This window comes from Carcharodon carcharias, chromosome 34 (assembly GCF_017639515.1).
Source record: "Carcharodon carcharias isolate sCarCar2 chromosome 34, sCarCar2.pri, whole genome shotgun sequence".
Classification (NCBI taxonomy): Eukaryota; Metazoa; Chordata; class Chondrichthyes; order Lamniformes; family Lamnidae; genus Carcharodon; species Carcharodon carcharias.
This window is the reverse complement of record NC_054500.1, coordinates 2,099,016-2,243,194: the sequence shown is the minus strand read 5'-3', so window position 1 is coordinate 2,243,194 and position 144,179 is coordinate 2,099,016. Positions and strand designations below refer to the sequence as shown.

At 46.7% G+C, this 144,179-nt stretch overlaps 1 protein-coding gene across 1 annotated transcript; it reads right to left on the bottom strand.

Moving 5' to 3' along the window:
• Nucleotides 1-37,768: 37,768 nt before the first annotated feature.
• LOC121272506 (complement C1s subcomponent-like) lies at nt 37,769-125,882 on the bottom strand. Its single transcript, XM_041179124.1, has 11 exons — nt 125,866-125,882; nt 121,679-121,895; nt 120,440-120,617; nt 94,313-94,432; nt 91,276-91,472; nt 83,010-83,157; nt 80,920-81,032; nt 56,980-57,067; nt 43,523-43,642; nt 39,651-39,728; nt 37,769-38,729 (listed from the first exon to the last, which is right to left on the bottom strand). Exons 1-11 carry the CDS (start codon nt 125,880-125,882, stop codon nt 37,939-37,941), a joined length of 2,067 nt encoding a protein of 688 aa, XP_041035058.1. The 3' UTR covers nt 37,769-37,938.
• Between the last annotated feature and the right edge of the window lie 18,297 nt (nt 125,883-144,179).

The following is a 144,179-nucleotide window of genomic DNA, read 5'->3' as shown; positions in this document are numbered from 1 at the left end:
GCTGAGTCGCTCTCAAGCGAGGCGGTGGATCCCCTGGTGCCCTCCACTGACTCCCCCCTCATCCCCCCAAGGGAACTCCGGGACTTTTTGGCGAGTCATCGCGGTCGCCGAGACAGGGTTCAGTTGGCCTTGGACCGGTGGCATTCTTTTCCGCTGGTGTTCTGGTCCACTCGCGAGGCTCTCAAGTCTCCTGAGTTGGATAGGAACGCGCGGCGGAGGGTCCAAACGTTTCTCGCTGGGCTCCTGAAGGAGAGGAAGGACTAAAAAGTCCTCTTCTTCTTTTTAATGACTTAAGGTGAAGGTTTGATGTACCTTTGACAATGAAGACGACTATAGCCAGCCTCAACATCCGTGGCAGCAGGGCCGCACAGCGCAGGTTCCAGAACTTCTCGGTCCTCAGGGACGGGAAGTACGCGTTGTGCTTCCTGCAAGAAACCCATACCGTTCCGGGAGACGAAGCCACGTGGCTCCTGGAGTGGCGAGGGGGGGTCTACATGAGTCACCTAGCCTCCAATTCTGGCGGGGTGGCTATCTTGTTGGCCCCGCATTTTCAGCCGGAGATCTTGGGGGTCAAGGAGCCAGTGCCAGGCCGGTTGCTGCACCTGACTGTGCGTCTGGGGGGGGCGGTGCTTCACTTTGTGAATGTGTACGCTCCCCTGGGCACGCAGCAGCAAGCGAGCTTCTTTGAAGAAGTGTCCACTCATCTCGGCTCCATCGACGCTGGCGAGTGCATCGTCCTCGGGGGGGATTTCAATTGCACCCTCGGGGTCCGGGACCGTCACGGTACCCCGCACTGCACGCGAGGTGTGAGTAAGTTGCGGGACCTGGTCAGGTCCTTCGACTTAGTGGACGTCTGGCGAAATCTCCATCCTGACTCCAGCGTGTTCACCTTTGTGTCACCTGGAGTCGGAGCGTCCAGACTCGACCGCCTTTACGTTTCGAAGGCGTACGTGTCCTGCGTTCCGGCTGCTTCTATACAGCAGGTTCCGTGCACGGACCACCGTCTGGTGTGGGCGGAGCTCACTTCGTTCTGCGCTCGGACGGGGTCCGCGTACTGGCATTTTAATAACCTGTTGTTGGAAGACCAGCGGTTCCTGGACTCGTTCCGTCGCTTCTGGGCCGGCTGGAGAAGGAAGCGGGGAGGCTTCCCCTCCTTGAGGCTATGGTGGGACGTGGGCAAGACTCACGTCCGAGTTTTCTGTCAAGAGTACGCGAAGGGGTCGACAAAGAGACGCAAATCCAGGGTCGAGGAGTTGGAGAAGGAGGTGCTCGACCTGGAGGCACGTCTCCGTCAGCCCGACGCGGACCCGGCCCTGCGGTCGGTGTACGATGAGAAGAAGGGCGCGCTGCGGGACCTGCAACTGGTCGGGTCTCGGGGCGCGTTCGTGAGGTCGCGGATCTGTTTCCTTAAGGAGATGGACCGTGGCTCTCCCTTCTTCTACTCACTGGAAAAAAGGCACGGGGTCCGTAAGCAGCTCTTTACGCTGCTGGCCGACGACGGATCACTTGTCTCGGATCCGGAGGGCATCAGGGCCATTGCCCGAGATTACTACACTGCCCTTTTCTCTCCGGATCCGTCCAGTGAGGAAGCTTGCAGAGTTTTGTGGGAGGACCTGCCGCAGGTCGGCCCGGAGTGCGCCGGAAAGCTCGACTCCCCTATAAGTCTGGGGGAGCTGACCGGCGCACTCGACGGTCTTTCTAGGGGCAAAACCCCGGGACTAGACGGGCTGACCGTGGAGTTCTTCAGGGCGTTCTGGGACGTCATGGGGAGCGACTTCGCGGGGGTCCTGGGGGAGAGCATTGCTACCGGGGAGATGCCCCTTTCGTGGCGCAGGGCCGTGATTGCCCTGCTACCGAAGAAGGGGGATCTCCGCCTTCTTCAAAACTGGCGCCCGGTCTCCCTCCTCAGCACGGACTACAAAATCTTCGCCCGAGCCATGTCTTCTCGGCTCGGCACCGTGCTGGACCACATGATCCACCCTGACCAGTCCTACACCGTCCCGGACCGAACCATTTATGATAACATCCATCTGGTCCGGGACATCATCCACCATTCCCAGAGGGCTGGTCTGTCGAGCGCCTTCCTGTCTCTCGATCAGGAGAAGGCGTTCGACAGGGTGGATCACGAATACTTACTCGGAACTCTGCGAGCTTTCGGGTTCGGGACGCATTTTGTCGCCCGGATCCGACTTCTGTACACTGCCGCGGAGTGTCTAGTGAAGGTTAACGGGTCCCTGACGGCGCCCCTTCGCTTTGGGAGAGGGGTACGTCAGGGCTGCCCCCTGTCTGGCCAGTTGTATTCTATTTGCGTGGAGCCTTTCCTGCGCCTCTTGCGGAGGAGGTTGTCGGGATTGGTTCTGCGCGGGCCGGGCATCGGGGTGGTCCTTTCGGCTTACGCCGATGACGTGCTCCTTATGTTTAGTGACCCGGCTGACCTGCGGAGGATGCGCGAGTGCCAGGAGGTCTACTCTGCCGCTTCTTCTGCCAGGATCAACTGGGGTAAGTGTTCTGGACTCCTGGTCGGTCAGTGGCAGATGGATCCCCTACCCGAGGAGCTCAGGCCTTTCACCTGGAGCAGGACCAGCCTCCTCTACCTGGGGGTCCATCTCTGCCCCGCTGAGGAATCCTGGCCGGCAAACTGGCAGGAACTGGAGACGAAAGTCACCGCTCGCCTGCGGCGCTGGACAGGACTGCTCCGAGTGCTATCTTACCGGGGTCGAGTTCTGGTCATAAACCAGCTGATCGCCGCCATGTTGTGGTATCGGCTGGTCACTTTGACCCCTCCCCCGGACTTTGTCACAAGAATCCAGAGATTGTTAGTCGACTTCTTCTGGGACAAAAGATTGCACTGGGTCGCTGCCGAGGTTCTGAGTCTCCCGCTTAGGGAGGGTGGTCAGGCGCTAGTGTGCCTACGCACACAGGTGGCGACTTTCCGCCTTCAGACCCTGCAGCGATACCTCTACGTCGAGCCTCCTCCTAGATGGTGTGCCCTGATGACGTATTTCTTCCGTCAGGTGCACGGCCTGAATTATGACGTGCAGCTCCTGTTTATAGAACAGCTGGGCCTCGGTGGCTCCTTGCAGGCGTTGCCCGTCTTTTACCAGGACCTGATCAAAGTCTGGAAAGTGGTCGCCTCGCGACGCAGCTCTCCCCCGTCAGGAGTAGCGGCTATCGTCAGAGAGCCGCTGCTCAGGAATCCGCCCCTCCGTCCTTTTCAGTGGTTGGCGGAGAGGAGGGCTGTGGCCGCAGGGGTGACCAGAATCGGGGACGTGCTGGGTGGCGGAGGACTGGGCTGGATGCTCCCGCAGGAGTTGGCGCGACGCGCGTCTGTGAGTGTCCAGGTCGCAGCCGATGCCATCCAAGACCTGAGAACGGTCGTGCTCGGACCCGACGTTATTTTGGGTCTTGAGGCGGCCCAGGTGCGCGGTGGTCTTCCGTCTGAGCGTTCCCCTGTTCGGACGGAATTCCACATTGGCCCCAAGCCCCGAACCCTCCCTCGGGTGCTGGTGCCCCGCAATATGAGCCGCCTCGGGGACATGCCCTCTGTGCCTTTTGGCACGGCAAAGAGGAGCTTTTTGTACGGACTGCTGCTGCACACCTTCCATTTTCTCGCCCTTGTCCGTCGACCGGACACGCCCTGGCGTGCCTTGTTGCCGTCCGGCGGCGGAAGCCCCCGATGGGAGGCCCTCTACGGAGGTGTCCTCCCCCTTTCTATCGGAGACCTGGGTTGGAGGGTGTTGCATGCAGCAGTCCCTTATAATAAGAGGATGCATTGGTTCGCGGACTCTCAGGACACGTGCCCTTTTTGCGGTCTTGTGGAGTCCGTGGACCATGTATACATAGGGTGTTGTAGGCTGCACTCCCTTTTTAGTTATTTGAAAAACCTTTTATTGATGTTTTGTTTGCACTTCAGCCCCACGCTCCTGATCTATGGGCACCCGGTGCGGAAGGGGGTCGGGAAGGAGGAGGACCTCCTCGTGAACCTGCTCCTGGGCCTGGCCAAGTTGGCCATTAACAGGTCCAGGCAGCGGGCGATCGACGGGGGAGTCCCGCCCGATTGTTTGTCCCTCTTCCGCGGCTACGTTCGCTGCCGGATGTCCCTGGAGAAGGAGCACGCGGTGTCTGCTGGCACTCTCGAGGCCTTCCGTGCTCGGTGGGCACCGCGGGGACTGGGGTGTTTTGTTGACCCCTTTAATCACATTTTGATTTAAAGTTTGTAAGTTTCCTTTAAAACTTTGTTCTTGGTTTTACAGCTGACCTGAATTAGGGGCTGTGCCTGATTTATCCCAATTTTGTTGATTTGGTTTTCATTTAAAAGATTATCAAGAGTTCATTTTCCTAATGATCTCGTGGAGGTAATTGTGGATTCAGTTGGTTTCCTGGTACTGAGGAGAGAAGGTGTGTGGTGTTGGTGTTGCTGCTCCTCAGTGTTTCAACTGTTTCTGCTGCTGCCTTTGGGGTTGTTGCTTCTGCTGTGTGCTGCTGCTGCTCCTGCACTTGAGGGTGTTTGCTGCTGCTGCTGCCCCTGCACTTGAGGGTGTTTGCTGCTGCTGCTGGACCTGCACTTGAGGGTGTTTGCTGCTGCTGCTGGACCTGCCCGTGTGGAGCAAAAGGAGAGAGAGGGAGAGAAGAAGAACAGCTTCTGTTGCTACAGGACAGGAAGGCCAGGAGGCCAGGACTGTGTCTGAAAACAACATCCTAGGTGGGTGTCCAACATTATTGTTTGTGTAAGGTGGGGGCAATAAAGGACTGTGTTTTGTAGGGGGAGGAAAGAAGACTGCAGGAAGGTTTGGGGAAGGAAGAGAGGGGGGTGTGTGGTTAAAACCACCATTCTGCTACCCCCCCCGCCCCACCCAGCCCTTTCCCAGTAAGGCCAGCGGTGGCTGGTGAAGACATCGCCTCCCCCTGCAAGAAGATCATCACACCCCACCCAACATCCACCTTTCACTGGAGACACCCACCTGGACTCTTCCCTTTTCCCTCCTGTGCCTCCCTGTCCTTCACTCCTCTCCCTCCTCTCCTCTCCTGTACAAAAGGGGGAGGTTATTACTACCTCCCTCCCTAGGGAGGAACATTGTATATTTAAAAAAAATATATATATTAAAAAATATATATAATTTAAAAAAAAAAAAATGGCCAATCCTTCCCAGGGTGGGCGTGGCTCTGGCCTTAAAGCCAGTTCAACATCTCCTGTGGCCGGGCCCTCGAGGGCTAATGTGGAGGCGGCTTTGTCACCGGTGGCAGGGCCTACAAAAAAGACTTATGCGGGGGTGGTTGCTTCTGCAGCTCCTGCTGCTCCCGCTGCCCTGTCGCCATTCCGTCTCCTCACCAGGGCCCTCGGGGTAAAATGCTACACTCACCCTGAGATGACTATTGAGGCCTGCGTTAAGGCTATGGCTGGGGTTGTCGGCCCCTCAGCCATTGTCGCGGCCTCAAAGATGTATGGGAGGGCCATCTTTTTCTTGAGGTCCGAGCGGGCAGTGCGACTCGCCCTGCAGAAGGGGCTCACTGTGGGCGGGACTTTTCTGGCGGTGGATCCCCTTGAGGCCACCGCCCAGAAGATTGTTATTTCAAATGTCCCGCCCTTTATACCATGTGGGCTCCTCCTCCCCCACCTTAATAAGCTGGGGGAGGTCAGGTCAGGGGTTGCACCAGTCCCGCTTGGCCTCAAAGACTCGGCCCTCCGCCACGTGTACTCCTTCCGGCGCCAAGTTTTCGTCCGCTTGGCCCGGGAGGAGTGCCTGGAGGGGGCCTTCTCAGTTAATTTTGAGGGGACCGCCTATCGGGTCTTCTGGACCGCGGAGGGTGTGCGGTGCCATGCCTGTAAGGAGGTGGGGCACGTAAGAAAGAACTGCCCCGCCTCCAAGGCCACGAGCCCCACCCAAGCGGCCGCGGCTGGCACCGCCTTTCCTCCCCCCGCCACCACTCCATCTCCCTCCCCGCAAGGGGAAGCGACCCCGGCAGCAGCTGCCATCTCGGCTGCCGGTGAGGCGGGGGGAGAGCCCCCGCGCCGTAAGAAGGCGCGGAGGAAGACCCGAAATTTGGAGGCGGCCCCTGAAACGCCCCAAACCCCCCAAACACCTGCAAGCACCGGCTCGGGGGAAAAGACAACATCCGGCCCCGGCGTCGTGTCCGCGTGTGCTCCCGGGTCCGTGGGCGCTAAGGCGCCAAGTGCTGGGCCCGGCGTCGTCCCTGCGCGTGCTCCCGGGGCCGGCGGGGAAAAGACGCGGGACCCCGAGCCGGGGAAACAAACATCAAAAACCCAGAGGGTGGAGTGTCCGGGAGGGCTGGACAAGGAGGAGGGGGCCTCGGAAATGGAGGTCTCCCTAGCCCCCAGCCTGACCCGGAAGAGACGTCACGCTTCGGAGGAGGAAGTGGGCGACGCCCAAACTGAAGAAGTTGGGCGTGTCCCTTCCCCTGATGAAGAGGTGGTGGCGTCTCCACCCAGTAAAACCTCGCCCTGCCCTCTGGGGGAACCCGAAACTCCTACCCCTACCACTGTTCCCCCTACCAGTCTGCTGCAGTCCCCTGAACAGGACCCCTCGGAGGTCACTGAGGGCATCTCCCTTGAGGTGGTGTCCATCTCCAGTGCACTTAACACCCCTGAGGTACCTTCTGGCTCGTCGGGGGACTGCAACTTTGAAAATTTAAAAAATATAAATGCGTCATTGGGTGGCGGCGAAAAGGAGGGCCTTCCCGCTCCCTCCCAAACCTTGACACCGGGCGTCCTATGTTTAGGTCAGGAGCTTGTCCTGAGCTCCCCGGACGACCCGGTGCCGGGAGGAGAGCGGGCATCAGAACTGCCGCTGCCCTCTGGCCCAAAAAGTTTAGAGGAGACCAGAGAGGACTCCTCTGGCCTTGATCCTGGGGGTGGGATCGAGGCACAGATAGAGCCAGCTGGCAGCTCCGACTCAGCCCCTATACTCAATGTGGGGGAGGGGTCGGAAGCTGGAGGCGACGACCCGGAGGAGGACGAGGTGTCGGTGGTGAGCGTTGGGGATTACGCGGAGTCGCTCTCAAGCGAGGCGGTGGATCCCCTGGTGCCCTCTACTGACTCCCCCCTCATCCCCCCAAGGGAACTCCGGGACTTTTTGTCGGGGCACCGCGGTCGCCGAGACAGGGTTCAGTTGGCCTTGGACCGGTGGCATTCGTTTCCGCTGGTGTTCTGGTCCACTCGCGAGGCTCTCAAGTCTCCTGAGTTGGATAGGAACGCGCGGCGGAGGGTCCAAACGTTTCTCGCTGGGCTCCTGAAGGAGAGGAAGGACTAAAAAGTCCTCTTCTTCTTTTTAAATGACTTAAGGTGAAGGTTTGATGTACCTTTGACAATGAAGACCACTATAGCCAGCCTCAACATCCGCGGCAGCAGGGGCGCACAGCGCAGGTTCCAGAACTTCTCGGTCCTCAGGGACGGGAAGTATGCGTTGTGCTTCCTGCAAGAAACCCATACCGTTCCGGGAGACGAAGCCACGTGGCTCCTGGAATGGCGAGGGGGGGTCTACATGAGTCACCTAGCCTCCAATTCTGGCGGGGTGGCTATCTTGTTGGCCCCGCATTTTCAGCCGGAGATCTTGGGGGTCAAGGAGCCGGTGCCAGGCCGGTTGCTGCACCTGACTGTGCGTCTGGGGGGGGCGGTGCTTCACTTTGTGAATGTGTACGCTCCCCTGGGCACGCAGCAGCAAGCGAGCTTCTTTGAAGAAGTGTCCACTCATCTCGGCTCCATCGACGCTGGCGAGTGCATCGTCCTCGGGGGGGATTTCAATTGCACCCTCGGGGTCCGGGACCGTCACGGTACCCCGCACTGCACGCGAGGTGTGAGTAAGTTGCGGGACCTGGTCAGGTCCTTCGACTTAGTGGACGTCTGGCGAAATCTCCATCCTGACTCCAGCGTGTTCACCTTTGTGTCACCTGGAGTCGGAGCGTCCAGACTCGACCGCCTTTACGTTTCGAAGGCGTACGTGTCCTGCGTTCCGGCTGCTTCTATACAGCAGGTTCCGTGCACGGACCACCGTCTGGTGTGGGCGGAGCTCACTTCGTTCTGCGCTCGGACGGGGTCCGCGTACTGGCATTTTAATAACCTGTTGTTGGAAGACCAGCGGTTCCTGGACTCGTTCCGTCGCTTCTGGGCCGGCTGGAGAAGGAAGCGGGGAGGCTTCCCCTCCTTGAGGCTATGGTGGGACGTGGGCAAGACTCACGTCCGAGTTTTCTGTCAAGAGTACGCGAAGGGGTCGACAAAGAGACGCAAATCCAGGGTCGAGGAGTTGGAGAAGGAGGTGCTCGACCTGGAGGCACGTCTCCGTCAGCCCGACGCGGACCCGGCCCTGCGGTCGGTGTACGATGAGAAGAAGGGCGCGCTGCGGGACCTGCAACTGGTCGGGTCTCGGGGCGCGTTCGTGAGGTCGCGGATCTGTTTCCTTAAGGAGATGGACCGTGGCTCTCCCTTCTTCTACTCACTGGAAAAAAGGCACGGGGTCCGTAAGCAGCTCTTTACGCTGCTGGCCGACGACGGATCACTTGTCTCGGATCCGGAGGGCATCAGGGCCATTGCCCGAGATTACTACACTGCCCTTTTCTCTCCGGATCCGTCCAGTGAGGAAGCTTGCAGAGTTTTGTGGGAGGACCTGCCGCAGGTCGGCCCGGAGTGCGCCGGAAAGCTCGACTCCCCTATAAGTCTGGGGGAGCTGACCGGCGCACTCGACGGTCTTTCTAGGGGCAAAACCCCGGGACTAGACGGGCTGACCGTGGAGTTCTTCAGGGCGTTCTGGGACGTCATGGGGAGCGACTTCGCGGGGGTCCTGGGGGAGAGCATTGCTACCGGGGAGATGCCCCTTTCGTGGCGCAGGGCCGTGATTGCCCTGCTACCGAAGAAGGGGGATCTCCGCCTTCTTCAAAACTGGCGCCCGGTCTCCCTCCTCAGCACGGACTACAAAATCTTCGCCCGAGCCATGTCTTCTCGGCTCGGCACCGTGCTGGACCACATGATCCACCCTGACCAGTCCTACACCGTCCCGGACCGAACCATTTATGATAACATCCATCTGGTCCGGGACATCATCCACCATTCCCAGAGGGCTGGTCTGTCGAGCGCCTTCCTGTCTCTCGATCAGGAGAAGGCGTTCGACAGGGTGGATCACGAATACTTACTCGGAACTCTGCGAGCTTTCGGGTTCGGGACGCATTTTGTCGCCCGGATCCGACTTCTGTACACTGCCGCGGAGTGTCTAGTGAAGGTTAACGGGTCCCTGACGGCGCCCCTTCGCTTTGGGAGAGGGGTACGTCAGGGCTGCCCCCTGTCTGGCCAGTTGTATTCTATTTGCGTGGAGCCTTTCCTGCGCCTCTTGCGGAGGAGGTTGTCGGGATTGGTTCTGCGCGGGCCGGGCATCGGGGTGGTCCTTTCGGCTTACGCCGATGACGTGCTCCTTATGTTTAGTGACCCGGCTGACCTGCGGAGGATGCGCGAGTGCCAGGAGGTCTACTCTGCCGCTTCTTCTGCCAGGATCAACTGGGGTAAGTGTTCTGGACTCCTGGTCGGTCAGTGGCAGATGGATCCCCTACCCGAGGAGCTCAGGCCTTTCACCTGGAGCAGGACCAGCCTCCTCTACCTGGGGGTCCATCTCTGCCCCGCTGAGGAATCCTGGCCGGCAAACTGGCAGGAACTGGAGACGAAAGTCACCGCTCGCCTGCGGCGCTGGACAGGACTGCTCCGAGTGCTATCTTACCGGGGTCGAGTTCTGGTCATAAACCAGCTGATCGCCGCCATGTTGTGGTATCGGCTGGTCACTTTGACCCCTCCCCCGGACTTTGTCACAAGAATCCAGAGATTGTTAGTCGACTTCTTCTGGGACAAAAGATTGCACTGGGTCGCTGCCGAGGTTCTGAGTCTCCCGCTTAGGGAGGGTGGTCAGGCGCTAGTGTGCCTACGCACACAGGTGGCGACTTTCCGCCTTCAGACCCTGCAGCGATACCTCTACGTCGAGCCTCCTCCTAGATGGTGTGCCCTGATGACGTATTTCTTCCGTCAGGTGCACGGCCTGAATTATGACGTGCAGCTCCTGTTTATAGAACAGCTGGGCCTCGGTGGCTCCTTGCAGGCGTTGCCCGTCTTTTACCAGGACCTGATCAAAGTCTGGAAAGTGGTCGCCTCGCGACGCAGCTCTCCCCCGTCAGGAGTAGCGGCTATCGTCAGAGAGCCGCTGCTCAGGAATCCGCCCCTCCGTCCTTTTCAGTGGTTGGCGGAGAGGAGGGCTGTGGCCGCAGGGGTGACCAGAATCGGGGACGTGCTGGGTGGCGGAGGACTGGGCTGGATGCTCCCGCAGGAGTTGGCGCGACGCGCGTCTGTGAGTGTCCAGGTCGCAGCCGATGCCATCCAAGACCTGAGAACGGTCGTGCTCGGACCCGACGTTATTTTGGGTCTTGAGGCGGCCCAGGTGCGCGGTGGTCTTCCGTCTGAGCGTTCCCCTGTTCGGACGGAATTCCACATTGGCCCCAAGCCCCGAACCCTCCCTCGGGTGCTGGTGCCCCGCAATATGAGCCGCCTCGGGGACATGCCCTCTGTGCCTTTTGGCACGGCAAAGAGGAGCTTTTTGTACGGACTGCTGCTGCACACCTTCCATTTTCTCGCCCTTGTCCGTCGACCGGACACGCCCTGGCGTGCCTTGTTGCCGTCCGGCGGCGGAAGCCCCCGATGGGAGGCCCTCTACGGAGGTGTCCTCCCCCTTTCTATCGGAGACCTGGGTTGGAGGGTGTTGCATGCAGCAGTCCCTTATAATAAGAGGATGCATTGGTTCGCGGACTCTCAGGACACGTGCCCTTTTTGCGGTCTTGTGGAGTCCGTGGACCATGTATACATAGGGTGTTGTAGGCTGCACTCCCTTTTTAGTTATTTGAAAAACCTTTTATTGATGTTTTGTTTGCACTTCAGCCCCACGCTCCTGATCTATGGGCACCCGGTGCGGAAGGGGGTCGGGAAGGAGGAGGACCTCCTCGTGAACCTGCTCCTGGGCCTGGCCAAGTTGGCCATTAACAGGTCCAGGCAGCGGGCGATCGACGGGGGAGTCCCGCCCGATTGTTTGTCCCTCTTCCGCGGCTACGTTCGCTGCCGGATGTCCCTGGAGAAGGAGCACGCGGTGTCTGCTGGCACTCTCGAGGCCTTCCGTGCTCGGTGGGCACCGCGGGGACTGGGGTGTTTTGTTGACCCCTTTAATCACATTTTGATTTAAAGTTTGTAAGTTTCCTTTAAAACTTTGTTCTTGGTTTTACAGCTGACCTGAATTAGGGGCTGTGCCTGATTTATCCCAATTTTGTTGATTTGGTTTTCATTTAAAAGATTATCAAGAGTTCATTTTCCTAATGATCTCGTGGAGGTAATTGTGGATTCAGTTGGTTTCCTGGTACTGAGGAGAGAAGGTGTGTGGTGTTGGTGTTGCTGCTCCTCAGTGTTTCAACTGTTTCTGCTGCTGCCTTTGGGGTTGTTGCTTCTGCTGTGTGCTGCTGCTGCTCCTGCACTTGAGGGTGTTTGCTGCTGCTGCTGCCCCTGCACTTGAGGGTGTTTGCTGCTGCTGCTGGACCTGCACTTGAGGGTGTTTGCTGCTGCTGCTGGACCTGCCCGTGTGGAGCAAAAGGAGAGAGAGGGAGAGAAGAAGAACAGCTTCTGTTGCTACAGGACAGGAAGGCCAGGAGGCCAGGACTGTGTCTGAAAACAACATCCTAGGTGGGTGTCCAACATTATTGTTTGTGTAAGGTGGGGGCAATAAAGGACTGTGTTTTGTAGGGGGAGGAAAGAAGACTGCAGGAAGGTTTGGGGAAGGAAGAGAGGGGGGTGTGTGGTTAAAACCACCATTCTGCTACCCCCCCCGCCCCACCCAGCCCTTTCCCAGTAAGGCCAGCGGTGGCTGGTGAAGACATCGCCTCCCCCTGCAAGAAGATCATCACACCCCACCCAACATCCACCTTTCACTGGAGACACCCACCTGGACTCTTCCCTTTTCCCTCCTGTGCCTCCCTGTCCTTCACTCCTCTCCCTCCTCTCCTCTCCTGTACAAAAGGGGGAGGTTATTACTACCTCCCTCCCTAGGGAGGAACATTGTATATTTAAAAAAAATATATATATTAAAAAATATATATAATTTAAAAAAAAAAAAATGGCCAATCCTTCCCAGGGTGGGCGTGGCTCTGGCCTTAAAGCCAGTTCAACATCTCCTGTGGCCGGGCCCTCGAGGGCTAATGTGGAGGCGGCTTTGTCACCGGTGGCAGGGCCTACAAAAAAGACTTATGCGGGGGTGGTTGCTTCTGCAGCTCCTGCTGCTCCCGCTGCCCTGTCGCCATTCCGTCTCCTCACCAGGGCCCTCGGGGTAAAATGCTACACTCACCCTGAGATGACTATTGAGGCCTGCGTTAAGGCTATGGCTGGGGTTGTCGGCCCCTCAGCCATTGTCGCGGCCTCAAAGATGTATGGGAGGGCCATCTTTTTCTTGAGGTCCGAGCGGGCAGTGCGACTCGCCCTGCAGAAGGGGCTCACTGTGGGCGGGACTTTTCTGGCGGTGGATCCCCTTGAGGCCACCGCCCAGAAGATTGTTATTTCAAATGTCCCGCCCTTTATACCATGTGGGCTCCTCCTCCCCCACCTTAATAAGCTGGGGGAGGTCAGGTCAGGGGTTGCACCAGTCCCGCTTGGCCTCAAAGACTCGGCCCTCCGCCACGTGTACTCCTTCCGGCGCCAAGTTTTCGTCCGCTTGGCCCGGGAGGAGTGCCTGGAGGGGGCCTTCTCAGTTAATTTTGAGGGGACCGCCTATCGGGTCTTCTGGACCGCGGAGGGTGTGCGGTGCCATGCCTGTAAGGAGGTGGGGCACGTAAGAAAGAACTGCCCCGCCTCCAAGGCCACGAGCCCCACCCAAGCGGCCGCGGCTGGCACCGCCTTTCCTCCCCCCGCCACCACTCCATCTCCCTCCCCGCAAGGGGAAGCGACCCCGGCAGCAGCTGCCATCTCGGCTGCCGGTGAGGCGGGGGGAGAGCCCCCGCGCCGTAAGAAGGCGCGGAGGAAGACCCGAAATTTGGAGGCGGCCCCTGAAACGCCCCAAACCCCCCAAACACCTGCAAGCACCGGCTCGGGGGAAAAGACAACATCCGGCCCCGGCGTCGTGTCCGCGTGTGCTCCCGGGTCCGTGGGCGCTAAGGCGCCAAGTGCTGGGCCCGGCGTCGTCCCTGCGCGTGCTCCCGGGGCCGGCGGGGAAAAGACGCGGGACCCCGAGCCGGGGAAACAAACATCAAAAACCCAGAGGGTGGAGTGTCCGGGAGGGCTGGACAAGGAGGAGGGGGCCTCGGAAATGGAGGTCTCCCTAGCCCCCAGCCTGACCCGGAAGAGACGTCACGCTTCGGAGGAGGAAGTGGGCGACGCCCAAACTGAAGAAGTTGGGCGTGTCCCTTCCCCTGATGAAGAGGTGGTGGCGTCTCCACCCAGTAAAACCTCGCCCTGCCCTCTGGGGGAACCCGAAACTCCTACCCCTACCACTGTTCCCCCTACCAGTCTGCTGCAGTCCCCTGAACAGGACCCCTCGGAGGTCACTGAGGGCATCTCCCTTGAGGTGGTGTCCATCTCCAGTGCACTTAACACCCCTGAGGTACCTTCTGGCTCGTCGGGGGACTGCAACTTTGAAAATTTAAAAAATATAAATGCGTCATTGGGTGGCGGCGAAAAGGAGGGCCTTCCCGCTCCCTCCCAAACCTTGACACCGGGCGTCCTATGTTTAGGTCAGGAGCTTGTCCTGAGCTCCCCGGACGACCCGGTGCCGGGAGGAGAGCGGGCATCAGAACTGCCGCTGCCCTCTGGCCCAAAAAGTTTAGAGGAGACCAGAGAGGACTCCTCTGGCCTTGATCCTGGGGGTGGGATCGAGGCACAGATAGAGCCAGCTGGCAGCTCCGACTCAGCCCCTATACTCAATGTGGGGGAGGGGTCGGAAGCTGGAGGCGACGACCCGGAGGAGGACGAGGTGTCGGTGGTGAGCGTTGGGGATTACGCGGAGTCGCTCTCAAGCGAGGCGGTGGATCCCCTGGTGCCCTCTACTGACTCCCCCCTCATCCCCCCAAGGGAACTCCGGGACTTTTTGTCGGGGCACCGCGGTCGCCGAGACAGGGTTCAGTTGGCCTTGGACCGGTGGCATTCGTTTCCGCTGGTGTTCTGGTCCACTCGCGAGGCTCTCAAGTCTCCTGAGTTGGATAGGAACGCGCGGCGGAGGGTCCAAACGTTTCTCGCTGGGCTCCTGAAGGAGAGGAAGGACTAAAAAGTCCTCTTCTTCTTTTTAAATGACTTAAGGTGAAGGTTTGATGTACCTTTGACAATGAAGACCACTATAGCCAGCCTCAACATCCGCGGCAGCAGGGGCGCACAGCGCAGGTTCCAGAACTTCTCGGTCCTCAGGGACGGGAAGTATGCGTTGTGCTTCCTGCAAGAAACCCATACCGTTCCGGGAGACGAAGCCACGTGGCTCCTGGAATGGCGAGGGGGGGTCTACATGAGTCACCTAGCCTCCAATTCTGGCGGGGTGGCTATCTTGTTGGCCCCGCATTTTCAGCCGGAGATCTTGGGGGTCAAGGAGCCGGTGCCAGGCCGGTTGCTGCACCTGACTGTGCGTCTGGGGGGGGCGGTGCTTCACTTTGTGAATGTGTACGCTCCCCTGGGCACGCAGCAGCAAGCGAGCTTCTTTGAAGAAGTGTCCACTCATCTTGGCTCCATCGACGCTGGCGAGTGCATCGTCCTCGGGGGGGATTTCAATTGCACCCTCGGGGTCCGGGACCGTCACGGTACCCCGCACTGCACGCGAGGTGTGAGTAAGTTGCGGGACCTGGTCAGGTCCTTCGACTTAGTGGACGTCTGGCGAAATCTCCATCCTGACTCCAGCGTGTTCACCTTTGTGTCACCTGGAGTCGGAGCGTCCAGACTCGACCGCCTTTACGTTTCGAAGGCGTACGTGTCCTGCGTTCCGGCTGCTTCTATACAGCAGGTTCCGTGCACGGACCACCGTCTGGTGTGGGCGGAGCTCACTTCGTTCTGCGCTCGGACGGGGTCCGCGTACTGGCATTTTAATAACCTGTTGTTGGAAGACCAGCGGTTCCTGGACTCGTTCCGTCGCTTCTGGGCCGGCTGGAGAAGGAAGCGGGGAGGCTTCCCCTCCTTGAGGCTATGGTGGGACGTGGGCAAGACTCACGTCCGCGTTTTCTGTCAAGAGTACGCGAAGGGGTCGACAAAGAGACGCAAATCCAGGGTCGAGGAGTTGGAGAAGGAGGTGCTCGACCTGGAGGCACGTCTCCGTCAGCCCGACGCGGACCCGGCCCTGCGGTCGGTGTACGATGAGAGGAAGGGCGCGCTGCGGGACCTGCAACTGGTCGGGTCTCGGGGCGCGTTCGTGAGGTCGCGGATCCGTTTTCCTTAAGGAGATGGACCGTGGCTCTCCCTTCTTCTACTCACTGGAAAAAAGGCACGGGGTCCGTAAGCAGCTCTTTACGCTGCTGGCCGACGACGGATCCCTTGTCTCGGATCCGGAGGGCATCAGGGCCATTGCCCGAGATTACTACACTGCCCTGTTCTCTCCAGATCCGTCCAGTGAGGAAGCTTGCAGAGTTTTGTGGGAGGACCTGCCGCAGGTCGGCCCGGAGTGCGCCGGAAAGCTCGACTCCCCTATAAGTCTGGGGGAGCTGACCGGCGCACTCGACGGTCTTTCTAGGGGCAAAACCCCGGGACTAGACGGGCTGACCGTGGAGTTCTTCAGGGCGTTCTGGGACGTCTTGGGGAGCGACTTCGCGGGGGTCCTGGGGGAGAGCATTGCTACCGGGGAGATGCCCCTTTCGTGGCGCAGGGCCGTGATTGCCCTGCTGCCGAAGAAGGGGGATCTCCGCCTTCTTAAAAACTGGCGCCCGGTCTCCCTCCTCAGCACGGACTACAAAATCTTCGCCCGAGCCATGTCTTCTCGGCTCGGCACCGTGCTGGACCACATGATCCACCCTGACCAGTCCTACACCGTCCCGGACCGAACCATTTATGATAACATCCATCTGGTCCGGGACATCATCCACCATTCCCAGAGGGCTGGTCTGTCGAGCGCCTTCCTGTCTCTCGATCAGGAGAAGGCGTTCGACAGGGTGGATCACGAATACTTACTCGGAACTCTGCGAGCTTTCGGGTTCGGGACGCATTTTGTCGCCCGGATCCGACTTCTGTACACCGCCGCGGAGTGTCTAGTGAAGGTTAACGGGTCCCTGACGGCGCCCCTTCGCTTTGGGAGAGGGGTACGTCAGGGCTGCCCCCTGTCTGGCCAGTTGTATTCTATCTGCGTGGAGCCTTTCCTGCGCCTCTTGCGGAGGAGGTTGTCGGGATTGGTTCTGCGCGGGCCGGGCATCGGGGTGGTCCTTTCGGCTTACGCCGATGACGTGCTCCTTATGTTTAGTGACCCGGCTGACCTGCGGAGGATGCGCGAGTGCCAGGAGGTCTACTCTGCCGCTTCTTCTGCCAGGATCAACTGGGGTAAATGTTCTGGACTCCTGGTTGGTCAGTGGCAGATGGATCCCCTACCCGAGGAGCTCAGGCCTTTCACCTGGAGCAGGACCAGCCTCCTCTACCTGGGGGTCCATCTCTGCCCCGCTGAGGAATCCTGGCCGGCAAACTGGCAGGAACTGGAGACGAAAGTCACCGCTCGCCTGCGGCGCTGGACAGGACTGCTCCGAGTGCTATCTTACCGAGGTCGAGTTCTGGTCATAAACCAGCTGATCGCCGCCATGTTGTGGTATCGGCTGGTCACTTTGACCCCTCCCCCGGACTTTGTCACAAGAATCCAGAGATTGTTAGTCGACTTCTTCTGGGACAAAAGATTGCACTGGGTCGCTGCCGAGGTTCTGAGTCTCCCGCTTAGGGAGGGTGGTCAGGCGCTAGTGTGCCTACGCACACAGGTGGCGACTTTCCGCCTTCAGACCCTGCAGCGATACCTCTACGTCGAGCCTCCTCCTAGATGGTGTGCCCTGATGACGTATTTCCTCCGTCAGGTGCACGGCCTGAATTATGACGTGCAGCTCCTGTTTATAGAACAGCTGGGCCTCGGTGGCTCCTTGCAGGCGTTGCCCGTCTTTTACCAGGACCTGATCAAAGTCTGGAAAGTGGTCGCCTCGCGACGCAGCTCTCCCCCGTCAGGAGTAGCGGCTATCGTCAGAGAGCCGCTGCTCAGGAATCCGCCCCTCCGTCCTTTTCAGTGGTTGGCGGAGAGGAGGGCTGTGGCCGCAGGGGTGACCAGAATCGGGGACGTGCTGGGTGGCGGAGGACTGGGCTGGATGCTCCCGCAGGAGTTGGCGCGACGCGCGTCTGTGAGTGTCCAGGTCGCAGCCGATGCCATCCAAGACCTGAGAACGGTCGTGCTCGGACCCGACGTTATTTTGGGTCTTGAGGCGGCCCAGGTGCGCGGTGGTCTTCCGTCTGAGCGTTCCCCTGTTCGGACGGAATTCCACATTGGCCCCAAGCCCCGAACCCTCCCTCGGGTGCTGGTGCCCCGCAATATGAGCCGCCTCGGGGACATGCCCTCTGTGCCTTTTGGCACGGCAAAGAGGAGCTTTTTGTACGGACTGCTGCTGCACACCTTCCATTTTCTCGCCCTTGTCCGTCGACCGGACACGCCCTGGCGTGCCTTGTTGCCGTCCGGCGGCGGAAGCCCCCGATGGGAGGCCCTCTACGGAGGTGTCCTCCCCCTTTCTATCGGAGACCTGGGTTGGAGGGTGTTGCATGCAGCAGTCCCTTATAATAAGAGGATGCATTGGTTCGCGGACTCTCAGGACACGTGCCCTTTTTGCGGTCTTGTGGAGTCCGTGGACCATGTATACATAGGGTGTTGTAGGCTGCACTCCCTTTTTAGTTATTTGAAAAACCTTTTATTGATGTTTTGTTTGCACTTCAGCCCCACGCTCCTGATCTATGGGCACCCGGTGCGGAAGGGGGTCGGGAAGGAGGAGGACCTCCTCGTGAACCTGCTCCTGGGCCTGGCCAAGTTGGCCATTAACAGGTCCAGGCAGCGGGCGATCGACGGGGGAGTCCCGCCCGATTGTTTGTCCCTCTTCCGCGGCTACGTTCGCTGCCGGATGTCCCTGGAGAAGGAGCACGCGGTGTCTGCTGGCACTCTCGAGGCCTTCCGTGCTCGGTGGGCACCGCGGGGACTGGGGTGTTTTGTTGACCCCTTTAATCACATTTTGATTTAAAGTTTGTAAGTTTCCTTTAAAACTTTGTTCTTGGTTTTACAGCTGACCTGAATTAGGGGCTGTGCCTGATTTATCCCAATTTTGTTGATTTGGTTTTCATTTAAAAGATTATCAAGAGTTCAAATCTCACAATGGCAAACTATGGAACAATGTAACTTCATCTGAAACAGATGGAAACGTGTTTTGAAGCTTGGCCTAAATAGCCAAGTGGTTATGGTACTGGGCTTGTAGCCCCAAGATCAAGAGTTCAAATCTCACAATGGCAAACTATGAAACAATGTAACTTCATCTGAAACAGATGGAAACAGGTTTACTCAAAAGAGTATCAAGAGTTCAAATCTCACAATGGCAAACTATGGAACAATGTGACTTCATCTGAAACAGATGGAAACAGGTTTGTACTCGAAAGAGTATCAAGAGTTCAAATCTCACAATGGCAAACAATGTAACTTCATCTGAAACAGATTTGTACTTGAAAGAGTTGAGTGTCTGGGAGGGCTTGGCCTAAATAGCCAAGTGGTTATGGTTCTGGGTTTGTAACCCCAAGATCAAGAGTTCAAATCTCACAATGGCAAACTGAAACAATGTAACTTCATCTGAATAGGAACAGATGGAAACGTGTTGTACTCGAAAGAGTTATAATGCTCCTCCTCCTCACTCTGATTGGCAGCCCAGCCCCTCCCATTCAGACTGACAGCCCCGCCCTTGCCCGTTTCAGCCCCGCCCCTCACTCCCTGCTTGGATTATGTGGAGCTGCGGGCAGCAGGAAGTTGCACGTGGGTGGGGTGCGGTTTGTGCACAGGGCAAAACAGGAGGGGTCACAACTCAGATTCACCAGAGCGATACCGGGGTTTCATCGGGTAAATTAAGAGGACAGGCTGCAGAAATCTTGCTGCGTTCCCCTGAATTTAGAATAGTGACGGGTGGTTCAATCAACTGTTCAAAATGGAAACAAACACCAGAGGGTGTTTGATGCTGACGGGAGGAGTCTACAACATAGTGGGAAACTCCTAATATCAAATGTACAAACAATCAGAGGTGATCTTAATGAAACACAATATTCTGAGGGGGCCTGATCGTTTGGATGCTGAGACGATGTTCCTGTCGTGGGGAATGTGCAACCGGGGGCTGGGGGAATCTAGGACCAGGTGCATATTATCAAAATGAGGAGCCTCCCATTTAAGATGGGAATAAGGAGACATTTGTTCCTTCTGAGGGTCTGTAATCTTTGGAATTTTCTACCCCAGAATGCAGTAGAGACTGGGTCATTGAACATATTCAAGACAAAATTAGACAGACTTTTGAACTGTAGCAGATTCAACGTTGATGGGTGGAGGGAGAGGGACTGCAGCCGGGAATATGGAGTTAAGGTCATGATCAAATCAACTATGATCTTATTGAATGGCAGAACATTCAAGGGGCTTTCTTCCTGTTTTTCTTACTGATCATTTATTGTTATTTACTTTTGAAAATCCTATTAATTCCTCTACAGCAGGCAGAGTCAACGTGTTTTTTGTGAAAAGGAAATCATGTTTGACTAATTTACTAGAGCTCTTAGAGGAAGTAAGTAGCAATGTGGATAAAGGGGAACTTGTGGATGTTGTGTACTTAAATTCAGAAGGCATTTGAAAAGTGCCACATACAAAGTAAGTGTCCATGGTGTAGGGGTAACATATTAGCATGGATAAAGGATCAGTTAGCTAACAGGAAACCAAGAGTAGGCATAAACGGGTGATCTTTGGGTTGGAAAGATGTAACAAATGCTACAGGGATCAGTGCTGGGGCCTCAACTATTTACAATCTATATCAATGATTTGGATGAAGAGGCCGAATGTATAGTTGCTAATTTGCTGATGACACAAAGATAGGTCAGAAAGTCAATTGTTCAGAGGATGGAAGGAGTCTGTAAAGTCATATAGATTGGTTACTAAATGCTCAAAAAAATTGGCAGATGGAGTTTAATGTGGGAAAATGTGAACTTGTCCACTTTGTCAGGAAGAATAAAAAAAAGCAGCATATTATCTAAATGAAGAGAGTTTGCAGACCTCTGAGGTACACTGGGATCAGGTTGACCTGGTACATGAATCTCAAAAAAGGTAGTATACTGGTACAAGTGATTATGAAGGCACCTTGAATGTTGTTGTTTATTGAAAGGGAAATGGGATATGGAAATAGGGATGTTTGCTCCAGTTGTGCAGGGCATTGGTAAGACCACATCTGGAGTGTTCGGGACAATTTTGGTCTCCTTATTTAAGAGAAGGCATAATTGCATTCGAAGCAGTTCAAAGAAAGTTTACTCAACTGATCCCTGGCATAGGACTCAGGGGAATATTTTATGAAGAAAATTTGGACAGGTTGGGCTGATAGCTATTGTAGTTTAGAAGAATGAGATGTGATCTTAATGAAAGGTGTAGGATCCTGAGGAGACTTGCCTGAGTTGATGCTGAAAGGACATTTGCCCTTGCAGGACAGACCAGAACTAGGGGTCACAGTTTAAAAATGAGGGCTCTCCTATCAAAGACCGAGATGTGGAGAACTTTTTTCTGAGGGCCCTGAGTTTGTTGAGATACTGTTAGACGGAAGGTCATTTCTGAGGCAGAGGTAGATAGATTCTTGATTAACAAGGGAATCAAAGGATATTGGGAGTTGGAACGATAGTGGCATTCAGGCCACAATCAGATTAACCGTGATCTTATTGAAGGGCAGAGCAGGCACAAAGGGTTGAATGGTCTACTGCTCCTAATTTGTATGTATACATGTATGTTCCTACTCCTGTTTCTTAAATGATTACATTCTGAAAGGTATTTCCTTATAAATCTCTCCCATATCAGCTCTATATACTCCCTGGATTGCTTGCACAGGCTGTAAGCTGTCACATTTAGAAGTTTGAGGGGTGATCTAATGTTACAAACCCCATGGAGACCAGTTATTTTTAAAAGGAGATATGGGTTTCCTGGAGACTAACAATCACATGACAATACTTTATGTTTTAAGATTTTATGGCAATGAAAGAACTAAAGTCAACTTCGAATAAACATTACTTATTAGGGCACTAATAAACAAAACTGGAGAAATAGCCCTTCCTCATTAACTAATTAACATATCTAAAAAAACTTTACAGTGTTTATACATTATGCCATGCTCTCAGCAGATATATAGCCTGGTAGATCAAGCCTCAAGCTCCTTCTGACCTTTCAACAGGCTCCCTTCTCCCTGCCACACCAGGGTGAGTCTTCCAGTGTCCTTTCAAAGTGTCTTCACCCAATGTCCTGAGTATTCTCAAACTGACTTTCAGCCGCAAGGTCCACTCTGGTGCCTCCTTGGTCCTTAAATCTCTACAGGCCCTATTTCTTCAAATAGAAAAACAGTTTTCTTACAAGCACCCTCCTCTTGCAGCAATAGCTTTTCTGCTTCATCACCCAGCAGCACATCTCTCTGTCTCTCTCTTCAAGAGCCAGTGTCCAGAAAGACCAGCTGCCCCTCTTATGTGTCAAGGTCTGAAAACTGGCACTTGAGTTCCTATAGATTTTGACCTTGGTGCCTTTCCACATTGCAACCATATCACATGGTCTCTGGGCAGAGTTCAGTGTCAGTGTGTTAGGAGCATATAAATTTAGTTGGCAAATTCAGTTTAACCTAGGAATGAGTGTGTGCAGTTTTTGGTTAAGAAGGTCTACATTTTTATTTTGTGCAAACCTAATTTAGTTTGTAATTGGCATTAAACTGAAATTGGCAGCATTAATTCTGTAGTTGCCAGCCTTAAGTAGGGTTTTTTCAAGTTTTCCAGTGAAAGCGCAGCTGAAATAAGGACCAGCTGAAACTGGATCCTTATTAAGTGACTCAGCTCGGCCTTTTGTGCTAGGAGCCAACTTTGTGTGATTTACAATAGAGTGCCAGAGTTGAGCACTTCAGGGAGTTAAGTGTTTGGTTGCTTTTGCGTAAACATTTTCAGCCTTGAGGAATTGATTCTTGCTCTGCTACAGGAGAAGAAGATGGTTAATTGGTGAGTATCTGTTCAATGATTAAAGTTTATTCTATTCCAAGGGCACAAAATAGTGTATTCTGAATGAGAGATGAGCTGGAGAGGATAAAAGGCACAGATTGAGAGGCCTGGCTGCAGTGAGACCAGCGGCGGAGAGATGGCGCAAACCACAATGTGACACAAATGCAGGGGCAACACCTGATTGGTGGGTGGTGGCATAGTGGTGTTGTCGCTAGTCTAAGTAATGGTCTAGGGACCTGAGTTCACACCATAGCAGACAATAGAATTTGAATTCAATAAAAATCTGGAATTAAAAGAGTAAAACAATGAAACCATTGTCGATTGCTGTAAAAACCCACCTGGCTCACTAATATCTATGAGAGAAGGAAATCTTGATTCCCTTACCTGGTCTGGCCAACATGCTCTCTGATCAGGGGAAATTAGGAATGCTCAATAAATGCTGGCCTCGCCAGTGAAAACCAAATCCCATGAAGGTATAAAAGAACTATTTCTAGTCTTTCAAGTAAAAGTAAGGTCTTTAGTTTGTGTTTGTCTCTTGTCTTTTTTCTCCCCTTTTCTTAAAGTTAGCTTAAGTACAAGATCAATTCTGGTATAAAAAAAAATTCCAATAAAGTGTGAAGAGCGAGGGATTCTTCAAGTGTAAAGAGCAGGGATACTAGAGTAATTAATTAATAAATTATATAACAAAGTAGTGATAGCAGGACGGGTAATGTGTTGCTGCTGCAGCATGTGGGCTCTGCTGGACACCAGAGCGAACACATCTGTAGTAAATGTTTGCAGCTCAAGGAGCTTCAGATCCGAGTTGAGGAGTTGGGTTGCACCCCAGCAGGACCAGGACCAATATCCTCGCAGGGGTATTCGCTAGTACTGTGGGGGAGGGTTTAAACTAGACTAGCAGGGGAATGGGAACCTGAGTCAGGAGTCGCAAAAGAGGAAAATAAAGATATAAATGAAGAACAGAAAAGTAAAAAACAAAAGTGGAAAAAGGGCCAGTAGCAGATAAGGCCATAGTACCAAATAAGATGTGTACAAAGACAAGTCTAAAGGCACTGTACATAGAAACATAGAAAATAAGAACAGGAGTAGGATATTTGGCCCTTCAAGTCTGCTCCACCATTCATTATGATCATGGCTGATCATCCAACTTAATAGCCTTCTCTCGCTTTCTCCCCATATCCTTTGATCCTTTTTCCTCAAGAGCTATATGTAACTCCTTCTTGAAAGCATACAATGTTTTGATCTCAACTACTTTCTGTGGTAGCGAATTCCACAGGCTCACCACTCTCTGGGTGAAGAAATTTCTCTTCATCTGAGTCCTACATGGTCTACCCCATATCCTCAGTCTGTGACCCCTGGTTCTGGACTCCCCCACCATCGGGAACATATTTCCTGCATCTACCCTGTCTAGTCCTGTTAGAATTTCATAGTTTTCTATGAGATCCACCCTCATTCTTCTGAGCTCCAGCGAATATAATCCTATTCAACTCAATCTCTCCTCATATGTCAGTCCCAAAATTGATTTGCAAGTTACTAAGACTTTTCTATAGATTTTAACCCTCATTGGTTCACACAAAAAAAAACAAGAATAAGCTATCTGATATCCGATATGAAGACCTTAGGGAAATAATTCTCTTGGAAGAATTTAAAAATTTACTTCCTCCAGTAATTAGAGGGTTGCAACAGCTAGACAGGCAGTAATGATGGCTAGTGGTCTTCAGCTGGTTCATAAACCCAATCCCTTTTTCCATCTACCCCACAAACTCGAGAAGAATAGAAGATGGGAGGGTGAAAGGAAGGCAAGTAGCCAGGGAAGAGAAGGCACAGCTGTGAATACCCCAGAAATTCCTCCTCAGACTGGAAAGCAAGGTGCTGAGGGTGGAAGGCATATTCAAAAGTGTTTCCATTATAACAAGGTAGGACATGTTCATGCAGAATGCTGCAAGTTACACAGGAAATCTGTGGGTATTATTGGGGTATGTAAGGATGAGTCTGGAAAAGGACTGAAAATACAACATATCAAGCTCAAGAGTTAACTACAGCTATGAAACTGAGTACAGTAATGAGGCTCATGCTGCAACTCGCAACTTGGTGGAGCAGACCGTTGGGATGCTGAAGATGAGATTCCGGTGCCTGGACCAGTCTGGTGAAGCCCTGCAATACAGTCTGCAGAAGGTGTCATGCATCGTCGTTGTCTGTTGTACCCTTTACAACCTGGCGCTCGAATGGGGAGACGAGCTGGCTGAGGAGGAGATGGAGGAGCTGCACATCTCCTCCGATGTGAAGGCCACTGATGGGGATGAGGCTGAGGAGTTCATAATAAGACCATAAGATGTAGGGGCAGAAGTAGGCCATTTGGCCCATCGAGTCTGCTCCACCATTCAATGAGATCATGGCTGATCTGATAATTCCAAACTCCACTTTCCTGCCTTTTCCCCATAACCTCGTGATTCCCGGACTGATTAAACATCTGTCCATCTCAGCCTTGAATACATTTAATAACTCAGCCTCTACAGCCTCTGTGGTAAAGAATTCCACAGACTGACTACCCGCATAGAGAAGAAATTCCTCCTCATCTCTGTTTTAAATAGGCACCCCCTTACTCTGGTTATGCGCTCTGGTCCTAGACTCTCCCACAAGGGGAAGCAACCTCTTAGCATCTTCCCTGTCAAGCCCCCTAAGAATCTTTTATGCTTCAATAAGGTCACTTCTCATTCTTCTAAACGCCAAGGAGTAGAGGCCCAACCTACTCAACTTCTCCACACAAGAAAATCCCTCCATCCCCATGATCAACCTGGTGAACCTTCTCTGGGCTGCCTCCAATGCCATAAGACCATAAGACATAGGAGCAGAAATTAGGCCATTCGGCCCATCGAGTCTGCTCCGCCATTCAATCATGGCCGAAAGGTTTCTCAACCCCATTCTCCCGCCTGCTCCCCATAAACTTTGATCCCCTTACCAATCAAGAACCTATCTATCTTGGTCTTAAATACACTCGATGATGTGGCCTCCACAGCCTTCTGTGGCAATGAATTCCATAGATTCACCACTCTCTGGCTAAAGAAGTTTCTCCTCATCTCTGTTCTAAAAGGTCTTCCCTTTACTCTGAGGCTGTGCCCTCGGGTCCTAGTCTCTCCTACTAATGGAAACATCTTCCCCACGTCCACTCTATCTGGTCTATCTAGTGCCTTGTATAGTTTTAGCAAGACTTCCCTAATTTTATTTGTTCTAGGGATGTGGGCATCGCTGGCTCGGCCAGCATTTATTACCCATCCCATTGCCCTTGAGGAAATTTAAGAGTCAACCACATTACTGTGGGTCTGGAGTCAGGTGTAGGCCAGACCAGGTAAGGACAGCAGATTTCCCCCCATAAAGGACATTAGTGAACCAGCTGAGTTTTATAACAATGAACCATAGTTTATTGTCATCATTAGATTTTTAATTCCAGATTTTTTATTGAAATCAAATTCTACCTGCCGTGGTGAGATTTGAACCCAGGTTCCCAAAATATTGCCCTGGGTCTCTGGGTTCAGCAATCTAGTGACAATCCTGCTAAACCACCACCTCCTGAGTATACACCATTCCCTTTGAAATAAAGTCCAGCATTCCATTTGCCTTACCCATTACCTGCTGAACCTGTATGCTAGCTTTTTTGGGATTCATGCACGAGGACTGCCAAATCCCTCTGTGCTGCAGCTGTCTTCAGTCATTCTCTATTTAAATAATATTTAGCTCCTCTATTCTTCATGCCAAAGTGCATAACCTCACACTTTCCCACATGATATTCCATCTGCCATGTTTTTGCACTATTACTTAACCTGTCTATATCCCTCTATAGACTCTTTGTGTCATCCTCACTACTTGCCTTCCCACCTATTCTTGTATCTCCCTCAAACCTGGCCATAGTAAATTCATTTCCCTCATCCATGTCATTAACATATATTGTAAATATTTGAGGCCCCAGCACTGATCCCTGTGGCACTCCACTATTTACAGGTTGCCAGCCTGAAAATATCTCAAATCTCTGCCTTCTATTAGTTAGCCAGTCCTCCATCCATACTTATATGCTACTCCCAACTCTATGGGCCCATCTTAATAAGTAGCCTTTTGGAAATCCAAATGTATTACATCTACTAGATCCCCTTTATCTATCCTTCTTGTTACCTCCTCAAACAATTCAAATAAATTTGTGAGGCGTGATTTCCCCTTCATAAAGCCATGCTGACTCTGCTTGATTATATTTTGCATTTCTAAATGCTCTGTTATTACATCCTTTATAATAGACTCCAACATTTTCACAATGGCAGATGTTAAGCTGACTGGCTGATAGTTACCTGTTTTTAGTCTCCCCCCACCCTCACCCCCCATTTGAATAAGAGTGTTGCATTGGTAGTTTTCCAATCCTCTGGGACTTTTCTAGAATCTAAGGATTCCTGGAAAATTACTATAGGAACATCCTTTCCGGGGAGTGCCCCAGACACACACAGCAGAGGTGGAGGCAGCTTGCTGGCTGCCTGTCTGTGATGACTTTGGTGGGTTTCCTCTGGAGGGCAGAGCCTTGGAGGGCCCTGGCCTGCTTCTGCGGTGTGGCAGTGGTGCATTACTCAGCCTGTGAAGCTAGAGCTGCTGAGGTCACAGGAAGAGGGGGTTCGGATGGATCGGACACTCCTGGAGTCACCTGGATGGATGGACCTGGAGTGTGCACCTGTGGATCCTCTTTCCTATGGATGCCCAGGGGCCCTAGGCTGATTCCTTGAGGAGAAAGGGTAGCTAGAGTGAGATCGAGCTGCCCAGCCCCCCTCTTGTGTACACACTATTGGAGATCAACTATATCATCAGTGATGGAGTGCAATCCGCACAGCAGTACAGGAGCGAAGTCCTGGACCAAGGTCTCAATGGCGGTTGCCACCCTTCGAGTGTCCACCTCAGTGTGTTGCAATGCCAACGCTATCACCTCAGTCTGAAGGCAGAAGGAATCCTCCACCATGCGTTGCAATCTGAGGAGTGCAGCAGACATCCTTTCCAGATGTTCCCGAGCTTGCCTTTGCAGCTCCAGCAACTGTGACATGACTGAGTCCAGGGGTCCATCAACTGACTCTAAATCAGCAATGTTCTGGCCTCCAGCATTCCTCCGAGTGCTGGACACCTGGGAAGTCACTGCTGCCATCTGATGTGGATCAGAAAGTGAGATGTGCTCACCAGATTCTGATCCTGGGCTACTCTAAAGCTAGGTCCCACAGAGGCTTGTGTCTCTGCGCTGGTGAAGGATATGGTGAGCGCTGTGATGGGACTTCAGGGAGATTGTCTCCTTATTCCACTTCAGAGGTTCCTTCGGGGCTTGATTGGAGGCCCTGGGTCATGGACTCTGTCAGCTGTTTGGCAGATGTGCCTGCAAAAGCAAGGGGAGAGAATTAGTGCAGAGCAATGGCCTGTGAAAGAGGACACATCACTCACAGCATTGGTTATCTGATGGATGTTGCGCTGCTGGATCTTCAATTGGTAGAGCAGCACCAACCTCACCATCAGCACAGGGACCAGTCCAGATCCACGATGGCCAATTGGATTGCTCTGTTTTCAAAGCCAGTGAGGATCTTGATCTCCAGCATTCAGCCACCGGTCTGCGACCTCTCTTTGTTGTTGTATGCCAGCTTATCCTGCATGGATGGAGATGGAGAGAGTGTAAGCAGGCCCCCTGCCAGGCCAAATGATAAGTATGCCTGGCCTGTGTGGGTGTTGAGTGGTCCCATGGAAGAGATGAGGGCAATGACGGTGAGTGTGATGTCCCTAGAACTGGCAGTGAGTGTGGGCCCTGTGGATGTGTGATGGGTTTGTGAGTGTGTGTTTTGTGTAATGAGATGCGTGACATAGCCTGGCAGAATGGAGGAGATGATTCACCCTCTTGCAACACAGGGTTGTTTTACCCACCCGCTACTGCACTTAGTGCAAATTTGGGAAAATTCCATCCTTGGTCCCTTTACCTAAGAAGGGACATACTTGCCATAAAGGGAGTGTAGCTAAAGTTCACCAGACTGATTCCTGGGATGGCAGGATTGTCGTAAGAGTAGAGATTGGGCCGACTAGGCCTGTATTCACTGGAGTTTAGAAGAATGAGAGAGAATCTCATTGAAACGTATACAATTCTGACATGTCTGGGAAGACTGGATGCAGGGATGATGTTCCCTCTGGCTGGTGGGGTCTACAACAAGCGGTCACAACGTTAGGATAAAGGGTGGGGCATTTAAGACTGAGATGAGGAGAAACTTCTTCACTCAGAGGGTGGTAAACCTGTGGAATTCTCTACCACAGACAGCTATGGAGGCTGAGCCATTGATTATCTTTATGAAGGAAATAGATAGATTTCCAGGCTCGGAAGGCATTAAGGGGTATGGGGAAAGGGCAGGACTATGGCATTCAGATAAATGCTCAGCCATGATCATACTGAATGGCAGAGCAGGCTCAAAGGGCCAAGTGACCTACTCCTGCTTCTGCACATAGGGTAGAATTTTACACTGACCAGGTGGGCACACACCCAACCTGATCGGACGTGAAATCGCACAAGATGATGCTGGGTGCGTGCTGCCTATTAAACCCGAGCTATTGACCCTGATTTTTCCTTGATCTGCCCAACCTTACAGTTGGCGGGTGAGAGAATCAGCCAGGTGGCCTTCACATTTTTCATGAAACCTCATCCAAGAGCGGGATGAGGTTTCTGTTATGAAATAGATTCAAAATAAAATCCTGTGGCCAGTAGCTTTACCCTCTATATTTTCAGGTGCCTAATTCTAATGTTTGGACATCTTTTTCAGGCTTTTTGTAATTTTATTTGATGGTTTTCAGGTCTGCAGCTCCCTGAGGCAGCTCTCTGCCATCACAGAGGTTTCCCTCAGTGCTCGCTTGCACCCACATTGACATTATCACCCGCCCGCTTCCCACCTTAACCCCGGTAACACTGAACTTTTCAATATGCATTTCACGCTGGCTGTCCAACTAACGGCCAGCCAGCGAGAAATCATTTTCACATGCAGATCACTGTTGCAGGTCCATTTCCAGGCCAATCCTGGACCTGCTAATCGTGCCCACCGAGCTAAAACTTCAAGCCCATTTTTCTATGTTTCCTCTGCCCCTCTCTGGCTGTGCAATGGGCAGCAACCTCACTAATCCAGCATGGGAGGTGGTGGCAATGGTGGTCAGCGCCATTGCCCTGCAAAAGAGGGCAGAAAACTCTGTGCCACTGCAGGATGAGTGGTCTTCTCTGCTCCGCCAATTCACTCTTCTCATCACTCTCAAATCACATACTCAAAACCCGTCACACATCCACAGGGATCTCACACCTCAAAGAACAACATCACGACCTCTGACACACACCCTCACATCTCCATCAGCCTCATACCCTCTGGAGCTCGCATCCTCATCCTGGCCATGTTCACCATACAAACATTCCAAACAGTGCCATGCCCTGCTCACACATTCTCTATCTGTTTTCATGCAGGAGGAACCTGCTCTCATCAGCAGGGAGAGATCCCAGACCAGGGGCGGAGTGGTCCACATTAGGCCCCTCACTCACTTTAAGAAGCTTGCCATGCCATTGTGCTGACTGGTGAGGACACCTGCAGTGAAGGTGAGGTTAAAAGTCGATACCCTCTTAAGGATCCTGCACCACATTATCTCTCCCTCAACCCAAAAGTTAGTGCTCTCTCTCCCGATTTTGACTTCTGTCAAGCACTAATTATCTCTAATTTGTTTCACAGGGAGCTCTGCCAAGCGACCAACACCCTTAGCCAGCCAGTCCCTCAGCTCCATTCACATCCCCACCTACAGCAAAGAGGACACCTCCTCCATTGAAGAGCTGGAAATAAGAAGCCTGGAAGACCCATCGCAGCACTTACCCACACCCTGAACCAGAGCAGGGACACACACCTTGGGGGAACTTAGATCTATAGCAGGCTGGGGTTCGCAATCTGGTGGTCATCGCATGGACACATGTCCGCAGCAACAGGGGGCAGGTTCATGCAAGCTCCCTGTCACTCAGAGGACTGCTGGGGATGACAAGCCTCTTCTAGATTTGGCCTTCCCATCAGACCACTCCCTTGCATATTCGCCTGGACATCCCTTTCCTCCCCAGAACCCCTTCCCATCCTGGAACACTTTCTCTCACCGGTACCCCTTCCCCTCCCTTAGCCCTTCCACCCCACAGACTCCACACCCACACTTAGTCCCTCCCCTTTCCTGACTCTCTCTGACATCCTTACTTCTTCCACACCCTTAGTCCTTCTCTGCTCTCGACTGCTTCCTCCAGCCTTACTTATTCCTCCAGCCACACTTCTTCCTCTAGCCTTACTCTTTCCCTCTTCCTGAGCCCTTCAGACACCTTTACTTCTTCCTCCACCCTTATTCCCTCCCCTTTCTGCACTCCTTCCTCCCCCCCTCCCCACAACCGGACTCCCTCCCCCTCCAAGCTCTTTCCTTACAACCACCCCCCCCCCCCCACCCCCCCACCACCCTGGACTCCCTCCCCTCTCCACACACATTCTTTTCCCTGGTCTCCCTCCCCTCTCTGCACTCCTTCCTCCCCCTGAACTCCTTCCCCTCTCTGCAATCCTTCTCTCCTGAACTCATAAGAACATAAGAAATAGGAATAGGGGTAGACCTTTCAGCCCCTTGAGCCTGCTCTGCCACTCAATATGATCATGGCTGATCTTCTTGTGTTTCGATTTCCACATTCCCATCGAGCCCCAATAACCTTTGATTCCCTTGCCTAATGAGAATCTATCTACCTCTGCCTTAAAAATATTCAATGACCTCGCCTCCACCACGTTCTGAGGCAGAGAATTCCAAAGCTGTATAACCCTCTGAGAGAAAAAAATTCTCCTCTTCTCTGTCCTAAAAGGGCGACCCCTAATTTTAAGGCAGTGCTGCATAGTTCTGGACTCACCCAGAAGAGGAAACATCCTTTCCACATCCACCTTGTCAAGACCATTCAGGATCTTGTATACTTCAATCAAATCACACCTCATTTTTCTAAACTCCAGTGGAAACAAGCCAGGTCTGCCCAACCTTTCCTCATAAGACAATCCACTTATTCCAGCTTCTCTTACACCTTCCACCCCCCTTAAACCTACCTCCTCAGTTGCCATGTCCCCATTACCACCTGCTCTCCCATAGCCCCTCCTCCCTCCCAACCTCACCCTAAAGACACCTTCATTCCCCCCTCCCAACCACATCCCCTCCGACCTCTTCCTCTCTTGGTCGATCCTAGGCCTTCCTCTCCTATCCCTTCAACTATTATCTGTTGTGACCATCAATGGTGACTTTCCAACTTACATAAGCTGCTTTGCAGCAGAGCCATGTCCATGAGAATCACCCAGCATGCCATGGTCATTCCTCTAGGACCCCGTTGCTGTCCAGCTCCAGCATTTTCTACTCCTCGGATGTCCACGATGCGAGCAAGGCCCTGCCAGTAAGTCTCGACTTCTGCCTGTCACAGTTGTCAGGACGTGTTCTGCACCAAAGTGTTTTCCCGCTGACATGGGCAGATGATCCAGCGGGGGGAATGAATCCAGCAGGCTGGCTTTATAATGATATGTTGATTTATTACAGTGAGGTTCCCAACATTCAAGTGGCAGGGAATGCGGTGCACCATCGATGGACAGAGCAGACGATTGCAACCTAGTTTCACGATGTCATGAAAGTGTTTTTTGGGCTTTTCATTTTGTCAACTCACGCCACCGAACACACCCAAAGTCAGTGGGCATGGAAAATCTTGGCTTCCATCTCACTCTGACGTAGTCACCTGTCTCCTCACATGCCCTTTACTGACAGTTTTACTGGCCGTGTCTTAACAAGGGCATGGTGCAGTATTGTAAAATGTGCCTTACCTACCAGATGATGGGAAAACCACAATCTATAATAAAACAGGCACCCTTAATTCCCATAGCGGTTTTTGAAGAGCTGTTTAGTAGGGTGTTAGTAGACTGTGTGGGACCGTTACCAAAAATGAAAGCAGAACACCAATAGACCCTTACAATCACGGATATGACAACACAATTTCAGGAGGTCATCCCTTTAAAAACAATGACAGCTAAAGTAGTGGCAGAGAAGTTAACCCAATTTATTACTTGATATGGATGATTTATAGAGATCCAGTCAGAGCAAGTTTCCTATATCATGTCTAAAATTTTTCAAAACATTAAATTGAGTAATTTGAGTATAAAACCCAGAGCATATCATCCCCAGACACAGGGAGTTTTAGAGAGGTACCATAAAACTCTCAGAAAAATGATTAAAGCATATGACTTTGAATATCCCCATGACTGGGGCAAAGGACTAAACGTTCTTTTATTTGCCATCCAAGATTCACGGAATCTACCAGTTCTCGATCTTTTGAATTAATTGATGGATGTCAAATAAATTAATCAAAAAAAAAAGCTTTTAGGACAGAGGAACAAATTCTCTATGTTAGATTATGTGTCTGTGTTCTAGGAATGGCTCATGAGAGCCTGCAATGTGACTCAAGAGCATCTTAAGCTTTTTCAAAGCTGAAGAAATGGGCAGATAAACAACCTGTGAGCTGAACATTACAACCAGGGGATGAAGTGTTCGTGTTTTTGCCTTTACAGGGGGAACCTCTGAAAGCACGGTTCAGTGATCCATACAAGGAAATTAAATGGGTTGGTAAAGTAAATTATTTGATAGACACCCTAGATTGCAGTTAAAATAATTAGCTATGTTATATCAATACGATAAAACAATACCATCGTAGGGAGGAGGATAAGAAGGGGCAGGTATGTCAGGTTGTAAGCACAGTGGAGGACAGGAGAAACAGCAAGAGTGGGCCAGAAGGAGACTTAGACAGTTCACAAACTAACCTACTATTCGGTTAGCTAACACTGAAATATTAGAACAGTTATACACCATGTTCTCATACTTAGAGGCAGGACAAGAGAATTTGGTTAGCTTACTTACAGAATGTAAAGAAATCTGTACAGATAAACCAGGACATACAACCTTTACCATGCATGATGTGGATGTAGGGGAACCTTCTCTGATAAAACAATATCCTATCATTTAAGTCCAGAGAAACAAGCCCAAGTGAAAGCAGAAATTCAAGTATGTTAGAAAATCACCTAATTCAACATAGTCAATGCAGTTGGAGTTCTTCAGTAGAATTATTGCTTAAACCTGATGGGTCAACCAGATTCTGCTTAGATTAAAGAAAGGCTAATGCAGTAACAAAAATGGATTTCTACTCAACCCCTCAACTAGAGGACTGTATTGACAGGGTTGGCAGTGCCACATTCCTTATTAAGATAGACTTATTGAAAGGTTACGGGCAAGTACCTTTAACATCACTTGCTAAGGAGATAGTGGCTTTTCTCACACCAAATAGGCTTTACCAATGCCAAGTAATGCCATTCAGGCTAAAAAATGCTGCAGCTACTTTCCAGAGACTAATGAATCAAGTTGTAACTAGTGTTTCTAACTGTGTGATTTACTTGGATGATGTATTTATTCACAGCAACACTTGGAAATATCATTTAAAACAATTGGAATAAAAACAGAAAATGCTGGAAAAATTCAGCAGGTCTGACAGCATCTGTGGAAAAAGAAACAGATTTAACATTTTGAGTCTGTGTGGCTCTTCTTCCACCAGAGCACTGGATCGACAATGCCAAAAACTGGCAAACTTTATCCTTTTTATAAAACTTTTTCTTCAACCGCCAATCTCTGCAGAGACCCTATCTGTTTGTCCTTTACTTTGTGTGCATGTGTTGGGGCAATTTAAGAGGGATAGATACAGATTACAATTGTGTGTAAACCAGTTATTGCAACTTGTTTTTAAAAAGAAGTTTTGTTTTATAATAAAACAATCATTCTGAATTTATTAAATGAAATTTGGTTAAAGTCTTTTTTATTCTGGGTCTAACTGTAGCAAAGGTAAATAATTTTGGTGAGTGAATTAAATGTTTAAACAAATGGTATGACTTTGGAATAATAGTGCTGGATAAACTGCTCACTTCTCCCATCCTGGTTGCAACAGTGTCTCTCTGACTGTGTCTGTGTGTGTCTCTCTCTCTCTCTTTCTCTCTCTCTGTCTCTCTCTCTCTTTCTCTCTCTCTGTCTCTCCCTCCCTCTCTATCAGTCTATGTGTCTGTCTCTTAAGCCTAAATTTTCAAAGAGTCACAGAGATTCTGGGGCCCTATAAATTTGGCAGGCAGAACCCAGATCCGGAAGGGGCACCCCCATTTCAGACAGATCCTATTTTTGCCATTTGGGGAAAGGGGGCAGGTCGTGACTTACATGAGGAAAGGCTAAACTCAGCAGGGACATTTCAACTCAGTGCTGAGTTCAAGTAGGCCCCATTTTCTCTACAGCATGGGCTTTATCCCCAGTGTGTGTGTTAAGAATTTTTAGGATAGACATTATGTGAAGGGCAAGCAAGGCCTATGGAGCTGTCAAGTTATTTTAAAGCTTTCCCTTTCAAAATTGAAAAAAAGTTGTTGTGCCTGTGAGTTGAAAGAAAATCTCTACTAGCAGCTTCAACAGCTGTTTGTCAACATAACACTAAGTATTATCATTATAGCATTATTGCTGCTTGACTACTTTCCACAACCTATCATTATCACAGTAGAGTGTTGTAAATTTACAGTTTGACAGTCAAAGGGGTTATGTGGAGTAATGAATATAGTGAAGTAATAGATATTTATAACTTTATTTCATTTCAGCTCAGCAGCACTCCTGAAGCCTGCCAAAGGTGGATACTGGGTGAGTTGGCATGGAGGGTGTAAGGGCAAATGGTGGTGGGGAGCATAAGTTGGTAGTAAGTTGGCACAAGGGCTATAAGGGACCATATGATGGGTGAGAAGTCATGAGTTGGCACTAAGTTGGCTTGGGGGCTATGAGGGGCCATGGGTGTGGGTGGGCAGGTCATGAGTTGGCATGTATGAACATGAGGAGTGGGTAATGGGGGTGAGAAGGTTTGATGGCTGACACTTAGAGGGCCTAATATTTAACAAAACAACTGGGATGAAGTCCCAGAGAACTGAGATGGACCTATTAACTAGCACACCTCAGTACTTGGCTGCCCCTGTGGCTGCCTCTGATCTGCATCCAGGGATGGTGGGCCTCACTACTTCCTGCACCAACCCTGCGAAGTAAAGATTCCCATTTTTGGGGCTCTTTCCAGAGGGAGATAGACAGAGGGGCACAGTGTGTGTCTTTGCTTCTCTCTCTCTCTCTTTCTCTCTCCACACCTCTCTCTCTCTGCATCTGCCTCCCTGTCTGCCTCTTTCCCTCTCCTGACTCACTCTCTCTCCATCTCTTGTGTATCTCACTCTTTCTGTCTGTGTGTGTGTCTTTACCTATCTCCCTCTGTGCCTATGTATCTGTGTCTTTCCCTATGTCACAGAATCACACAGTGCAGAAGAGGCCCTTCGGCCCATTAAGTCTGTACCGACATGTGAGAAACACCTGACCTACCTACCTAATCCCATTTACCAGCACTTGGCCCATAGCCTTGAATGTTATGATGTGCCAAGTGCTCATCCAGGTACTTTTTAAAGGATGTGAGGCAACCCGTCTCCACCACCCTCCCAGGCAGCGCATTCCAGACCCTCACCACCCTCTGGGTAAAAAAGTTTTTCCTCGCATCCCCCCTAAACCTCCTGCCCCTCACCTTGAACTTATGCCCCCTCGTGACTGACTCTTCAACTAAGGGGAACAGCTGCTCCCTATCCACCCTGTCCATGCCCCTCATAACCTTGTTCACCTCAATCAGGTCGCCCCTCAGTCTTCTCTGCTCCAACGAAAACAACCCAAGTCTATCCAACATCTCTTCATAACATAAATGCTTCATCCCAGGCAACATTCTGGTGAATCTCCTCTGTACCCCCTCCAGTGCAATCACATCCTTCCTATAATGTGGCGACCAGAACTGCACACACTACTCCAGCTGTGGCCTCACCAACTCCAACATAACCTCCTTACTTTTGTAACCTATGCCTCGATTGATAAAGGCAAGTTTCCCATATGTCTTTTTCACCACCCCACTAACATGCCCCTCCACCTTCAGAGATCTATGGATGCACACGCCAAGGTCACTTTGTTCCTCAGGACTTCCTAGTGTCTTGCCATTCATTGAATACTTCCTTGTCAAATTACTCCTTCCAAAGTGTACCACCTCACACTTTTCAAGGTTAAATTCCATCTGCCAGTTATTTGCCCATTTGACCATCCTGTCTATATGTTCCTGTAGCCCAAGACACTCAACCTCACTGTTAACCACCCAGCCAACCATTGTGTCATTTGGAAACATTCTGTTCCTACCCCCTCATAGTCCTCTATGTTGTTTATATAAATTATGAATAATAGAGGACCCAGGACAGATCCCGGTCCAGTCACAAAAGCATCCTTCTGTCATCACCCTCTGTCTCCTGCAACTAAGCCAATTTTGAATCCATCTTTGCAAATTACCCCGAATCCCATGTGCCTTCCTTATAAGTCTCCCATGCGGGATCTTGTCAAAGGCTTTGCTGAAATCCATATAAACTACATCAACTGCACTACCCTCATCTACACACCTGGTCACCTCCTCAAAAACATTCACTCAAATTTGTTAGGCATGACCTCCCTCTGACAAAGCCATGCTATCGCTGATCAAACCTTGCCTCTCCAAGTGGAGATAGATTCTCTCCTTTAGAATTTTCTCCAATAGGTTCCCTACCACTGACATGAGACTCACTGGTCTGTAGTTCCCTGGCTTATCCCTACAACCCTTCTTAAATAGCGGAACCACATTAGCTGTTCTTCAGTCCTCTGGCACCTGCCCTGTGCCCACAGAGGCATTAAAAATTTGGGTCAGAGCCCCTGCGATCTTCTCCCTCAGCAGCCTGGGACACAAATCATCTGGACCTGGAGATTTGTCCACTTTTAAGCCTGCCCAACACCTGTCCCTCTCTCTCTCTCTGTTTGTGTGTCTCGCATTCTTTGTCTCTCTCCCTATGTACCTCCCTGTGCCTGAACATCTCTCTCTCGCTCCCTCACTGTGTGTCTTTCTGTCTCTCTCTTACCTATCTATCTATGTATGTCTGCCTCTCTCTTTTTCTCTATTTCTTTCTCTCTGTATGCAAGTATTTTTCTGCATGTCTGTGTGTGTGTCTCTGTCTCACTCTGTGCCTTTCTCTATCGCTCTCTCCAAATCTCTGTCTGTCTCTCTCTTAATGTGTCTGTGTGTGAGCCTGTGTGTGTCTCTCAGTGCAGTTCTTATGCTCCGTCTCTGTGTCTCTCCCTCTATCTGTCTCTCTGCATCTCTTTCTTTTGGCTTCCCTTTTGTGTATGTCTCTCTATCTCTATGTCAGTCTCTGTGCCTCTCCTTCTCTGTGTCTTTCTCTCTTTTTCTGAGTCTCTCTCTCTCTCCCTCTGCGCACCTTCCTCTCTATCTGTCTCATATTCGTTAACAATTCAGCTTTCCTTCTCTATTTAAACCTTCCATAAATAAAAGCATGCACACACAGCAATGTCTTGTCATTATTTTAAATGGAGAGACAGGAATATTTCATAGCTCTTTTAAATCAAGTTTACATTTGAGATAGAGAGGGAAAGAAACAAAACATAATTCTTTTCAGAATGAGGGGAACAGGGCAGAGGGAGAAAGAGGAGAGAATATGGTAAACAGGCAGATTATATTTTATTGTGACCAATATCACAATGTATTAATACAGTTATATGACTTCCAAGTCGGTCTCCCTGTCCTCGTGTTCCTTCATGGTTGTCTCAATCCAGTCCACATAGTTCCCCACATGGGTGTACACCCCATAATTGCCGCATTCCTGGGGTCCAAATGACACGATCCCCCTGACAACGTGGCGACTGGGGTTCTGAAGGTCTATGAACACATAGGGGCCCCCACTATCCCCTTGGCAGGAGTCAACGCCTGGTAGTCCAGCGCAGATCATGTTAGGGGTGAAAACAGGCTTCGGTCCATCGTAGTTGGAATTCTTACACTCATCCATGCTGACGATGGGTACCTCAGCATACTGTAGAATCACGGCAAGTTTCCTCTTTTCCATCCTACCCCACCCTGAAATATAACCCAATGTACCATCGTCCGGCAGAGATGCCCCTCCTGGTCCAGGCAGGCACACGGGGGCCAAATTGGATCTCAGTTTGACCTTCTCTCGGAGCTTGATCAGTGCAATGTCATGATTGAAATTAGGCTGTCCGTCCTCAACTTGCTTCCTGTAGCTGGGATGGATGATGGCCAATTCCATGGGGAGCTCACCTTCTGGCGATCTTCTTCTTAGATCAACCAATCCACCGTGGATTTCCACCTGGAGCGAGTTGTCAAAGAGGTGAGCGGCGGTCAGCACCCATCTGTCAGAGATCAGGGCTCCGCCACCCATCTCACCCCTGGTGGTGACCAACCGCAGTTGCCAGGGGAAATAGCCCGGTTTTGCTTGCTGGCCACCAAAAATGCGGCCAGTTTTGGAGGAGAGTAGGCAATTCCCACAGACTGGGGAGAGATGAAAATCAAAGGAGTTGAAAAGTTCTCGGATCATCTTAAACGTGACAAAACTGATGAACACCAGACACATGAGCCCTGCTCTCTATTTCATTTGGGAGACAGCACACAGAGGGGTGGTGGTGTTACATCAACAACCCCTGCTACACCCCCTGCTCATCGGGCATTGAATTGACATGGAACCAAAAAGGTCATCTGCAACATTGCCCATTGTGCGCCCCCTTCCTCAGTCGAATAACTAGTGATCAGGAAGGGAAAATCTCCACAGAGTTCTCAGGGAAGAAAGCAGCCCTGAATGGCTGATAATCTGTTTTGAAGTTATTGTCTAGACCAAAGCTGGAGCATGGTGCACCATTCTGGTCACCACACTTTCAGGAGGTCAAAGTGCAAGAGGAGATTTAGCAGAATGGTACCTGGCATGTGAGACTTCAGTCATTGTGGAGGGACTGGAGAAGTTGGGACTGTTCTCCATATAGCAGAGAAGGTTAAGGGGAGATTCAATAGAGGTATTCACAATGAAGAGGGATTTTGATAACTAAGGAGAAACTGTTTGCACTTGCAGGAAGGTCGGCAACCAGAGGAGACAGTTCAAGATATTGGGAAAAGAACTAGTGTTGACGTGAGAAAACATTTTTTTAACACCGTTGAGTTATTATGATCTGGAATGTACTGCTTGAAATAGCAATGGAAGAAAAGCAGATTCAGTAATAGCTTTCAGATGAAAATTGGATAAATACTTAAAAGGGACAATAATTTGCAGGGCTGTGGGGAAAGTGCAGGGGCAAGTCGTATTAATTGGATAGCTCTATCAAAGAACCAGCAGAGGCACAATGGGGCAAATGGCCTCCTGTGAGCCATCAATAAATGGTTTTATGCTACTTTTCTACTCATTACACTCCTGTAAATATTTACCTGGTTTGCACTTTGGCAGGGTCAGTTGCCCACTCGTGGCATCTATCCATTCAGCTTCTTCCGAGCAGTTAAAGACAGCTGGTTGGGAAAAGAATATAAATGGAGAGAGATAGCATTCAGAGAGAGAGGGCTATGTAGAGTCATAACTTTATTCCAGCTAGAATGGAGCTGATTGGGTCATTCCCCCTGTCAATCATGGCTGATCTTGATTTTACCACACATCATTTATATTTTGTTACAATTCTCTGCTCACTGCAATTTTGCTGGCTTCTGCTTCTCTTCAGAGATATTGCTATAGTTTCAGTCATGTTCTGTTTGCTGTAGTTCATAGAGACTCTTTCTTAAACTGTAGATTGTTTGCTGAGGTGTGCAGGTTAAATAGAACCTTACAAGATTAATTGCAACACTTTATAAACAGTATCTATAGACTGTCTGCTATTTGGCACATTGCTTAACTAAACTCTGTTCACAGTTCATAGAAGCTTTAAAAAATAGACACTGTAGACTGTTTTCTGCGGTGTACTCTTTAAATAGACTCTGCTTGCTGTAGTTGTAGAAGTTCTTGATAAAATGTCCCTGTAAACTGTTTGCTGCAGTGCACTGTTTAAAAAGAGGCATCCTTGATCTCTATTTGCAAATAAGGCAATGCACATGGGGAAGTAAACTCTAAGGATTGCCTACATTAAATAGACTGTAACTACTTACCGCAATTACAGTTACAATCATCTCTGCTCCTGCTTTTGAGATCCTAATCATTAACTTCCAGCCTCAGTAGCAACCCTCCAAACCATCTGATTTTTATCCCCACCAGCACCCAATGTTTGTGGGATCTTGCTGTATGCTTCCCCCTACATTATAACGGTGACTGCACTTTTTTAAAAAGTGCATCATCAGCTTTAAAGTGATTTGGGATAACCTGAAATCATGAAGGGTGAGGGAGGAATAATGGCTGCAAGTATAAAATAGCCGAGATGTGATTTGTCATGTCTCCCATTCGATTCTCTATCTCCCTCACTTCAGTCAGATGGGAGAAGTGCGTAATAAAAAGAGGGAAACACCCAGCTATACACCATCACTAGTGCTAAAAATTATATTCAGCAAAATTCAAAAGGAACTAGATAAATAGCTGTAAAGGAAAACTGCAGAGAACATGTGGGGTACCTGGAAGGTGGCTGGACAGGTAGGTAAGTTGGTCAAGAAGCCAGTATTTACTCTTAACTTTATTAACTGAGGTGTAGAATATAAGAGCTGGGAGGTTATACTGGAACTGTTTTAAATGTGTCAAGCCATAGCTGGAGTATCATGTGCAGTCCTGGTCACCTTGTGATTGCACTAGACAATTTAGGATTTAGGAGCAAGCTGCCTGGACTGGAGAATTTAATTCATGAGCAAAGATTGGATAGGCTGGGGTTGTTTCCTTTGGAACAGAGGAAATGGGGAGGATACAGGCTCAACACATTCCTTCTAGGGTGATAGGAAAGAGTAACAAACCCAGAGAACCATGGATGACCAGAGATATTCAGGTTACGATGAGAGTGAAAAGAAAGGCTTTTAGTTGGTACAAGGGAAGCAGATCAGCTGAGGCATTAGTGGAGTACAGGCAGTGCAGTATGAAGCTCAAGAAAGCAATTAGGAGAGCAAAGAGGGGATATGAGAAAGCTCTGGCTGGTAAAAGTAGGGAAAATCCCAAGATATTCTATAAGTATATCAATGGTAAGAGGATAACCAGGGAAAGAGTAGGGCCCATAAGGGACCAAGGGGGCAATTTATGGGTGGAGCCAGAGGACATCGGTAGATTGTTGAATGAATACTTCACGTCCGTCTTCACCCAAGAGAATGAGGATGAAGGTATCGAGCTCGGGGAGAGAGACTGCGAGGTTCTTAAGCAAATTGATATAGAGAGTGACAAGATATTGGAGGTGTTGGCAGGCTTAAAAGTGGACAAATCTCCAGGACAGACGGTTTGTGTCCCAGATGGCTGAGGGAGGCAAGGGAGGAGATCGCAGGGGCTCTGGCCTGAATTTTTAATTCCTCTCTGGCCACAGGGGAGGTGCCAGAGCACTGGAGAACAGCTAATGTGGTGCTGCTATTTAAGAAGGGTTGTAGAGACAAGCCAGGGAATTACAGGCCAGTGAGTCTCATGTCAGTGGTAGGGAAACTATTGGAGAAAGTTCTTAAGGAGAGAATCTATCTCCACTTGGAGAGGCAAAGTTTGATCAGGGATAGTCAGCACGGCTTTGTCAGAGGGAGGTCTTGCCTAACAAATTTGAGTGAATCTTTTGAGGAAGTGACCAAGTGTGTAGATGAGGTTAGCGCAGTTGATGTAGTTTAAATGGATTTCAGCAAAGCCTTTGACAAGGTCCCGCATGGGAGACTTATAAAGAAGGCAAATGCACATGGGATACAGGATAATTTGATAAGGTGGATTCAAAATTGACTTAGTTGTAGGAGACAGAGGGTGATGACAGAAGGATGCTTTAGTGACTGGAATTCAGTGTCCAGTAGTGTACCACAGGGATCTGTGCTGGGTCCCCTATTATTTGTCATTTATATAAAGGACATAGATGACTATATTGGGGGTAGGATTAGTAAGTTTGCGGATGACACAAAGATTGGCCGGGTGGTTAACAGTGAGGTTGAGTGTCTTGGGCTACAGGAAGATATACATGGGATGGTCAAATGGGCAGATAAGTGGCAGATGGAATTTAACCCTGAAAATTGTGAGATGATGCACTTTGGAAGGAGTAATTTGACAAGGAAGTATTCAATGAACGGCATGACACTAGGAAGTTCTGAGGAACAAAGGGACCTTGGTGTGTGTGTCCATAGATCTCTGAAGGCAGAGGGGCATGTTAGTGGGTGGTGAAAAAGGCATATGGGACACTTGCCTTTATCAATCGAGGCATAGATTACAAAAGCAGGGAAGTCATGTTGGAGTTGTATAGAACTTGGTGAGGCCACAGCTGGAGTACTGTGTGCAGTTCTGGTCACCACATAGTAGGAAGGATGCGATTGCACTGGAGGGGGTGCAGAGGAGATTCACCAGGATGTTGCCTGGGATGAAACATTTAAGTTATGAAGAGAGGCTGGATAGACTTGGGTTGTTTTCATTCGAACAGAGAAGACTGAGGGGCGACCTGATCGAGGTATACAAGATTATGAGGGGCATGGACAGGGTGGATAGGGAGCAGTTGTTCCCCTTAGTTGAAGGGCCATTCCCAAGGGGACATAAGTTCAAGGTGAGGGGCAGGAGGTTTAGGGGGGATGTGAGGAAAAACTTATTTACCCAGAGGGTGGTGATGGTCTGGAATGCGCTGCCTGGGAGGGTGGTGGAGGCGGGTTGCCTCACATCCTTTAAAAAGTACCTGGCTGAGCATTTGGCACGTCATAACATTCAAGGCTATGGGCCAAGTGCTGGTAAATGGGATTAGGTAGGTAGGTCAGGTGTTTCTCATGTGTAGGTGCAGACTCGATGGGCCGAAGGGCTTCTTCTGCATTGTGATTCTGTGATTCTGTGAGAGGAGAAGTAGAGGAGACCTAACTGAAGTGTATGAAATTATGAAGGGTCTAGATAGGGAGGATAGGAAGCCCCTATATCCCCTTGGTTAAAGAACCATAACCAGGTGGCATAGATTTAGTGTAGGTGATTGGAGGTTTAGACGGACCTGAAGGGGAACTTTATTTACCCAGAATGTGGTGGAGATCTGGAACTCACTGCCTAGAAGTGTAATAGAGGCAAACACTCTCATAACATTTAATATTTAGATAAATATTTGAAGTGCCACAACATACACGGCTATGGACCAAGAATTGGAAAGTGGGATTAGGCCGAATGGCTACTTGTCAACTGACGCAGGCATAATGGGCCTCACCGTTTCCTTCAAGTTTATAGTATGGCTCTTCACAGCTGTACTGGTTCTGGGATGTGTAAACTGTGCTTATGAAGTTCTCATGTCCGTTCATCAGTTTTGTGGGAGGTCCGCAGTCCACAGCTGTGAAAGGAAGGTCATTTTTTCATAAGCCACAGTCAAGTATGAGGTGCACCTTTCAAAGCTCATTAATATAATAACAATTTCTATATACTTCCATATATTTATTTATATTTATTAAAATTGCCTTTTAACCTATTTTCCCAGACTGCTTTAGCCAACACTGTCTTCATAACTTTGTAATTACCTTTTATTAAGATTAACACACTAGGCTCAAACTTCAGGTTTCATACCCCCAAACTAATTGTGAAATTCCATCATGTTATAATCTCTTTTCCCTAGAGGATCCTTTACTGGGAGATCATGAATTAATTCTGCTGCGTTCCTAATGACCAGGTCTAAAATAGCCTCTCACTGGATGTTTCGATAAGAACATGAGTGCATAAGGTCGTATGGCCCATCGAGCCTGCATTTCCGACCAACTTGATCATGGCTGATACTGGGATTCAACTCTACCTCCCCGTCTGCTCCCCAAATCCCTTGATTCCCTGAGAGACCAAAGATCTATCAATATCAGCCTTAAATATATTCAATGATGGCACATCCACAACTCTCTGGGGTAGAGAATTCCAAAGACTCACAACCATTGAGTGAAGAAATTTCTCCCCATCTCCGTCCTAAACGATTGGCTTCTTATCCTGAGACTGGACCCCCATGTTCTGGATTCCCCAGAAGGGGAAACAATCTACCCTGTCAAACCACTTCAGAATCTTGTATGTTTCAATGAGCTCAGCTCTTTCTTCCACAGAATATAGACCCAATTACTCAACCTCTCATCACAAGACAACCCTCTGATCCCAGCGGCCAGTCTTGTGAACCTTCATTGTACTGCCTCGAATGCAAGTACATCTTTCATTAAATGTAGAGACCAAAATTGCACTAAATATTCCAGGTTAGGCCTCACCAAAGCCCCATACAACTGGATCAAGACTTATTCTGGTATACCAATCCCTTTGCAATGAGGGTCAAAATGCCATTTGCTTTCCTAATCACTTGCTGTATCTGCATGCTAGCTTTTTGCATTCCTTGTACAAGTATATGCAAATCTCTCCAAACATCAACATTTACAAGTTTCACCCTTTTAAAAATTATTCTGCTTTTCTATTCTTACGACCAAAGTGAATAACCTCAAACTTCCCCACATTATGTTCCATCTGCCATCTTCTTGCCCACTCATTTTAGCTGTGAATGGGTGGAATCATCCCAGTTTTACGCTAAGTGTGATAGCGGGTGGGTAAAATGACCTTTCACCTGCCGACCGTGATGGTGGGTTTTCCTGCCATATCGTCCCAAACCTGCCACATTATTTATGCATTCCTGGGAAACATATCGTTTCCATGGCAGGCAGGCACTCATTCACCGGCCACACCATCACCTTGCTGAATCATCAGCGGGGCGCCATATTTAAAGTTCAGCCATGCACAGACAACTCAGTGCTTCCAGCTCATGTTTCTGCAGGGAAGATGTCCACAAAAGGCAAGAAGTCTTCAGCCCCCAGGCTTAGTGACGGGTCACTGGAATGCCTTTCGGATGCTGTGGAGGCTCGCTGCGATGTCCACTACCCCGGATCTGGCTGCAGGATGGGAAATGCATGTCACCAACCAGGCTTGGGAGGCGGTAGCAGCGGTGATCAGTGTCAATGCTTTTCAAAAGAGGGCAGCCACCCAGTGCCGCAAGAGGATGAATGATCTCCTCAGTTCCACCAAGGTAAGTCACTCATCTCATCACTCTCAACTCACACACTCTCAAACCCATCGCACATCCACATGGCCCTCATTCACTGAAGGTTCAAGGGTCATCACCATTCACTCTCTCATACACACCTTCATTGTCCTCATCCCTTCCCTGGGACCACTCACCACCCACACATGCCAGGCACACTTATCATTCAGTCTGGCAGGCATCCTGCTTATACTCTCTCCATTTCTATTCATGCAGAACAAGCTGGCACACAACAAGAGGGAGAGGTCGTAGACCGGTGGAGGAATGACTGAAATCGAGCTGTTCACAGACTTTGAAAACAGAGTCACCCAGCTGACTGGCGACAATCTGGACCATTCCGGTGCTGACAGTGAGGCCACCAGTCCTCTACCATGTGAGGATTCAACAATGCAACATCCATCAGACAACCATACTGTGAGTGATGTATCCTGTTTCACAGGCCACATCTGGGAAACAGCCAACAGAGTCCATGACCCAGGGCCTCCAATCAAGCCCCAAAGAAACCTATGAAGAGGAATCTGAAGGCTTCCTGAAGTCCCGTCACAGCGCTCACCCACACCCTCCACCAGTGTAGAGACACACACCTCGGTGGGACCTAGTTTTAGAATAGCTTCAGGGTCACAAACTGGTGAACATATAACACTGTCTGAACCACAGCAGGCAGTGTCAGGGACTTCCCAGGTGTCCGGCACTTGGAGGGCTACTGGAGGCCAGAAATTCACTCAGTCCGAGTCAGCTGAGGAGCCTCTGGACTTGTTCATTTCACAGTTGCTGGAGCTGCAAAAGCAAGCTCGGGAATATCAGAAAGGGATGTCCGCTACACTCCTCAGATTGCAAAGGATGATGGAGGAGTCTGTCCGTCTTCAGGCTGAGGTAATAGCGCCGACATTGCAACGCACTGAGGTCAACCCTGGCGGGATAGTGGCCACCATGGAAACCTTGGTCCATGACATCACTCCTGCAGTGTTATGCAGGTTCAACCCCATCACTGATACCATAGTTGGCCTCCAATAGTTTGTATGTGAGAGGGATGCCGGGCAGCTCAATCTCACTCCAGGTAACCCTTCTCCTCAAGGAGTCAGCCTGGGGGGTCTCGGGTACCCATAGGGAGGAGGATCAGCAGGCGCACACTCCCGGACCATCCATCCAGGTGACTGCAGGAGTGTCCAGCCCATCTGAATCTCCTCTCCCTATGACTTCAGCAGCTTCAGCTCCACAGGCCCAAGAGGGAGTCACTGCCACACCGCAGAGTCCCGAAAGCAGGCCAGGGCCCTCCAGGTCTCGGCCCTTCAGAGGACGCCTGCCAAGGACATCACAAAGTGTCACAGTTAGCAGGCTGCCTCCACCTCCTCTATGGATGGCCTGGGAAGAGTGTTCTCTGCCGTCACTGTCGCTGAGTGAAAAAAAACAGAGTGATATCACAGGAAAACCGTAAGTTGGTAACTGCTAGTTTGAACTACCTATTCTAAGTTGATTTCAGATTAAAGGTGACTACTGGGGCCCAGGATCAGAGGCCTAACACCTCAGCTTCAACTCAGCAGAGAGAGCGAGTTCCAATTGATTTTAAAAAGTGTATTTTGAATCTCTATTCTAACTTACTTTCAGATTAAAGGTAATTAGGAGAAATATTTTACAGATTGATAAACTAAAGACCAGTAGGAAATTTAAAAACAATTTGTAAAACTAATTAAATAAAACAGAGATGCAGGGCCAGGCGATGTGTTGTAGCTGCATGATGTGGGGGCTGGTGGACCCCATTGTAGTTCCCAGTGACCACATCTGTAGCAAACGTTGGTTGCTCGAGGAACTCTGGCTCAGAGTTGATGAGCTGGAGTCTGAGCTTCGAACACTGTGACACATCAGTGAGGGGAGAGTTACCTGAACGCTGTGTTTCAGGAGACAGTCACACCCCTTAGATTAACTACCCTAAATTCAGCCAGTGGTCGGGGACGGGGGGTATGACTATGAGTGAGGCAGGTAGATGGATCCAGGAAGTAGCACTGTAGGAGCCTCAGCCCTTGCCCTTAAGCAACAGGTTTGAGATTCTTGCCCCCTGTGTGGACAACAGCGGGGACTATAGGGAGGATGAGCAAACTGACCATAGCACCGTGGCACAGGGAGCCATTCAAGTGGGGGGAGAAAAGAGAAATGTAGTTGTAATTGGGGATAGTATAGTTAGGGGAACAGATACTGTTCTCTGTAGCCTGGATTGAGAGTCCTGAAGGCTGTGTTGCCTACCTGGTGCCAGGGTTAAGGATATCTCATGGGCTGCAGAGGAACTTGGAGTGGGAGGGGAAATATCCAGTTGTCATGGTCCACGTAAGTATCAACGATATGGGTAGAATGAGGAAAGAGGTTCTACTGAGGGAATATGGGCAGCTCGGGGCTAAATTAAAAAGCAGAACCAAAAAGGTAATAATCTCCAGATTACTATCTGAGCCACGAGCCAATTGGCACAGGGTCAATAAGGTTAAAGAGGTAAATGCGTGGCTCAAAGATTGGTGTGGGAGAAATGGGTTTGAATTCATGGGACATTAGCACCAGTACTGGGGAAAGAGGGAGCTATTCTGCTCAGACGGGCTCCACTTGAATCATACTGGGGCCCGTGTCCTGGCGAATTGCATAACTAGGGTTGTAGATAGGGCTTTCAACTAAATAGGTGGGGTGATTGTTCAGTTGCATGGAAATATAAAAAATCAAAGTTTAAGGAGAGGGTAAGAGTGCAGATCACTGACGAGGCTGATTGCTATCATAAAGTGAAAGGAAGGGACAGGGTGTGTGAATGCCATTTTGCACCAAGGAATCATATTAGAGTAAGAAAAAATGATAATAGGGAAAACTTAAAGGCTTTGTATCTGAATGTGTGTAGCATTTGTAATAAAATTAATGAATTAACAGTGCAAATATAGACGAATAGGTATGATTTGGTGGCAATTACTGAGACGTGGTTACAGGGAGAACAGGTTTGGGAGTTGAATACCCAAGGGTACTCAGTGTTTTGGAAGGATAGGCAGGAAAGAAAAGGAGGTGGTGTAGCTTTGTTAGTAAAGGAAGAGATCATTGCTATAGTGAGGAATGATATAGGCACTGGAGAGCAAGACGTAGAGTCAGTCTGGGTAGAAATAAGAAATAGCAAGGGAAAGAAGCCCCTGGTGCTGGTAATCTATAGGTCCCCAAACAGTAGTTCAGCAGTAGAGCAATGTATAAACCAGGAAATACTGAGAGCATGTAAGAAAGGCATGGCAATAATCATGGGCGATTTTAATATGCATATAGACTGGGGTAATCAAATTGGCAAGGGTAACCAGAGGGAGAGTTCATAGAGCGTATTAGAGATTGGTTCTTGGAGCAATATGTTGTGGAACCAACCAGGGAACAGGCTATTCTGGATTTGATTTTGTGTATGAAATGGGATTAATTAATGATCTCATAGTAAAGGATCCTCTAGGGAAGAGTGATCATAGCATGCTAGAATTTCAAGTTCGGTTTGAGAGCGAGAAACGTGAGTCCCATAAGAGTGTTCTGGAGTTAAATAAAGGTAACTACAGAGGCATGAGGGCAGATTTGGCCCTAGTGGACTGGGCAGGAAGACTACAAGGTAGGACAGTTGATGAACAGTGGCAGATATTAAAGGAAATATGCAATTCCTCCCAAGCAAAATATATTCCAAAGAGGAAGAAAAGTGATAAGAGGGGGAAAAAGCATTCACGGTTAAGCAAGGAAGTTAAAGATAACATAAAGGCAAGAACTAAGGCATACCAAATTGCAAAGGTCAGTGGCAGGCTGGAAGATTGGGAAACTTTTAAAGGGTTACTAAAAAAAAAATTAAAAGAGCAAAGGTAAATTATGAAAGAAAACTAGCACAAAATGCAAAAGCTGATAGCAAAAGCTTCTACAAGTATATAAAAGGAAAAAGAGTAGCTAAATTGAATGTTGGTCCCTTGGATGGTGAGACTGGGGAGATAATAGTAGAGAACTCAGAAATGGCAGAGATATTTAATCAATATTTTGCCTCAGTTTTCACAGTGGAGGACACTAGTACCACCCCAATAATAACAGGTAGTGCAGAGGATATAGAGAAGGAGGAACTTAGAACAATCACCATCACTAGAGAAAAAGTACTGAGCAAACTATTGGGATTAAAGGGTGACAAGTCCCCAGGACCTGATGGCCTACATCCCAGGGCCTTAAAGGAAGTGGCAGCGGAGATAGTGGATACATTGGCTGTAACATTCCAAAATTCCCTGGATTCTGGAAAGGTTCCAGTGGATTGGAAAAATGCTAATATAAGACCCTTATTCAAAAAGGAGGGGAGGCAGAAAGTAGGAAACTATAGACCAGTTAGTTGAACATCTGTCATTGGGAAATTGTTGGAATCCATTATTAAGAAGTAGTACTGGGGCATTTGGAAAATCAAAATGCAATCCATCAGAGTCAGCATGGTCTTATGAAGAGTAAATCGTGTTTGACTAATTTGCTAGAGTTCTTTGAAGATGTGACAAGCAAAGTGGATATTGGGGATCCTGTAGATGTGGTATATCTAGACTTCCAGAAGGCCTTTGATAAGGTGCCGCACAAAAGATTAATACACAAGATAAGATCACATGGAGTTAGGGGTAATATATTAGCTTGGATAGAGGATTGGCTAGCCAACAGAAAGCAGAGAGTCAGGATAAATGGGTCTTTTTCTGGATGACAAGCTGTAACTAGTGGGGTGCCACAGGGTTCGGTCCTTGGGCCCCAACTATTTACAATCTATATTAACGACTTGGGTTCAGGGATAGAAGATACTATAGCTAAATTTGCAGATGACACCAAAATAGGTGGGAAAGTAAGTTGTAATGAAGAAATAAGAAATTTACAAATGGATATGGACAGGTTAGGTGAATGGGCCAAAATGTGGCAGATGGAGTTTAACGTGTGAGGTTGTCCATTTTGGTCAGAAGAATCAAAAGGCGACTTAATAATAAAATGGAGGGAAACTTCAGAATGCTTCAGTGCAGAGGGATCTGGGTGTCCTCATGCATGAATTGCCGAAAGCTAGTATGCAGGTACAGTAGGTAATAGGGAAGGCAAATGGAATTTTGGCATTTATTGCTAAAGGAGTAAAGCATAAAAATAGAGAAGTCTTGTTGCAACTGTACAAGGCATTGGTGAGACCGCACCTGGAATACTGTGCACAGTTTTGGTCCCCTTACTTGAGGAAGGATGTAGTTGCACTGGAGGCGGTTCAGAGGAGGTTCACTAGATTGATTCCAGAGATGTGGGGCTTGTCTTATGAGGAGAGATTGAGCAGTTTAGGCCTATACTCGCTAGAGTTTAGAAGGATGAGAGGAGATCTAATTGAGGTATATAAGCTGCTAAAGGGTATAGACAAAGTAGACGTGGAGTGGATGTTTCCCCTTGTGGGGCATTCTAGAATGAGAGGTCATAGTTTTAGGCTCAGGAGTGGTAGATTTAAATCAGAGATGAGGAGGAATTATTTTTCTCAAAGGGTCATGAATCTGTAGAATTCACTACCTCAGAGTGCAGTGGATGCCGGGACGCTGAATAAATTTAAGGAGCAGATAGACAAATTTTTAATTAGTAACAGATTGAAAAGTTATGGGAAGAGGGTGGGAAATTGGAGTTGAGGCCGAAATGAGATCAGCCATGATCGTATTGAATGGTGTGGCAGGCTCGAGGGGCTGAATTGCCAGCTCCTGCTCCTAGTTTTTATGTAAATCTAGCAGTTATGTGGGCCTTCCAAGGGTGCATGTCTTATCTAGCCAGTGCAAGGGCCTCATCCCCATCATTGTCATTTTCGAGGACCTCCTCAGCCTCATCCCCATCGGTGTGCTCCTCACTGGAGGAGACTTCCATCTCCTTCTCAGCCAGCTCGCCTCCCCATTGCAGCGCTAGCTTGCAAATGGCGCAGCAGGTGGCAATGGTGCATGACACCCTCTGTGGACTATATTGCAGGGCATCACCAGACCGGTCCAGGCACTGGAACATTACTTCCAGCTGGTTTGCTCCACCATGTTTCGTTGTACCTTCTCTCTGCTGCAGTCTGAGGCCGCCACATGGGTGTCATCAGCCACGGCTTCTGCAGGTAACCCTGGTCCCCGAGGAGCCAAACCTGCAACTTCTGTGCACCCTGGAAGACTTCAGGGATCTGTGACCAACTGAGGATGTAGGAGTCATACACATTCCCTGGAAACCATGCGCACACCTGCAGGATGCTTTTCTGGTGGTCGCACACCAGCTGCACATTCAGCAAGTGGAGCCCCTTGCAATTGACATAGTTCACCAGATGTTGTGACAAAGGTCTGAGCACTATGTGAATGCAGTCGATTGCACCCTACACCTGTGGGAAACCCGGGATCTGGGAGAATCCAATCGGTCTTGCATCCTGGCTGTCCTGGTCCTGGGTGAAATGCACAAAGTTGTGTGCCCTCACGAAGATGGCATCCTCATGGATGCATTTGTGGGTGGAGGCTTTTGAGATCCCACAGAGGTCACCTGTGGAGCCCTGAAAGGAGCCACTGGCATAGAAATTGAGTGCGGTGGTCACTTTCACAGCCAATGGCTGTGGATGCCCTCCGTGTCCCCATGGTGAAAAATCCTGCCGCAGGTGGCAGATGTGAGCAACCAGTTCCCTCGACATGTGCAGTCTTCGGTGACACTGGTTCTCGGTCATCTACATGAATGAAAGGCGGCGTCTAAAGCCCCTGGGTGTTGCGAGGGCGCCGACCAGCGATGGCTCACTGCTGCTTTCCGGCGGTGTGTGCAGGAGCCCCAGCCGCCCCTTCTTCCTGAGGTCCCTGCTCCTCCCTCTGCACTACCAGGAGCCTCAGTCACTCTCTCTTTCATTTCCTCCGTGCTCTGTAGGCCATCAGGCACAAAGCTAGTTCACCAGGCTCCATGAACCTGGTACAGGATGAAAGAGAGAGACACGTGGTTAGCATGGGTGCACTAAGAACCTGTCCTGGTTAAGTGTGACAGCCCCTTAACGCATCCTGGAGAATGCTGGCCACCACTTGGATGGCCAGAGAATAGTTCACTGCATGGCTGCCTGAAACCCCACCCATCTCTGTCCCACTCCACCCGACCAATTTGGAGGCAGCTTTGCCCATTGGACTGCATGCTGTGCTCTCAGCTCAGGTCCTCCTGACATTCTAGGTGCTGCAAGCTGCACTGTTAGCTTGAACCTTGGGGGAGACTGATCCAAACTGGGATGCTGACATTGAAAGGGGCTGTGAGCACCTCCAGCAGTGACTTCCCCGTGGCAAGCTTTAGAAAGGAGGTTGTACAATGTGTGCAGTCATCCAACTGTTCTGCAGTCCACTAAAATGTTCATGAATTTGCAGTCTGTGCTGGGGAGGGGGTGAAAAGCTCTGGAGCGCTTGGTGGCACTTTGAAGCCTCTGCGTTCCTTGCGTGGGCAGATAAGCTGTGGCTGCGCCTGAACTGTCTCAGTTGCAGAGGAATGGTCACTTTATATAAAGTGTCCCTAATGTGTGGCCATTTCCCGTGCCCACCCTAACCCCACCCCGAATGTGTGTGCGCTGTATTTAACGGCAAAGCTGCCCTTGCCCTCCTCCCCAAAGTCACCTCAACAGCAGGGCTACCCTTCCCTTCCCAACCTCCCCCACATGTTGCCTCAACAGCAGGGCTACCCTTCCCTTCCCAACCTCCCCCACATGTTGCCTCAACAGCAGGGCTACCCTTCCCTTCCCAACCTCCCCCACATGTTGCCTCAACAGCAGGGCTACCCTTCCCTTCCCATCTTCCCCCACATGTTGCCTCAATGGCAGGGCTGGCCTTGACCACCCCCGCCCCTCCCCAATGCTACTTAAGCTTAAATTCCAACAGGCAACCCTGGCGAGCACTGCACATTGTTCCTGTGTACTCACCTCTGGGTTCCCCTCAAACTGCAGCCCTCCAAGTGCATGCCTTTTATATGCTCTTGTGAAACACGTCGACATGCATTTCCGCCAACTTAGATGGACCATCCAGCACAAGTGGGGAGACGATTCCAGCAGGCTGGTCTAATAATGATATGCAAATATATTGCAATGAGGTTCCCAATGCCTGATGATGTGAAACACGGCTTGCCATCGATGGGCTGAGCAGACGATTGCAAACTGGTTTTGCGCTGTTGTGAAACCGATGACGCCATATTGTCCGCTCACGCCACCAAACACTCCCGACGCCAGCGGGCACGGAAAATCCTGGCCCATATCTCTTTGCAGCCTCTTTGTGTCCTCCTCACAGCTTGCATTCCCACTAGCATTGTATCAGCAAACTTAGATACATTATGCTCTGTCTCTTCATCTAAGTCATTAATACAGAATGTAAATACCTGAGGCCCCACACTGATCCTTGTGGCACTCCACTGATTGCAGCCTACCAACTGAAATGCCTCATTTATTCCTACTCTCTGCTTTCTATCCATTACCCAATCCTCTATCCAAGCTAATATATCACCCACAACTCCATGAGCACTTATCTTGCTAATAAGCCCATTGCGTGGCACCTTACTGGAGGCCTTTTGGAATTGAAGTATACTATGACCGGGATTTTCCAGCCCGGCATGGGCAGGGCCCACCGTGGGCGAGGTGGCCCCCCACCCAGAGGTCCATTGACTTGTGGCAGGACCGGAAGATCGTGGTAGTGGGTGGGTGTGGAAAATCCCACCATGCACCGACTGGTTCCCCTTTACCTACCCTACTGGTTACATCCTCAAAAAACTCCAATAAATTCGTTAACCACAATTTCCCTTTCATAAAACCATGTTGACTTGCTCTAAGTGTACTATGTTTTTCTAAGTGCTTTGTTAAAACTTCCTGAAGATTCCAACACTTATCTGATGACTGATGTCAGGTGAACTAGCCTATATTTCCCTGTTTTCTCTCTTGCTCCTTCCTTGAATATCAGTGCTACATTTTCTAGCTTCCAATCTGCTGGGACCATCCCAGAACCTAGTAAATTTTCAAAAGTAATAGCCAATGCATCAACTATCTCTGTAACTATCTCTTTTAGAACTTAGAGTGTAGGCCATAAGGTCCTGGGGATTTGTCAGATTTTAGTCTCCTGAGTTTCCCCAGTACTTTTTCCCTAATATGAATTACCGTAATGTGTTCACTCTTATAAACCCGTACATTACCCTCTATTTCAGGAAAGTAACTTGTGACTCCTCCTGGTTAAAAGGTGACCAAGGTTGGAAACTAAGTTTTCCATTATACATAGCATTTCAAAAGGACAGACATAATGGAAATGAAGAAACAGTAGCTCTGATAATAAAGGATGACATAAGGGCATGAGTGAGAAAAGACCTTGGCACAAAATATTTGTTCAGTGATTTTGCTAGTTTCTCATTCCCCATGATAATTTCTCCTGTCTCTGCTTCTAAGGGACCAACATTTACTTTAGCAACTCTCCTCCTTTTTATATAGTTGTGAAATCTCTTACAAATTGTTTTTATATTTCTGGCCAGTTCACTCATATATTTTTTCCCCTTTTTATCAACTTTTCAGTGGCTCTTTGCTGGGCTCTGAAACACTCCCAATCCTCAGACAAACTACTATTCTTTGCAATATTATAAGCCTCTTTTAATCTAATGCCACCCCTAACCTCATTAGTTATCTACAGATGGATCTTTCATGTTGAGTTGTCATTTTTCAATGGTATGTGCTTTTGCTGAACATTTTGAATTGTTCCTTTAAACGTTTCCCACTGTTTATTTACTACCAAATTCAAGTTTAAGATTCCTGTTTGTGATTGAAGTATATCATTTTCAAACTTAATGGGAAACTTAATTGTATTATGATCACTATTTATGATATTACTAATTATCTCTGTCTCATTGCACACTACTAGATCTAAAATAGTTTTATCCCTAGTTGTTTCAACAACTTATTGCTCCAGGGAACTGTCACTAAAGCATTCTACAAACTCATCTTCCAGACCACCTTTGCCAATTCTATATGAAAATTAAAGTCCCTCACAATTATTACATTGTCTTTGTTATAACCTCCAATAACTTCTTTCTGAATGCTCTGAAACTACTTCCACCAGCATTTTCTGACCCTTGCTATTCCTAATCTGTGCCCATACTGATTCTACTTCCTGATTGTCTAAGCCAAGGCTTTTTCTCACTCATGTCCTTATGTCATCCTTTATTATCAGAGCTACTGCTCCTTTGTTTCCATTCTGCTTGTCATTATGTACCTTGGAAAATGTATTTTCTAACCTTGGTCACCTTTTAACCATATCTCCGTAATGGTGATTAAATCCAATTTATCTCTTTATGTGCTACTAGTTCATCTATCAAATAAGTGGATGCTCTGCCATTCAGATAAAGTGATTTCTATTTTTTTTAACTATTATTCCCTGCATAGACCTTAATCTCTGATGCACTATTATCATTAAACTCTCTGTACCTTCCTGTCCCATTCATCTTGTCTTTACCCACAACAATATACTTTCCTATTGGCTCAAATTTTATCTTTGGATTTCTAAATCTCCCTTCATCTGAATCCCACCTCATCATTAGTTTAAAACCATTTAAACCTACTCTGACCATAATTGCCTGCAGTGTTATGTTTGTATGCTCTGTCCCTTCCTGTCACGCTCTGGTTACCATGACCAATATCAATACCCTGCAATATTGCCCTGCCCTTTCTCTTTAAATTTTCAAATTTACCCTCAGAAGAACCCCCCACTCCGCCACTATTTAGTTTAAGCCCTGTCTAAAGCCCTAGTTATATGAATTGACAGTACCCCGTTCCCTGCATTGTTCAATTGAAGACCACCTCAAAGGCACAGTTCCCTCTTTCCCTGTACTGGTGCCAGTGCCCTATGAATCAAAATCCATTTCTCCCATAACAATCTTTGAACCATGCATTCAAATCTCTGATCTTATTTACCCTATGCCATTTTGCTCATGGCTCAGGTAGTAATCCAGAGATTATTACCTTTCTGCCTTTTAATTTAATCGATACCTCCTTATACTCCCTCAGCATAATTCCTTTCTTAAGCCTACCTATATTGTTATTAGAAAGTGTTATCAAGTCTACCTTTGCCAATTTGAACTCTCCAATCTATACAAAGGTTAAAGTTGTCCACCATTATGGTGTTATTTTTCTTAAAAGCCCTCATTATTTCTTAATTTATACTCTGCCCTACAGTAGCTAGTTTTAGGGGGTTCTTTCCATTGCTATTTCTTAACTCCATCCAAACAGATTCTACATTTTGATCTTTGGAACCAACCTCATTTCTCACGACTGTGCTGATCCCATCTTTGTTAACAGCGCTATCCCACCTCCTTTTCCATTCTTCCTGTCCTTCCTAAATGTCAAGTGCCCCTGAGTACAAGGCACTTGACAGGAACATAAATCAGACCAAAATATTAAACACCATGCCCCATAAGGAGATATTAGGGCAGGCAGCCAAAACCTTATTGAAAGCAAGAACATATTTGAGACGGCGAATGACTGACTCTTGCTCCTATGTTCCTATATGTACAATAGTTTGGTCAAATAGGTAACATTGAAGGAGCCAGTTAAAGGAGGAAAGACAGGTAGAGAGACCAATTTCTCATCAACTTATCAGAATACACAATGTTACTTCACTTACGCATGCAGATGTACAAGTTGCTGTTCCAGCTCCCATCTTTCTGGCAATGCACCAATGCAGAACTGATGTGCTCACTTCTCTGTATATCCTGCAGGGAGCACAATTAAGGAAACCATATTAAAGCAGGACCAAGGAAGCTTGGTGCAAGTTCTCAAGCTGTGGCTCTGTGATGCCACCAACAGACGGAGATAGAGAGCAGCATGATTCAGCTAATTATCCAATTCCTTCTTGAAAGTCTCAATTGAACCTGCTTCCACCACACTCTAAGGCAGCGCATTCCAGATTCTAACCACTCACTGTGTGAAAGCATTTTTCCTCATGTCTCTATTGCTTCTTTTGCCAATCACCTTAAATCTGTGCCCTCTGGTTCTTGATCCTTCTACCAACGGGAACAGTTTCTCCCTATCTAATCTCCAGACCACTCATGATTTTGAATACTTCTATCAAATCTCCTCTCAACTTTCTCTTCTCCAAGGCAAGCAGTCCCAGCTTCTCCAGTCTATCTACATAACCGAAGTTCCTCATCACTAGAACCATTCTCATGAATCTTTTCTGCACCCTCTCTATTGCCTTTACATCCTTCCGTGATATCTAGAACAGGATAAAGTGCTCCAGTTGAGGCCTAACCACTGTTTTAGACAAGTTAAACATAGTTTCCTTGCTTTTGTACTCTATGCCCCTATTAATAAAGCCTAAGATACTGTATGCTTTATAAAATGCTCTCTCAACCTGTCCTGCCACTTTCAATGATTTATGGACATATCCACTCAGGTCCCTCTGCTCCTGTACCCCCTTTTAAGTTGTACTCTTTATTTTATATTATCTCTCCAAATTCTTCCTATCAAAATGAATCACTTCACACTTCTGCCACTTTCCCACCTATTCCACCAACTTGCCTCTGTACTTTTGAAGTCCTGCACTATCCTCACAGTTCATAATGTCACTGGACTAGTAATCCAGAGGCCCAGGCTAAAGCACTGGGGACACTGGTTCAAATCCAATCAAGGCAGCTGGGTGGAAATTAAATGACATTAAATTAATCTGGAATATAAAGCTAGTCTCAATGATGGTGACCATGCAGTGGGATGGGGAGGATCCAGTGGTCGTGGTCCATGTAGGTACCAACGATATAGGCAGGGTAAGGAAGGAGGCTTGGCATAGTCAGTATGAGGAGCTAGGTACCAAATTAAGAAGCAGAACCTCAAAGGTAATAATTTCTGGATTATTACCTGAGCCATGTGCAAATTGGCATAGGGCAAATAAGATTAGGGAAATGAATGCGTAGCTCAAAGACTGGTGTGGGAGAAGTGGATTCCGGCTTGTGAGGCACTGGCACCAGGATTGGGGAAAATGGGATCTGTACCTTTGGGACGGTCTATACCTGGACCACATTGGGGCTGGTGTCCTCAGGAGCTGCATAACCAGGGAAGTAGAGAGGGTCTTAAACTGAATAGTTTAAACAAGGGATCAAATTTGGGAAGATTTGGTAAAACCAAAGAGTAGAGACAAGGCAAGAGAGAGAAAGGTATCAATATGGGAAATGATAAACAGGCCGTGACAGGAAGGGACAAAGAGTAAAAATCAAAGAGCAAATCAGCAGATAAGGCTAGATGCTACAAAAATAATAAAATGACAAAACTGAAGGCCCCGCATCTAAATGCACATAGTTTTCGAAACAAAACAGATGAACTGAGAGTGCAAATTGAAATAATTAAGTAAGATATGAAAGTCATTATAGAGATATGGCTGCAGGAGGACATGGGTTGGGACGTGAATATTAAAGGGTATAGGACATTTAGGAAGGTCAAGAAGTGAGGAAAAGATGGAGGAGTGGGACTGTTAGTTAATGATGGTCATAGCACAATGGAGAGGGATGACCTAAGTTCAGAAAACCAGTATGTGGTTCCTCCTCATTTCTATTTTAAATGGGTGACCCCTTACTTAGAGATGATGCCCTCTGGTCATGTACTCTCCCACAAGGGGCAACAACCTTTCAGCATCTACCCTGTCAAGCCCCCTAAAAAACTTATATGTTTCAATAAGGTGCCTCTCATTCTTCTAAATTCCAATGAGTACAGGCCCAACCAACTCAACCTCTCCTCATAAGAAAATCCCCCCATACCCAGGATCAAACTAGTGAACCTTCTCTGGACTGCCTCCAATGCGAGTATATCTTTCTTTAGTTATGGGACCAAAATTGTTCACTGTATTCTGGGTTTGGTCTAACTAGTGCCTTGAATAGCAAGACTTCCCTATTTTTATACTCCATTCCCTTAGAAATAAAGACCAATATTCCATTTGCCTTCTCTATTACCTGTTGAACTTGTATGTTAGCTTTCTGGGATTCATGCACAGGGACTCCCATATCCCTCTGTGCTGCAGCTTTCTGCAGTCTTTATCCGTTTAAATAATGTTCAGCTCCTCTATTCTTCCTGCCAAAGTGCATACCTCACATTTTCCCACATAATATTCCATCTGCCAAGTTTTTGCCCATTTACTTACCCCGCCTATATCCCTCTGTAGACTCCTTCGGCGGGACTTCCACACCTCTCGCCACTGCAATCTTTTGGCCCTGCTGCAAGTCAATGGACTTCTGGCTGGGATGCCGCCTTGCCCACAGCAGGTCCCACTGCAATGAGGCTGGAAGATCCCAGCCCTTGTGTCATCCTCACCACTTGTCTTCCCACCTATTTTTGTGTCATCCACAAACTTCGCAATAGTACATTCACTTCCCTCATCTAGGTCATTGATACATATGGTAAATTATTGAGGCCCCAGCACTGATCCCTGTGGCATTCCACTAGTTACAGGTTGCCATCCCGAAAATGACCCCCTAATCGCAACTCTCTGTCTTCTATCCATACTGATATAATACCCCCAACACCATGGGTTCTTATCTTATTAAGTAGCCTTATGTGCAGTACCTTATCGAACACCCTTAGGAAATCCAAATTTTTACATCTACTCGTTCCCCATTATCTATCCTGCCTGTTATGTCCTCAAAGAATTCTAATAAATTTGTTAGACATGATTTCCCCTTCATGAAGCCATGCTGACTCTGCTTGATTGGATTATGTATTTATAAATGCTCTGCTATTACATCTTTTTTAATAGACTCCAGCATTTTCCCAATGACAGATGTTAAGCTAACTGGCCTACAGTTACCTGTTTCTTGTATCCCTCCCTTTTTGAATAAGAGTGTTACATTGGCCATTCTCCAATCCTCTGGGACTTTTCCAAAATCTAAGGATACTTGGAAGATTACTACCAGTGCACCCACTATCTCTGTAACTACATCCTTTAATATCCTAGGTTGCAACCATCAGGTCCAGCTGACTTATCAGCCTTTAGCCCCATTAGTTTCCCTAGTATTTTATCTCTAGTGATAGTTATTTTACTTATTTGCTCCCCCACTTTTGCCCGTTGAATATTGAGTATTTTTGGAATGTTATTCATATCTTTGACTGTGAAGACTGAAGTAAGTATTTATTCAAATCCTCTCCCATTTCTTGGTTTCCCATTATTATTTCCCCAGCCTCATTCTCTAAGGAGCCTACGTTCACTTTGGCCTCTCTCTTTTTTTCATTTATTTAAAGAAGCTCTTACTGTCCATTTTTATACTACTTGCGTGTTTACCCTCAAAGTTTATTATCTCCCTCTTTATTTTTTTTGGTCATCTTTTGTTGGTTTTTAAAACTTTCCCAATGCTCTAGCTTACTAATAATTTTTGCCACATTGCATGTTTTTTTTCTTTAACTTTGATACTGTCCTTAACTTGCTTGGTTAACCAGGCTGGTTTATCCCCTTCCTTGAATCCTTCTTCCTCACTGGGACATATCTTTGTTGAGTCATGAACAATTTTCTTAAACATCTGCCATTGTTCATCAGCCAACTTTTTAGCTAAACTGCTTTCCCAGTCCAGTCCAACCAACTTCTCCCTCATTCCATTGTAATTACCCTTATTTAAGTTTAGCACAGTTGTTTCTGACCCAAGTTTCTCACTCTCAAACTGAATGCTAAATTCTACCATAGGTCACTGTTTCCTAGGGGATCCTTTACTCTGAGACCATTTATTAAACCTGCCTCATTACACATTACCAGATCCAAAACAGCCTGATCCCTGGTTGGATTCACTACATATTGTTCTAAGAAACTGTCCCAAATACACTCTATGAATCCCTGCTCGTGTCTACCTCTGCCAATTTGATTTTCCTTATCTACATGAAGATTAACATCACCCATGATTAATGTACTGCCTTTTTTACATGCCCTCATTATTTCTTGATTTATTCTCTGTCCTACAGTACAGCTACTGTCCTACTGTCCTACAGTATAGGCTACTCCCACCAGTGTCTTCCTCCCTTCTTATTTCTTACCTCCACCCATATGGATTCTACACCTTTCAATCCAAAATCCTTTCTTGCTAGTATACTTATTCCATCACGTACTAACAAGGCAACCTCATCACCCCTTCATTTCTGCCTGACCTTTTGAAAACCACATACCCCTGAATAGTTAGTTCCCGCCTTTGATCTCCTTGTAACCATGTCTCTGTAATGGCTATAAGATCACACCCATTAACCACTATTTGTGCCATTAATTCATTTATTTTGCTCCACATGCTACATACATTTTAGTTAAAGGCCATTAATTTTGTCTTTTTACTATTTTTCCCCTTTTGACCCTATTTGCTGCTGTTTTTTAATGATTTTACACTCTGTCCCTTCCTGTCAAACTCTGAGTATCATTACCTAAATAGCTGCCCTGCAAGGCTGCTTTGTAAGCCGATGTGTCCCCTTTCCAGAACCCTCCCCAACCCCTCTATTTAGTTCAAAGCCCTCTCTACAGCCCTGGATATTCAGTTCTCCAGGACACTGGTCCCATCAAGGTTCAAGTGAATCCCATCCCATTGAAACAGTTCCCTTTTACCCCAGTGGTGGTGCCAGTGCTCCATGAACTGAAACCCATTCCTCCTACACCAATATCTGAGCCATGCATTTAACTCCTTGACTTTTATTTACTCTATGCCAGCTTGCCCATGGCTCAGGTAACAATCCCGAGATTATTACCTTGGAGGTTCTGCTTTTTCATTTAGCTCCTAACTGTTCAAATTCTTTCAGTAAAACCTCTTTTATAGTCCTATCAACGTCATTGGTACCAACATGGACAACAACTGGAGCCCTCCCCTCCCACTCGAGGCTTCTCTCCAGCCCTGGGGAGATGTCCTTAACCCTGGCACTGGGCAGGCAACACAGTCTTTGGGACTGATGCTCACAGCTGCAGAGAACAGAATCTATCCCCCTAATTATACTGTTCCTTACCTAATTATACTGTTCCTTACCTAATTATACTGTTCCTTACCTAATTATACTGTTCCTTATCACTATTACATTTCCATTTCCTCCTCCCACTTGACCCTGTACCATGGTCAGTTCATTCATCCCCCCTGCAATCCCCGCTCTCATCCACCCAACTTGCAAGAAACATGTAACTGTTGGACAGTTGCAGGGGTCAAGGCTCCTTAAACACTACCCCCTGAGTCCCCAAACCTGCTTCACTGGAAGTCACACCCTCCCGTCACAGACCAAATTTGAATGACTTAATCTGAGAGGTGTCACCACCTCCTGGAGCATTGTCCAGGGCGCTTTACCCCTCCCTAATGTGGCTCAATGTTTGCAGCTCAGCCTCCAGCTCCTTAACTGAGATCCAAAATTCCTCGAGTTCAAACATATGCTACAGATGTGTTCACTCTGAGTCACCTTGGTATCCAGCAGGACCCACATGCTGCAGCAGCAACACATCACCTGTACTGCCATAGCTATCATTTTTTAATTCAATTTATTAATCAATTACTCTAGTATCCCCACTCTTTACACTTTATCATAAATATTTTTTATACACACCAGTATCAATTTTATACTTTTTAAGTTATTTTTTAAGAAAAAGAGAAAAAAAGACGTGACATGTAAACACAAACTAAAGACCCTGCTTTTACTTTAAAGACGAGAAGCACTCACCAATCCTACTCACCAATCAGCTGCTCTCCATGCTCTTTTTCCTCCCACGCTCTTTAATGGTCTCACACTCTTCTCTCACACTCGCACTGTTAAAGGCCCCACTCCTCTCACCCTCACTCCCTGTAAATGACCACACTGTTTCTTTCACACTCTCCTTTTATAAATGACCAGTCTGTTTCTCTCTCAATCTCTCGCTGTAAATGACCACGCTGTTTCTATCTCACTCTCTCACTGTAAATGGCCCTGCTGTTTCTCTTACACTCTCTTGCTGTAAATGACCACGCTGTTTCTGTCTCACTCTCTCACTGTAAATGGCCCTGCTGTTTCTCTTACACTCTCTTGCTGTAAATGACCACACTGTTTCTGTCTCACTCTCTCACTCTAAATGGCCCTGCTGTTTCTCTTACACTCTCTTGCTGTAAATGACCACACTGTTTCTGTCTCACTCTCTCACTCTAAATGGCCCTGCTGTTTCTCTTACATTCTCTCGCTGTAAATGGCCCTGTTGATTCTCTCAACCCCCGCTGTAACTGACCACACTGTTTCTCTCACACTCACTCGCTGTAAATTACCAGGCTGTTTCTCTCTCACGCTCTCACTGTAAATTACCACAATATTTCTCTCTCACTCTCTCACTGTAAATTACCACAATATTTCACTCATGCTCCCTCACTGTAAATGACCTCACTGTTTATCTCACGGTCTCTCACTGTAAATCACCACATTATTTCTCTAACACTCTCACTGTAAATGACCCCACTGTTTCTCTCACACTCACTCACTGTAAAGGATCACACTCTTTCTCTCATACTCTCACTGTAAATGACCCCAATGTTACTCTCACACTCTCTCACTGTAAATGACCCCGCTGTTTCTCTCACACTCACTCGTTGTAAAGGATCACACTCTTTCTCTCATACTCTCACTGTAAATGACCCCAATGTTACTCTCACACACTCTCACTGTAAATGCACCTGCTGTTTCTCTCACACTCTCTCACCTTAAATGACCATGCTGTTTCTCTCACGCTCACTCACTGTAAATTCACATGCAGCTTCTTTCACATCCTCTCACTGTAAATGACCCCACTGTTTCTCTCTCACTCTCTTGCTGAAAATGACCACGCAGTTTCTATAACATTGTCTCCCTGTCAATGGCCCTGCTGTTTCTCTCACACTCTCTCACTGTAAATGACCACACTGTTCCTCTCATACCCCGTCACTGTAAATGGCCCTGCTGTTTCTCTCACACTCTCTCACTGTAAATGACCACACTGTTCCTCTCATACCCCGTCACTGTAAAGGGCTCTGTTGTTTCTCTCACACTCTCTCACTGTAAATGACCATGCTGTTTCTCTCACACTCTCTCACTGTAAATGACCATGCTGTTTCTCTAACACTCACTCACTGTAAATTCACACGCAGCTCCTTTCACATCCTCTCACTGTAAATAACCCCACTGTTTCTCTCACACTCTCTTGCTGAAAATGATCAGACTGTTTCTCTCGCACTCTCTTGCTGAAAATGACCAGACTGTTTCTCTCGCACTCTCTTGCTGAAAATGACCAGACTGTTTCTCTCGCAGTCTCTTGCTGAAAATGACCAGACTGTTTCTCTCGCACTCTCTTGCTGAAAATGACCAGACTGTTTCTCTCGCACTCTCTTGCTGAAAATGACCAGACTGTTTCTCTTGCTGAAAATGGCCCCGCTGTTAATTATGGGAGATTTTAAGCTACATAAAGACTGGAAAAGTCAGATGGGCATAGATAGCCTGAAAGAGGAGTCCACATAATGTTTCCAGGATAGTTTATTGGAACAGCATGTCCTGGAGCCAACCAGAGAACAGGCGATGCTAAACCTGATATTGTGCAATGAGTAGGGATTAATTCCTAGCCTCATAGTGAAGGCGCTGTAGGAAGCAGTCCCCATTACATAATTAAATTTTACATTCAATTGGTGGGAGAGAGTCAGCCCAGGTCAGAATGGTCAGAATCAGCCTAGATTCGCTCTAAGTGGGGTAGCAGGCAGGAATAATGATGCTTTACCAGTCGGCCACAATGGCGGCTTTTCATGCTGCATCGTCCCATACCCACTGCATTAATTATGCATCCCTGGGATATACTCTGTTGCAATGGTGGGCAGACTCAGCCTGCCACTCAGTCACCTCATTGCTTCATCACGCCAGGCACCACATTTAAAGTACAGCCACGCTCATTGCTCCTAGCCCAGGACTGCTGGTAAGAAGACATGGCCCAGAAAGGCAAGAAGACTGCAGCCCTCGAGTGCCCTTTGGATGCCTTGGGGGCCCACTGTGCTGTCCTGTACCCCTGCTCTGGCCACAGGAGGGGCAGCAACATTACCACTCTGGCTTGGTAGACGATAACGGTGGTGGTCAGTGCCAGTGCTGCACAGAAGAGGTTGGCCATCCAATGCAGATAGAGGATGAATGCTCTCATCTGTGCCCCAGGGTATGGGAACCATCACATCACTCTAAACTCACACACTCAAGACCATCACACATTCACTGGCATCTCACTCATTGCCAGTCAAGGGGCATCACCACTCGCACACACCCTTACATGTCCATCAGGCCTCATCTCCTCTGGAAACTGCCTCCTCAACACTCACCATCTTGAGGCCACTTGCACCATTTAGCATGTGCCCCCACACACACCCTGGGATACCCTCCTTCCCCAGTACAGTCCTCGACCTGCAGCCTCTTCCCTTGCCTGAGGCCACTTCTACCCCTTCCCCAAGCAAACCCTAGCTCTGCAGGCAAAGGCTGATCTGGTAGATAGAGATCTGCCCATAAGCCCCCCTAAAAGTGATGTGGTGCTGCCTGTGAAGCCTGGCGCTGGTGACTGCTAGTGCTGCCTGAAGCAAGGTAGGCAAACAAACCTTGAAGTCCAAGCAAAGTGTAGCCCGCCAAGTGCATGCCTTATATATACTGTTGTGAAACATGTTGGCATGTTTTCCCGCCAACGAGGGCAGATGATCCAGCGGGGGGGATGATTCCGGGGGGCTGGCCTAATAATGCTATGCAGATGTATTACAATGAGGTTCCCGATGTCTGATGGCAGGGAACACAGCTCACCATCAGCGGGCAGAGTGAACAACCACAAACTGGTTTCACAATGTCGTGAAACCGATTTTTGGCCTTCTTTCCATGTTGTCCTCTCACACCACCAAACATGCCTATGCCAGCAGGCACGGAAAATCCCAGCCGATGTTTTTTAACTGAAATAAGGACAATTATGAGGGCATGAAAGCAGAGCTGGCTAAAGTGAATTGGCAAAATGGATTAAGGGATAGGTCAACAGAGATGCAGTGGCAAACATTTAAGGGGTTATTTCAGATCACACAGAATAGATACATTCCAACGAATAAGAGGAAGTCCAAGGGATGGACGCACCATCCATGGTTAACTAGAAAGGTTAAAGATAGTATCAAAATTAAAGAAAAATTATATAATTGTGCTACAGGTGGAAGACCAAAAGATTGGAAAGAATATAAGGAAAGGCAAAGGATGACTAAAAGGGGAAAATTCGAGTATGAGGGAAAGTTAGCCAGAAATATAAAAACAGATTGTAAATTTCTATAAGTATTTAAGAAATAAAAGAGTTAACAAAATGAGCATTGGTCCTATAGAAAGTGAGTCTGGAGAATTGATAATGGAAAACAAGGAAATGGTGATGAATTGAACAGGTATTTTGCATTAGCCTTTACTATAGAGAATACGAGTAACTTCCCAGAAGCAATAAATCAGGAAATGGAAGGGAGGTAGGAATTCAGGAAAATCCCCAGGGAAGTGGTACTGAGTAAATTGTTGGAGCTGCAGGCTGCCAAGTGTCCAGGTTCTGATGGACTTCATCGTAGTGTCTTAAAAGAAGTGATTAGTGAGATAGTTGATGCATTGGTTTTAATTTTCCAAAACTCCTTCGATTCGGGGAAGGTCCCATTAGATTGGAAAATAGCAAATGTAACTCCATTATTCAAAAAGGGAGGGAGACAGAAAATTGGAAATGGCAGACCAGTTAGCTTAACATCTGTCACAGGGGAAATGTTAGAAGCTATTTTTAAATAAACTATGGCAGGATACTTGGATAAGTTCAAGGTAATCAAGCAGAGTCAGCATGGTTTTGTGCAAGGGAAATAATGTTTAACCAATTTATTATCTATAAGCATGTAAATAATAAAAGAAAAAGCAGGGCCAATTAGGGACAAAAAAGGGGACTTGCATGTGGAGGCTGGAGAAATAGCGAAGGTGTTGAACAAGTGCTTTGCATCTGTCTTTACAGTGGGAGAAGATGCTACCCAGGCTGAGGTGAGAGTGGAGGTAACTGGTACTCTAGAAGAACTGACAATCGAGAGGAAGGAGGTTATCTTTACTTAAAATCGATAAGGTACCAGGACCGGATAAGATGCATCAAAGGGTACTGAGGGAAGTGAGAGTGGAAATTGCAGAGGCACTAGTGATACTCTTCCAGTCTCCCTTAGGTACAGGGGAGGTGCGAGAGGACTAGAGAATTGCAAATGTTACAACCTTGTTCAAAATGGTGTGCTAGGATAAAGCTGGCCAGTCAATTTGACCTCAGTGGTAGGGAAACTTCAGGAAACTACAGTACGGGATAAAATCAATAATCACTTAGGCAAGTGCAAGATAATTAAGAAAAGCCAGCATAGCTTCATCAAGGGAAAATCCTGTTTAGCTAACTTGCTGGAGGTTTTTGTGAAGTTAACGGAGAAGGTTGATAAAGGAAATGCTGTTCATGTGGTATATATGGATTTTCAAAAGGCATTTGATACAGTGCAACACAACAGACTTGTAAGCAAAATTTTAGGTCATGGAATAAAAGGGGAAGTAGGCACTCGGATAAGAAATTGGCTGAGTGACAGGAAACAGAGAGTAGTGATAAGTGGTTGTTTTTCAGATTGAAGAAAGGTCTGCAGTGGAGTTCCTCAGGGGCCAGTGTTGGGACCTTTGCTCTTCCTGATATATATTAATCACTTACACTGTGGTGTGCAGAGCATGATTTCAAAATTTGCCGAAGATACGAAGTTTGGAAATGTTGTCAACTGTGATGGGGATAGTCTTGAACTTCAAAAGGACATAGACATGTTGGTGGATTGGGCAGACAAGTGGCAGATGAAGTTCAGTTCAGAGAACAGTAAGGTGATTTGTTTTGGCAGGAAATATATGATGAGACAATATAAAATAAAGGGAGAGCCTCTAAAGGAGATGCGGGAACAGAGGGACCTCAGTGTATACGCAAATAAGTCATTGAAGATTGCAGGGCATGTTGAGAGAGCAGTTAATAAAGCATATAGTATCTTAGGCTTTATTAATAGGGGCATTGAGTACAAGAGTAAGGAGATCATGTTGCACTAGTTAGGCCTCATCTGCAGTACTGCGTCCAATTCTGGGCATCATACTTGAGGAAGGATGTACAAGTGAGATTCACATGAATGATTCCCAGGATGAAGAACTGGAGCTACGTGGGTAGATTGGAGAGGTTAGGACTCTTTTCCTTGGAGAAAAGAAGGCTGAGAGGAGACTTGATAGAGGCATTCAAGATCCTGAGGGATATGGACAGGGTGAATAGTGAGAAACTGTTCCCACTCAAGAGAATTTAAGAACCAGAGGGCACAGATTCAAAATAATTGGCAAAAGGAGTAAATGTGATGTAAGGAAAAGATTTTTCACCGTTGGAGTCTGGGACAAACTTCCTGAAATGGTGGTGGAGGCAGGTTCAATTGAGGTATCAAAAGGGAACTGGATTGCTACCTGAAGAAAGAGAACATGCAAGGTTACAGGGATAAGGCAGGGGAGTGGGACTAGGTGAAATGCTCTTTCAGAGAGCCAGTACAGACTTGATGGGCAGAATGTTCCCCTTCTGCACTGTAAAGATATTGCGATACTGAGTTACATGTGCTGTGGATAAAGGGGAACTGATGGATGTACTATACTTAGGTTTCCAGAAGGCAATTTGATAAAGTGCCACACCAATGATTATTGGTGTAAGGGGTAACATATTGGCATGGATATAAGATTGGATAGCTAACAGGAAGCAGGGAGTTAGCCCAAATAGGTCTTTTTCTGGTTGGCAGGATATGATGAGTGGTGTGTCACAGGGATCAGTGCTGGGGCCTCAAATTTTTACAATTTATACAAATAACTTGGATCAAGGGACCAAAGGAATGGTTGCTAAATGTGCTGATGACAAAAAGATAGGTAGGCAATTAAATTGTGAAGAGTACATAAGGAGGCTACAAAGTGACATAGATAGGCTAAGTGAGTAAGATCTGGAAAATGGAGCATAATGTGGGCAATTTGAAATTGTTCATTTTGACAGGAAGAATAAAAAAGAAGCTTATTATCTAAATGATGACAGATTGCAGAGCTCTGAGATTCAGAGGGATCTGGGCGTCCGAGTGCATGAATTACAAAAGGCTAGTGTGCAGGTACAGCAGGTAATTAGGAAAGCTCATAGGATGTTATCACTTATTGTAAAGGGAATTGTTCACCAAAGTAGGGAGATTATGCTTCAGTTGTACAGGGCACTGGTGAGACCACATCTGGAGTATTTAGTACAGTACTGGTTCCTTATTTAAGGAAAGACATAAATGTGTTTGAAGCAGTTCAGAGAAGGTTTACTAGACTAACACCAGGAATGGGCTTGTGAGGAAAGATTGGAGAGGTTAGGCTTGTATCCATTCGAATTTAGAAAAGTAAGAGGCGACTTGATTGAAACATTTAAGATCTTGACAGGGTGGATGTGGAGAGGATGTTTCCTCTTGTGGGAGAATCTAGAACTAGGAGTCACTGTTGGAAAATAAGAGGTTGCTCATTTAAGACAGAGATGAGGAGAAATTTTTCTCTCAGATGGTGCTGAGTCTTTGGAATTCTGCCTCAAAAGGCAGTGGAAGCAGAGTCTTTGAATATTTTTAAGGCAGAGCTATAAATAGATTCTTGATTAACAAGGGGGTGAAAAGTTATCAGGGAAACAGGAATGTGGGGTTGAGGTTACATTCAGATCAGCCATGATCTTATTGAATGGCGGCGCAGCCTCGAGGGGCTGAGTGGCCTCCTCCTGCTCCTAAATTGTATGTTTGTGTATTAAAATCATTCTGCTTCACTGATGTCCTTTAGGAAAGTAAATCTGCCATATTTACCTGGTCTGATCTACATGTGACTCCAGATACACAATAACATGGTTGATTCTTAACTCCTTCTTCAATAGCCCAGCAAGCCACTCAGTTTAATGGCATTTAGGGATAGGCAGCGTAAGGAACATATTTTTTTTATTTTCTGTTGGACTGTGGATTAGAATTATAATGGCTGCAGGTTGAAAGATATTTCCTCTGGAACAGGATGAGAGATATATACAATATTGCAGTCCTGGAATAGAATGTGCCATGAAAGACAGGGTGGTGCCAGAAAGGAATTTTGGACCAAGGGAGCTGCCTGACAACAGCATTTTAATTGGCTCCTGACCTGATGACCAGGCTTTGTGTGAGAGCAAATCAGAATAGCTCCTAGCCTGAAAAAAACAAGACCTAAAACCTCCTTTCTCCTATTCTCAGGGCTTGAGTATCAGCAAGGCCATACTGGATGCAAATATGATAGATTGAGTGTCAGTAAGTCTGGAGTCTTAGGAAAACAACCAAGATCGGGCCTGTCTATAGTAGAAAGGGGAAGAACAGATGGTCCTAGTGGAGATAGGAGGGAGGGTCTCTGCCGGGGTGAAGGCAGGCACAGATGATGTAACCTTTGTGACCGAAGATTTGTCTGCTTAACGTAAATCTATATGCTGACAAGATCGGAATCTGGAGGATATTCTTGTATGTGACCAATAATGTATAAATATGTTGAACACTTGTAGCTTAGCAGAGTGCTGTCTCAGGCTGTATTGAGACAGTGTTCTCCTTGCAATTGCTCGAATAAATGATCGCAGCCTGTGCCTGAGTCTCCTGTGGATCATTTGTTAAAGTGACCACAACAATTTGGCGCTGCAAGCAGGGTACTTGGACTGGATCCTCGGGTCGGCTTTGCAAACTGGGTGATATATTCATTTACCACCCATAGTTAGTGCAGTAAGCCTACCCGAGAACAGTCCGGGTCAAATATCAAAAGAATGAGAAGGAGGACCCAGGACAGGAGGCGCCCAAGGGTAAGAGGCGGAGCCACACTGGCGGGCGAGCGGTGCCAAAGCTGCGCAGGGAGGCCAGACCCTTACCAGAGAGAGAGGGGGACCCCATTAAGAGGATGGAGCCACGCTGGCGGGCGAACGGTGCCAAAGCCGTGCAGGGAGGCCAGACCTTTACCAGAGAGAAAAGGGGACCCCATTAAGAGGACGGAGCCGCGCTGGTGGGCTACGGTTTGAGAGATAACCATAGTGGAAGCCGTGCCAGGCCAGACCCAATGAAACCGCATTAAGTTGTTAAGACCGTGTGGACACACCGCACAGAGATAGGAAAATAGGAACAGAATGCTGTCAGAGAAACAAAATAGTGCTCTGGAATGCAACTAGGGAACCACAGACTCCAGTACGAGGTTCATAGTGGAACAGCAGCCGAAACTAATTATAAAAATGCAGCAGGAGGGATGTGACCCACCGGGAACCCCCAGAGAACAAAAGCAGTGGTGGATAGAGCAGAAAAAGGATAAGGAAAAGAAAGGGATGTTGGTTGTCATTACCTTGTACCTGCAGTTGTTGCAGACGGGTTAATGTTAACTTCCAGTCGAGAAGTAGAGAGAGAGACAAAGTCAGATTCAGGACAGATCAAATCGGTGGCAGCAGCTTGTAGTGATACTGATCAAGAGGAGGAGAGCTCTGAACGAGAAGCCAATGAGGGAGGTGAGACGGCCTCACCGTACCCATTGAATCCCATGGCCCCTACGGCAGTAACTGTTAGGGAAAGTAAAGTCAGGAAAGGTGAATCAAAACCGGAAGGGAAAAGGCAGGCCAAGGGATGGGAAGAGGAGGAGGAAATTGAGAAAATTACAGAGAAAGTTAAGCACGTACCATTCAGCCTGGTGAAGAAGCAGGTTTTGCTTAAAGAACTGCCGAGACTCAAACCTCGGCATAATAACCCAGAGTTTTGGATTAAACTGCTGGAAATGCAAGATTTCCATGCAATGCACCGCCTTGATACCCACATACTGGTGAAGGCGAAGTGCCCAGGGGATATTTGGGGAAGATTACCCCTACAGATTAGAAGTGATGACTGGGCGAAACCTGGGGACATCCAAGATCAGGAGAAGGCGACAGCCTTGCACAAGGACTTTGAGGAGGCACTTAAGGAAGCCTTGGGGGAGGGAGAGACGAATTGGGGGTGTATAAAGTCCCGTGTGGGATGACGAGATTTTCCTGAAAATGTGGAAGAATGATTGGGACCTGAAAGGTCCACTACGGAATTTTCTGTAACTTAAAATATGAATTGATCTAAGTTACAAGAGCTGCTTGTGCTGAAAAGAGAGAGAGAGAAAAGGGGGGTTAATAAGTACCGACAGGCAGGAGCTGGGGAAATGTCAGCTTTCATCAGTTTGATGGTCCCTATAAGTGGAGCCTTCAAGATCCCTTTATTTCCCCCACTGCTATTTGAAGTTTTGTTTAAAATATGAGAGTTTTAAGTCGTTAAGTTAAGGATACAAGAATATAAATACATACCTGAAATTCAAAGGGATTCTAGGAAAACCAAAAGGCATAAACACACGGTCTAGATGGTTCCAATGGATAAAAAGGCGTTTCTTTTGAAGAGATTAATTAAATATTAAGGGAATCTGCATCCCAACAGCACTGTAATTTGAATTTGGGACAATCTTGAGATGTAAAGTGCCGTGTAATTTAACAGGTTATTACGAATAACGAGGATGCTATCTAAGATAAAGAATGTGTCAATAAACATATGGGAATTATAACTTGGATACAAATCATTACACTTAAGAAAGAGGTAGTTTTAATTTTGATAGCATCAATTACATTTCTTACAAAGTTTAAAATTTGAGGTTTGGTTCCTGATAATTTCTTAATAGGGAATTTTCATTTTAAAAGGTTTGACAACAATTGGCACTAATTCAAATGCTGCAAGCTTTTGTTGTTGTAAATCTGTTCCCAAAATATGAAGCTAAGCTCAAGACCTTGACAAAGTTTGGCAGAAATCCAATTTTTGGCCGAGTTAATGAATCTGGGATAATTCTAAAAGAAAAGGGTCAGACACAATTTAGTGGTTACTGTTGAGTCAATAAAATGTAGTTTGAGAAGAAGGTAAGGAACATGTCAATGCCTGATTTCTGTTTTTAAAACTGTTATGAGAATACTTTATTTATTTTAAAGTCTCTCCAAGCAACATGAACAAGATAAGATGGTAGCTGTTGCATGTGTAAAATGGTATGAGGCAAGTAGGAGAAAGAGTTAGGGAAAGAGGACACCTTATACAAATTGTTTTAAGGAAAGTGAATTTGATCATCTGGCCATCAACTGAGACAATAGAGAAACTGATATCAAGAGAATCTTAGGATGATCATGGTCAGTGGGGGAAAAAACTTAGAGGTAAAATGTGTTGAATCTGTAGTTTAGGAATTGAAATGTAAGGAGAAATAATACTTACCAACAATTTACCACAAGATGGATACAGGTAAAGGGAGATTTGGAAAAAGGCTAAATAGATGTTATTACTGATTATATTAATGTGCCTGCGAGCTACAAAAAGTAAGGCCATAGGATTAACACTGTGATGACAGACAGAGTTAAGCAGCTCCCAGAGAGAACCGTCACTGGAAGTGAAGATACTGAGCCATTGAAAGACAGGATAAGAAGGTGCTTTGTAGAGTTGTGTTGGCAGTTTAAGGAATTGAAGTCCGATGTGGGACGGCAGCAGGAGACAATAGACGGGAAGGAGTGGAGGGTGCCCATCCAGATGGATTCAGATCAGGGATCTCATTTCACAGGAAATGTCATTAAAGACATTTAAATATAAACAGAAATTCCACATTCCCTACCAGCCACAGAGCTCGGGGATGGTGGAAAGGATGAATTGAACTTTAAAAAAAAACATCAATCACACAAGCAATTCCAGAGACAGTGGACAGCCCAGTATTCGGATGTGCCTTAGGTCTACCCCAAGTAGAACCACCAGGTTCAGCCCATTTGAAATAATGACAAGGAGAGCAATGCAGCTACCCAAGGGAATCACAGTAGGAGTGGGAGATGTAGGACCACTAAAAGGAAAGATGTGAGACTATGTGAGGGATATAAGTAAGCAATTGCATGAGTGAAGGAAGGAAGTCAGAGACCGACAGGTGATAAAGGATATGGAAACAGGCAAATCCAAAGAGCAACAATGGACCATACGAGTTAATTATGACAGGTGATACATGCGCACTTGTAGATATGAAAACAGGAAGTAAATGGAGGCATTACACACAGTTAAAGATACATGGCAATTGACCAAGCGGTAACCCGGAGAACGGGAGCCAATGTTAATGTCTCCACAGATCTACAATCTTGGTCGTGGGTGTATTAGTACTGGCAACAAGGTCGGGGATAACCACTGCTCATCCTGCACTGCAGGACAGCACAGACAGTGCCGAATGAGACACGCAACAGAGAATGATAAATGTAACAGTAGAAGAACAAGCACTTTCGAATTGTAGTAAGGGTTTGCTTCAGATCGGGCGTGGGAGGTCTGCCTAAAAGAGTAAATTAGTACCACTACCCAGCCACCTTCCACGTCTACTTCCACAATCCGAGTAGAGATAATTGAAGCTCCTCAGTTCACACTGACTGACCCACCTTGTCCAGGACTGACAAGTGGTTTAGTACTGGTTAATCCGAAGTTTTATATGATAATGTACACCATGAACTGGTACCCGTAGTATTGCCTTGGCCCAGTGGTGCCCAACCCACACCCATATGGCTATATATACGGCTCTATACGGCTCTGACGAGCAAGTTGATGGCTGAAGCGGTCCAGTTTAATGGCAGGATGCAGTTGGGCCCAGAAGGAAACTGAGACAAGCACAGCCTAATGAATGACGCTGCCACAGTATTCAATACAGGAACGTCAGTAATTAACTCTGTCGACCTAGCAACTGTAGATCAAAAGGTCCGTACCCTGAGCTTGAAGCTTAAGGAGATTCTACAGCGGGGACAAGGGGTCCAGAATACCCAGTTAGTTACGGACCAGGACGTGACACAGTTAATCCAAAGCCTGGCTACCGTGCTCGAAAGTCATCTGGGTTCTATCAATAAATTAATTGAAATAGGGAAAGATATTTCAGACGAAGTGAGCAGAAATGATGTTTGCAGCACCTGTGGATCTTGGACACTGGAACAATCCCGAGAAAATTTAAGACAGATTAATGAAGGGGTAGTTCCTTTATGGGTAACTAATGTGCACTTATTGAATCTTTCATGACACAAGAATCATGACTTGACCGGTTGCCAGCTCAGAGGTTTGACATGTGAAAATAGAATGAATATTGAATGTATGGTGAATATTAATATGCTAACAGGCATTGTAATAGTAATACCTGTCATACCCATGTCAATACCCGGCAGGACCTTATAAAGAGTAGAAAATATTGGCGTTAAACGGGGGGATTACTATATTAAGTATCACGATATTCCACCATACGTAGTAGACATAGAAGGAAGTATAGTTAGCACCACATTAGAAGGGTGTAGGATAGAAGCCACTGCAGCAGTGTGTGCACATCCAATATATGAGACGGAGGAAGCGAAGTGTGGATTTAAAGCAGCAGCAAACTGTACAATGGAAACTATGGGCTGCCAGAGAATGTTGCATGCTGTTGAATGTCTCCCATGTTGCATATACAAGGAATGGGAGATATTGTATCACCATGTGGCAGGAGAGAATCCAGTATGGGGGTAACCAGACATGCCCCATCCACAACCATTCGGTGTGCCCACAGCTACAGGTGCTAGCAAGGGTGGGGAAGGTAGAACGGTGGAACTGGTCGAAATATACAGGTGAGGAACTACTATTATTCAGGTCATGGAAGGCCTTAAAGATAACCTGACACAGTATCTAAACCAGTTCTCCTATGAAATTCCCCTATTACCAGAGCACCTAACCGCGATTCGGGGACAGGCTCAGCAGATATATAGAATGTACTATACACTGCAGCAACAGGTTAGAGCCTTAAAGACAGATATTGAACAAATAGATGCTTCCACCTGCTGGGAGGATCTTTGGAATTAGGAATTGAACGTACAGATACCCCTGGATTTGGATTATCTCCCTTGCCTTAGTCATACTTCAGCTGATATTGATTATGTATCTAACGTACTTGATTCATCACACCCGGAGGTCATAAAAAAGATGGCGTTGGGGGAGTTTTAGTAGATGGAGCAGGAATTTGGTAAGCCAGGGGTTCGGATTAAAGGACCAGATGATACAGATGGTCTGACCAGCACCGCCTGTACCCCTTTACGTGCCAAAACTGGATTCCTGGCCAGTATCAATGGGTGGCGGTAGGTAAAGAAGCGGGGGGAAATGGACAACACCACTGTAGTTGGCTACCTTGTTAGGGGGAAATAAAGGAATACAGTAATGGTCAAGGGACTTGACTTAAAATATCCCAGCATGCAAAACCACAATTGCTAAGTAGTTAAAAGTTAAAGGTCAGGCTGAGACTGAGAGAATGCTGAACCTTGTACATTCTCAGGGCTTGAGTATCAGCAAGGCCATACTGGATGCAAATATGATAGATTGAGTGTTTTGAGAGTCAGTCTGGAGTCTTAGGTTGGAAAACAACCAAGATCGGGCCTGTCTATAGTAGAAAAGGGAAGAACAGTTGGTCCTAGTGGAGATAGGAGGGAGGGTCTCTGCCAGGGTGAAGGCAGGCACAGATGATGTAACCTTTGTGACCAAAGATTTATCTGCTTAACGTAAGTCTATATGTTGCCGAGATCAGAATCTGGAGGACGTTCTTGTACGTGACCAATAATGTATAAATATGTTGAACACTTGTAGCTTAGCAGAGTGCTGTCTCAGGCTGTATTGAGACAGTGTTCGCCTTGCAATTGCTCGAATAAACAATCGTAACCTATGCCTGAGTCTCCTGTGGATCATTTGTCAAAGTGACCACAACAACAACAACAAGCACAGTAACCCTAATTTAACCTTTATTACTTCCCCTTTGTGCTGAACCCACCTAATACCTGACTGTTTCCTACTCTAGTATTATCTGTCTCTCCCAGTGCAGTGGTCTCTGTGCCTTGGTACTCCTCCTTATTATCTCCTAATTCACACCCCTGCCAAGTTAATTTAATTTAAATCCTTCCCAAAAGCATTAGCAAGTCATCTCAGCAGGAAATTTATCCCAGCTCTGTTTAGAAGCAACCCTTCCAGTCTGTACAGGTCCCACATTTCCCAGAGTTGGTGTCAGTGCCCCACGAATCTAAAGCCCTTCCTCGTATACCGTCTTTCCAGCCATACATTCATCTGCTTTATCCTCCTCTCTCTACACTCACTTGCACCTGGTATCGGGAGCAACCCAGGGATTATTAATTTTGAGGTTCTGCTCAAAAGTTCCTATATACCTATGTTGTTGGTATAAATGTGAGCCACGACTGCTGGCTGTTCACTCTCCCCCATCAGCAGCCATTCAGTGACATCCAGTGATACTGGATCTGGAAGGCAACATGCATCCTGATTTCATGTCTGCAGAAATGGCTGTCTGTTCCCCTCATAATGGAATCTCCTATCACTATTGCTCTTCTGGACTTAATTGTGCTCACTGTACAACTGAGCCAGCCATGGTGCTCTGGTTGCACTTTCCAGATGAACCATCAATCCCATCAGTATTCAAAACAAAAACAAAAGTACCTGGAAAAACTCAGCAGGTCTGGCAGCATCTGCGGAGAGGAACACAGTTAACATTTTGAGTCCGTATGACTCTTCAACAGAACTAAGGAAAAATAGAAAAGAGGTGAAATATAAGCTAGTTCTGTTGAAGAATCATACGCACTCGAAACATTAACTGCGCTCCTCTCTGCAGATGCTGCCAGACCTGCTGAGTTTTTCCAGGTATTTTTGTTTTTGTTTTGGATTTCCAGCATCTGCAATTTTTTGCTTCCATCAGTATTCAAAACTGAATACAGGTCCGACAGTGAGATGTACTAAAGGGTCTCCTGCACTACCTGTTTATTTCTCCTTGAATGCCTGGTAACTACCCATTTGCTCCCTCCATGCATACACTTAAGCTGCGGGGTGACCACATCTATAAATATTCTATTTACAAAGCTCTCAAACTCACAGGGGCAGCACAGTGACACCAGTTGCTACTTAAGCTCCAACATTCAGAGTTTGAGCTACTTCAGTTGATGACACATGCTGCACGTATGGTTGTCCAGGACAAATGAAGCAGCCTGAAATTCCCAAATGGAACAGGGTGTGCACTCCAGAGGTCAGGGCTGCCTGCCGTTCACCTATCCGTTAGATATTAACACTTACTACTTAAAAAGAAAGACTCACTAGCTACTCACCTCCCTCCTGCTGACATCTCTTAAATATAGGGAAATGAACAGCAATGTTTTCCTTAATCATTATTATCTTTAAAAAATGATTTTTCAAAAAATTTCCAGCTCCTTAGACTAACTCCCTAACTTTGGAATAACATTTATTTGTCATAGAATTGTGGATCAAAGAAACCTGTTGTGAAATGTGAACAGGATAGTAATAAACTTCAAGAGGACATAGGCATGTGAATGGATGGAAACATGGCAGATAAAACTTAATGCAGAGAAGTGCGAAGTGATTCATTTTAGTAGGAAGAATGAGGAGAAGCAATATAAAATTACCGGTACAATTCCAAAAGGGGCTCAGGAACAGAGGAGCAGAGTGGGTATACGTGCACAGACCACAGATGGAGTGGTTAATAAAGCATACGGGATCCTGAGATTTATAAATAAGGGCCTAGAGTGCAGAAGCAAGTAGGTTATGATATAAAGCGCTGGTTCCATCTTAACTGCAGTATTGTGACCAGTTCTGGGCACCACACTTTAAGAAGAATGTGAAGAGAGGCTGCAGCAAAGATTTATGAGAATCGTTCCAGGGTTGAGGAGCTTCTGTTCCGTGGGTTGATTGGAGAAGCTGGGGCTTTTCTCCTCCGAGCAGGGGAGATTGAAAGGAAATTTGATAGAAGGGTTCAGCATGATGCGGGGTCTAGACAGGCAAGTTAGGCAGAAACTGTTTCTGTTGACGGAAGCATCAAGAACTAGTGGTCATCAAGTTAAGGTAATTAAAGAAGCAACAGTAATATGAGGAAAAATAGTTTCACGCAGCGAGTGGTTAGGATCTGGATGGTACTTCTTGACAGTGTGATGGTGGCTGATTCAATTGAGGCCTTCAAAAAAGGATAACTATCTGAAGAAAAAAAAATGTTGGGTAATGGGGAAAAGGTGGGAGAGTGGTTCTACATGTGTTGTTCTTGCAGCGAACTGGCACAGGCATAACAAGCCGAATGGCCACCTTCTGGGATGTAGCCATTCAATGATTCCAGGAGACAATTTGGTCAATTGTGCATGTGTTGCTTCTTTTGTATAGCCATTTAATTAGTCCCATTCTCTCCACTCTTTCCATAGCCCAGAATATGTTAAAAAATGTCAATTATTTACCCAATTTTCATTTGAAATGCACATTTGAATTCCACCTCCTTTTTTGGTCTTGCATTCCAGATAAAACAACTTCTTGTTTAAAAATATGTCTAAACTCATGCCACCTCTCGTTCTTTTGCCAATCACCTTTAATCTGTGTTCTCTGGGAACAGATCCTTCAGCCATTGGAATCAGTTTCTCCTCATTTACTATCCCTAAACCCTCCATGATTTTAAACACTTCTATTAAATCTTGCCTTAACTTTCCCTGTTCTAAGGAGAACAATCCCAGCTTTTCCATGTATTTTGGTACTATTTTGGTAAATCTCCTCTGCACCATCTCCAAGGTCTTTAGAATGTTCCTAAAGTGTAACATCGTTCCCAGGTTTAAACAATGCTCCAGTGGAGGTCTAATCAGCATTTTAGGAAGGTTTAACATAACTTTGTTGCTTTATTCCTCTGTTGATAAAACCAAGGATCCTGTATATTTTCTAACGGCTTTCTCAACTTGTCCTGCAGCCTTCAAAGGTTTGTGTACCTATACCTCAGCTCTCTCCATTTCTACACCCAGTTTAAAACTGGACCATTTTGTTTACATTGCCTCTCCTCATTCTTCATACCAAAATGTGTCATGTCACATTTCTCTGTGTTAAAACTGCACCTGCCACATGTCTACCCATTTCACCAGTTTGTCTACATCCCCCTGAAGTCTGTTATTATTCTCCTTATTGTCTATCACATTTTCAAGTTTCATCTAAGCAATTTCAAGCCTTGAAATTGTGCTCTATATACCCAAATCTAGCTCATTAATTGAAATGAAAGTGTTTTACTTATATAGCACCTTTCACCCCTTCAGGACATCCAAAGTGCCTAACAGCCAATGAAGTGTAGGCTCTGTTCTAATGTAGGAAAGTTGGTGACCAATTTGCATAGAGAGTGGTCCCACAAACAGTAATGCAGTAATGACAGCTTTTTTTTCAAGATATTAATTGAGGGATAAATATTGGCCAGGACACCGGGGACAACTCCCCTGCTCTTCTTCGAAATAGCAGCCGCAGCATCTTGACATCTACCTGACAGGGCAGATGGGGCCTCGGTTTAATGAAAGGCTGCACCTCCATCAAGACTGCACTGACGTCTCAGGCTAAATTTTTTCACTCAAGTCTCTGGAGTGGGAATTGAACTTCTCAATCTGAGTGGAAAGCATATACATTAAAAATCACAACATGATTGACCAGAATTAAAAGGACCCCAATATGGTTCTTTAAAGGAGCACACAAGTTAATGGGTAATAACTTACGTAGAGTTCAAACCCGGACTCACAATGCAGCTGCACAGAATCTTTATAATCATATTCCACTTTCTTTGGCTGAATAATGCTATGCTCCAAGATATCAGTGGAACATTGTTTAGCTGCAGGCAAAACACACAGGATACCATGTTAGATTTCAATGAAATACAAAAAATATGTTCACAGAGCAATACAGCACAGAGGCCATTCAGCCTATTGTACCTCTGGCAGCTCTTTGAAGGAGCAATCCAATTGATCCCTTTCCCCGTGGACAGGCAAGTTTTATCCCTTCAAGTATTTATTCAATTCCTCTTTTGAAAGCAACTCTTGAATCTGTTTCCACCGTCCTTTCAGGCAGCACGTTACAGATCACAACAAATGCTGCATAAAATAAATATATTCTCATTTCCTCCTCTGGTTCTTTCACCAAATACTGTAAGAGTCTGTCCCACTTGTCACTGACCCGCCTGCCACTAGAAACAGTTTTTCTCATTTACTTCATCAAAATCAATCGTAACTTTGAACTCGATTTCATCTCTCTTTAATAATATAAAAAAATTACAAGATTAATAACAATATTACATTTTTTTTCATAGCTGCACTCTGTTAACCACCTTCCTCTGCATTAGTGTCAAGTATCAGCTGTGGCTCAATGGGTAGAACTTTCACCTAGGAGAAGTGAAGCACACACCAGAGAGCTGAGCTCATAATCCAGGCTGATGCTCCCAATGCTAGGGAGGGAATACTAAACTAGCAGAGGGTCAGTGCTGAGGGAACACTGCACACCTGAGAGCAGCACTCAGGGGGTGCTGTATTGTTGGGGGGGTGGGGTCAGTGCTGAAGGAGCTTTGCACTATGGGAGGGTCAGACTGAGGGGTGCTGCACTGTCAGAGGATCAGTAATGAGAAGTGTTAAATTGTTAGATGGTCAGCACTGAAGGAGCCCTGCATTATTGGAGGGTCAGACGGAGTTTTATTTTAAATTTGTTCTGGCACTAATGCAGAGGAAGGTGGTTAACAGAGTCCAGCTATGAAAAAAATTGTAATATTATTATTAATCTTGTAATTTTTTTCTATTATTAAGGAGAGATGAAATCGAGTTCAAAGTTACAGTTGATTTTGATGAAGTAAATGAGAAAAACTGTTTCTAGTGGCAGGCGGGTCAGTGACAAGTGGGATAGACTCTTACAGTGTTTGGTGAAAGAACCAGAGGAGGAAATGAGAATATATCTATTTTATGCAGCATTTGTTGTGATCTGTAACGTGCTGCCTGAAAGGACGGTGGAAACAGATTCAAGAGTTGCTTTCAAAAGAGGAATTGGATAATTTGTTCATGGGATGTGGGCATTGATGGCTAGGCCAGCATTTATTGGTCATCCTTAATTGCCCTTGTTCAGGGTTTTTGTGACAATCAGCAATGGCTCAATGGTTATCTTCAGGCTTTGAATTCCAGACTTTTATTGAATTCAAATTTCACTATCTGCTGTGGTGGGATTTGAACCCTGGTCCCCTGATCATTACTGTGAGCTTCTAGAATACTAGCCCAGTGACAATACACTATGCCACTACCTCCCCCGTACTGTTGGTGGGGGATCAGTACTGAGGGAGTGCTGCACTGTCGGAGAGTCAGTAATGAGGGAGTGCGAAGCTGTCAGAGAGTCAGCACTGCGGGGGTACTGCACTATCAGAAGGTCAGGCTGAGGGAGTGCTGCACTGTCGGAGGGTCAGTACTGAGGGAGCACTGCACTATCGGAGGGTCAGAGAGAGAGTGCTGCACTGTTAGAGGGTCAGTCCTGAGGGAACCATGCACTGTTAGAAGGTCAGGCTGAGGGACTGCTGTACTGTCAGAGGGTCAGTGAGGGAGTGCTGCACTGTCTGAGGGTCAGTACTGAGGATGAGGTATTGTCAGAGGTATTGTGCTTCAGAGTAGAAGTTAAACTGCCCTCACAGATAAAGGATCCCATGGCCATTTTTGGAAAAAGAGCAGGGGAATTCCCTCCCAGTGTCCTCGGGCTAAGGGTATAAGAAGCACACAGAGGTACTGGAGAAGATGAGCTGAATGTAAAATTCAAGGTCATTTCAGCAAATTCTATGTATTACCAGTTGATCTGTAAATTATCTTCCACCCTTTCTTCTGTCCATGGCCATCGGTATCGAAAGTTATCTCCACCACATTTGACAGATGTCCTTTTACAACAGGTGCTTGGTCTCCACAGAAAGGGCCATATTTCTTTGCTCCAGATGTGACCTGAAATCAAGAGAATCCACATTAGTTGCAGAATTATGGAAAGGTCTGGTACTGAAGGAGGCTGTTCAGCACATCGCGTCTATGCAGCTCTCTCAGTTAGTCCCACTCCCCTTGCTTTGACCTCTAGCCCTGCAACTCTTGCTCTTTCAGTATATAACCAATTCCCTTTTGAATGTCACTATTAAACCTGTTTGTGCCACCCTCGCAAGCAGCGCATTCCATACCCCAAAAATGATTGTGTAAACTGAAGATTTTTTGCATGTCACCTCTGGTTCTTTTGCCAATTTCCTTAAACCTGTACCCTCTAGTTATTGACCAGTCAGCAATTGGAAACTGTTTCTCTTTATCTCCTCTGTCTAAACACTTCATAATCTCCTCTTATTTTTCTCAGTTCTAAAGGGGAATAACCCCAGCTGTTTCAATCCCCCACATAAATGTCATTCCTGAACCCTGGAACCACTGGAAAATCAATGGTTTATATTCATTTCCCTGCAAACACCTTTGATTAGAGAGAGAGAGAGTAACTGAGGGTCTCTCAGGATCATGTTCTCCCTAGTGGTATAGAAGCCAAGAGGTAGCCAGTTGGTAGGGGAAAATTAACAATGCTAAAAGACAATACAGTAAGAATTTACTGAAAAACCCTTAAAATCTCCAGTCAGACATGGCTGCTAAACATATTAAGAGTTGAAGATTACCAGATGAACATTGCACAGCCTTGAGAGTCAGACTGGAGACAAAAGTATGACACAAATTAGATTAAGTGGACTCCCCTCTGCAACGGGAAGGGGCCGATGGTTTTAGCTTAGATATGGGAAGATGGGAAGACGAACAATGGCCAAAGAGAGGGCTCTGGTCAAACAGTCTTGAGTTGCGACAACCAAGGTCTTTGTGTAGGTGTTTTAATTTTGATTGGATAATATAATTATGTATACATCCTTTAGAATAATTGGTTAGCAAAATCATATGTTTATGTACTCAATAGGATAGAGTTAGCATGGGACCGATGTGTTAGTTACCGTTTGGGAGTATTCAATTGTACTTAAATGTATTATGATAGGAAAAAGTACAAAAGTAATGAAGTGTAATCAATCTGGGAGCTGGGTCTTCATTCTTAGGAATGATTGCGGCTCCCTTGCATATGCTTGAATAAATCTGGTTAAAAGGAAGCCTGAGTCTCTGTGATCACTGTGGGATCAGAGAGTGTAACTCCTCCTCTTCAACTGGCCTATGTGGTCATTGTAGGATTGGAGGGTGTACCTTCTTCAATTGGCATAGTCAGCAGGAAACGCCCGGATCTCTGTGAAGGCGGAACAATGATCTGGTGAGTATTTTCATTTTGAAGGGTACTCTCCGGTTGTTTGCGTCAGACTAGAACGGAGGTTTAATAGGGCAGATCCGAACATTTTGGCCAGGGAGACTCAGGTGGACAGTTGAGGCAATTGAGACTCGGGAGATGGAGTGTCTCGGAAGAACTGTGCGTTCCTGTTTAAGTTGAGACAATTGAGCCTCGGAAGACGGAGAGTCTCGGGGGAACTGTGGATCCCTGTTTAATGTGTGAATGTGAGTGTGACTGAGAAAATTGAACTCGAGTTCATTGCAGAATGGGGAGGTGAAGGAACTGTCTCCCTTCACCTCGCCATGAAGCATAAAAGCTGATCATCAGAATGAAACAACGAGGGTGGCAGGCAAGTGATCTGCCATCACGCTCTAAGGAGTGATGGAAAGTTCAGATTAATGATAAAACTGACAGTACTCATTGTGAGTCTGTATCTGCAAAAAACTAAACTAATACAGAAATATCTTGGTTGAGTTGTGCCGGTCGCAGCAGCACATCGATTTTTCCCAGAGGCCACCAACAGATACTGGAAATATGTGGAAGGATAATGGGGACCTGAAAGCTCCCTTACTGAATCTGCCCTATTAGACCTTCGTTCTAGTCTGACGCGCATAACCGGAGAGTACCTTTCAAACAGAAAATACTCACCAGATCATTAAAAGAAATGAATTGATCTAAGTTTCAAGAGCTGTTTGTGCTGAGAAGAAAGAGAGAAAGGGGGTACTGCTAGGGGGATTAGTGAGCATGACAGGCAGGAGCAGAGGAAATGTGAGCTTCAGCCAGTTTGATTGTCCCTAAAGGTGGAGCCTCAAAGATCCTTTTATTCCCCCCACTGCTACTTGAAGTTTCATTTAAAGTTAAGTTCAATATTATAGGAATATAAATACATACCTTTATCTATGTAATAAAAACAAAAAAACTGCGGATGCTGGAAATCCAAAACAAAAACAGAATTACCTGGAAAAACTCAGCAGGTCTGGCAGCATCGGCGGAGAAGAAAAGAGTAGACATTTCGAGTCCTCATGATCCTTCGACAGAACTTGTTCTGTCGAAGGGTCATGAGGACTCGAAACGTCAACCCTTTATCTATGTGTTTGTTTGTGTGCAAGGAAGCATTTGTATGTGAGCCTTAATGTGTTTTCTTCCCTGAATTGTCTTTTGTGTGTGTAGTTCAACTTTAGAGTCAAAAGCCCCATATTAGATTAAAGGAAAAGTTTACTCAAACATTCCAAGGTTTTGAGTATAAGATTTGAGTTGAGATTTCTGGCAAAAATCACAATTTGAAGATATTGTAAAGATAAAACAGGGTTTTCCTTTGTTTGAGATGAACCACCCCCTTGCAGACTAGTAGGGAATAACCTTCATCACCAGCTTCCAAGCTGCTTAGGATTGATACATACGAGTTAGTACTCTAAAATTCTGAGGGAAAAAAAAGGTTACCTGAAATTCAAAAGGATTCTAGGAAAACCAAAAGAAATAGACACACGGTCTAGGTGCTTCCAATGGATAAAAAGGGGTTTACTTTGAAGAGATTAATTAAATATTAAGGGAATCTGCATTCCAAGAGCACTGTAATTTGAATTTGGGACAATCTTGAGATATAAAGTGCAGTGTAACTAAGGTTACTTCGAATAACGAGGATACTATCCAAAGGTAAAGAATGTGTTGATAAACATATGGGGCTTCTAATCTGGATACAAATCATTACACATGAAAAAGAGTTTGTTTTAATTTTAAGAGTGTAAATTACAGTTTTTACAAAGTTTAAAAACTTGAGGTTTGGTTTTTGATAAAGTTCTCAAAAGGGAATTTTCATTTTAAAGGGTTTTTGACAACAATTGGCACTAATTCAAATGCTGCAAGCTTTTGTATTTGTAAGTCTGTTCCCAAAATGTGAAGTTAAGCTCAAGATCTTGACAAAGTTTGGCAGAAATCCAATTTTTGGCCGAGTTAATGAATCTGGAATAACTTAGTGGGTTACTTTTGAGACAATAAGATGTTGTTTGAGAAAAAGATAAGGAAGCAAAACTTGTCAATGCCTGATTTCTGTTTTAAAACTGTTATGAGAATACTTTATTGGGCTGTAATGTCTCTCCAGACAATCTGAATAAGATGGTAGCTGTTGCATGTGTAAAATGGTACGAGGAAAGTAGGAGAATGAGTTAGGGAAAGAGGACATAATGTACAAACGGCTTTAAGGGTACTGTACTTGATAATCTGGCCATCAGCTGAGACATTGGAAATGCACAGGGGGAGATAAGCAACGATCTAGAGACAGAGATCCCGTTGACATCGAATAGTCAATATGGCCTAAAGAGTAAGGAAACATTTTAAATGATCAAGACAAGAGAGAAACTGATCTCAAGAGAATCTTAGGATGCTCATGGTCAGGAAAAAAACCTTAGAGGTAAAACTATTCGGAATCTGTAGTTGAGGCAATTGAAGGGTAAGAAAAAATAGTACTTAACAACAATTTACCACAAGATGGATACAGGTAAAGGGGAAGCTGGAACAAGGCTGAATAAATGTATTACTGACTATATTAATGTGCCTGCGAGTTACAAAAAGTAAAACTAGATGATTAACACCCTGATGACAGGCAGAGTTAAGCGCCTCCCAGAGAGAACTGCCACTGGAAGTGAAGATAGTGAGTCATCGAAAGATAGGATAAGAAGGTGCATTGTCGAGTTGTGTAGACAGCTTAAGGGATTGAGGTCCAACGTGGGACAGCAACAGGAGATAGTAGACTGGAAGGAGTGGGAGTGCCTACCCAGATGGATTCAGATCAGGGAACTCATTTCACAGGAAGGGTCATTAAGGAAACATATAAACTTATGGAGGTTAAACAGAAACTCCACATTCCCTACCACCTGCAGAGCTCAGAGATGGTGGAAAGAATGATGCAAACTCTAAAAACATCCATAGCCAAAGCAATTCAAGAGACAGGGAACAGCTGGGCCACAGTACTGCCCAGCATTCTGATGTGCCTTAGGGCTACACCAAACAGGACTACCAGGTTCACCCCATTGAATTGATAACAGGAAGGCATTATAGTAGGAGGAGGAGGTGTAGGGCTACTGAAAGGAAGAAAATGGGACAATGTAAGGGAAATAAGTAAGCAATTACATGAGCTGAGAGAGGAAGTTAGAGACCAACAGATGATTGAGGATCTGGAAGCAGGCAAATCCAAAGAGCAACAACGAACCCCCCAAGTGGGGAATAAAGTGATGGTCAAGGTAAGCCCTGAGCAAACATGGACCATACCAAATTATGACGGGTGATATGTGTGCACTTGTAGATATGAAAATGGGAAATAAGTGGAGGCATTACACAAAGTTAAAGATATATGATGAATCACTAAGCGGTAACCCGGACAATGGGGACCAATGTTAATGTTTCCACAGGTCCGTGATCCTGGCTATGGGCGTGTCAGCACTGGCATGGGAAGCACCAACGGTCAAAGTCAATAACAACACCTGCATTCACCCTGGGCAGTACGTACTACTTCCCCAAGGAGGGAGTGGGGAATGGATAAGAACGCCCAACACCTGGATTACGGATCAAGTCACTACACAGACATATCAAACGAACAATTGGGAACAGGAACCCCCACATGTGATCACACAAAGAGTTGTAAGAGTACTTTATATTTAACAGCACCAGGGCAGCCAGTCCAGCTAACACCACTCGACTGTAACAACGGGAACTTCACGGGATGATGGTACTTACCCATGGGTAAGGACAATGATGAACTGATGAATGCACTTTTGAGGATACAACCCAACGGGTAAGACACACCCAGTAACACCTCACTAAGCATAAGCATAGACACGAGTAGTGGGGTAACGATAATTGGGATTTATGACAATAGAACTGGACTGGGTTGGTGGTTTGGGGGATGTAGAATGTACGCGCCCTCTACCAGTTTTTCATCAACAAGCATTTGGATGAATCAAGAGATTAATGTGACCATCGGATGGACAGACCTACCCCCCTTTGTTTGGAAACCGGGTCTTGAGGGACAATATTGTCAAGAAACATGTAACTATGTAATAGGTAGGCATGATTATTATGATACACAATGTTTTACTTTGACTACGTGTGGATATCAAAGACCTACTCAATGTCCAGATGTAGTAAGTCCCCCCAGAGATGGGATAGTCAGGATAGAAAAGTTGAAACCACTACTACATGATGTAACTATAGTCTCCTTGGAAGTAACATACAATATTTCGGGACTCCTGTCAGTATTGCACACCACTTGTTACAGCCACCAGAATTCTATAAAATGGGTTAGAAGCCAACTGAAGAGGATAGACAATGACTATCAATTTCAAATCGTTCCGGGAATTAAAGCCATAGCATAGGCTAGGTTAAAAAGAAGTATACTAGGAGACATCGGAGGACTATTTGGGAATGCCAATTCCATGCTTAACTCAGGTCAGATCTATGACTTAAATGATTATGCCTCCTGGGTGGCTGCTGAGACTGCCTGGGGGTTGCACTTCAGTGTGCGCAGAATAGAGCATGCCCTGACACCCGGGGAGCTACAAGGAGAACATAAGAACATAAAAAGGTCTGCTACGGATCCTTAGGCAGACTGCAGACGGGATAATAGACACAGCCATATCACAAGCCACAGGAAGGGCATGCAATATGCTAGCATGAGATCTAATTGATGGGGTAAAATCCGACATTGAAGATATCAGGTTTGGAACAATTTCCGAACACACGCTCGAGTCAGTTTACCAATTAAACCTCATAAATCTATGCAAGGATAGGCAGGAATTGATGGTTACACAACCTCAAGGTGGGGGTGAAGATAGAGTCATAAAATTTATCATGGCCATACCCCAAGAACATCATCCAAATGGGGCTTTCCTGAACAGCTATCGGCTTGAGTCCCTAGGAGTAGATAAAGGGGGGATGGTATTCCACGAAGGGCTACGTGGATATATATCCTACGTAAAAGACATGGCACTGATGAGTATTACAGATTATTGTACAGAATCAAGAAATTACTTTGTGTGCTCATGCCAAATGTTGGAGGTATTTACAAACACAAGCAAAGTTACATTCACTGCTTTACCGATTCAGGAAGTATTTAAGGCAATTCAGGTATCCTCAATGGTGCTTCATGACCAGCGAGGCTGAGCTCCTTTATGGGGACTTACTTTGTGTTACCAACTCAAGTTTTTGCCCGCAGCTAGCCGATCCATTTACTATAGGAGACTTCCATTTGCCAGGCAGAACCAGAGGATATTTGTTCAGCCCTTGGTGGGATGACACTTTGTTCACTGATCAAACTCCTGTCAGAGTAGCACGCCTATCCATGCAGGAAGCAACAAGTATAGCTCAATCATATGCAGAAGCTTCTAGAGAGCAAATCATGAGGGGGCACGTGCAAGTGGATTTAACCACCCAATCAGCTACTTCTATGCTACGGCTGGAAGATTGATGAATTGATGGGAGATTGTTAGAATGAATATGAAGATAGTGACAGGGATTATGCTCTAATGGGCTATCAGATTCTGCTGGCACCAACATAAAACCTGAAAAGGGACTCTCCAGGCACAGACAGTAGCAAACCAAAGGTGCGCATCAGCTCCCCGACCTATGCATATTCCAAGGGAAAAGACAAGGGAAGGGAAGGTTGTGTTATACAACCAGGTGGTTTAGGATTCCTCTGGTGGTCTGGATGACTGGCCACCCAAAGGACCAGAAGAGGAATTCTCAGCTTAAGGTGTGGCCAGCTTGGGCTTTGCCAAGGGCCAAAAGGAGGGACTGTTAGGAGGAAATTAACAATGCTAAAAGACAATGCAGTAAGAATTTACTGAAAAACCCTTAAAATCTCCAGTCAGACATGGCTGCTAAACATATTAAGAGTTGAAGATTACCAGATGAACATTGCATAGCCTTGAGAGTCAGACTGGAGATAAAAGTGTGACACAAATTAAATTAAGTGTACTCCCCTCTCCATAGGGAAGGGGCAGATCGTTTTAGCTTAGATATGAGAAGATGAACAATGGCCAAAGAGGGGGGTTTGGTGAAACACAAACGGTCTTGAGTTGTGAGAACCAAGATCTTTGTGTACGTGTTTTAATTTTGATTGGATAATATAATTGTGTATAATATAATTATTCCTTTAGAATAATTGGTTAGAAAAATCACATTCTTATGTACTCAATAGGATAGAATTAGCATGGGACCGGTGTGTCGGTTACTGATTGGATGTATTCAAATGTACTCAAATGTATTATGATAAGAAAAAGTACAAAAGTAATGAAGTGTAATCAATCTGGGAGCTGGGTCTTCATTCTTAGGAATGATTGTGGCTCCCTTGCATATGCTTGAATAAATCTGGTTAAAAGGAAGCTTGAGTCTCTGTGATCACTGTGGGATCAGAGAGTGTAACTTCTCCTCTTCAACTGGCCTATGTGGTCGTTGCAGGATTGGAGGGTGTACCTTCTTCACCAGTCAACATGAGAGGCTCGAGAGTGGCTGAATTACCACAACCTGATCCTATGTAATACGCTTCAGAAAGGCTGAATGGGCCCTCTTCTATTCCTGTGTAACAGCCGCCAGAGGAGCTGAATGTACCACCTCCTGTTCCTGTATAACAGGCTCAAGAGGGTCTGAATGGGCCTCCCCCATTCCTGTTTAGTAGGCTTGAGAGGGGATGAATGGCCTCCTCCTGTTTCTGTGTAACAGGCTGGAGAGGGACTGGATGTCCTAAGGGACTTGCTGCATGGATAAAGGGACCATTTTAAAGATGGCCATACCTTTAAGACATCAGATGTGCAACCGATTGAAGGGTCCCCTTCCACGTCAAAATCCTCTGCAAATTCCAGGATCACCTCGAAGCCTTGCTCGATCTGGATTCTGTACTGGCACTGGGAGTTCTCTGCGTAAGGTTTGGGATAATTGGGGCTGGTGATAACGCCCTTGAAGCTAGTCAATACTTCCCCACTGCAGTTCACTGATGGTGGAAAAACACAGGGTGGATATCAGACTGAGAGCATGGCATCTGTATTTGATGGGCAGCATCCCTGCCTCAAAGCCAGAAGCTCTGGGTTCGAGACCCATCCCAGGACTTGATGGCCAAGTAAAATGCATTCATAACACAACCAATCAGGGTGAGTATCAGCTTATAAATCCTTCCAACATATGCTGACAGGCGGTAAGAGTGGGAGAGTTCCTGGTCAGCCATGTCTTGGAAAGTTGGAATTTCCATAGCTCCAGATCACAACATGCATGTAAAAGTGCATGTTTCCACAGTAGCCTGGACACCCTGAGTGATATGGAACATGTGGGGTATTATAGGTTATTGTCATACAACCTTTATCTCCAATATGAGATCAATGGCTAAGTAATATTGGGACATCTGGTTAATATTCTTTACTCGAAAAGGTAATAAAGCTAACATCGCACATACATGACATATAGGCACTGATTAGTTTCACATAACAGGGCTCCTTCAGAAAATCACAGCCCAGCAAACTTGTCTGATCAGGATAACCATAGCTCATCAGTCTCCAGGGAGCCTTTTATATCTAATACATGGCACAGGTGTTCTCCCAGTGTCCTCGGCCAATACTTATCCTTCAAGCAACATCGCTCAAAAAAGCAGTTCTGCTGATTTCTCACATTGCTCTTTGTGAGATCTTGCTGTTGTTATGGAGATATGTTGATGTCAAATGCTAAATTTCAATTTCATCTGCTGGGGCTCACATATGGAACTTTTTAAAAAGGCAGTTTTAATTGTTGAAATAACAACACTGACTTAAGATAAAAACAAAAAACTGCGGATGCTGGAAATCCAAAACAAAAACAGAATTACCTGGAAAAACTCAGCAGGTCTGGCAGCATCGGCGGAGAAGAAAAGAGTTGACGTTTCGAGTCCTAAGTTCTGTTGAAGGGTCAAGACTCGAAACGTCAACTCTTTTCTTCTCCGCCGATGCTGCCAGACCTGCTGAGTTTTTCCAGGTAATTCTGTTTTTGACACTGACTTAAGAGATAGCTTCCAGAGGTCACCTGACCTGTCTGCCACTGCAAGTTGGTCAATCTTCTAGAAGCTTCCAACATGAATTATAAATAGGGCAGATCTAGGCCAGCCCCCTGTGGAATTTCACACCTAGTAATGTCAATGATTATTTCAAGGATGGACTAAAACCTAAAATGACTGCCACAATTTACATTCACTATATAGCGACATTCCATTTTGTCAGGATAGGGATAGAGAGTCTACAGAGACAATGGTGATCCTGGAGGTGTTGATATTTTGTTCTTAGCTCATCAATTGAGCTATTCGGAAATGTTTGCTTGGACCTTAAAAAAATTAATCACCTGGGCCACAACACAATGACCAAGATCTGAGCTAGTCAATTACCTTTTGTGGGATATATGATTGTCATGTGATCAAAACCAGCTTTTTGAGATTCCTTTTACTGCAAACATTCTGCAGAAGTAACATCAGAAAGCAGAACACACCAGCAGCAGAAAACTGCTTGCCCCTCTCTCTCTCTCTTTCTCTCAGCTAATTTTGGACCCTGTTTGCTTATATCAGGCTGTGGGTAGCTGACAGAGAAATCCTAAAGAAGATTTTGATTTCCACAACAGTGTTCCAGGAAAGAAGAAACAATAGTTACAGCTTTAAATGTTGCCAGCTGAAAACCAAAGGTTTTGGATTATTACAATCAGATCAGTCAGCCACTTACTGCCAGTGAACTCTCTATTTATTTGCCTTTTCTTGTTGAATCTGAATTTGGCCACAAGTAAAGTTACCTTTTAACTTGTATTTTTGCATGTGTGTGTGTGTGTGCGCGCATCACTGAGCATTTTTTAATATCTTTGCCTGAGTGGGCTTTTAGCATAATAAAACCCCTTGTTTAAACTCAAAGAAACCTGACTGACTGATTTTTTTGCAATCAATGCATAAACAATCAACTACATACCTTGAATTAGCACATTCATCCCTTTAAATTAAAAAAAGACCTGTTACCATCACTCAAGGAGTGGGAAAAAGCAGGAAGCCCTTCCATCCTTCCTCACCTCATCCTAACACTGTTTGGCTGCCAAGTTACCTTACATCTGGGAAAGAAAACCTTGTGCCTTTCACAACCTTAGGGCATCTGAAAACTCTCTGCAGCCAATACAATTTTGAAGTGATCACTGTTGTACTGCAGGAAATGTGGCAGCCAATCTGCACAGCAAAATCCCACAAACAGCAATGTGCAAGTGAGCAAATACAGAATTATGCTTTCTTATGATGTTGACTGGGAGATAAATATTGGCCAAGACTCCAGGGGAAACTTCCCTATCCTTTTCTTTGAAATTGTAACCATGGGATCTTCTCCATTCACTCATGACAGGCCTCGATTTAAAGTCCCATCTGTAAGGCAGCGTCTCTGACAGTGCAGCACTTCTTCGGCACTGTAGTGGGAGTGTCAGCCTAAATTTTTGAGCTCATGTCTCTGGACCTGACCCACAATGTCCTTGCGCTCAGAGGCAAGGGCACCATGAACAGCCATGAGCATATGATGACCGCAATTATTCTTGAAGGACTTCATTGGTTGTAAAGTGCTTTGAGATGTCCTGAGGTCATAGAAAGCAGGCAGCACCTGAAGAGAATAAAGACTTGCAAGGCTACGGGAGAAGACCCGTGGAATGGCATTGACTGATTTACTTCCGCAGTGAGTCTGCAAGGACGCAACTGGCCAAAAAGACCTCTTTCTACACTGTAACACCCATTCCATGATTGTATGATTCTACAAAAGGCTTAAGTAAAAGATAGAAAAGATGTACAGGACAATCTTTTACCTCCACAGGTTCTTTGGTTTTCTTGCAAGAAGTAGCCTGGTCGACAGGAGCAATGAAATCCTCCAATATAGTTGTTGCAGTAATGACTACAAGGATCCTCCTCCTCACATTCATTGATATCTGTGATGAAATGGAGATATTGGAGTTCTTAACTGATGCATTCACTCCTACTATGACTTATCAGTGCTCCCTGGTGGTGGAGGCTGGCATTGAGCCACATTCCCACAGGCCCAAGCTGCTGGCCACTATCTGAGCCCGAGGGAGGGAATGTGGATTTGTGAGGTTTGGCCGGGTGCTGGTTGTCGGAACAGCCTCATATGAAATTCAGGCACAGACACACACAAGCACATACACAGGGCAGGATTTATTGCGCTCCCCATGCTGAGTCTGGTGGCGGAGGGGCATTCAATCAGGTGGGAGATGGTAGCTCAGGACCCCACTGATTTCCAAAATCTGCCCCAATTAAGTCCAGGGCAGGAAGACTTGTGGAAGGGTTTCCCACCCATCACTAATTGAGGCCTTTAAGGGTATCATCTCATGGCCGCTGGTATCAACCCAGCAACAGGCGGGTGCCTCACCATGCTCAGGGGCATGTCAGGCAAACTCTGCTGGGGTTGCTGGCTGGTTTCCGGGGTGTGGGGTGTCTCTCATTGCCAGGGCCTCAGTGCCTGATCGAGAGATCTAGCATTGGGAAGGTGGCAGGCCCGCAGAGAGCCATGCCCTGTCTTTGCTGCCCACCCCACTCCACCCCTCCCCCATGATACCCACCCCACCAACACCCTCCCACCACCACTCACTTGTGGCCTGGGTCCCTTGGTGATCCTGGGCCTCGGGCGGGTGCATTACCGGCAGCAACCACCATCTCCCTAGTGGTGCTGCTGGGCAGTGCACAGCTGCTGGCCTCTGGTTGGACAGCAGCTAACAGCAGGTGGGGTTTCCACCCCGAGATCCTTGACCCCGGGAAAGGCTCCTGCTGCCCAGTTCAGTGCCCAATCAGGACTTAATCTGACAGGCCTTCCTGAAAGTAAGCAACACAGGCCTTTCACCGGCTCTCTAGCTGGCAGGCAAGACTCACGTCACCTACAGTATATTCCGCCTATAGACACAAACACGCATATGCACAAAGGCACACATACTCACATAGACAGAACACAAATATAGACATTTGAACAAAAACAGGCACCCACACATACTCACAAACTCATACACAGGCTCACACACAGACACACTCATACCCACGCACAAACTCACACACACACACACACACACACACACACACATACCCACGCACAAACTCACACACACACACACACACACACACACACACTCATACCCACGCACAAACTCACACACACACAAACTCATACACAGGCTCACACACAGACACACTCATACCCACGCACAAACTCACAAACACACACACACACACTCATACCCACGCACAAACTCACACACACACACACACACACACACACAATCATACCCACGCACAAACTCACACACACACAAACTCATACACAGGCTCACACACAGACACACTCATACCCACGCACAAACTCACACACACACACACACACACACACTCATACCCACGCACAACCTCACACACACACAAACTCATACACAGGCTCACACACAGACACACTCATACCCACTCACAAACTCACACACACACACACACACACACACTCATACCCACGCACAACCTCACACACACACAAACTCATACACAGGCTCACACACAGACACACTCATACCCACTCACAAACTCACACACACACACACACACACACACTCATACCCACGCACAAACTCACACACACACAAACTCATACACAGGCTCACACACAGACACACTCATACCCACGCACAAACTCACACACACACACACACACACACTCATACCCACGCACAACCTCACACACACACAAACTCATACACAGGCTCACACACAGACACACTCATACCCACGCACAAACTCACACACACACACACACACACACACTCATACCCACGCACAACCTCACACACACACAAACTCATACACAGGCTCACACACAGACACACTCATACCCACGCACAAACACACACACACACACACAATCATACCCACGCACAAACTCACACACACACAAACTCATACACAGGCTCACACACAGACACACTCATACCCACGCACAAACACACACACACACACACACACACTCATACCCACGCACAAACTCACACACACACACACACACACACACACAATCATACCCATGCACAAACTCACACACACACACACACACACACACACAATCATACCCACGCACAAACTCACACACACACACACACACACAATCATACCCACACACAAACTCACACACACACACACACGATCATACCCACACACAAACTCACACACACACAAACTCATACACAGGCTCACACACAGACACACTCATACACACGCACAAACTCACACACACACACACACACACACACACACACTCATACCCACGCACAAACTCACACACACACACAGACACACTCATACCCACGCACAAACTCACACACACACACAATCATACCCACTCACAAACTCACACACATACACACACACAATCATACCCACACACAAACTCACACACACACACACACACACACACACACACACAATCATACCCACACACAAACTCACTTACACACACACACACACACACACACAATCATACCCACACACAAACTCACACACACACAAACTCATACACAGGCTCACACACATACACACTCATACCCACACACAAATTCACACACACACACACACACACACACACAATCATACCCACACACAAACTCACACACACACAAACTCATACACAGTGACTTACACAGACAAACACACACAGATACACAGAGACTCTCACACACACACAAACTCATACATCGAGGGCAAAATTGTCCCAGATTTGCACTAAGTGCAGTAATGGGCGGGAAAAAGGACATTTTATCCATCAGCCACAATGATGGGTTTTCATGCCTTATTGTCCCATTCCCTGTGCTTCCCAGCTCATTGATAATTCATTCCTGGGAAACATGCCAGCTCGCTGGCTGCCCCGGCCTCTGATTTTCCCGTTCACCATCACCTCAGGTCCTTCAGTAAACCGGGCACCATATTTAAAGGCCTCCCCTGCAAAGAGCCAGCACTCTTCAAGGGAGGGGAAGCTGCTGGGAACTGATGGCTGCCAAAGCGGGGAAACATGCTGCCCCCAGGTTTAGCACTGCCTCCCTTGGGTGCCTACTGGATGCAGTGGAGGCCACCATGATGTCTTCTACCCGTACCCTGGGCAAAGGCCAGCAAGCAAGGTCACCAGTCCAGCATGGGAGGCAGTGGCAGCCATGGTCAATGCCAAAGACCTGCAAAAGAGGACAACCACCCAGTGCAGGAAGAGGATGCATGGTCTCCTCCGTTCCACCAGGCTAAATTACTCTTCTCATCACTCTCAACCCTCACACTCAAAAAGACAAACACATCTACAGGGATCTCATTTGGTGCCAGTTCAAGGGACATCACCATTCACTCCCTCACACACATCTTTGTTTGCCCTGTGGATCATGTCCTCAGCCCATCCATGGCACCACTGATGACCCACTCACATGTCAGGTATCCTTGTTATCTGGCCTGGCAGGTGTCCTGTTTACAATCTTTCCACCCGAATCCATGTAGGACAAGCTGGCACACAACAAAAGGGAGAGGTCACAGACTGGTGGAGGAATGCTTGAAATCAAGGTCCTCACAGACTTTGAAAATAGAGTCATCCAGCTGGCCAGCGAAGATCTGAACCATTCCTGTGCTGACAGTGAGGTCAGCAATACTCAACAAAGTGAAGATCCAACAGTGCAATATCCATCAAACAACCATGCTGTGAGCCGTTCCCCTGTTCCACAGACCCCTGGCATGTATTAATTAATTGTCCTTGCTTTCGCAGGCAAATCAAAAGCAGCCGAAAGGATCCACGACCCAGGCCCTCGACTCAAGCCCCGAAGAAAGCTCAGAAGAATCTGATGACACCTTCACTGAAGACCCGTCACAGCTCTCACCCACACCCTCCACTAGTGCAGAGACCAAGCTCTAGGGTAGCCTCGGAGTCACAATCTGGTGAGCACACCACTCTGCCTTATCCACAGCAGGCAGCGGACGGGACTTCCCAGATGTCCAGCATTTGGAGAATCTCTACACACCATAAATCTGCTGAGTCTGAGTCAAATGAGGAGGCTCTGGTTGCTGGAGCTGCAAAGGCAAGCTCGGGAACATCAGGAAGGGATGTTCACTGAACTCCTCAGATTGCAAGGCACGATGGAGGAGGAGTCCATCAGCTTCAGTCTGAGGTGATAGCGCTGGCATGCCAATGCACCAAGGTCAACACTGGTGGCCGCCATGGAGACCTCGGTCCAGGATATCGGTCCCGCACTGCTGCGCGGGCTGAACTCCATCATTGACATGATAATTGGGCTCCAACAGTGTCAATATGAAAGGGGTGTGGGGAAGCTCAATCTCATTCGACTCCTTCTCCTCAAGGAGTCAGCCAGGGGCCCTTGGGCACCCATAGGCAGGAGGATCAGCAGGTGCACACCCCCGGGCCATCCATCCAAGTGATCCTGCAAACGTCCGGATCATCCGAATCACCTCTTCCTGTGACCCCAGCACTCCAGCTCCACAGGCTAAGGAGGGTGTCACTGCCACACAGCAGGACCCTGAAAGCAGGCCGGGGCCCTCCAGGTCTTGGCCCTCCAGAGAACGCCTATTAAAGTCATCGCAGACAAGGTGTTGCTGTCAGCAGGCTGCCTCCACCTCTGCTGTGGTTTCTGGGGGAGCACCAAAACATAGGGGCAGGGTTAGGAATATTAAGAGAAATTAGATGCACATCCTGGGCACGGGTGTTAATCACTAATGCGCACTGTTCACTATTGTAAATAAACTCCCAAGAATGTCTTCCTGCCTATGGCTCCTTGCTCTGATGAGCAGTGTTTGTGTCACTCAGATGTGAAACCTTTCTGCACAAGATAAAGGCAGGTGTCTCAGCTCAGGGCCTCTTCCCTGTGCTTTGTGCAACCTTCCCAGCACACTGATGGTGCAGCTTCACTGTCACTGGACACGTCAGTCATGCCTGCACCTCAATGGGGCTTCTCATTGCTGCCAGAATGTCCTGGGCTGGCAGCACAGAGTTCCATCATCCTCTCTGTGCGCTGTCAGCAAGCTTCTCAACCCCCAACTCATCAACATCTGTGTCATGTGACAGTGTGATCCTGAGCGGTTCAGCTCGCATAGGATGCCACAGGGTCAGGAATAGTTAAAGTTTTCCTGCTGCATTTCCATGATATGACACTGTTCACAGAGTGCAAGCGGCTGCCATCAGCCAGACAGGAGTCAAACACTCACAGTTGCAATGTGAGGATCTATGGTGTCTCCTCACTGCATGTTGTCATCATCCTCCACAAACCTAGCAGCTATGAGGGCCTCCCGAGCAGGCTTTCCTCATCTGGCCAGTGCGATAGCCTCATCGCTGTCATCCTCATCTTCGAGGACCTCCCCAGCCTCATCCCCCATCTACGTCCTCTGCATCAGAGGAGGCATGCAGCTCCTCCATCTCCTCCTCAGCTAGCTCCTTCCCCCATTGCAGCTCCAGGTTGTGAAGGGCACACCAGGCCCTCCGCTGGCATAAGTATGCATTAGTGATTAACATCCGTGCCCAGGCTGTGCAGCCAATTCCTCTTAATATTCCTAAGCCTGCCGCTACGTTTTGGTGCTCCCCATGTAAACCACAGCAGAGGTGGAGGCAACAATGTATGACACCCTCTGTGGAGGGCTCCACCAGACCCATCCAGGCACCAGAACCTCATTCTCAATATCCTGATGGTTTGTTCAACCAAAGTGCGAGTTTGCAACATGAGCCTTGTTGTAGCTTTGCTCTGCTGCAGTCTGAAACCATCAGGCACAGCCTCTGCAGGTAGCCCTCTCTCTGAGGAGCCAACCCTGCAGCCTCTCTGAGCCTTGGAATACGTCAGGGATCTGAGACCTACTGAGAATGTGGGAGTCGTGGACACTGTCTGGGAATCGTGCACAGACCTCTGGGATGCATTTGTGGTGGTCGCAGGCCAGCTGAACATTAAGTGAATGGAAGCACTTGCGGTTGAGTTAGTTGGTCGCTTGTTGCCATGGAGATCTGAGCACCACGTGAATGCAGTTCCTGGCACCCTGCACCTGTAGGAACCTGAGATCTGTGAAAATCCCAGTGCTCTTGCTTTGTGCTTTTCCTGATCCTGGGCAAAATGCACAATCTTGTGTGCTTTGTGAATATGGCATCCACGACCTCCTGGATGCATTTGCACGTGGAGGCTTCTGAGATCTGTGGAGCCCTGAAAGGAGCCGCTGCTGTAAAAATTGAGTACTGCAGTCACTTTCACTGCCACTGGCAGTAGATGCCCTCCATGTCTCTGTGACAGCAAATCCTGCAACAGCTGGCATATGTGACCAGCCAGTTTCCTGGACATGTGCACCCTTCGGTGACACTGGCTCTCTGTCATTTGCAGGAATGACAAGCACCGTCTGTAAACCCTACTTCTAGCTAGGCTTCAATCCGCCACAGCTCACTATGGCTCTTTAGCACATGCGTAGGAGCCTCAGCCTCCCCTTCTTCCTGAGGGTGCTGCTCCTCACTCTGACCAGTCAGGCACCTCCGTCGCTCTCTTCTCCTTTGTCTCCATTCCCAGTAATGAATGACCCGAACAGTTGGGTCACTAGGGTCTATGCTCCTGATGTACTCATCCTGCAGGATGAAAAGAGAGAGACACGTGGGTTAACATGAGTGTGCTAAGAATCTCTCTTGGTTAAGAATGGAGGCCCCTTAATACAGGCATGAGAGTGCTGGCCACCACTTAGATGGCCAGAGTTTAGTGCGCTGCATGGCTGCCTGAAACCCCACCCACCTCCACCCCATTCCACCTGACCAATTGGCGGTAGCTTTGCGCACTGAACTCCATGCTGTGCTCTCAGCTCAAGTGCAGGCACTCTCCTAACCTGCACTGCAAGGCTGCCCTGTTAGCTTGAACCATGGGGCAGACTGATCCAAACTGGGATGATGACATTGCAAGGGGCTGTGAGCATCTCCAGCAGTGACTGCTCCATGGCCAGCTTTAGCAAGGAGATTGTACAATGTGCCCAGTCATCAAATTATTCTGCAGTCCACTAAAACAAACATTAGTCTGCAGCCTGTGCCCAAAGGGTTAAATGTTCTGGAGCATTTGTGATACTTCCATGCCTCTGCATTGTTTGAGTGGGCACATGAGCTAGAGGCCCGACTCCAAGCTGTCAATGTGGCTGTGCCTGAACTGCCTCAGCTGTGGATGAAGGGTCACTTTATACAAGGTTTCCCTCATGCATGGCCGCTTAACCTCGCCCCTACCCCACACATGCTTGTGTACCCCCCAACTCACAGCAGACCATGCTGCCTTTACGCCCCCCTTCTCCCCGCACCTCCCCCCCACCCCCCACCTCTCTCTCCCCTCCCCCCCCCCCCGCAACCCAACTTGCCTCAACCGCACTGCAGCCCTTGCCCTGGGCCGCGCCCAAATGTGTGGGACCTCTTCCTTGAAGTTAAATGGGTGATCTTGGCGAGTGCTGCACAATGCTGGCATGCATCACCTCCAAGTTCCCCTCAAAGCCCAGCTCACCAGGTGCACACCCTTTTAAATGCAGTTGTGAAACATGTTGGTGTGCAATCATGCTGACAGGCCTGGATGGTCCAGTGTGTGGGAATGATTCTGGCAAGCAGGGATTATAATTATATGCAGATATATTAGAACCATAGAACCATAGAAAAGTTACAGCACAGAAGGAGGCCATTTGGCCCATCTTGTCCATGCCAGCCCAAAGACACCCAGGTGCCCTTTCTAATCTCACCTTCCTGCACCCGGCCATAGCCCTGCAACTTACAGCACTTAAGGTGCAGATCCAGGTACTTTTTAAAAGAGTTTAGAGTTTCTGCCTCTACCACCAACTTGCACAGCAAATTCCAGAAACCCACTACTCTCTGCGTAAAAAGATCCCCCCTACACCTTCTGCCACTTATCTTGAATCTATGTCCTCTGGTTCTAAAATTCTCCACCAAGGGAAACAATTTTATCCTGTCCACTCTATCTATTCCCCTCATCATTTTATACACCTCAATCAAGTCACCTCTCAGCCACACAATACTCCAGTTGTGGCCTCACCAGTGTTTAATACAATTCCAACATTATATCCTTACTTCTATATTCTATACCTCTGCCAGTGAAGGAGAGCATTCCATATGCCTTCTTTATAACCTTGTCTACTTGAACTGCTGCCTTCCGGGACCTGTGCACTTGTACGCCAAGATCTCTCGCTTCATCTACATCTCTTAGTATATTCCCATTTATTGTGTAATCCCTGTAACTGTTTGACCTCCCTAAATGTATGACCTCCCACTTCTCTATGTTAAGATCCATCTGCCACTTTACCGCCCACTCCACCAACCCATCTATATCGTTTTGGAGATTATGGTTATCCTCTACACAATCCACCTCTCGGCCAATCTTTGTGTCATCTGCAAATTTCCAAATCGTGCCCCTCACGTTCACGTCCAAATCGTTAATACATAACACAAACAGCAAGGGTCCCAACACCGAGCCCTGTGGAACACCACTTGAGACAACTTTCCATTCGCAAGGGTATCCATCACCATTACACTTTGTTTCCTGTTACAAAGCCAATCTTTTATCCAGTTTGCCACATTACCCTGAATGTCATGGGCTTTTACTTTCCTGACCAATCTGCTATGTGGGACCTTGTCAAGTGCCTTGCTAAAATCCATGTACACAACATCCACTGCACTACCTTCATCAACCCTTCTTGTCACTTCCTCAAAGAATTCAGTCAAATTTGTGAAGCAAGACCTTCCTTTAACAAATCCATGCTGACCATCCCTGACTAGTCCATGCCTTTCCACATGACAGTTAATCCTATCTCTCAGGATTGATTCTACTAATTTGCTCACCACCGATGTAAGACTACTGGCCTATAATTGTTTGGCATTTCCTTTGATTCCTTTTTAAACAATGGAACCACGTTTGCATTTCTCCAGTCCTCTGGTACCTCCCCTGTATCTAGTGAAGGAGGTGGAGGAGCAGAATTGCTGGGAGCCAACAGGCTGCTACACTCAGCTGTTGCTGCTGCTGCTACATCCAGCTGTTGCTGCTGCTGCTACATCCAGCTGTTGCAGAGCGGGGTCTTGCGAGGTCTAGCAAGGCCTGAAGAGTCTGAGAGACAGAGTTTTGAGAAGGGCCAAGGGGAGCGGACCTGCCTACACCAGAGGGGGAGAACTACTCCTGTGCCGGAGGTGGGTGCCTGGAGAGGTTAAGAACTGTCATTTGACTGTTTGGTTGTCTGCAGGTGGAGGAATAGAACATCTGAGCAGCGAGGGCTGTGAGAGACTGAGCTTTGAGGGGAAGAAGATCTGCACTCCACCTGCCCTTCCTTGCCTTACCTGGGCTAGCTAGTGTTGCCCAGAGCCAGCTGTGACTATGGGCATTTATCATTGTTCCTGAACCGAGCACTGCCCAGGGGGAAGATCCCTCCCCCTGCAGCGGAACATCAGAACTGCCCCCCACCCCCACCTCAGGAAACATCGAGGCACCTGCATGCCTATTTCCCCTCTGCCTCCACCTCCCCCTTTCCCTCTCGCTCTCCCATACTCTCACTCCCCAATTGCTGTGGACTGTTTCTGTGTGTCTATTGTTTGTTTCTGGTTGGTTTCCATCGGGGTGGGTGTAGCATGATGCCTCAATGGTGATGACATCTTCAAAGTGGTGGGGCCCACTCGGGCCCCCTATGTGGGGGCGGTGGCCTCTTCGACCCGGCTTCTGCTACAGCCCTGTCACCTTTAAAGCTGCTTATCCACAGGGTGAGGTGGTACACGTACCCCTCCATAACTATTGAGGCCTGTGTGCAGACAATGGCCGGGGTTGTGGCCCCTCGACCATAGTTGCGACCTCCAAGATGTATGGCAAGACCGTGTTCTTTTTGAAGACCGAGCAGGGTGGTGCACCTCGCCCTCGAAAAGGGGCTCATGGTGGGTGGGACCTTCCTGGCGATGGACCCTCTAGAGGCCAATGCACAGAGGCTCATATTATCCACCTTGAGTCCCAATGAGCTCCTCCTCCCCCACGCCACCTTTGTCATCTGGGGGAGGTGAGGTCAGAGTTGGCACCGATGCCGCTCGGCCTGAAAAAGAGTAACCTCTTCGCCACGTGTACTCCTGGCGCCAGGGTTTTGTTCGCCTGGCCCGGGAGGAGAGTTTTAATGGTACCTTTGAGGGGGCTGCCTACCCTACATTTTGGTCAGTGGATGGCGTGCGGTGCTGTGCCTGCGAGGGGGCGGTGCATGTGAGGAAGAACTGCCCCACCTCCAAGGCCGCCAGCACCATCCAGGCAGCTGCAGCTGGCACCGCCGCTCCTCCCCTCCACCACCGCTCCACCTTCCTTGCCGCAAGGGGAGGAGCCGCTGGCAGCCAGCGCCACCTCGGCTGTAACCGAGGCGGGGGGAAAGACCCTGCACCAGAAGGAGGCGTGATGAAGGACCCACCATGCAGAGGTGGCACCCCAAAGACCCCAAAGACCCCAAACTCCCCAAACCCACCCCAATGCCCGGACCCCCGAAAACACTGGCTCTGGGGAAAAAACATCTTCCAACCCCGGCGACATAACCGTGTGTGCTCTCAGGCCCTTGTGCTGGGCCCCGTGTCATCCCTGCACAGGTTCCCAGGTCCTGAGCCCCGCGACCCCAAGCCTGTGGTGCTACTCGAAAGCTTAAAACTGGCAAAACCACAGAGGGTGGTGGTGGGGGTCGGGGAGCTGGATGAGGCGGAGAAGGTCTCACAATAAACCTCTCCCCAGCCCTTCAGCCACCCCGGAGGAGGCGCCACGCCTGGGAGGGGGAGGAGCTTGCGACTTGTGAGGTCAAATTCATCCCCTTCCCCTATGAAAAGGTGGTGGCTTCTCCAACCCATGAGTCCCTGCTCTGCCCTCTGGGGGGCACTCAAATCCCTGCCACCTTGCAGCGGGCCCCTCGGGGGTTGGTCAGGGTATCACCCGTACGGCTGTGCCTCACCTTGACCCACCTTGCACCCCCGAGGGAACATCTGGCCCGCCAGGGGACTGCAGCATCCCCTTGACTGCCCCAAACGCTTGGTCCCACTCCCTCCCAACCGTTAGCCCCGTGAGCCTCTGTCCTGGGTCCGGAGTTTTTCCAGACTCGCCAGGCGACCCGGGGCCTGGGGTGGAATGGGGTTCTGAGCTGCCATTGCCCACTGGCCCAGAACCAGAAAAGGAGACCAGGGAGAACACCTCTGCCTTCGATCCTGCGGGTGGGATTGAGGTGGAGGCAGAGCCGACTGGCAGCTCCAAACCAGTCCCCCTACTCAATACAGGGGAAGGGGTCAGAAACTGGAGGCGACGACCCAGAGGAGGATGGGGTTTCAGTGGTGAGCACTGGGGACGACTTAGAGCCATTATCAGGTGAGGAGGCAGACCCCTTGGGAACCCACATTGATTCTCCCCTCATCCCTTTCTGGGAGCTGCAGGATTTTTTGGCCAGTAATCATGGTCGCTGAGACATGATCCAGTCAGCCTTGGACCAGTGGCATTCATTTCTGCTTGTGTTCTGGTCTGCCCACGAGACCCTCTTGGCCCCTGGAATGCACTGGCACGCTAAGAGGAGGGTCCACACGTTTCTCGCTGGGCTCCAAAGGAGAGGAAGACTTAAAAAAGTCCTCTCCTTCTGCACTTACATTGGGTGATGGTCATGGTAGCACATACTTCTGACAATGAAGCTAGCCTCAATATCAACGGCAGCAGGGACGCACAGCGCAGGTTCCAGAACTTCTCAGTCCTCTGGGACAGGAAGTATGCGGTGTGCTTCCTGCAGGAAACCCAGACCGTTCCGGGAGACAAAGCTACGTGGCTCCTGGAATGGCGAGGGGGGGTCTACATGACTCACCTAACCTCCAATTCTGGCGGGGTGGCTATCTTGTTTGCCCCACATTTTCAGCCGGAGATCGTGGGGGTCAAGCAGCCAGTGTTAGGCCGTTGCTGCACCTGACTATGCGCCCAGGGGGTGCGGAGCTTCACTTTGTGAATGTGTACTCTCCCCTGACCATGCAGCAGCAAGCGAGCTTCTTTGAGGAAGTGTCCACTCATCTGGGCTCCATCGACATGGGCGAGTGCATTGTCCTTTGTGGGGGTTGTGGGGGGAGGGAGATGGGCGGGGAGGGGGGTAGTTTTAACTGTATCCCCGAGGCCAGGGACCATCTCAGTACCCAGCACCACACGCTAGGTGTCAGTAAGTTGAGGGACCTGGTCGTGTCCTCCGACTTGGTGGACATCTGGTGAAATCTCCATCCTGACTCCAGCGTTTTCACTTTCGTGCCATCCAGAGTCAGAGTGTCCAGACTGAACTGCCTCAACGTTCCAATCCAAGATGTTCGTGCCCTGCATTCCATCGCTCTCTGTGCAGCAGGTGCCTTGCTCAGACCACCATCTGGTGCAGGCGGAACTCACTCTGTTCTGCACTTGGACAGAGTCCACGTACTGGCACTTTAACAACCTGCTGCTGGAGGGCGAGCGATTCCTGGACTCATTCCGTCATTTCTGGAGAAGGAAGCGGGGAAGCTCCCCCTCCTTGAGGCTATGGTGGGACGTGGGCAAGGCTCACATCTGTCAGGGGTACGCAAGGGGGTCGACAAAGAGGCAGAAGTCCAGAAGCTAGAGAAGGAGTTGCTCGACCTGGAGGCATGTCTCTGTCAGCCCGATAGGGCTCGGGCCCTGCAGCTGGCTTACAAAGAGAAGCAGGACCTGCAATTCATCAGTCCCACGGCGCATACGTGAGGTCACAGATCTGGTTCCTCCAGGATCCAAACCATGGCCCCCCCCCCTTCTTCTACTCACTGGAAAAAAGGCACGGGGTCCATCAGCAGCTCCTTACGCTGCTGGTGACGATGTCTTGGATCCGGGTGTAATCTTGGATTACACTGCCCTGTTCTCTCCGGATAAACCCAGCAAGGATGCTCGCAGAGGTTTGTGGGAGGACCTGGTGCAGGTCAGCCTGGAGGGCACCAGACAGCTTGACTCCCCGATAAGTCTGGGTAGCTGACCAGGACCCTTGACAGCCTCTCCCAGGGCAAGTCCCCGGGGCTAGGTGGGCTGACCGTGGAGTTTTCAGGACGTTCTGGGATGTCCTGGGGAACGATTTCGCGGGGATCCTGGGGGAGAGTATTGTGACTGGGGAGATGCCCCTCTCGTGGTGCAGGGCCCTGATTGCCCTGCTCCCTAAGGGGGACCTCCGCCTTTTTAAAACCTGGTGCCTGGTCTCCCTCCTCAGCATGGATTGCAAGATCTTTCCAGGGCAATGTTTTCTTGCCTTGGCACCGTGCAGGACCACATGATCCACCCTGACCAGCCCTACATGCTCTCGGGCCGTGCTATCTTTGATAATATCCATCTGGTCCAGGACATTATCTACTTTCCCCAGAGGACTGGTCTGCAGAGCTCCTTCCTGTCTCTTGACTAGGAGAAGGCGTTTGACAGGGTGGATCATAAATATTTACTCAGGGCTCTGCGAACATTCAGGTTTGGGACGCATTTCATTGCAACAGAGAGTCTAGTTAAGGTTAAAACGGGTCCCTGGCAGCGTCCCTTCGCTTTGGGAGGGGAGTGCGTCAGGGCTGCCCCCTGTCTGGACAATTGTATTCTATCCACGTGGAGCCTTTCCTGTGCCTCTTGCGGAGGAGGTTGTCAGGGTTGGTCCTGTGTGGGCCAGGCATCGGGGTGGTCCTCTCAGCTTACACTGATGACGTGTTCATGTTCACCGACCCGGCTGACCCGTGCAGGATGTGCGAGTGCCAGTAAGTTTACTCTGTGCGATCACCAGAGAGCCGCTGCTCAGGAATTCACCTCTCGGCCCTTTTCAGTGGCTGGTGGAGAGGAGGGCTGTGGCTGTCGGGGTGACTAGGATCAGGGACGTGCTGGGTGGTGGAGGAATGGGCTGGATGCTTCCACAGGAGTTGGCACATTGCGTGTCCATGGACGCCCGGCTCGCGGCCAGTGCCATCCAAGACTTTAAGATGGTCGTGCTCGGTCCCGATGTCATTCTGGGTCTCGAGGTGGTGCCGGTGCCCAGTGCTCTTCTGTCTGAACGTACCCCTGTTCGGATGGAATTCCACATTGGCCCCAAGCTCCCACCTCCCACAGCCTGAGCCGCCTGGCGGAAATGCCCTCTGTCTCCTTTACCACGGAGTGCACGGGTTTCCTGTATGGTCTGCTGATGCACACCCTTCACTTCCTTGCCCTCACCCACTGTCCAGACATGCCCTGGCAATGCCGTGTTGCTGTCCGGCAGCGGAGGTTGCCAGTTGGGGAGGCCCTGTACACGGGTGTCCTCCCACTTTCCATCTGGGATCTGGGCTGGAGGGTGTTGCATGCAGCAGTCCCATACAACCATAGGCTGTGTTGGTTCATGGACTCCCAAGATACCTACGTCTTTTGCGGCTTTGTGGAGTCCGTGGACTATGTATATATAGCGTGTTGTTGGCTGCACCCCCTTTTCAGTTATTTAAAAAACCTTTTACTGTTGTTTTGTTTGTACTTCAGCCCCATGCTCCTGATCTATGGGCACCCAGTGCAGAGCCGGGTTGGGAGGGAGGAGGACCTCCTCATGAACCTGCTCCTGGGCCTGGCCAAGTTGGCCATGAACAGGTCCAGGCAGCAGATGATTGAAGAGATCATCCAGCCCGACTGTCTGCTGCTTTTCCATGGCCAGGTATCGCTGGAGAGGGAGCACGCGGGGTCTGCTGGCACTATCGAGGCCTCCCATGCTCGGTGGTCACCATGGAGACTGGGGTCCTTTATTGACCCCTTTAATCACATTTTGGTTTAGTGTTTGCAAATTTCCTTTAAATGTTGTCTTTCTTTTTGCAGTTTCCCTTTAAGGGGCTGCTTTTTACTTTGTCCCTAATTTTGTTAATATAGTTTACTTGGTTGATTCAAAAGAGTAACATCTTCTTCACTTTCCCACCCTTCCACTATGTCTTGGTGCTCCCCGGACATCCACAGCTAAGGTGGGGGCAGCCTGCTGACTGCTACTCCCTGTCAGTGATGACTTTGGCAGGAATCCTCTGGAGGGCCGAGACTTGGAGGGCTCCAGCTTGCTTTCAGGGTCCTGCTGTGTGGCAGTGGCTCCCTCCTCGGCCTGTGGAGCTGGAGCTGCTGAGGTCACGGTAAGAGGGGATTCGGATGGACCGGACACTCCCAGAGTCACCTGGGTGGATGACCCCAGGATGTGCAGCTGCTGATCCTCCTCCTTATGGGTGCCCGAGGGCCCCAGTCTGACTCCTTGAGGAGAAGGGGTAGCTGGAGTGAGGTCGAGCACCCTGCACCCTGCTCGGAGGCCAACTATGGCATCAGCGATGGAGTGGAGCCCATGCAGCAGTGCGGGAGCAATGTTCTAGATCAAAGTTTCCTTGGCAACTGCCATCCTACCAGTGTTGATGCCGGTGCATTGGCATGCCAGCGTTATCACCACAGCCTGAAAACGGACGGACTCCTCCATTGTGCCTTGCAATCTGAGGAGTGCAGCGGACATCCCTTCCTGATGTTCCCAAGTTTGTCTTTGCAGCTCCAGCAACTGTGACACGACCGAGTCCAGAGGCTCCTCATCTGACTTGCACTCAGTGAATCTCTGGCCCCCAGCAGTCCTCTGAGTGCTGGACACCTGGGAAATCCCTGCTACTGCCTGCTGTGGATCCAAAAGTGTGATGTGCTCACCAGATTATGATCACGAGGCTACTCTAAACATAGGCCCCACCGAGGTGTGTGTCTCTGCACTGGTGGAGGATGAGGGTGAGCGCTATGATGGGACTTCAAGAAGGGTGCCTTCAGATTTCCCTTCAGAGCTTTCTTCAGGGCTTGTTTGGAGACCCTGGGTCATGGACTCCACCAGCTGTTTCACAGATGTGGCTGTGGGAACAAGGGGAGATAATTGGTGCATGGCAGTGGCCTGTGAAACATCACTCACAGCACGGTTATCTGATGGATGTTGCACTGTTGAAACCTCACTTGGTAGAGCAGCGCTAATCTCACTGTCAGCACGGGACCGGTCCAGATCCTCACTGGGCAGCTGGATGGCTGTTTTCAAAGCCTGTGAGAACCTTGATTCCAGGAATTCCTCCATTGGTCTGTGACCTCTCCCTCTTATTGTGTGCCAGCTTGTCCTGCATGAATAGAGATGCAGACAATGTAAGCAGGGTGCCTGCCAGGCCAGATGATAAGTATGCCTGGCGTGTGTGGGTGGTGAGTGGTCCCATGGACAGGATCAGGACAATGAAGGTGTGAACGAGAGGGTGATTAGTGAACTGCCAGTGAGTGAAGGCCCTGTGGATGTGTGATGGGTTTGTGAGTGTGTGAGTTGAGAGCGATGAGAAGAGTGACTTACCCTGGTGGAACGGAGGAGATCATTCATCCTCTTGTGGCACTGGGCTGTCCTCTTTTGAAGGGCGTTGCGCTGACCACCACTGCCACCGCCTCTCAAGCCTGGTTGGTCACAACTCTGTCCATCCTGCAGCCAGAGCCGGGGTAGGGGATACTGTGACGAGCCTCCACAGCATCCAAAGGGTGTTCCAGTGACACATCGCTAAACCTGGGGGCTGCAGTCTTTTTGCCTTTTGTGGACATCATCCCTAGGCAGGCGTGGGCTGGAAGCGCTAAGATGTGTGCACATGCCTAGACGTCAAATCTGGCGCCCAGCATCCTGAAGCGGCGAGGTGATGGCTTGGCTGGCGAATGAGAGCCCACCCACCATTGAAATGGCTGTTTCCCAGGAATGCAGCATTAACGAGGCCGGTTTGGGACGATACGCTGTGAAAACCCAGCATCGTGACTGGCGGGTAAAATGACACTTATCTACCCGCTACTGCACTGAGTGCAAATCTGGGATGATCCTGCCCAGAGACTCACGTACACACAAACTTATAAATACACACTCATACAGAGACTCACACACACACTCACAAACTTATACACACACACTCATACAGAGACTCACACACACACTCACAAACTCATACACACACACTCATACAGAAACTCATACTCACACAATCGTACAGAGACTCACACACACACTCACAAACTCATACAGACACACTCATACAGAGACTCACACACACACTCACAAACTCATACACACACACTCATACAGAAACTCACACACACACTCACAAACTCATACACACACACTCATACAGAGACTCACACACACACTCACAAACTCATACACACACACTCATACAGAGACTCACACACACACTCACAAACTCATACACACACACTCATACAGAGACTCACACACACACTCACAAACTCATACACACACTCATACAGAGACTCACACACACACTCACAAACTCATACACACACACTCATACAGAAACTCACACACACACTCACAAACTCATACACACACACTCATACAGAGACACACACACACTCACAAACTCATACACACACACTCATACAGAGACTCACACACACTCACAAACTTATAAATACACACTCATACAGAGACACACACACAAACTCATACACACACAATCATACAGAGACTCACACACACACAAACTCATACACAAACTCATACAGAGACTCACACACATAAACTCATAGACACACACTCATACAGAGACACACACACACACTCACAAACTTATAAATACACACTAATACAGAGACTCACACACACACTCACAAACTCATACACACACACTCATACAGAGACTCACACACACTCACAAACTCATACACATACACTCATACAGAGACTCACACACATTCACAAACTCTCACACACACACTCATACAGAGACTCACACACACACTCACAAACTCATACACACACACTCATACAGAGACTCACACACACACTCACAAACTCATACACACACACTCATACAGAGACTCACACACACACTCACAAACTCATACACACACACTCATACAGAGACTCACACACACACTCACAAACTCATACACACACAATCATACAGAGACTCTCACACACACACAAACACATACACACACTCATACAGACACACACACACACACAAACTCATACACACACACTCATACAGAGACTCACACATATAAACTCATAGACACACACTCATACAGAGACACACACACACTCACAAACTTATAAATACACACTCATACAGAGACTCACACACACACTCACAAACTCATACACACACACTCATACAGAGACTCACACACACACTCACAAACTCATACACACACACTCATACAGAAACTCACACACACACTCACAAACTCATACACACACACTCACAAACTTATAAATACAGACTCATACAGAGACTCACACACACACTCACAAACTCATACACACACACTCATACAGAGACTCAGACACACACTCACAAACTCATACACACACACTCATACAGAGACTCACACACACACTCACAAACTCATACACACACACTCATACAGAAACTCACACACACACTCACAAACTCATACACACACACTCATACAGAGACTCACACACACACACAAACACATACACACACTCATACAGAGACACACACACACACAAACTCATAGACACACAATCATACAGAGACTCACACACACACAAACTCATACACACACACTCATACAGAAACTCACAAACACACTCACAAACTTATAAATACACACTCATACAGAGACTCACACACACACTCACAAACTTATAAATACACACTCATACAGAGACTCATACACACACTCACAAACTTATAAATACACACTCATACAGAGACTCACACACACACTCACAAACTCATACACACACACTCATACAGAAACTCACACACACACTCACAAACTCATACACACACACTCATACAGAAACTCACACACACACTCACAAACTCATACACACACAATCATACAGAGACTCACACACACACTCACAAACTCATACACACACACTCATACAGAGACACACACACACACTCACAAACTCATACACACACACTCATACAGAGACTCACACACACACTCACAAACTCATACACACACACTCATACAGAAACTCACACACACACTCACAAACTCATACACACACACTCATACAGAGACTCACACACACATTCACAAACTCATACACACACACTCATACAGAGACTCACACACACACTCACAAACTTATAAATACACACTCATACAGAGACTCACACACACACTCACAAACTCATACACACACAGTCATACAGAGACTCACACACACACTCACAAACTCATACACACACACTCATACAGAAACTCATACACACACAATCATACAGAGACTCTCACACACACACAAACACATACACACACTCATACAGAGACACACACACACACAAACTCATACACACACAATCATACAGAGACTCACACACACACTCACAAACTCATACACACACACTCATACAGAGACTCACACACACTCACAAACTCATACACATACACTCATACAGAGACTCACACACATTCACAAACTCTCACACACACACTCATACAGAGACTCACACACACACTCACAAACTCATACACACACACTCATACAGAGACTCACACACACACTCACAAACTCATACACACACACTCATACAGAGACTCACACACACACTCACAAACTCATACACACACACTCATACAGAGACTCACACACACACTCACAAACTCATACACACACAATCATACAGAGACTCTCACACACACACAAAACACATACACACACTCATACAGACACACACACACACACAAACTCATACACACACACTCATACAGAGACTCACACATATAAACTCATAGACACACACTCATACAGAGACACACACACACTCACAAACTTATAAATACACACTCATACAGAGACTCACACACACACTCACAAACTCATACACACACACTCATACAGAGACTCACACACACTCACAAACTCATACACACACACTCATACAGAGACTCACACACAAACTCACAAACTCATACACACACACTCATACAGAGACTCACACACACACTCACAAACTCATACACACACACTCATACAGAGACTCACACACACACTCACAAACTCATACAGACACACTAATACAGAGATACACACACACACTCACAAACTCATACACACACACTCATACGGAGACTCACACACACACTCACAAACTTATACACACACACTCATACAGAGACTCACACACACACTCACAAACTCATACACACACACTCATACAGAGACTCACACACACACTCACAAACTCATACACACACACTCATACAGAAACTCACACACACACTCACAAACTCATACACACACACTCACAAACTTATAAATACAGACTCATACAGAGACTCACACACACACTCACAAACTCATACACACACACTCATACAGAGACTCAGACACACACTCACAAACTCATACACACACACTCATACAGAAACTCACACACACACTCACAAACTCATACACACACACTCATACAGAGACTCACACACACACACAAACACATACACACACTCATACAGAGACACACACACACACAAACTCATAGACACACAATCATACAGAGACTCACACACACACAAACTCATACACACACACTCATACAGAAACTCACAAACACACTCACAAACTTATAAATACACACTCATACAGAGACTCACACACACACTCACAAACTTATAAATACACACTCATACAGAGACTCATACACACACTCACAAACTTATAAATACACACTCATACAGAGACTCACACACACACTCACAAACTCATACACACACACTCATACAGAAACTCACACACACACTCACAAACTCATACACACACACTCATACAGAAACTCACACACACACTCAAACTCATACACACACAATCATACAGAGACTCACACACACACTCACAAACTCATACACACACACTCATACAGAGACACACACACACACTCACAAACTCATACACACACACTCATACAGAGACTCACACACACACTCACAAACTCATACACACACACTCATACAGAAACTCACACACACACTCACAAACTCATACACACACACTCATACAGAGACTCACACACACACTCACAAACTCATACACACACACTCATACAGAGACTCACACACACACTCACAAACTTATAAATACACACTCATACAGAGACTCACACACACACTCACAAACTCATACACACACACTCATACAGAGACTCACACACACACTCACAAACTCATACACACACAGTTATACAGAGACTCACACACACACTCACAAACTCATACACACACACTCATACAGAAACTCATACACACACAATCATACAGAGACTCTCACACACACACAAACACATACACACACTCATACAGAGACACACACACACACAAACTCATACACACACAATCATACAGAGAATCACACACACACAAACTCATACACACACACTCATACAGAGACTCACAAACACACTCACAAACTCATACACACACACTCATACAGAGACTCACACACACACTCACAAACTCATACACACACACTCATACAGAAACTCACACACACACTCACAAACTCATACACACACACTCATACAGAGATTCACACACACACTCACAAACTCATACACACACACTCATACAGAGACACACACATACACTCACAAACTTATAAATACACACTCATACAGAGACTCACACACACTCACAAACTCATACACACACACTCATACAGAGACTCACACACACACTCACAAACTCATACACACACACTCATACAGAAACTCATACACACACAATCATACAGAGACTCTCACACACACACAAACACATACACACACTCATACAGAGACACACACACACACACAAACTCATACACACACAATCATACAGAGACTCTCACACACACAAACTCATACACACACACTCATACAGAGACTCACACACACACTCACAAACTCATACACACACACTCATACAGAAACTCACACACACACTCACAAACTCATACACACACACTCATACAGAGACTCACACACACACACAAACACATAAACACACTCATACAGAGACACACACACACACACAATCTCATAGACACACAATCATACAGAGACTCACACACACACAAACTCATACACACACACTCATACAGAAACTCACACACACACTCACAAACTTATAAATACACACTCATACAGAGACTCACACACACACTCACAAACTTATAAATACACACTCATACAGAGACTCATACACACACTCACAAACTTATAAATACGCACTCATACAGAGACTCACACACACACTCACAAACTCATACACACACACTCATACAGAAACTCACACGCACACTCACAAACTCATACACACACAATCATACAGAGACTCACACACACACTCACAAACTCATACACACACACTCATACAGAGACACACACACACACTCACAAACTCATACACACACACTCATACAGAGACTCACACACACACTCACAAACTCATACACACACACTCATACAGAAACTCACACACACACTCACAAACTCATACACACACACTCATACAGAGACTCACACACACACTCACAAACTCATACACACACACTCATACAGAGACTCACACACACACTCACAAACTTATAAATACACACTCATACAGAGACTCACACACACACTCACAAACTCATACACACACACTCATACAGAGACTCACACACATACTCACAAACTCATACACACACACTCATACAGAGACTCACACACACACTCACAAACTCATACACACACACTCATACAGAAACTCATACACACACAATCATACAGAGACTCTCACACACACACAAACACATACACACACTCATACAGAGACACACACACACACACAAACTCATACACACACAATCATACAGAGACTCTCACACACACAAACTCATACACACACACTCATACAGAGACTCACAAACACACTCACAAACTCATACACACACACTCATACAGGGACTCACACACACACTCACAAACTCATACACACACACTCATACAGAAACTCACACACACACTCACAAACTCATACACACACACTCATACAGAGACTCACACACACACTCACAAACTCATACACACACACTCATACAGAGACACACACTTACACTCACAAACTCATACACACACACTCATACAGAGACTCATACACACACTCACAAACTTATAAATACACACTCATACAGAGACTCACACACACTCACAAACTCATACACACACAGTCATACAGAGACTCACACACACACTCACAAACTCATACACACACACTCATACAGAAACTCACACACACACTCACAAACTCATACACACACACTCATACAGAGACCCACACACACACTCACAAACTCATACACACACACTCATACAGTGACTCACACACACACTCACAAACTCATACACACACACTCATACAGAAACTCACACACACACTCACAAACTCATACACACACACTCATACAGAGACTCACACACACACTCACAAACTCATACACACACACTCATACACAAACTCATACACACACAATCATACAGAGACTCTCACACACACAAACTCATACACACACACTCATACAGAGACTCACAAACACACTCACAAACTCATACACACACACTCATACAGGGACTCACACACACACTCACAAAGTCATACACACACACTCATACAGAAACTCACACACACACTCACAAACTCATACACACACACTCATACAGAGACTCACACACACACTCACAAACTCATACACACACACTCATACAGAGACACACACTTACACTCACAAACTCATACACACACACTCATACAGAGACTCATACACACACTCACAAACTTATAAATACACACTCATACAGAGACTCACACACACTCACAAACTCATACACACACACTCATACAGAGACTCACACACACACTCACAAACTCATACACACACACTCATACAGAAACTCATACACACACAATCATAAAGAGACTCTCACACACACACAAACACATACACACACTCATACAGAGACACACACACACACAAACTCATACACACACAATCATACAGAGACTCTCACACACACAAACTCATACACACACACTCATACAGAGACTCACAAACACACTCACAAACTCATACACACACACTCATACAGGGACTCACACACACACTCACAAACTCATACACACACACTCATACAGAAACTCACACACACACTCACAAACTCATACACACACACTCATACAGAGACCCACACACACACTCACAAACTCATACACACACACTCATACAGAGACACACACACACACTCACAAACTCATACACACACACTCATACAGAGACTCACACACACACTCACAAACTCATACACACACACTCATACAGAAACTCACACACACACTCACAAACTCATACACACACACTCATACAGAGACTCATACACACACTCACAAACTTATAAATACACACTCATACAGAGACTCACACACACACTCACAAACTCATACACACACACTCATACAGAGACTCACACACACTCACAAACTCATACACACACAATCATACAGAGACTCACACACACACAAACTCATACACACACATTCATACAGAGACTCACACACATAAACTCATAGACACACACTCATACAGACACACACACACACAAACTCATACACACACACTCATACTGAGACTCATATACACACAAACTAATACACACACACTCATACAGAGACACACACACACACAAACTCATACACACACACAAACTCATACACACACACTCATACAGAGACTCACACACACACAAACTCATACACAAACACTCAAACAGAGACTCACACACACTCAAACTCATACACACACTCATAGAGACTCACACACACACAAACTCATACACACAGACGCATACAGAGACACGCACACACAAACACATACATACACACTCATACAGAGACTCACACACACAAACTCATACACACACAAACTCATACACAGACACTCATACTGAGACTCACACACACACAAACTCACACACACTCATACAGAGATTCACACACGCAAACCCATACACACACCCTCATACAGAGACACACACACACACAAACTCATATACACACACAAACTAATACACAGACACTCATACAGAGACTCACACACACAAGCTCATACATAGACACTCATCCTGAGACTCACACATACACACAAACTCATACACACAAACTCATACACACACTCATTCTGAGACACACACACACAAACTCATACACACGAACAAACTCATTAACACATACTCAGAGACTCACACACACACACTCATACACATACACTCATACAGAGACTCATACACACACACAAACTCATCCACACACACTCATACAGAGACTCACAAACACACTCATAAACTCATGCACGCACACTCATACAGAGACTCGCACACACACAAACTCATAAACGCACTCATACAGAGATTCACACACACAAACTCATACACAGACACTCATACAGAGACTCACACACACAAACTCATACACACACACTCGTACAGAGACTCACACACACAAGCTCATACACACACACTTTTACAAAGACTCACACACACACACAAACTCATACACGCGCACTTTTACAAAGACTCACACACACACAAACTCATACACACACACCCATACAGAGATTCACACACACACAAACTCATACACACACACACTCATACAAAGACTCATATACACACAAACTAATACACACATAAAAATACACACACATATATACACAGATACACACAAACGGACCCTCAATTAAACACATGGACTAACACACACAAAGGACATGTTGATGGGGTGAGATGAAGAGGGGTCAGAGGAGTCTCATATGAGAATAAACATCAGGATGAACCGATTTTGCTGAAAGGCTTTGCTTTACATTCTGTGGTTATATCTAACTCTTACCAACAGCTGTATAATAGGCTGCAAATCCAGTATAGCGTTCCTCATTGGAGAAATCCGATACAAACGTCACTCTCATCCATTTTCCAGTGGTGTAGTACTCCTGGGGGAATTGGAATTGTTTCCCCTCTCTACTATTGCTGCCACAGATTAGAGGATGAAGAATTTCATCACAAAAGATCTGGGGGGATGGGTGCAGGAAATAACAGCACAAAATTATTAGCATCTGTTCAACTGTAAGGTCCCCAAACAGAGAAGCCCAGTAAATGGGGACTCTTAGAGAGAGAAAGATAGATAGATTGATAGATAGTTAGATAGATAGATAGATATTTATCGGATACAGTGGAGAAACAGGCCATTCAGCCCATTCATACATCCAGGTGTTTATTCTCCACATTTCTTCCCATCCTTCCACATCTCATCCCATCAGCATTGTCCTTCTATTCCTTTATCCCTCATGTTTTTCCAGCCTTCCTCTGAAATACATCCACGCTATGCACTTCAACACATACCCTGTAGTAGCGAGTTCCACATCCTCACTTCTCTCTCTGGCAAAGAAGTTTCTCCTGAGGTCCTGATTGAATTTCTTGGTACTATCTTATCCTTTGGTTTTGTTCTTCCCCTCATAAGGGGAAACATCCTTTCTGTATCTACTCAATCAAAACCTTTCATGATTTTAACCATGTCTATTAAGTAACCCTTCGGCATTCTCTTTTCCCTTTCCTCAGAGGTACACCAATTCATTCTGGTATCATCTTTGCAAATAGTTTTTGCAACTTCTCCAGTGCCTTTATATTTTACTTCATAATGGATATATCAATAAATAGACAAGTGTAGATAGATCAATATATAGACAGATGTATCCACCTGTCTATCCTTCTACCTATGTATACAATAGATATATAGAGAGATAGAAAGAGAGAGAGAGAGAGATGGAAAGAGATAGATAGGCAAACAGGTAGAGACAGATGATAGATAAATCGATAGAGATGGATGATAGACAGAAATAGATAGAGGGATGGAAGGACAGGTAGATAGATAGAGAGATAGATAGAGTGAGATAGATAATAATTTTGAAATGAATAGATAGATAATGAATCCAGTCACAATTATCACAAATTAAGACTTGTAGCAGGGATAAATAGAACATACAAGGAAGCTATGAGGAGAGGCTGACAATTAAATCCATGCACATCACTGCTGCTAGGACCGAACCATTGATTTGATGGAGAAACAGATTACCTGTACATGATCGTAGGCACAGTCAGGAGATGGTTCAATATCAATGTGGGTGAAGGAGAGTTTGATGCCATAACCCCTAGGGACTTCGATCTCCCAGCTCTGCTGCAGATCATTGGCATAACCCTGGGGATAATCGAGAGAGGTGAGCTGGCCTTGCAACCCTTTCAGCGAGATGGTGCAGGAAACAGGAGGCAGGAGGAGGAGAGAGAGAATCACCCTAAAGAAACGGAGAGAGCCACGCAGACACACAAAGTGACTACACTTTGCAATTAGGATATGAGGACACAAATCTTTTTCCTTGCTTAGTCCTTGTTCTAAATTCGTTACTATTTCACTTCCTGTTCAATTCATATCCATCCATCCATCCATCCGCCCATCCATCTACCCATCCATCCATCTATCCATCCAGCCATGTATCTGAAAACCCTGTTAGATGGTGAGTATTGAGGGAGTGGTACACTCTTGGAGGCTCAGTACTGAGGTAGTGATGCTCTGTCAGAGGTTCAGTACTGAAGGAGCACTGTTCTTTCAGAGGGTCAGTTCTGAGGGAGTGCTGCACTGTCAGAGCATCTGTACTGAGGGAGTGCAGCACTCTCATGGGGTCAGTACTGAGGGAGTGCTGCACACTTGAAGGGTCAGCAACTGAAGGAGCTCTACACTGCCAAAGGGTCAGTATGATGGAAGTGCTGCATTGTTGGACAAGCATTACTAGGGGAACACTGTACCATTGGACTTGCCAATTTTCAGATGCAACATTAAACTGAGGTTTGTCTGCTCTTCAACCAAACACAAAAGGTCCCATGGCCACTATTGTGAGGGCAAACTGGGGAGTTCTCCCTCTTCACCTGAGGCCAATATTTATCCCTTGACATAAATCATAAAAAATACAGATTATCTGATCATTTTCTGATTGCTAATTGCAGGATCTGACTGAGAGCAGCTTGACTGCCACGTTCCCACATAACAGCGACTACACTTCAACAAAAAGTTCTGCAATGGTTGTAAAGCACTTTAGGATGTGCAGAGGTCATGAAAGGTGCTACAGAATCCCAAGTTCTTACTCACCACATTTCCACTGGCTTTTCAAAATACTCAGAAGAATGGGAGTCTCTGCGTGTGTCCCTTCCTCCCAGTGAAACAACATGAATTGGTTTGCTTTCAACACTCTGACTCTTGTTCTCTGGGAGCTAAGGTTGTTTGGCAGCCTCCCCTCACTTGCCACTTAGATACACATATCAAGACCCACCAGCCATTGAGCAAAATCGCACTCATCCAGCCCAACACTTAAAGACTGAGAAGATTCCATCTATTCTCGTTGAAACCTCATCCATTATACCAAGTTTGTGATGGGGGCAATTAAATCACAACTTATTTATGTCAGTCCCTTTTTTCTTCTAAATGAATTCATCTTAGGGCTACTTTTGGGTAGAATTTTGATTAAAGATTAACTGAGTGATCCACAATCGCTTAAGGACAGTAAATAGAGATTATTTTTCAGTAAACACTTGTCATACCAAACCCCAGCCTGATCACTTACAGGAATACCATGAGGTCAAAGTACTGGTTGGGTATGCTCACAAGAAAAAACAAAAACTAAAAACATTGTTGAGAGTGCTAGGTAATCCGAGAGAAGGACAAACAGAGTCAGATCGACAGGCAGAGACATATCGTTAGGGGAAAGAAGTCGCTAATGGGAGTTTCTACAGGCCCAGACAAAGAATACAAGAAGAAATATTGTGTGCTTGTGATAAAGGGACGGCAATAATCATGGGTCATTTTAATCTACATATAAACTGCAAAAATCAGATTGGCAGTAATAGCCTGGATGAGGAGTTCATAGGGTGCTTTCGAGATAGTTTCTCAGAGCAGCACATTCTGGAAGCAACCAGACAGCAGGTTATGTTGGACTTAGCATTTTGTAATGTGACAGGATTAATTAATCACCTCAGAGTAAAGGCCACTCTAGGTAGCAGTGACCACAACATAAATCAATTTTACATCCAGTTTGAAAGGGAGGAGAGTGGGTCTAAGACTAGTATTTTAAACTTAAATAAGGGCAACTATGTGGCATGAAAGCTGAGCTAGCTGAAGTGAACTTGGATACTAGGCTAGAGGCTAGATCAACAGCGAAGCAGTGGAAGACATTTAAGGGGATATTTCAAAATATTCAGGATAAGTATATTCCTACTATTAAGGAAAATTCTAAGGGGAAGACAAACAATCTGCGATTAACTAAAGAAGTTAAGGAAAGCATCAAATGGAAAAAGCATGAGTAGCAGGTCGGATGATTGGTCAGAATATAAAGAATGGCAGATAATGACTAAAATGTTAATCAGGGAAAGAAATTAGATTATGAGAGGAAGCTAGCTAGAAACATAAAAACAGATAGCAAGATCGTCTACAGGTATTTAAAAAGGAAATGAGTACACAAAGTGAGAGTCGGTCCACTAGAGTGTGAGAATGGAGAATTACTAGTAGATAATAAGGAAATGGTGGATGAACTGAACAAATGTTTTTCTTCTGTCTTTACTATAGTGAATACAAAAAACATTCCAGTAATAGCTGTAAATTAGGAGGCCGAAGGGAGAGGGGAACTTGGTGAAATTACAAACACTAGGAAAGCGGTACTGAGCAAACTGATGGAGCTGGGGCTGACAAGTCTCCGATGGACTTCATCCTAGGGTTTTAAAAGAAGTGAGTAATGAGGTAGTAGATGTGCTGGTGCTAATTTTCCAAAATTCACTAGATTCTGGAAAGGTTCCATCAGACTGGAAAGTAGCAAATATAACCCCTCTATTCAAGGAGGGAGGGAAGCAGAAAACAGAAGCTTAAGGGCTAGTTGGCTTGACATCTATAGTGGGGAAGGTGTTAGAATCGATCATTAAGGAGGTTAAAGCTGGGTACTTAGAAAAACTCCAGGCAATCAGGAAGAGCTAACATCATTTTGTGAAAGGGAAATCATATTTAACCAATTTATTGGAGTTCTTTGAAGAAGTAACATACACTGTGGATAAAGGGGAGCCTGTAGACATACAGTACTTGGATTTCCGGAAGGCAGTTGATAAGGTGCCATGTCAAAAGTTATTGCAGGAAATAAAAGCTCATGGTGTAGTGGGTAACACATTAGCATGTATAGAAGCTTGGCTGGCTGGCAGAAAACAGACCGTATGGATAATTGGGTCTTTTTCTGACTGGCAGGATGTGACGAGTGGAGTCCCATAGGAGTCTGTGCTGGGGCCTCAAGCTTTTACAATTTATATCAATAACTTAGATGAGGGGAGCGAAGGCATGGTAGCTAAATTTGCAGATGACACAAAGATAGAAGTAGGAAAATACGTTGAAAAGAGGGCATAAGGAGGTTGCAGACAGATACAGATAGGTTGAGTGAGTGGACAAAAATCTAGTAGATGGAGTATAATGTGGGAAAATGTGAAGTTGTTCACTTTGGCAGGAAGAACAAAACTTAAACATTACTTAAACAGAAAATGGCTGCAGAATTCCAAGGTGCGGAGGGATCTAGGTGTTTTAGTGCATGAGTCACAAAAAGTTAGTATGCAGGTACAGCAAGTAATTAAGAAGGCTAATGGAATGCTATCTTTTATTGCACGAGGAATTGGACATAAAAGCAAGGATGTTATGCTTCAGTTATACCGGGCATTGGTGAGATAACATCTTGTATACTGTGTGCAGTTTTAGACTCCTTATTTAAGGAAGGATGTAAATACGTTGGAGGCAGCTCAGAGGAGGTTTACTAGATTAATAACTGGAATGAGCAGTTGTCTTATTAGGATAGGTTGGACAGACTGGGCTTGTTTCCACTGGAGTTTAGAAGAGTGAGAGGTGACTTGATTGAAGCATATAAGATTCTGAACAGTCTTGACAAGCTGGACGTGGAAAAGAGGTTTCCTCTTGTGGGTGAGTCCAGAACAGGAGGCACTATTTTTAAATTAGGAGCTGCCATTTTAGGACAGAGGTGAGGAGAATTTTTTTTCTCCCAGAGGGTTGTGCAACTCGCTACCTCATTGAATACTTTTTTAAGGTAGAGGTAGAAAGAATCTTGTTAGGCAAGGAAATCAAAGGTTATCGGGGATAGATGGGAATGTGGAATTCGAAACACAAACAGATCAGCAATGATCTTATTGAATAGAGGAGCAGGTTTGAGGGGCCAATTGGCCTACTTCTCCTACTTCGTATGTTCGTACATTCGGGTAAAAGTCAATCTCATGTAAAAGTCAACCCCATGACTTCTGGTCTGAAAAAACTGAATTTTTCATTTTGTGTAACAGTCAATCCTAGTTTTTCAGGGATCAAATGTGTTGTGATTATTAACTACTTATGGGCAATTGCTACGGTTCAATAATTTGAAGATACACACTGGAACTGTTAGATTTTCCCTCCAACAATTCTAGCACCAATCAACAAGGCAAATGTGCACCACAATGCCTTTGAGAAAGAATGACAAGTACGCAGCTCAGTTTAAAAAGAAAGGTGTAGCATTCGCCAAGAAGACTAATAATTGTGCAGCAGCAAGAGAGTTTAATGTTTCCGAGATAATAATGAGAGACTGGAGAAAGATATCCAATAAACTAGAAAAGATGTCAAAGAATAAAAGCATTAGCAGAGGAAGATCTAGTTGGCCTCATCTGGAGATAAAAGTGGCAGAATGGGTTAACGGACATCGGTAAAATGGTCACATTATCACATGGAACCATCCGAAGTGAAGAAAGATGGTATTCAAGAATTCAAGGCCAGTGCTGGCTGGTACACAAGATTGATGAAATGGAGCAATTTAGTGCACAATCAGAAAACAAAAACTTCACAGCGCCTGCCATCTGAACTCGACAATAAAATCTTCAAGTTCCACTCTTTCGATATCAAGAGAGGAATGCGTATTAATTGGTCGGCATTAGAAATATGGATGAAACACCAGTGAATTTCGACAGGACAGCAAACAAAACCATTACCAAGATTGGTGAGAAAAACCGTCCTTGTAATAACAACCAGCCACGAGAAGATGCGCTTCACAGTGATTGTGTGGAATGATATTCCAGCGCAAAGCTCTCCCCAAAGAGAAATTTCAGGAAGGTGTTTTCATTCATGTTCATAGGAAATGCTGGATGGATGAAGGCAGTTGTAAGAAATGGATCAAAGAAGTGTGGAATTTGAAACCAGGAGGACAACTCAAAGAAAAAAATGTTGCTCATCTCAGGCTTGTCTAAATCCCACCTTGTGGATGATGTAGTCCATGATGGGAGTTCAACCAACAGTGATATGGCAGGCTTACGAGTATTGTTCAGCCCTTGGATCTGTGTATAAACAAACTTCTCAAGGGCCGTATCTGAAAGATGTGGAATATCAAATGTAAATTTGATGGTAAAGAGGATTGTTACTTGTGGAATGGCAATGCCAAAGTTGCTGGTACTACCAATGTTGATGATGGTGATGAAGAAGAGGAGGAAGGTCCATATGATGATGATATCCGGTCAGGCTATTGGGATGAATTGTTCAATCATTCAGAAAGTGATCAGAGTGATTTTGAAGGATTTTTCAATGTGAATTGTTGTAGTTAATTCATTATGGTATATATTTATATTGTGTTGGATGAAATATGTGCATATGTATATATATATATATGTATATAATGTTATAAAATAAATAAATGTTAGAGAATTACTATGAATATTATTGTGTTGTTTGTTTGTACTTAATTCCATTACGATGGACATTTTCAGGCCCAAATCAAACACACATGTCAATCCCTCAAAAATATTACTGATGTAAAAGTCAACCCCAGGATTTTTAGCCTAAAAATAATGACTTTTAGACTAGTATGTGCAGTAAGATAGATAGCTAGATAGATAAGTTCAAAAACAAAATACTGTGCCTGCTGGAAATCTGACATCAAAACAGAAAATGCTGAAGATTCACAGCAGGTCAGGCAGCATCTGCAGAGAGGAGATGGAACAGAGTTAAAGAGCTGGATTATACACTGACTAGGGGCTCCCTGCCCCACAGTGTAAGTGTTGGGGGTGATTCCCCCTCTGCATAGCTGGCTCACCCCATTAATTTTACAGTTGATGAGCCTTTAATTATTTTGAGGCAAGACTTTGGACCATCTCTAGGAGGAAGTCCCACCTCATAGAGTTGTTGGCCAATTGGAAACTGGCGGCTCTTTAGTACTGGCATGGGCCGCTGCTGGTACTGCAGTGAGACCAAGGAGGAGGCGTTCAGCAATGGACCTGGACCTCCAGGTAAATCCAGGATCTCGGGCTGGCAAGGCCTGGCAAGTGGGGGCAGGGGGTTGAAGGAACTGGGGGATGTTGGACCGGACAAGGAGTGGGGTGGTGAACATAATGAGGGAAAACTGTGGGAGGGCTCCAATGGGCACCATGAGCTGGAAAGGAGACACCCCCTCCCATCCTCACCCCAACCCCCAACTGTCAGTGGCCAGTAGCCTGCAGGATCATATCTGTTGGTTGCAAGCCTCCCCTGTTAAATCTGAGTGGCCGCGGGTTAAGGTACTTAAGCTCAATGGGCCGGCAGTGGCCAATGGCAGGGCGCACTATTTTCCAGGTCCACCTGCCTGCTTTCCCACCTATGGGTGGCTTATATAATCCAGCCCAATGTTTCAGGCCAATGATCTTCTGATGGCAGGTCATCCAGCTGCAGTGTTAACTGTTCTCTCCACAATAGCTGCCTGACCTGCTGTAGATAGATAGACAGGCAGAGAGACAGAGGAATGAGGGAGCTATTTTTATGTGCACCGATATTATGGGTACAATGAGCTTTATACGCAGACAACAGTGAAGGAGATAGTAGGAGGTGGGACTGAGTGCACAAGAACACAAGAAATTGGGGCAGCAGTAGACAATATGGTCCTTCAAGCCTGTTCTGCCATTCAATATGATCATGGCCGATCTTGGGCTTCAGCTCCACTTCCCTGCTCGAACCCCATATAACTTGACTCCCTGAGAGACCAAAAATTTGTCTATCCCAGCCTTAAATGTATTCAATGGTGGAGCATCCACAACATTCAGACAGAGAATTCCACAGAATGCAGTTACACAGACACCCAACTTCCTATAATTATTCTACTCCATTCTCCCTGTTTCTCCATCTCAATTACATTGGTTCAGATGATGAAACTTTCCACACCAGCACTGCCAATATGTCTTCCTTTATTGTTAACATAGAATTCCCTTCCCACCTTGACCCTGGGTCATGTCCATTCCATTTCCTTCAGAACGAGAAAACAGTAAAAATTGGGAAATAAGAATACTGGTCTGAATTGGTCTTGTATATATTAAAATGGGACACCAGTAAAAACTGGGAAATAAGAGTACTGGTTGCACTGTTTTTTCCCTTCTGGGCAACAAGAGAGGGGCTGAATGACCTCCTCCTGTTTCTGTGTGACAGGCTCGAAAGGGGCTGGAATGGGACTTAATAAAGTTTTAATAAAAAGACAAAGGCGTGCTATCAAATCCCTACAAAAATAAAATGTTGAACTCTTACTGATGCCCAACAGCTGTCTGGCTCTTTCTTCATGCTTGGTAAATTCCTTTGGAGAAGCCACAGAAATTGTTCAGTGAGTGCTTACAGCTACTATAAACAAACAAAGAGGGATATTACTTTGTGCTGCATTGTTAGTGCGAAAGACTTGTCAGGTCATTTGGAGGCAGGGTATCTGTTATAGAGTTGACCTTCAGACAATTTTTCTTAGTGGAAACAATTAACTTTACAGCAGCAGTAACTACACATGTGCATCAGACTCCATAACTAAAGGAGAACTCCCTATAGAGGTTCCCCACACCGTTACTACATTGGTTTACACAGATCATGTGATCTTACAACACAGGATTATTCTTGAAGCTTCAGATCTACATTTCCCAAAACTATAATTACTACATTCTTCTCCTTTTAATTTTTCTGTAAATTTTGTATTTACAGGGATATTTATCTCATGACATTATAACATTTACACAGGTCATAAAATTACAGGTTCAGTCTTTTAGGTGGTTTCCTGATCCATGTGGAGTGTTGTAGCTCCACAACTTCAGATTCTTTTGTAGGAAACACATTCTCCGGAACTGCATTAACGTCAGGTACCTCGTTAGGCACATGCAGTTCAGTGTCTCCCACTCCAACAGAGAATTTGGATATGTCTGCCCTTGGTTGAGCAACTTCAACAGGTACCACTTGTTCAGTAATGGCTACAGGTGGAACATTATTTTGTTGGTGTGTCTCTCTTTTTCTTAAATGATCCACATATTTACAGGTGATCCGGCCCTCCACTTCCATGTGGTATGAAAATGGTCCGGTCACAGAACTCACTTTACCAAGTAACCACTTCGGTCCTCCACCAAAACTATTTGCGTATGCTGCTTCTCCAACAGTAAATTGTCACTCACGACTATGCAAATCATGAGTCGCTTTTTGACTTTTCTCCACCTTCCTCACCAAATTGGCTTAGTCTTGTCTGAAGGTGGTGCCTTATCAGTAATTCTGCAGTCTCGCTCTACAGATCTTCTTCTTTCTACCACAGAATTTAAACTCGGGCTTCTTTTTGACTTCACTTTCAGCCAGACTTCCTTCAGATGCAATCTCAATTTGTCTTAGTTCAGTCGTTGAGCTACCCATGAATTCATTATCTTGGAAAGTGCTTCAGATTTTGCTTTCAAAGCTTCTTTAGCTTCATTTAGCTGATTCTTCAGCTCTTTTGTCCCCTTCTTATATCTGTTGGCTTCCTCCTGGAAACTTGAACAGTGCTGCGCCTTCTCTGCCAACTGGTTCTTCAGTTTGAGAGGTGTTAAATTCTTTCTGTTTCTCTTCATAACTTTTTAGGGGCACAAACTTTGACCAGAGGAATGCTTGTAGTGTGTGAAGGTCTTTCAACAGGTTTTCCTTTTCTTTGCGAAGTTTGCTCACTTCATCTTGAACTCTGTCATTCAGCAGAGTCTCTTTGGGTTTCTTCTGTTGTTGTACCATGTCATTGTTTAAGATAGTCTTCATTTCTTCAGGTTGCTGATTGTTTACATATTCCTTTTTCATCCTGTTGTGGTCCTTGGATTCTCCAGGGTCTTTCTGAAGTACCTTGCCTTGTTCCTTTTTCAATACAGGAACTCCTCCTGCTTCGTTTTGAAATCTCACTGGCCAATCAAAGTAAATTTCCCTCCACCAATTTTGATCTAGAAGGCTTGGTCCTCTACCTTCTAATAGCATCAATGGTAGCTGTGCCAACTGGTGTCTATAATGAACAATTGCTCTGGTGTTACCTTTCACTTGGATTTCTTCGCCTGTGTACATTTTCAGCTTGGCAGATGTTTGTTCCCAATTTAATTGTTGATCACTTTTATTTAAATATGTGGAAGTAAGTTCTCCTATTACAGTGGTAGAAGCACTGGTGTCTACTTCCATCTTTAATGGTTTAACATTCACTTGCACAGTAACAAATATTGGCTCTGTCTTCCCTACTTTCATATTGAATAATGAATAAATGCTAGAATTGGTTGTTTATGGCTCTTCTACACTATAGACTTCATTGGACTTTGTTTGTTGTTTGGAGGCCTGTTTAAATCTCGCTTTGCACTGTCTCATTATGTGTCATTTGACACATTTGATAAAAGTAACATTCTACTATTTAAAATTGCCAAGTGCTAGAAGACTGATTGTTTCCACATTAATGAAAGTTATTTTTCAATTAAGTTGCTAAGCTGTTTCCTCTCATTTTTTGGTTAGTGAGGGCTGTTTCCCGCTTCCTAGCAGAGTCCCAGCTTTTCGCACCACTTTCAGCTGACTGTTCACGCCCGATTACAGAATGGCGCCATTTTGCTTGTGAATCCCTTTCAGCGCTTTCCATTGCCATTTCCATTTCCATTGCCAGCGCTATTTCTAACACTCTCTTCACTGAATAGTGTCTTCCTGCACGCCACATACTAAATGATCTCTGAGCATGTCTTTCAGGGTTTTACCAAAATCACAACACTCTGTTAGTTGTTATAATTTTGCCACATAGGTAGCAATTGTCTCCCCGCATTCTGTGAATTGAACCCAAACCTCTGCATTGTGAGGGAGAGCTTGGATTGAAAATATCCTTAACGAGGTCTAATAATTCACTGAAAGTCTTCAAATCTGGGGCACTGGGGGCCCTCAAGCTTCGAATTAAACTGTAGGTCCTGTTCCCACAAATACTCAGGAGAACTGCTCTACTCTTTTCCTCCCCTGTGATTTTGTTTGCATGAAAGAAAAATGCAAGATATTCTATATATTCAGGCCAATCATCTGTGGCTGGCTCAAAGGGATCAATTCTGCCAAACTGTGGCATTTCGGATAAGTATATCTTCTTTTATTTTTAACGAAGTTAGATACTTACAATTGCTGGGTGAGGTACAGCACTGGAACTGATTTATCCTCGTCGCCTATTTGTTATAGAGTTGATCTTCAAACAATTTTTATTAGTGGAAACATTTAACTTTATTTACAAGACAGCAGTAATAACTACATGTGTGCATCAAACACCATAACTAAAGACAAACTCCCTGCAGATGTTCACCGCTCTGTTAACACAATGGTTTACACAGATCACGTGATCTTACAACACAGTATTATTCTTAAAACTACAGTCCTACATTTCCTAAAATTATAATTATTACAGTACCATTCACTGAAAACAACCTCATACTTCAACTTCCTGGAGTATAGATAAGAGATTGTTACAAGCATTTTGTGAGGCTTGTCTCCAATGGCGATTGGATTCTCTGACCTCATTTGAGCCTAAACTTCCCACCCACAAAGAAACTTTTCACTTTTTATTGCACCAGGAACATTTTAATTAAGAAATCTTAAATTCAAAACTCTCAAAGGACCATACAAACCCAAGCAGATTGGCCAGGAGTTTCCAATCCAAACAGTGGTGGGTTTAACAGTGGGCGGGGTGGGGGGAACAATGCGGCTGGAGCTGGAAAATCAGCTCTCCGCTCACAGCGGGAACACATACTCTTGCCTGTCATGGCAGGTCAACATTCCACCTGGAGCCAGCGTGAAGCCCTTTTGCATCCCGTTAATGGGATGCAGATGAAGACCCCACTGGAATTGTACGCCCCTGTCCAATTATGGGCACCACCTATGGGACATCCCGCCTTTAAGGAACACGTCCTGACCAACATGGCATGAGCATGTCGGGACTCACCTGGAAGAAAGCCTGAAGCAGCTTATAGAGATCAGAAGGTGGAGGCCCCCAGCGACCATGAACCCTGGGACACCACGTGCAGCAGTGGGTGAGTGGAGCATCAACCTCATGGATTAATGCACTGAAGGAACTTCCAGGACATCGACCTTTGCAAAAGCTTCCAGGGTGTGTATCTTCTTGCTGCAGGGGTTTCCAGGATGTGGAGCTCTGTGCTGCAGGTGGACTGCTGCATGAGGCAATGTTGGGTAGTGATGGTCTATGTTCTGGGGGGTGGGGTTAGATGGGGAACAGATGAATGAAAAGGCAGGGAAGGTGTGAAGGCCTAGAGAAGGGAAGGAGAGGTTGTGGGTGGTAGGGGAACGGGAGAGACGCTGCAGGAGTCACAGTAACATGGGAGCAGGAGTAGGCCATTAAGCCCATCAAGCCCACTCTGCCATTCAATACAATCATTGTTGATCATCCACTTCAATGTCTTTTTTCATATTAGTCCCACATGTCATTGGCATTTAGAAACCTGTCAATTTCTGCTTTAAACAGACCCAACGCCTGAGCTTCCACAGCCCTCTGGAGTAGAGAATTCCAACGATTCACAACCCTCTTTGCAAAGAAATTTCCCCTCATCTCGGTCCTAAGTGGTTTGCCTCTTATTTTTAAATTGTGTCCTTTGGTTCTAGCCTCCCCATGAGGGGAAACATCTCACCTGCATCTACCCTGTCTAATCTCTTTAAGTATTTTGTAGGTTTCAACGAGATCACCTCTCATCCTTCGAAACTCTAGAGAATACAGGCTCAGTTTCCTCAATCACTCTTCATAGGACAGTCCCGCCACCCCAGCAACAAGTCTGGTGAACCTTCGTTGCACTCCCTCTATGGTAATAATATCCTTCTGAGGGTAAGGTCCTGGAATGGCTGAGGTGGTATGGACCGGGAAGGTGGGAGGTGGAGTATGGGCAGGGGAGGCATGGGGGGGGAAGAGAGGAAAGGGACTCATGGGGAGGAGTCCGTGGTGTCAACTGATGAGTGCTGGGGGGCATACTGAGGGAATTATTGATAGGAAGAGATGGTAAAGGATGAAGGCGGCAGCTGGAGCTGGCAGGGTGAGGGTCCTGCGATGACAGGTGAAAGGACTCTGAAGGTTGTTGGAGGAGACACGGAAGTAGAACCAGATTCTGGGAGTAGGCAGGGTGAGGGGGGGGGCATGTCTACTGTCACAGAGCTGGGCTCCTTGAGAAGGTTTGAGACATGGACACTCACTTGCATGGAGGGTGATGGAGTAGAGTGACTGCGCAGAGGTCTAAGGTCACATCAAGAGGGTTAATGGTTATAGGGTGGAGAGTCTGGTCAAAGGGGGAGCTTGGCAGGTGTTGGACTTAACCTGAAAAGTCACATGCAACATGGCTGCTTGCAACTATCTAGAGTCTCGAAGTGGAGATCATGTGAGTTGGGGTCAGTGGGGTGGGTGGAGCTGGACAACTGAAGGTGAGCCCCACCATGTAGCACTGACCATGTTAAGGCGTTTCACCAGGTGAGTGTATGAAGAGCTCAGTGTGCCCGGGACGCTTCTTGCACACACTTCACAAGGGCCCTGAAAAAGATCCTTGCCTCCCTGCACATGCTTGCTTCATGGGGACATAGACCCAGCCTGGGGTAACCCTCTGAAGATGGAGGTGAGGGAGATGGGGAAGGTCAGTGTGCCCACCCACGTCTTTTGTAGCCACAGCAAGATCTCACCGGCTTAACAACTGCAAATCAGAGTTAAACCACATCAGACCTCATTAAAGTACAAGCATAGTCTATTTACAAAAGTGTAAGAACATTAACAATCATAGTGCACTTGTGCAGCCACATGTGAAATCATAATGTCTTAATCTTGTGTTCCCTACCACTTCATCTAGGTGCTCCCCCAACATCTGCAACAGAGGTGGAGGCAGCCTGCAGGCCAGTTTGCCTTGTTGTCTTGGATGACCTTTGCTCTGGGGATACGAGGCCTGAGGGCCCTGGCTTACTTTGGCTGTCCTGCTGTGGGGCAGCTGCTGCCTCACTGATCACAGAGGTTGAAGCTGAAGGTGCCACAGGCAAGGCGGATTTTGAAGGGTCAGACACACTCAGAGTCCTGAGTAGAGGGCTCAGGGGTGTCCAACAGCCGCTTCTCCTCCCTTGGGTGCCCAAGGGCCCTTGCCTGACTCCTTGGGAGAAGGGGCACCTGGAGAGAGGTCAAGGTGCCCCATCACCCTTTCTCAAAGGCACAGCTGGATCTCACCCAGCACTACAGCAATGGAGTGCAGGTCTGCACACATCTCTGACAGAAACTTGGCACCTTGCTGGACGAGGCTCTTCGTGGTGTTCACCATCCTCCCCATGGAGACCTCCATGTGCGTATGGATCGGAACCACTTCATCAGAGAGCAGGCAGATTGACTCCTCCACCGCACATGCCACTCTGGGAGGGTCTCCTCCACCTCTCCCAGATGTTCTCCTGCCTCTTGCAGCATCTCCAGCATGTGGGGCAGGGCCGATCCAGGGGTTTGCCATCCGATGTGGACATTGCAGTGGCCACCCTGGCAACTCCCTCCCATGCAAGGTTAGTCATACACCTTCCATCCTCAGGGTACAGGACGCCCTTCCTGGCATCCACTGCATTGAGCAGCACAGCGAGAGAAGCGTCACTGAGTCTGGAGCCGGAGCTCCCTGGGATCGTCGTGCATCTCCTCCTTCCACGGTGGGTACGCGACAAAGAGGTTGATGTCTGGGCGCCTTTTAAATATAACGCCCGAATATTACAGCGGGGCACGTGTCATTCAGCTTGTCCCGCTGTGTAATACGTTGGAAACCCACGACTGCATAATTAATTAGATCACCATTGCGCGATTTGGCTCAAATTCCCACCGGCCTCCGCAGTGGGAAACGCTCCCGGATCCCACCTTCACCAAGGGACTTAGGCCTGGAATGCAAAATCCCAGCTAGTGCGTTAAATCATTAAATTCCCTCTAACATTGACTTACATTCTGTGGCATGATGCTGTTAAGAACCTGCGCAACTCTTTCCACGCTGACATGCTGACTGTGATCCCCTACACTTCAGGTTGCAGAGAAGTTGCAGATACTTTGCCCCCTCCTCATTGAGGAGTGCACTGAGATCTTCATCAATAAAATCATGCATCCTTTTCTCTCATTTACCTTTTACAACTGCTATCTTCTATCCAGTAAGAGCACAATTTTTAATAAACTGTTAATTTCTTTGTACACCTTTTATAAGCCATTGTTAATTTTACATTGCTGAAAACATCCAGCACACTGTACCATTCATTTAAATGTTTATAAAAGTTTTCAGAAGTTTTTAAAATTATTTGAAACTTTGTAAGTGTTTTTAGAAGTGTTTTTCTAAGTTTCAGTTCAGTTAAATACTGCTCACATCTCTCCCCCCCATTCTGAACTCGTTTCCAGTTTCATATCATGTCACATAGTGAAATTAATTATCCTAGTTTAAAACTGACTGTTCCCCAAGGCTGCTAAAGATGTTAAATAGTAGTTTTTCTACCTCAGTTATTCTTGAAGTCTGGGGATTGGGGGAAGGGAGAGAGAGGGAGAGAGAGAGAGAGCCAGAAAGCCCTGGAATGTGTAGTATAAAGGATTAACAGATGGAATATGCTAGTATATGATGTAGATGATGATTTACTACTGAAATCAGTCACTCGTGTTAGATCATCTTATGAGGGGTTGGAATCATCCATAAGAGCAACGTGCTTACTCTGTGATAAAAACAAAAAAACTGCGGATGCTGGAAATCCAAAACAAAAACAGAATTACCTGGAAAAACTCAGCAGGTCCGGCAGCATCGGCGGAGAAGAAAAGAGTTGACGTTTCGAGTCCTCATGACCCTTCGACAGAACTTGAGTTCGAGTCCAGGAAAGAGCTGAAATATAAGCTGGTTTAAGGTGTGTGTGTGGGGGGCGGAGAGATAGAGAGACAGAGAGGTGGAGGGGGTTGGTGTGGTTGTAGCGACAAACAAGCAGTGATAGAAGCAGATCATCAAAAGATGTCAACAACAATACTACAATAGAACACATAGGTGTTAAAGTTAAAGTTGGTGATATTATCTAAACGAATGTGCTAATTAAGAATGGATGGTAGGGCACTCAAGGTATAGCTCTAGTGGGTTTTTTTTTTTTTATTTTATATAATGGAAATAGGTGGGAAAAGGAAAATCTTTATAATTTATTGGGAAAAAAAAAAAAGAAGGGGGAAACAGAAAGGGGGTGGGGATGGGGGAGGGGACTCACGACCTAAAGTTGTTGAATTCAATATTCAGTCCGGAAGGCTGTAAAGTCCCTAGTCGGAAGATGAGGTGTTGTTCCTCCAGTTTGCGGTAGGGGCCAGGGAACTGGAAATTGTTGATGTGACGTAAGGTGTCAGAGGAATCACGGATGTAGGTGGGAAGGGACTGGACAAGGGGAGAGAGAAGGGAGTCAAGATAACGAGAAATGAGTTCTGTGGGGCAGGAGCAAGCTGAGACGATCGGTCTACCGGGGCAGTTCTGTTTGTGGATTTTGGGTAGGAGATAGAAGCGGGCCGTCCGAGGTTGGGCAACTATCAGGTTGGAAGCTGTGGGAGGGAGATCCCCAGAGGAGATGAGGTCAGTGACAGTCCTGGAAACAATGGCTTGATGTTCAGTGGTGGGGTCATGGTCCAGGGAGAGGTAGGAGGAAGTGTCTGCGAGTTGACGCTCAGCCTCCGCGTGGTAGAGGTCAGTGCGCCAGACAACAACAGCACCACCCTTGTCAGCGGGTTTGATGACAATGTCAGGGTTGGACCTGAGAGAATGGAGTGCAGTAAGTTCAGAGAGAGACAGGTTAGAATGGGTGAGAGGAGCAGAGAAATTGAGACGACTAATGTCGCGCCGACAGTTCTCCGGGACACCCTGGTCCACTCCTCCATCACCCCCTACTCCTCAACCCCCTCCTATGACACAACCCCTTGCCCACGCAAAAGATGCAACACCTGCCCCTTCACTTCCTCTCTCCTCACCGTCCAAGGACCCAAACACTCCTTTCAAGTGAAGCAGCATTTCACTTGCATTTCCCCCAACTTAGTCTACTGCATTCGTTGCTCCCAATGTGGTCTCCTCTACATTGGAGAGACCAAACGTAAACTGGGCGACCGCTTTGCAGAACACCTGCGGTCTGTCCGCAAGAATGACCCAAACCTCCCTGTCGCTTGCCATTTTAACACTCCACCCTGCTCTCTTGCCCACATGTCTGTCCTTGGCTTGCTGCATTGTTCCAGTGAAGCCCAACGCAAACTGGAGGAACAACACCTCATCTTCCGACTAGGGACTTTACAGCCTTCCGGACTGAATATTGAATTCAACAACTTTAGGTCGTGAGTCCCCTCCCCCATCCCCACCCCCTTTCTGTTTCCCCCTTCTTTTTTTTTTTCCCAATAAATTATAAAGATTTTCCTTTTCCCACCTATTTCCATTATATAAAATAAAAAAAAAAAACCCACTAGAGCTATACCTTGAGTGCCCTACCATCCATTCTTAATTAGCACATTCGTTTAGATAATATCACCAACTTTAACTTTAACACCTATGTGTTCTATTGTAGTATTGTTGTTGACATCTTTTGATGATCTGCTTCTATCACTGCTTGTTTGTCGCTACAACCACACCAACCCCCTCCACCTCTCTGTCTCTCTATCTCTCCGCCCCCCACACACACACCTTAAACCAGCTTATATTTCAGCTCTTTCCTGGACTCGAACTCAAGTTCTGTCGAAGGGTCATGAGGACTCGAAACGTCAACTCTTTTCTTCTCCGCCGATGCTGCCGGACCTGCTGAGTTTTTCCAGGTAATTCTGTTTGTGCTTACTCTGTAACCTGTTTAGATGTGATATGAATAAACAAGTGTTAAGCAGATACCAGAGTATGTCTACAGTCTGTCTACTAACCAAGTCCCACACCTAGAATCCAAGATGCAAGGTCACGCCTTAGAACATGGTGACAATAGTGGAGACATTGATGTAAAAATCACACCAATGTTATTGAAGGAACCACAGGTGAAAAAATGTTTGAAAGCAGCTTGTAAAATAAATGTAAGAAATCAGAAGAAGGAGGCACACTGGAGAGAGGTGACAATGACCATACCTGGTGAGCAGTCCCTGACCATTTGATTGACTCGAGAGCCTGCAGAGAGGCCAGCAGTGGGAGTTATGGAAATACCAGTTTCTCCAGAGCTGAGCAGCATCAGGCCTTCATGAAAAGGAGCAAAAACTTCAAGTTTGTTCCGTTCATTATGAAGTAGGTCCAATAGCAGATGACATCCGCCTAAGGGAAGAGGTACAGGAGTCCACCATGGACTTTGAGACCATTCTTAAAGCCTTTGACACTTATTTTAGCCCAAAGCAAAACTTAGTAATTGAACAATTTGGGGAATCGATTGAATTACTTTTAATCAACCCATTTTGCCCAGCTGGTTCTTGCAGATATGGTGCATTGAAAAATGTGCTAATTTGTGATTGCATAGTCATGGGTGTCTAGGATAAAAAACTCTCCAACTTTCTGCAGACCAAAGATGAACTTTTACTTTGGATCAAGTGCTCCAGTGTGCGAGGTAGGCCGAGCTTAGAGCATTTAATCATGCTATAATTCGGTGCACCTCAAGATTTCACATGACTCCGTAGATTGGATAGGCCCACGGGCAGTGGCCCCACCCATAAGAAAGCCCACAAACCAAGTGATAGGGAGGGAAAATCTGCATTGGTGGCCATTTGGAGACGCTTGTTTTGTGGCGTGAAAACCCAACACAGACACCAGGGTTGCCTAGCAGGGGGGGCGTGGAATGCTTCTAGTGTGGGAACACTGGACATGTCAAGGGTTTCTTCAAATCCAACAATTTTAATCGAAGTCAAAAACCAGAAAGTATTTATGAAACACATTCCTTCCAAGAAATAGAAAGGAAAGAAAGAGACAAAATAGCAAAGTTCCTAAGGGAAGCTGATAGTTGCTCCAGACTATTGACCAACTTCATTCCAAGTTCAAGGCTTCAGTATTACTTTAAAAATTGATGACCTCGACTGGCTTCATCCAGTTACCCTTCATCCAAGAGATATCAAATTACAAGGTCCAGGCAGCACAGACCTTCCAATCAAAGGCAGGATTATTGTTCTTCTTTGCTACAGAGGACAACAGACCATTGATTTTCTCTATGTTCTTCACAATCAACATACATCTTTATTGAGTAGTGATGTTGACATACTTCTAGGAATCCTAGAAAAACCGGAGGATGCTCATCATTTGAATGACTCACTGTCTTTCATGCAACAATCTTCAAGCTTTAGTTTAGAAGCAACAGAAATTCAGCCTTCAGATGCTGAGGAAGTCTATGCAATCATCAGTAAGTTCCCTTTTTAACCGAGACTCCATCCATGAGGCCCTGGGCAGAAACTGAAGCTATGAATCTATCAGTTCTTCATTAAGTAAGGCCAGAGGTGGGGATACAGAAGGCACTGCAGCAGATGGTACTCACCCCCATGAAGACCTGCTGGATTTGAATTGGGTCTTCCTAAAGAGTAATGAAGAAGAATCCCTTGCAGTGCTGAGTGACCTCTTGGAGAATGAGGTCCTGGAGAATGATTGGTCTTTCCCGTTAATGGATGCACCAAATGAAGCCTCTGTTGTCTTTTTAGAGGAGTCAGTTGTGTTTTTAGTTGCTGAGCAACATTCAGATCTTAGTTCCACCGAACCTACCAGTTTGTTGCCTATTTTATCTCATCTTATCCATGAAGGGTCTTTCACAGAGAATGCTTTGCCTGAGTCCAGGACAGAGTCCATAGAGGACCACACTGCTAAAGAGCTGGTACCATCCCAGGATGAAGTCAATTGACGCCCATTCTTCAGTTCCAGCTGATAATATTCTTCCCTCCAGAGCTGAAGTCAACACAGAAACTGAGGCAGAATCTTTAGCACCTCTGAAGCTTCAGAATCTTGTATAGCAATCTTGCCCCTGAGTTGATTGTCTACAGGAAATTCATCTCATTACAGAAAATGAGTCCGTCTTGTCTCCATATCCTCAGCTATTCTTCTGATTGCCCACAGTGGAGCAACCTTGTACAGGAGATGTGTAGCTCTCTTACCACTGCCTACAGAAAGTAAATGGTCCTCCTGAAAAATTATTGGGAAATCATCTCTTCTCTTTTCCTGACATTCTTACAGGAATTTGGTCATTTTTCCCTTCATCATCTAAGTTCAATTAAATCTCAGCTCTTCAATGCCTCTTCAGTCATTGATACAGCAAGTGATGATAGAGCTGTGACAGTCTTCCCTGGAGTTGAAGATCATTCCTTTTCTGAAGCTTTTTCCCTATGTGCCTCGAGGGAGAAACAAGTTCCTCAGAGCGTCCTGAGTTCTTCTTTTCTAATCTCTGAGGGTCCAAAGGTCGGTTCTCATCAGTCTTCTGTTTTGGATCAGTCTTTGGTTGAAAAGTCTTTGTTCATCCTTACAATTCAGTCATCCTGCTACCTACACTCTGCTCCAAAGCAATGCTGCAAATGTGTTGCCCTATTCTGTAGATGATGATGCCCTACCAGATGCAGAAGAAAACCCTCAATGCCACCAAGATGTCTCCCCTACTGCCCAAGAATACTATGGGAGATTTAATCCCCCCAGGAAAGTGGGAGTTGGAGTTGGAGTTGGGTAGAATCTGTAGTTGTAAAAAGGGAGTTACAGAAATGCAATGTAAATAGGTAAATAGGTTCATGTTGTGATTGAAAATGGGATAGTATACTTGGGGAAAGTGTAGTATAAAAGGTTAACAGATGGAATATGCTAGTGTATGATGATGATGATTGTCGTGGCACAGCTGATGGTAAATGCTGAGTTGTTCAAATCCCAGAGAGAAACTTGAGACAACTGCCACAACTATTTTTGTATGTTTCTAGATGCGGGCTTTGAATTCATAATAATAAGACACCAAGCCTTATAGGTTTTTACAAAACTAGATTAAACATTTTTTAATAAGAGAAATGATTTCAAGTGCATACATATGTCTATAAATTATTACTATAATAACTTCTAAATTCCATAATTAATCTGTCTCCCAGTTACACCTCCGTTAAGACAACAGTAAGACACAGATTTTCAAAAGACTCAGGCAAACAAACATGGTACCCTGAATATCCAATTCAAAGTGTGTTTTCTTAACATCAATTTGTTGTAGACAGCAGCTTGAGTCATAGATGCTGAAAGCTTTTCACACTTGTTAGATCTTAAAGTGCCTGTCTTTACACACAGCCTTCTCTCCTTTATACATATTTTCCCCTTTGAATACAAATTCCGATTGTTTCACTATGCCTTTGGACTTAGCCTTTCTATTAATAAAAATCTCTCATAGTGCCAAGTTTACCAGTAATCTTCGGGAAAAATGAACACACTGGGTGGAATTTTCTGTGCCCACTGGCGGCGGGCATGAGGGGACAATATGGTACCATGATAGCGGGAAGGCAGGTCATGATTAGAGTCATAGAGTTACACAGCACAGGAACAGGCCCTTTGGCCCATCATGTCCATGCCAGCCATCAAGCACCCATCTATTGTAATCCCATTTTCTAGCTCTTGGCCTGTAGCCCTGTATGCTATGGCGTTTCAAGTGCTCATCTAAACACTTCTTAAATGTTATGAGAATTCCTGCCTCTACCAGCCCGTCAGGCAGTGTATTCCAGATTCCAAACACATTGCGGGTGAAAACTTTTTTCCTCAGATCCCCTCTAAACCTCCTGCCCATTACTTTAAATCTATATCCCCTGGTTATTGACACCTCCGCTAAGGAGAAATTTTTTTTTTGAAACACTCTAGCCCAGGTAACATCCTGGTGAATCCCCTCTGCACTCTCTCCAGTGCAATCACATCCTTCTTATAGTGTGGTGACCAGAACTGCACACAGTACTCCAGCTGTGGCTTAACTAGCATTTTATGCAGCTCCAATACAACCTCCCTGCTCTTATATTCTATGCCTCAGCTAATAAAGGTAAGTATCCTATATGCCTTCTTAACCACCGTATTTACCTGTGCTGCTGCCTTCAGGGATCTATGGGCATGTGCACCAAGGTCCCCCTGATCTTCTGTACTTCCTAGGATCGTACCATTCATTGTGTATCCCCTTGCCGTGTTAGACCTCCCAAAATGCATCAATTCACACTTCTCAGGATTAAATTCCAATTCCCACTGCTCTGCCCATCTTACCAGCCCATCTATATCATCCTGTAATCTAAGGCTTTCCTCCTCACTATTTACGACACCACCAATTTTCATGTCATCTGCGAACTTACTAATCATATCTCTTATATTCACGCCTAAATCATTAATGTACACTACAAACAGCAAGGGTCCCAGCCCCAATCCTGTGGTACTCCACTAGTCACAGGCTTCCAATCGCAAGAACAACCACATCAACTGCAGTACCCTCATTGACACAACTAGTCACCTCCTCGAAAAATTCAATCAAATTTGTTAGACATGATCTCCCCCTGACAAAGCCATGTTGACTATCCCTGATTAATCCCTGCCTTTCCAAGTGGAGATTAATCCTGTCCGTCAGAATTTTTTCCAGTAGTTTCCCTGCCACTGATATTAGACTCACTGGCCTGTAATTACCTGGTTTATCCCTCCCACCTTTCTTGAATAATGGTACCATATTCGCTGTTCTCCAGTCCTCTGGCACCTCTCCTATAGCCAGAGAGGATTTGAAATTCAGTGTCAGAGCCCCTGCAATCTCTTCCCTTGCCTCACATAGCAGCCTGGGATACATCTCATCTGGGCCTGGGGATTTATCCACTTTTAAACCTGCTAAAACCAATAATACCTCCTCACTTTTAATGCTAATTTGTTCAAGTATTTAACAGTCCCACTCTCTGATTTCTGCACCTACATCATCCTTCTCCATAATGAACACAGATAAAATGTAATCATTTAAATCCTCCCCTACATCCTCCGGCTCCATGCACAAATTGCCACTTTGGTCCCTAATGGGCCCTACTCTTTACCTGGTTATCCTCTTGCCCTTAATATATTTATAAAATGCCCCTTGTGATTTTCCTTTATCTTGCCAACCAGTGTTTTTTCATGCCCCCTCTTCGCTCTCCTAATTACTTTTTTAAGTAACACCCCCCACCGCCCCCCCCCCACCCCAACACTTTTTATACTCCTCTAGGGCTTCCAAGTTTTCAGCCCTCTGTATCTGCCATAAGCCTCCCACTGACTGTTTGGAGGCCTATAGTACACTCCTATTTTCTGCTCAGCCCACCATTGGTCATCGGGAACCTCAT

What these genes read in the sequence shown, in the direction of transcription:
- LOC121272506 (XM_041179124.1), bottom strand. An exon ending in AGCCTATTATACAGCTGTTG is followed by an intron (nt 94,433 to 120,439) that starts GTAAGAGTTAGA and finishes ATTTCATCACAG; the next exon opens with ATATCAATGAATGTGAGGAG. An exon ending in CCTGCCAAAGTGCAAACCAG is followed by an intron (nt 38,730 to 39,650) that starts GTAAATATTTAC and finishes ATCTCTCCCCAG; the next exon opens with TCTGTGGGAATTGCCTACTC.